The sequence below is a fragment of the Taurulus bubalis genome, assembly GCF_910589615.1.
Source record: "Taurulus bubalis genome assembly, chromosome: 15".
Taxonomy (NCBI): domain Eukaryota; kingdom Metazoa; phylum Chordata; class Actinopteri; order Perciformes; family Cottidae; genus Taurulus; species Taurulus bubalis.
In genome coordinates this window covers 10,654,027-10,769,845 of record NC_136603.1, presented here as the reverse complement: position 1 = coordinate 10,769,845, position 115,819 = coordinate 10,654,027, and the positions used below count along the sequence as shown (strand labels likewise).

General features: G+C 40.9%; 9 protein-coding genes across 11 annotated transcripts in view; 4 read left to right on the top strand and 5 right to left on the bottom strand.

The window, feature by feature from the left end:
* Positions 1-7,786: 7,786 nt before the first annotated feature.
* On the top strand, positions 7,787-12,651 carry LOC306747776 (indian hedgehog B protein-like; the record flags this gene model as incomplete). The annotated part of the gene is made up of 4 exons (XM_079230875.1): positions 7,787-8,092; positions 9,322-9,479; positions 9,672-9,775; positions 11,921-12,651. The coding sequence occupies 4 exons, from the start codon at positions 7,787-7,789 to the stop codon at positions 12,649-12,651; spliced, it is 1,299 nt and encodes a 432-aa protein (XP_079087001.1).
* A 4,926-nt stretch (positions 12,652-17,577) lies between these two features.
* bin1a (bridging integrator 1a) lies at positions 17,578-30,214 on the bottom strand (the record flags this gene model as incomplete). Its single annotated transcript, XM_079230877.1, has 20 exons — positions 17,578-17,679; positions 17,830-17,931; positions 18,052-18,126; positions 18,719-18,772; positions 19,342-19,791; positions 21,505-21,525; positions 23,464-23,547; positions 24,005-24,127; positions 24,450-24,525; positions 25,463-25,507; positions 26,046-26,110; positions 26,602-26,677; positions 26,829-26,914; positions 27,139-27,231; positions 27,341-27,451; positions 27,684-27,779; positions 28,434-28,528; positions 28,674-28,728; positions 29,020-29,100; positions 30,128-30,214. The coding sequence occupies 20 exons, from the start codon at positions 30,212-30,214 to the stop codon at positions 17,578-17,580; spliced, it is 1,977 nt and encodes a 658-aa protein (XP_079087003.1).
* Positions 30,215-47,632: 17,418 nt separating this feature from the next.
* tmem198aa (transmembrane protein 198aa) lies at positions 47,633-59,311 on the top strand (the record flags this gene model as incomplete). Its single annotated transcript, XM_079231311.1, has 6 exons — positions 47,633-47,771; positions 51,640-51,878; positions 52,476-52,688; positions 53,367-53,490; positions 58,360-58,673; positions 59,159-59,311. The coding sequence occupies 6 exons, from the start codon at positions 47,633-47,635 to the stop codon at positions 59,309-59,311; spliced, it is 1,182 nt and encodes a 393-aa protein (XP_079087437.1).
* Positions 59,312-63,550: 4,239 nt separating this feature from the next.
* Positions 63,551-70,590, bottom strand: desma (desmin a). Its single transcript, XM_079230323.1, has 10 exons — positions 69,968-70,590; positions 68,044-68,104; positions 67,742-67,837; positions 66,756-66,917; positions 66,541-66,666; positions 66,266-66,376; positions 65,850-65,959; positions 65,662-65,714; positions 64,942-65,033; positions 63,551-64,302 (listed from the first exon to the last, which is right to left on the bottom strand). The coding sequence occupies exons 1-10, from the start codon at positions 70,549-70,551 to the stop codon at positions 64,261-64,263; spliced, it is 1,437 nt and encodes a 478-aa protein (XP_079086449.1). The 5' UTR covers positions 70,552-70,590; the 3' UTR covers positions 63,551-64,260.
* A 5,283-nt stretch (positions 70,591-75,873) lies between these two features.
* ptprna (protein tyrosine phosphatase receptor type Na) lies at positions 75,874-94,889 on the top strand (the record flags this gene model as incomplete). Its single annotated transcript, XM_079231250.1, has 24 exons — positions 75,874-75,949; positions 79,358-79,408; positions 83,744-83,854; positions 84,327-84,453; positions 84,665-84,812; positions 85,495-85,690; positions 85,827-85,979; positions 86,115-86,240; positions 86,681-86,715; positions 86,805-87,070; positions 87,333-87,419; positions 87,528-87,607; positions 87,728-87,792; positions 89,195-89,404; positions 89,728-89,994; positions 90,109-90,256; positions 90,383-90,456; positions 90,984-91,061; positions 91,310-91,429; positions 91,999-92,165; positions 92,848-92,901; positions 93,030-93,094; positions 93,655-93,728; positions 93,896-94,889. 24 exons carry the CDS (start codon positions 75,874-75,876, stop codon positions 93,965-93,967), a joined length of 2,850 nt encoding a protein of 949 aa, XP_079087376.1. The 3' UTR covers positions 93,968-94,889.
* Positions 94,890-95,548: 659 nt separating this feature from the next.
* Positions 95,549-104,648, bottom strand: dnajb2 (DnaJ heat shock protein family (Hsp40) member B2). 3 transcript variants are annotated; one of them, XM_079231382.1, is made up of 11 exons: positions 104,570-104,648; positions 101,868-101,965; positions 101,200-101,309; positions 100,864-100,917; positions 100,563-100,679; positions 100,184-100,258; positions 99,770-99,902; positions 99,164-99,234; positions 98,581-98,877; positions 95,829-95,900; positions 95,549-95,669 (listed from the first exon to the last, which is right to left on the bottom strand). In XM_079231382.1, exons 2-10 carry the CDS (start codon positions 101,930-101,932, stop codon positions 95,872-95,874), a joined length of 951 nt encoding a protein of 316 aa, XP_079087508.1. In that variant the 5' UTR covers positions 101,933-101,965; positions 104,570-104,648; the 3' UTR covers positions 95,549-95,669; positions 95,829-95,871. The 3 variants fall into 3 exon arrangements, with proteins under 3 accessions (XP_079087508.1, XP_079087506.1, XP_079087507.1); XM_079231380.1 differs by lacking the exons at positions 95,549-95,669; positions 95,829-95,900 and having other exon boundaries at positions 96,555-98,877; XM_079231381.1 differs by lacking the exons at positions 95,549-95,669; positions 95,829-95,900; positions 104,570-104,648 and adding an exon at positions 103,559-103,863 and having other exon boundaries at positions 96,555-98,877.
* Positions 104,649-105,028: 380 nt separating this feature from the next.
* Positions 105,029-108,391, bottom strand: LOC306748242 (tubulin alpha chain). The gene is made up of 4 exons (XM_079231387.1): positions 108,352-108,391; positions 106,720-106,942; positions 106,349-106,497; positions 105,029-106,241 (listed from the first exon to the last, which is right to left on the bottom strand). Exons 1-4 carry the CDS (start codon positions 108,352-108,354, stop codon positions 105,264-105,266), a joined length of 1,353 nt encoding a protein of 450 aa, XP_079087513.1. The 5' UTR covers positions 108,355-108,391; the 3' UTR covers positions 105,029-105,263.
* Positions 108,392-109,653: 1,262 nt separating this feature from the next.
* On the bottom strand, positions 109,654-111,787 carry LOC306748243 (tubulin alpha chain-like). The gene is made up of 3 exons (XM_079231388.1): positions 111,592-111,787; positions 110,960-111,108; positions 109,654-110,852 (listed from the first exon to the last, which is right to left on the bottom strand). The coding sequence occupies exons 1-3, from the start codon at positions 111,770-111,772 to the stop codon at positions 109,878-109,880; spliced, it is 1,305 nt and encodes a 434-aa protein (XP_079087514.1). The 5' UTR covers positions 111,773-111,787; the 3' UTR covers positions 109,654-109,877.
* Positions 111,788-114,902: 3,115 nt separating this feature from the next.
* Positions 114,903-115,819, top strand: part of LOC306748113 (tubulin alpha chain-like) — a 6,397-nt gene continuing 5,480 nt past the window's right edge. The window contains exon 1 of the mRNA XM_079231239.1: positions 114,903-115,010. Coding sequence (XP_079087365.1) covers positions 115,008-115,010 — 3 coding nt within the window. The 5' untranslated portion in view covers positions 114,903-115,007. The remainder of the gene's footprint in view (positions 115,011-115,819) is intronic.

Sequence of the window (115,819 nt, the reverse complement as noted above, 5' to 3'; positions counted from 1 at the left end):
CTTTGCATTAGTGAGTCTTTGGGTGAGTTGTGGTGGTGCCAGTAAAATAATATTTATTTATTTTCCCTTTTTACACTGTTTTGTAGTAATACGGCAACAATATGGATTGCAATCAGCCATTTAAAAAAGAGTGAAATCTTTAATTGAAATCTGTCTTTAATTCTTACTTTCCCATTTACTTGTGCTTCCACGTGCCACCCCACTTGTTTCCCATCTTTCTCTCAGTGCCTCAACTGGATTTCTTCTTCCTTCATCTACTATACATCTCCGTTAAATGCCTGTCTCTCAATCTTTACACTTGTTCTCTGTTACTCTGCATACCCCCCCTCTACCATGTCCAAAGGCCAACGCCCCCTATGCCCCCCCCCCACCCCAGACAGCTGTCTCACCGCAGCACAGAGCTACGATGTGACACCGTGCTATAAATATGAGTACACACACACACACACACACACACACACACACACACACACACACACACACACACACACACACACACACACACACACACACACACACACACTATAAATACCATCTCTGTGCAAAACACACTGCAGCAGTATAAATATTTAAGTATAAATGTGTAATGAATTTATTGATATGTTGCCCATGCCAGCAGGCACTGTTTTGAGCCGCAGAGTGGTGAACCAGTGTGGTGGGATTGAAGTGGTGCTGAGGGATTGTGGGAACGCATGTTCCGAGTTAGGCAGCTGACCAATCGGTGGGCTGGAGGCTGGAAGCCGCATCACAGAAAGAGCTACTGATCAGTACCAGTCTTCATAGCATCAATCTCTCTCTTTTGCTCTCTTACTTTATTCACTTTTTTGCTTTCTTTATCTCCTTTCTTTCTTGCTCTCTTTTCTGCTGGTATCAACGCTGATTCTTCCAAGAGTCCTTTTTTTCATCCATCATTCTCTTTATTCTGCCGTCATCATTCTTTTTTGATCTTCTGCATGTCTTTGTCACTTCTTTTTTCTTCCATTGACAACCTCTCTGTCTTTACCCCTCTGTGTTTTTTCTTAACACTTCCTCATGTTGAACTTTTGTAATGGCTACACACAAGCTCAGCAAGCATGCGCCTGATTTATGAATGAGGTTTATAAATATTGTTCCACACACACATTTTAACACAACTCCACCCAGATTTGTATAAATTAACGGGCGACTCAATATGGCTATGGACATCGTGTGACATATTATTATGTTGCTTAATTAATACTGAATATTTGTTCTGCACTTGAGTCTCATGATTCAATGGTTGCTGAAAAGAGTTGCTGATGGGCAATAATGGAAACTGTTCAGTTATTATGGAACATTATTCTCTAAATTGCAACGGATGAGAATACAGATTTCCTTTCTTCTATTTTACCGCTGTGGAAGACTGAGGTACAAAAAAGTAACAAAGCCTGCTCTCCCACTAGACACTGTAGCTATTGTGGTCTTGGTTTTATTGGGAGTAGCCATGTATCACTTCCGTTCCATAACAATCTCAATTAACTCTGCTGTTTGTTCAATAAAATTGTTTCAATGTCCCAATTTCCTTCCTCGGTAGTAGCTGTTCCACTCTGGTAACTATTTGCCTCATGGGAACGTGAGTCTGATGCAGATTTTGTCTATAAATACCTTCTGTGCAACAAGTGCTGTGGAAAGATTTATTTTGAGTTCTCTTGCTAAATTAGCAAAAATAATCATAGTTCTTAATGGGCTGGATTTAGATTAGACTAGTCCTGTTCCACTATTTATGCATGCACATTTATATTGCTAATTAAATCCCTTTGAGCTTTGTGATATATTTTTCAGTTGCAGACATGGCATCAAGAGTTGCAAACAGAACAAAACTTGAATGTTACTTCAAAAGAAACCACGGCAGATGTGTTTTCTCCCCCAAAATAACATGTTGATTGCAACAGATGTTAAACTATTCTATCTGGAGGCATTTTGGGATTGTTATCCATTGGATGGTCTTTGACCATGACATTTGAATCAGCTCACATACATTTATATATAACGTTTTACTCGTGAATCTTAGAGTGTAGATTGAGGGTGGTTCTCCTGACCATTATCACTCTTATTCTGGGTTCTTGATCCAGGTGGTGTGGGTTAGCATCAGAAGCTTGGATGTCTCAGGCCTCTTATGGGTTGTTCTACCAGGTGACATAGACAGTCTGCCTGGAACTGCCTGGATGTCGGAAACATGCAGCCCTGGCCCCCTCATCTTCTCCCTCTACACAAAAACACCTCTGTTCTATCATGGCTTCTCCTGCCAGTGCTATGCTGATGACACACAGCTATTCTTATCATTCAATCATCACATTCAGTTGGATGTATGCATTACTGATTGCCTTGTAAACATCTTAAGACTGGGTATGTTTCTTTAAGAGAAGGGAATACCGAGATCTCCATCCCTATCACCATACTATCACCATACTAGGGCCATGTCTCCAGGATACGTGAAGATGTCTAGGATGACCCTCTAGTGCTCATCTTGATCAAGGTTCTTGTTTGTACAGGCACCATAGGGATAAACTTCCAACTGCAGTCAGGACAGCAGACTTACTGCCTCATTTCTTCTTCTGCTGTAGCACTGGGCACAGTCTTGGCTCTTGGTTCTACGGAGGCTGAATGCAATTGTTGCAAGCGTCTTTGGACAAGAGCGTCTACCAAATCAATATAATGTAATGTAAAGAAAACATATTAATGGAGCTTAGAGATTTTGCTTGGACTTCATAAAGAATAAAGATGTAGAGGAGAAACAGTGACGTCATTTTCTGATTACTTACGCATCTATTTATATGAGTATATATGCCTTTATGCTCCTCTCTCATTTCCCAGCCTCCTAACTTTGTATTCTCCCTCTTCTTTCACACCTTTCCGTTGTGTTTACTTTATCTCCCTCAATTCAAACAAATCTTCCTGTCACCCTACTTACCCTCTCCTGACCTCCTCCTTGCTCATCTGTGGACTTTCTCCGTTCCTCATCTCTCATCAACTCTTCCTCTCTACGTTCTTACAAAGCCACGTCCCTCTGTCCTTCCTCCAGTTCCACTCATCAGAGGTCACTGTTCTTTTTCTAATTTCGTGTAGCATGTCTGTATAGCATGTCTGCTTGTTGTTTGCCTCTCTCCATTTCTCTCCATCTTTCATTCCTACCTCTCTCTCGCTTTCTCTCTTTCTTTCTTTCTCACTTGCCCTCCTCCCTTTCTGCTTTCTCTCCCTCTTTTTGCCCAAAGTTCTGCAGCCCAGCTGGCATGGTTTTCTAGTGGTGTAGTAAAATATAAATATAATAAGGACGTTTTTGAGCTGGTGAATCCATTCTGAGCAGAGAAACATCACCACAGAGTCCACAGATGTGGCACACACTCAAGAGGGAGAGAGAGAGAGAGTGTGAGAGAGAGAGAGATGGAGAGAGGGAGGAGAAAAGATCCCATTTGACATGGAGAGAGTACAGCCGGAGCACTGACTGCATTATTGTTGGCACTACCCAGCTAGTAGACTTGTTATTAGGACACTTCATACAAATTTGACTCAAGTCTTTGTCAACAATCTTCAAGCAAGTCTTCAATCTTATGATCTCAATAAGCCCTCAAGTTTTATTTCAAGAATATTATTTTAAAGGAACTTTTGAAAAACTATCCACTTGTAATTAATAAATATGCTAAAAGTGCAAAGTTTGAGGACATTCAATGACTCTCTGCTCTCTGAGGCAGAAATTAGATTCCTCAGTTATATTGGTGGAAGTACTTAATCATGGTTAGCAAACATAATGTCTCCTCTTTTCTTTTCAAATCAAACAGTGTATTTATCATGAACAAATACCTGAATAGTTTCCAATGACCATACGAGGAAGACAACTGATGAAAACTATTTCATTTTTATGTTCAATTCCATTCTTTTCTATTTTATGAATGACATAAATAGTATAAGACGCAGTGTGCTTCTGCACAATTAAGTGTGTGGTTTAATAAGACTGTTTACTTGTAATAATGCAATTTTAAATGTTAAACTGCACTGGATTTGTGTGTTTGACAACCTACGGCTGTGGCTACCTACATGCTTGTGTATTCTTACGTGTAAGCGGATGTGTGTGTGCTTCCGTCTCTCCGTCCATATGTGTTTAGTGTCAGAGCATAGCGTACTTCAGTCCCTGGGCAGCTCTTTGTTTGCTTTAGCCATGTGGTGGCTAGCCTAGCCCGCTAACTCCAAGACACATTTAGCCTGTGCTCCACTTTTACATCCCCTTGCTTTTATTTTCTTTCCGTCTGCTTTCTGACCAAAAATGCTGCAGTGAACTGGCCTAAAGTAAGAGCAGTATCAGCGCCACTCTCAACCATTGATAGACAGTTTTGGTCATTGTGGTTTTCACTGGCTGCCGTGTTAGCTCCAGCTTAGCTCCTAAACGGCTTGCACTGTCCAAGTGGCCGTACCTGCCAAAAATGTATGTCAAAATGTGTGAAGGCTACAGTTAAGTGCAGCACATCCAGGACAATTATGTCTTTGTCTTGGAAAATAAAGACTTACAAGATTTCAGACAGAACCACTCTGATGCTGAGAAGCCTATCAAAACCTGGTGAGAGGTGTTTATTGTGGTCTGGGGTTGGGCGCTGGAGTGTGTGGACGGACAGAAGGAGGAGGAGAAGGAGGAAGAGGGATGGTGGTTTCAGCCACCAGCTGTTGTTACCTTGAGCATAACGTCCTTTAACCCCCATTACAGCGTATCACCACAAGCCACAAACACGCGAGCTTCCACTGACTGCAAAACAACCCAAACGAACTTGTTTACCAGCTAATGTGTCATGTATTCACTCGTACGCATTCAACCCTTCTCCCATATTTCTCTTTCTTTTATCAACTCCTCAATTTCCATCTTATACCCTCATTTCCCGATATGTTCTCATCAACCTCTTTATACAATTTTCTCACCCTCTCTCATTATCTCTCTGTCTATATCATCCTTTTTCACATGCTCTCCATTTCTTTCTCCTCGTCTCCTTCTTCGCACTTCTTTTCATCTGTGTCTTCCTACTTTTGCCCCACTCAGAGCCTTTGTAGGTTAGGGCCCCGGGTATGCGTGGGTAACCCCGATGCCCATGTAAAGGCCCTTAGCTGTGGACTCATAAAGCCCAAGTGCCAGTAGATGAAAGCAGAGAGAGATTCTGGGACTGGCACCCATCTCCCTCTGTCCTGCCACCGTGGCCTCTTATTTCACAGAGAAGATTAATAACTTTAACAAACATCAATGAACGAGGGCCTGATGCTCGGTTGGCTTGGTGTGTGCGTGTGTTTCTGTTAGCATGTGAGTTTGTACTGCGCACACACAAGCCTGGATTTGTGTGTTACCGTGTGTTTGTGAGCCTCTGTGTGTGTGTTTGAGCTCATAACTTACAGTATGTGAACTATTTCATTAATGCAGAAATAGGCGAGGAGAAATAGTGTAAGAACATGAAAGGTTGATGAACACGAACAGAGAAAGAATATCTTCGGGAGGTGTGAGGTGTCAGGCTCCACACTGGTTTGGTCTGATCAGATTTCTGTCTGCTTGAAAGGCCATGGTGTCCTTTATTGAGGGAAAGAGGAACTGAAAGATGGATGGAGGAAGGGAGGGATATATGGATGGATGGATGGGAGAATGTTACCACTTCTGAAGCATTGTCGACAGCCACGCTGAATGGGCAGCAGGCCTGCCTGGAGCCACGCCCGTATTTATGATCTTCAAAGGAAGGATGACACACACACACTCACGCACAGCCACAAAATGCTGATAGTTACAGGAAAACACGTGCTTGTGCAAAATGGATATACACACACATTTGCATCTAGATTTGTGCTCACGCATGCACACAGACAAACCTTTTTACACATGTGGAATCTGCAGCACTGACATACTCATGCACACAATACCTAACATATACAACATCCACGTTCCAAGGCACAAGTCTGCCCATCAGAAGTGCTTGTAGGCAGATTTTGTTTGCTTAGTTCAGACAGAGCAAGGCTAGCTAGCTAGACATACTGGACAGATAACATAGAGGTATTGCTCTAGATAGAGTATTTTCATCTTACAAAGCTGCAACATTCAGTTTAACACTGACACCTCTATATGACAAATGTTGATTTCTTTAAACTGGCTGGAGCTGTATGCTCCATACTAGGAAAGTCCTAATGAATTTACACAGGTCTCAGTTGATGTTCTATTTCAGCTAAAAGGTAAACACAGCTATAGATGGCTGTTTACTGTGTGTGAATCCCTCTCTTTGCTTTTCTCTGTTCCATCAAGAGACATGAAAAGCGGCGGTGCAGCAGAAATACTTTATGGTGTTTACACTCACAAATAATAAAACATAAATTGTGGAAACCCTCAGCCTTACAGTTCAGTTCATTCAAAGGAGCCTGCCCTGAGAAACAGGGGTGAGACCACTGATTTTCTACTGGCAAATATTTGAAGAGCTAATTTGGAGGGGTTGGGTTTGCTGGTGTTTGCACGTGCGTGTGTGTGTCTGTCTGTGTGTGTGTGACAGTTAGACACACACACACACACACACACACACACACACACACACACACACACACACACACACACACAGCCAGCGGCCAGGGAGCCAGACAGCCAAAACTTATAAAATTAAATATGTAATTTGTCAATTTAAGGAAACTGGCAGGAAGTTATTAATCATGTTGATTAATAATGACAATTATCTAGATTAATGGTCAGTCAGTCAATCCGAGATGATGTCAGTCAGTCATTCAATCAGCAAATCAAACAATCAGTGTGACTGTGAGTCAGTTAGTTTGCTGCCAAGTAATGCTTCAGCTATAGTCCACCTGCCCAACATCCAATCTAGTGTGTCACATACATTATCCCATTAATATTTAGACAACCAAACACTAGCCAGCCAGTTAACGAATGATGCTTGATCTTATGTTTGAATGCAGCTGGAGAAAAAAAAAAACATTAGTGGCTGCATAATGCAGGAAATTAATTGATTTAATTGATTGTGATTGCCCAGTAAAAAAAAAAAAAAAAGCTTTCAATGACAGAGACAGACAAAGACAACAACTGCAAATGAAGTGGCAGTAACAAAGGGGCAACGCTTCTGTTTGCTGCTCGCCTGTCTCCCGGCAGTGTGGACAGGACTCTCCAGCGCGCCCTGTGCCCAGGAGGGGCGGGGTGGGTGGCAGAGTAGGGACAGAGGGAGAGAGGGAGAGAGGAGAGAGGAGGGCAGGACTGGCAGGGTGCGGTCTGAAGTGGCAACAGATCGTTTTGGATCACTCAAATCCCTTCAATTCAACTGGAAAGCTGCAGCTTGTTGCACGCCGGCTGCATGGAGAGAAGGAGCTTGCAATCCAGAGAGGGCACCAACCAAACAGCGGGCGAAAGTGGCTGCTGATGTTGTGACAGTTTCCCTGAGCAAAAGAAAGAGAGGGAGAGAAACCACAACACTGCAACTTGGATATCAGTAACCGCTCTCCCTCTCTCTTTAACTCTCTCACCCACCAAATCGACTTTGAACCTGTTTGTTTAAATACACGGACTTTACAGCCTGCACACTTACTGTTGATTCTGTAAGGCGGAGGGAGCGAAGTTTCTCAATTTGGGTCCATTTTTTTGGAGCTGCTAAAAACTTTTTGGTGTCCTCATGGTGCCTGGAGCTGCCACGGTGAGCTTCTTTTATCCGAGTTTTTCGGACGTGATATTGCGACTCTCACGGACGATGGAGTCGGGAAGTGAGCCAGAGAGGTATTGAAGACACCTCTATCCCCCGGGAGAGTCCTCCCTCCCCCCGGGGCGATGCGGATCTCCTTCCTCCTTCTCACCGCCTCTCTGTGTGCCATGGTCCTCCTCCTCGCACCTGCCTCGGAGGGCTGCGGGCCGGGGAGGGGGTACGGCAAGAGGCGGCTCCCGAAGAAGCTCATCCCGCTTGCTTACAAACAATTTAGCCCCAACGTCGCCGAGAAGACCCTGGGAGCCAGCGGGAGACCCGAGGGCAAAATTACGCGCAACTCCGAACGCTTTAAAGAACTGACACCGAATTACAACACAGATATCATCTTCAAAGATGAGGAGGACACGGGCGCCGACCGGCTCATGACCCAGGTAAGGAGACGAGCGGAATGGGAGGGCATGGATGCAAAATATATTGCACAGATGCGCAAATATGGATCATTGTTCTTTTGACAATGTCCTGTTTGATTCATCCAGAGACTGCAGCAGAACCAACCCGTGTCGTTGAATGAACTGAATAACTTTAGACTAGATGTTCTACCCTGTTGAATCCAATTGTCTCCTGAGTGTTTGCTGTCAGTTAAATGTTTAAACCAAAATGATTGATTTCATTGACTCGACCCTGCATTTCGCCTCTGGATTTTGCTACTGGACATTCTTAGCTGCAGGTTTGACACAAATATGTGAAGAATTGCCTTCACTTCCAAGCTAAGCCTTATTTAGTTTAAGAGTCTGAACCATTGTTAATATGTACAGTGTTCAGGCCTATAACCACTCATTACAGTCCTTTGGTCTCATATCATAGTTTCCCACAAAGGCACCTTTCACCATATGTAATTGTAAAAACTAGAGTAGTGATTACTTTATGTGCAGCGTGCCACATCTCTGCTCTTTTTGGAAATTCTGTGAAATGCAAAACAAATAATAATCTAGATGTAGTTCTTGCAGGGATGGATATTAATATTGACCGCATAGGCAATTCACTGCTTTAAATCAGATTCATTTTGAGAAAATGGATCTCCAGATCTGCTGAGAGGCATCTTAAACTCAAACCTTTTATGCAAGTCACTGAAAAACTGCAAAATCAGCCTAAGCAAGCACACCTCGATAGTTGTGTGTACTTTGACCTGACCAAATTCCCCTGACACAATTGTAGTTATTGTTCACATTTCTTTGTCTGTGTTTTGAGTGTCTGTTTTTTAAGAGGTATACCCTCATCACTTCTGACGGGCATGTCGTTTATTCACTGTCTTGCTCTCCTTCTCTGGGCTGCGCTGTTCCTCTTTCTCCTTAATTCTTCCACCTTCCCTGTCTCCGCCTTAATAAGATGACACTGATGTCTCTGACTATCTGCTCCACCAGACACCCATCCACAAACAAAGGATTCTTGTTTCTCTAAACTTGGGTATCTTTTTGTTGACAACTTGTCTGTAAACAGGCCTCATACTCATCACACCAAACTCTTCCCACAATGTCTTTCTTTTCATCTCTTCACTTGGTCTTTATCCACCTCCAGCTGCTCACTCAGCATTATTACAACAACTTCATTTTGTGTTTATAGTGTTTTTCTCTAACTCCTGCCTTCCTTACCCCTCCCTTAGCGTTGTAAAGACAAGTTAAACTCTCTGGCCATCTCAGTGATGAACATGTGGCCGGGTGTCAAGCTGAGAGTGACGGAGGGCTGGGATGAGGATGGCCATCATTCAGAGGACTCGCTGCACTATGAAGGACGTTCTGTTGATATCACCACCTCAGACAAGTAGGCACGCAATACAGCACATCATGTGGCGTAATAGGACTTAAAGTCAGCTTATAGTTAGTAGAAACAAGTCTAAAAAACAATATTTTAAGTCTATTACATTATATAAATAAATCTATGGATGTCAGTGGAATAATGTGTGTCTTCTGTGCATGTTTAAAGTTAACTATATTTATATAATTTGTTTCATAGGGACAGAAATAAGTATGCCATGTTGGCCCGGCTGGCCGTGGAAGCTGGATTTGACTGGGTCTACTACGAGTCCAAAGCCCACATTCACTGTAGCGTCAAGTCAGGTAAGAGATGGCTATGAGCTACAGTGTGTGTGCAAGTGCATTATCTGCATTTGTGTTTCTATGTGTGTGTTTTTTGCGGCTAGCTGTCATTACCACTAATGAGGTGGATGCCTTTGTTGATGATTCACTAATGGTTTACCTTGATAGTGCCGCTATCATAAGTCTATGTGTGTGTTTGTGTGTATGGCCTATTGGGAGCCAATCAAAGCAGGGAGGTGCACCTGTGCTCTTTGCTGGATTCAGTCCCCCTTCTTGATCACATCGTAAATCATTCTTTGTGTAGAATATTTTGCCCTATGATGTGCAGATTGAGCCATTGTAAGTGGCGGGGCAGTGCAATAGATAATATTTAATTTGCAATGAATAACATATACTGTACTTTATATTGGAATTCACATCTGACTCTCCTTTCTGCATTCCAATGATAAAGCGTTTAATTTTTTTCCAGTTTTATTGCAAATCAGATACAGTCCTTACGCAAACAATACTTGACCACATTCCACCTTAAGCCATTCTAACTTTTGAGACATTTTAGAAACCCATTTACCCATGTCTGGTACCACCAGTTATTTGATGCCAAACTACATTCTAGCAGTCCATTGAGGTTAGTAAGCTATGAGATGATTAACTCTCCCTTTGTTTTGCTGTTGCTTTTCCTTCAGCAGGTTTCTCTCAGATCTCTTATCTAAGTCTTATCACCTCCCGGTCACAGCCCTCCTTTTCTGCAGCCCTCTGGCTTACAGACACACACACCTTGAACAAATATTTGGCTGCCTCCTTAAGACTGCTTTAAGACAACCCTCTTTCTCTCTCTCTCACACACACACACACACACACACACACACACACACACACACACACACACACACACACACACACACACATACATTTATAGTGATGCATTTCTTATTTGAAACTGTCCTAGGAAATATTCTATTCTATTCTTGCTTCTAATTGTTCCCAGTGCAGTTCCACATCTTTTCCAAAATAGCAAAGTTCATTATCAAGAATTAAGCTCATTACGGTGTGCCAATGCTCTTTCCTTGTGTGGAACCATTGAGACTGGGCATGTGACTCAGTTTAAAACACAAACTCTGCTGTAATCCAAATAATATCTAGACCCAGGTCTGAGTCTGTGTACTTTGCCGTTTCTCTGACCCCAGGCCGTGCTCTGACTGTGGTGATACAATCAGCTGGTTATCCATTAGCTTATGCTGACTACCTCTTCTTGCCACCTCGTCTCACTGCGTCTTAAAGGGCCACCTTATTCAGAAATACTCCAACAAGCTCACATGCAGGCCTACATCCTCTGGCATCTTGGACAGTCTAAAAGGCCAACAATATTCTGACAAAACTGAGGCAGATATGCTTTTTGAATAATGTTGTATTGCTTGTGTCACCATGCCAAATTGAGTTTGTCACATTAAGTAGAGAAGCAATCCAGGCATTCATGCCATATCAAAGAGAGGGTTAGGCAGAAACAATAATATTGTATGAAATTAGCAGGAAGAGAGCTTCCTCTTTCACATTTTAAAACACCTTCATTTGAGCCCATCAAGTATTTTACGAAACCTCAGAAAAAAAAGTACTCATTTTGGTAACTATATGGATTTCAAGTCCCATTCACAGGCCTTTGTATTGCAGAATGCTGAGAGGGTTTTTCAAATAAATGACCAATTAACTAATTAGTTTAGAAAATCAAATGGTCATCTGTGGATGGGGTTAGACATCCTAAACTGCTAGTGAAAACAGTTTTCTCTGTGTATGTGAATGAGTTCTAAGAATAAAGAGCGAGGCAGAGGCAGACAGAAAAGACAAAGTTTGAACATGAGTCACATTATATACATAAGTTAACAATCTCCCGCTGATCCACTGAGATAAAGATGTCCTTGAGTCAGTGTCAAAGTCTTGCCTGTTTTATAGATTACTCAGTGACCTAGAACAATCTGCAGACGCAGTTGAAGTCAAAGTGCTCTACTCCTGAGGAGCTCTACTCCTGGGAGAAATTCAAACTGCATTCCTCTCTCTTTACATCTAGACCCCTCATCTTTGCATCACCACCAAAACAAACGCAAATAAAAACTAATGAAAACTTAATTCAAATCACGTAAAATAATCATATTTATCTTCCTTTCATCTCTCCAGAACATTCTGTGGCAGCCAAAACCGGTGGCTGTTTCCCTGGCGATGCTCAGGTTATTCTCAAGGGCGGGGCTACGAAACAGATGCGTGACCTTCACCCTGGCGACCAGGTCTTGGCCTCCTCCACGACAGATGGTCTCGGCCCCCTTATCTACAGCTCGGTCTCATCCTTTCTGGACTACCAGCCCAACGTCACAAAGATCTTCTACAACATTGGCACCAATAGAGGACTTAATATTACTCTCACAGCCGCTCACCTGATCTTTGTCACAGACTGCACTGGTGGGCTGAGTGAGCCAAACTGGAAAGAGACAGCTGAAGATTCACTTTTGAGCTCCAAAAGGCGGGAAGCAGGTCCGAGGACAGTGTTTGCCAGTGAGGTCCGCCCAGGACAGTGTGTACTTACATCACAAGGGAAAGTGATGTCACAGGCATCACTTTCAGTTGTGACCTTTGTAGAAGAACAGGGGAGCACTGGGTTGTATGCCCCATTAACTCAGCATGGGTCCATAGTGGTGAACGGTGTGCTGGCATCCTGCTACGCTGCTGTGGACAATCACCATTTGGCCCACTGGGTCCTGGCCCCACTGAGGTTCTTCTACAGCCTGATGGGACCTTCAGAACCGCAGGCCGACGGCCTGCACTGGTACCCTTGGCTTCTACAGAGGCTGGGGAGAACGCTGTTGGGCGCTGAACACTTCCACTCCTGGGGGAATGAGCAAGGACATCGATAGGAGCCACAGAGACATGTTTCACACTGATAACTTCATATGCATATCTGTATTCAGGAGCACCAAAGTACAGACTGAGGGACCACCAAAGACAATTGATTTTATAGTAAACATTTCTTTTCACCCTACCTGTATTTTCCGTACTTCATCAAACTCTTTTTTTGTAGCACATTGGACAAAGAGAGAAGAGACTGGGAACATTAGTCTGGTGATTTCAATTTCCTTAATTCCAGAAGATTTAGAGGCCTGGAAAGTTAATCAAAGACAGTTATGATAGAATAGAATTTAAAAAACACAAACATAAGTATCTCCCATGTTCAATTTAAGAGGTGAATATCTTTGTAAATATTTGTATGTTCCACTCAGAGCACCTCAGAGATCAAAAACAGGGAATGTGATTCGAAACAATAGCTTTCATAAAAACATAGTCAATGTAGGTAATGAAGACAATCAAGTTTCATCATTCCTTTGTACTGTATTCACTGTAATGTGTGAACATGTGTGCAGTTTGACATCATTCTGGGGCTTTCGGATATAGTTGGAGAAAATATAAACATTTGAGGACACCTTTTGTGACACCTTTTGGGAGCATCAGGTTTTAGAGAAAAACTTAGGGTGAACAAATGAAGGAAACACTTTTTGGAGGAAACAAGAAAAGAGAATAGCATGGAGAAAACTAGTGACTGAATAAGGTGTGATTTAAAACTCTATGTACATAAGTATTTATACAGTTACGGAATGTTAAAAAAAGACAACACATTCACTTTACTGTCAGAGTTATCACTGCAGTAAATCCATTGATGCTTTACTCTTTTAATAGAGCCTGTTTTTTTAGAATGAATTTACTGAATAATATTTAAATGGACAATGAGGGATGAAGTTCTGTGTATTAAATGAATGCAATGTTGCAATTTGCTAGTGTTGCAATATAGATTCACATGTAGGGCTTTGTTGGATAGCTATGGGATGACAGAGAATGATGATGGACACTGTGTATACTAAAGTACTGCTATACGATAGGTGCAAGGGGTTATAATGGCCACACTGGCAATGTGGGTTTCCAAGTAAATCACATGCTTTCAGTAATCTTGATTGTCTCAAGCTGATATGTGGTTCATATATACATCTTCATGGTTTTTTATCAGTTATTTTATTTAAAAGGTGTTTGTTTTGTGACATGTTTTTCCTTGTTTCAGGTTTTCAATTTTCAGGTCAGTAGTATCTAGTTAGGTATACACAACACTCAGGCTGTATTCAACTACTGTATTAAGCAACAGCTATGCATCATATTAAATAACTCTCTTTAATCTCGAATAGTAAGTTACTTGATAGCTCTCCTTTGTATGGTCTTTTTTGTATTCCATCTTTCACTGGCAGGGGTACAACACATTTTCTTTTTAACACTATAGGAAGCAGATGTGATGGGTGATGCATTTGGATAAACATCCATATTGCCCAAAGTATGAAGACTCAAACTTTGCTATCTAGGAACTTCCATGGCATTATTCTGTATGCCTTCTAAAATATGTGTCACGTATGTATATTAAGCTATTGTTGGAGAGACTATTTAAAGATCTATTTTTAGAAAATAATGTAAACTATTATTATTTTTCGGCAACTCTGAGCATAAAATTTGTATTTGAAACATAAAGTTGTTGTTTTTAAACCACAACTGCTCTGTGTTTTATTTGGTTGCAACACATTTAGAAAATATCATTACTACTAATCACTGCAATATTTTTCCTCTGACGTAAAGTCCCTTTTTTAGTTTCACCATGCTTGTTCTGAAAGTGAGGCCTTGGCTTTCTTTATTCAGAAACACCATTGAGGGCTAGCAGCTGCGTTTCAAACAAGTGCTAATAATCATCCGTTACATGTTGATACATAAACAGCCATAAAAGTGAGGGATCACTGCACCTGCATCACAACAGCTGGAACAATGTGAATGGAGAATGAATGGCTGTGGTCAGAGGGTGGGCTGCTGGTTGGTTTCAGTACCACGGACAGCAGCACACAGCAACAGCTCCTCCTTCCTCCTTATGATGCCCGGATGCCTTTCTGTCCTGGAATGGTGTTAGTCCTTGGACACAGCACACCCTGATGGATGCTTCAGTATTTGCATCAAAAAACAAAAAAGCAAAATCCGCAGAACAGAATTCAGCACAAAGAAAAAGACACTTAATCAATAAGCAAAAGGAGATTCTACAGAATCTTTAATAGTATTGGTCAGTTAGGTACAGGAAAACCCTTTTTGTTGTATCCCATAGCTCATTACAGGAGACATCATGATTCATATAGACAAACACCCAAAAAACCAGACCCAGGTGAAACACTCACCAAATTACACATGTTTAAAAATAAGAATATGACTGATTGGTTTACCAGGTGATGTTCTCACATGTGAGGCTTTTTAGATGAAGAAATCATGCACTTCTCAAGTGGTTGAAATACTGAAAACCATTACAAAAATTGTCCACCTGAGTCTGGTGGTGTGAAGCTTTTCTCTATGTGTCCTGTCTCCATGTAATCATGTTCAGGCCTGTTTGGACCACGATACCCTGGCCGCTTTTTGAGGCAAGGCTGATGGAAAACCAGCAATCATAATCAAGACTAATTTGAGAGGGAATGATGACAAACAAATTGTATACACCACTGCCAACCACGCCTCTTTCTAAGATGAACAAATAAATAACAATAAATAAATAAATACAGCTGCCTCAAAAGTGACCCAAGTATCATTGTCTTAAATTAAGGGTGTTCACACAACAACACATGGGAAGTCAGCATGCTCACAGTAACTCACATACAGATATGAATGTCTTTATAGAATATGTATCTGTCATCACAGCTTGGCAAAATTACACTTATACACAACAAATGCACAATAACACCTGGAACCATAATACCAGCCAGTTGAAAAAGACCCAAATATGTTTGAGTTGTCTTTGTCCAGTCAGAAAAAACTTCCTGTAAAACGAACGACCTCATCCCCTGGTATGTGGTGGTGATATCGTCCAATAACAGTTGCCTATAGATAAAGAATTTATGTTTTCAAACAACCCGTAAACACGCACACATACAATCGCACACAACCATTTTCTCACACTCTTATTACATGTTAATAACATCATGATACATGTCAATCTTCTGAGTCACTGACTGAATGAATGTGAGATAGTTTGAATTACCTACAGTAAGCGGCTATGTTAAGAGCAGTGAACCTGACAGAAGTACAAAACACTCCATAACATCCTACAGTAAGTTGGCAATTATGTTGACATAGTTACATTAGGTTATATGTAATAATTGCTTGGCAGCATACAAAAATAAAAGACGTTGCTCTGGTGCATATTCTGAATCATCTGCATTTGAGTTAAGTCGTCTCTCTGCAAACAGAAGGAATTGTTTTCGGCACATTTTTCAAAAACAAATGAGGCTGGCTCAGTTATTATATATTTGATTAGCATTAAAGTGTAACCATATCTGCCTAACTATTATACTACCAGTAGCAGCGTCTCATTGTTGTAGGTGGCTAGCTTTTAGCGAGCCTGGCTAATGCATATTTTGAATCCCTTGTGAAAGAAAAAAAGAAAAAACAATTCCATGAAAATATTCTTTTACATGCCCACTCCACACAACTTCACACAAATTTAAACAACAAGGAATACAAAACCTGACTGTCAAGTAAGAAGACAGTCTAGTGTTTTTCTTTTCTATAGGAGTCTGTGATCAGTATTTCTGTTTTGATTTTTAAAGCATTTTTATATTGAATTCCTGCTGTCTTTAACTTGGTTGGTGTCAGATGACTAGTTAAATGTGTATGCATTCATTTGGATTTTATACCGGAGGTCAATGCTATTATACCACTATTGAACCTAAACCAATACAACAACTAGAGGCCCACGTTTCAATGTTTCACATGTAGGTATAACAGTAGAAATCAAAGATGGTCTGGATGAGTCCAACAGGCATAGTGTCAGCAGCAGAACCAGGACTAATTAGAGTGATTGTGGATCGGTCACGAGCAAATACTGGTACCAAAACTGCAATGCTTGAGCTTTACTGACTCACTCCAGCCAACCACCCAGCCACCAAATAAGCAAATGGGCACAGGTGAGGAAACCTGCATGCCCTAGGAAAACGACGACACTTGATGGCTACACATGTGGCTAAAACAAACTATTGACAAAAATAGAGATTTGTTTCAAAAACCTACTTGAACATGAGAAGATGGTGACCTGCCTCAGCAACACTAGTGAGTGGCTAAATTCAAGACCAGTTGTTGATGAGATTGACAATTTTGTTTTGTTGATTTAAATTCTTCACTGTTTATGTGCTGTTTGGCTAATTAGGTGCTGATTCTACACCTCTTGTGTTCAGTGGTCGTCTCTCAGATTTTTAGGCCTATACTGTATGTGTGGAAAGGATACTTTGTCTCAATGATTTACTTTTTCAATCTCTCAGTCTCAGATGAACAAAAGCACCTCTCAAAACAGATTTCTCTGTAATGGTGGTGAAATAGGCCTTGGCAAGTTTATGTGGAGACATGACTAAGAATAAAACATTATAATGCAATTGCAAATTTAGCCATTGCAGAGGCAACTGTTCCCGCATATATCCTGTATGATCAAGCTTCTCTTATCAATTCCTTCGGTATGGTGAAGCAGGGCAGCAAAGAGTGGGACCTGTGAAATGGCTACATCTGTAATGTGTACATCTGTAAATGTTGAGATCCACCAAGATCCACTTTTAGCACAGTGTAGCAGACCTTAGAAACGCATGATTTCAGCCCGGGCTGTGACAGCTCTGCTTCTATGGCCAAAGTCCTAGTAAAGATACAGTATCAGGGCAAGAGAGGGAAGGAAGGATTGAGGCAAGAGGAAGAGAGATATGAAGAAGGGAGCTGGAATGACGTCCTATCCACCTCTTTCACAGCCTCTGGGTGAAGTTTTCTGGGAATACTCCTTTGGCGGCATTTCCTTTATTCTGCTGCCAGTCAACTTGCGTCATTCCCATCAGCCAGCCATCATCCTAAAAACACAGACATGCAAGTATAGATAGTGTCACTGTGACACCACAGTACATAACTCAGTGTGTGTGTGTGTGTGTGTGTATGTGTGTGTGTGTGTGTGTGTGTGTGTGTGTGTGTGTGTGTGTGTGTGTGTGTGCGTGTGTGTGTACCTGTTCGTCAGGGTTATCAAACTTGATTACCAGCACCACATCACCGGTCTTCATCTCCAGTTCGTCTGTGTCGTTGGCAGCATAATCATGCATCACCTGGAGCTATATCACATACATACTAGCATGAATGATCTCCATATAGATACAGTGCAATATATATTTGGGTTAAGAAGTAGATGCTCAGCATCATTAAGATGTCTTAAATGCTGTATCCTGTTTTACCTTGAACAAGAAGCCAGGTGGCATTTCTTCGGGCTCTGATGCTACCTCTGTTGATTTTGTTGCTACTTCAGGCGTCTGGAAATACAGAAGCTCCATTTAATGACATGAGGTGTGATTTGTTTTATATTTTAACGAGACTTCAGCTCTCAAAGTATTATTTCCTAAATAATAAATAAACAGAGGACTTAAAATTACTCTCACAGACGCTCATAAAAGACTAACTATTTAATTACCAGAGAAAAGGAATACTTGGTTTTAGAAAATGTTGTGAAAAAGGGAAAAGGGAACAACCACAAGCTTTAGTGGAAGCAGTATACAATAATTTATATTTTCAATTAAATGTAATGCTATCTTACAATATTTCCAGCACGTTAAGAGCATGTTTTTTTCAATTATTATTATTTTTTACACATTACTGACAAAAGATTACGTGATAAGATTCTATTTTCCCCAAAATAGGAAGAAACATGATGCCATATAATCACATAAAACATCATTTATGAAACATTTTGGGGTGGTGTAAGCTCTTGATATAATACATACGTATATTATTACAATATATAATATTACAATGGTATATATATATACTGTAAATACAATATTACATCATTATATTGCTAAATTATGATCAGTTATTGCATGTCATAGTAGTTCATATTGCAGGTACCTCCTCTGTTGATGCTTCTTCCTCTGGTGCTGCAGCAGCTGCTGCAGACTCACCCTGGGAGCAGAGAGACATAGAAGAATAACAGAGAGAGGTCAAATAATGAGACACATGAACGATTGAGATAAGGAGAGGGAAAGCATGAAAGAAAGAAGAGCAGACGGACAAGACAAAGACAGACAAGAAGACAAGCTGCAATGCCTAGATAGTAAAGTCATGGCTAATTCAAACAAGTGTGTTGCATAGATAGTAAGCATGGCCACTAATGCACATTTCCCATATAGGTACAGCTTTTGCACAGCATACTATGTGCATGGATTTCTGTTTAGCAGTGACTGGGATTAGTAATTGTATTGCGAATCAGATGTCTATACACTTTCCCTCAGCAATTAATTTCCAACTTGCCCTATGTATCACAGTTGATGCATCCATGCTGCTGGTCCAAATGCATCCTAAATCTTTCCATCTCAAGATTTATCCGTTTCTCCAGCTTTCAATCACAATTTATCTCCCTATCAGTTGTTTCTTTCCAGTACCTCATGCTCAACCCTCCTCCTCAAAAATCGATGCATCCGCCATTTTCGTCCAGATGCATCTCTCCATTTTTTTACTCTCTCCTCGGTTACCTGACCCTCTTCATCATCCAACGTAGCAGCAGCTGGTGTGGTGTCTTCTTCAGCGACTTCAGCTGGAGCCTCAGCTGCAGGTGTTTCATCTTTAGGGGAAGGCACCTCAGGAGCAGGCACCTCAGGGGAAGGTACCTCAGGGGAAGATACCTCAGGGGCAGGCACCTCTGTGACTGGCTGGACGCCATCATCGCCCCAGTCCTCCTGGGCTTCAGCCTCGGGATCGTACTGAACCTGCTGGCCCTCCTCGTCCCCCCCTCCCTCCTGAGCCGGAGCCACGGGGTCATAGCGAACCGGAAGGGTTCCGTCATCCCCCCAGCCCTCTGTGGCAGCTGCTATGGGGTCATAGCGGATAGGCTGTGAACCATCATCACCCCAGGCGTCTGTGGCAGCACCCACAGGGTCATAGTTCTGCGTGGTGTCCTCTTCCTGGGCACCACTGTCCTCATGCTAAGGGGCAAGGATCACGTTTCAAGGAGTCAGAGGTAAAAAAAAATATTTTACCTTTTGGGTATTATAAGGGATTCATAAATCAAATGGTTGAGGACATTTTAAGGGACACAAAAGCAAGGTATATTAGGAGATATTTAAGGCCAGATTCAAGGGCTCAGCATTACAATGGACAAGAGGGCATTTAGGGATATGTCCAACATATGAACAAAACAGTGGGCTATGGACAAGAGATTAGGAAATTGATGGAGATATTGCACTAATATTGTGCATCAGGGTTATATATTGAGAATGGTGGGTAAGGTATTCAAAAGGTAAGTGAGTTCAAACATTCAAGGACCATACAGGGGATTTTGTATGCTTTAGTCCGTTAACTAAAACATGTGTTTACTATATCTTATGCTAATCATATTATATCATTAAACATTGTTGAAACGGGCCATGAAAGATGCCATGGACTTCGGTTGGGATGGAAGGAGTTCAGCAGCAAGTCATCATCATCACCATCATCATCATCATAAGACCGAAGAAGATTGATGAACCTTTACAGAGAAGGTTCAGATCAAACTAAAAGACATGAAGATAAGGAAGGGTGGCAGCAGGAGACGGAAACGCAAAACTCAGCCTTTTCCCATCAGAAAATAGATGTTGGATCTTCTGCGTGTAGTTTGCAAGCATAGCTTTTATTCCCACGGCTATGTTCAGATGGAGAAAGAGGAAGGCAGCTTTGTAAGAGTAGAAGTGTCGTTCCTTTGTGAGCTATCACTGTTTTGCCTCAAGCTCTAATACAGCAGAACTGTATGATTGTTGAGACACATCTCTCTTACAGTGATAGGGATCAACAAAAAGGTTATTTAATGGTCGGGATGCCAAGTTGCAAGCAAGGCTTTGTGAAGTTGCCCACTTGCTCTCATTAGTCTCATTTCCATGAAACAATCCACTGAAAACATGAGCAACTTCATTCAACTTTCAGAACAAAACTGTTCCCTGTGTGTCACATGGAGCTAACATGTGATGGTCACATGTTCTGTTAGTGCAACATGTGAACATACAGCGATAGGAGGGAAACGGAAAGAAAGGTGGTTGATTCAGTTACAAATCATTTCACAAAGATGTGATTTTTTAATTTCTATTTATGATTACATTTATGCTAAAAAAAATAAAAGTATGTATGTTTGTTATCTTTTATGGATGTCAGTGCATCTTACAATCAACCCTGTGGGGTTTGGGTCTACTAAAGCCTATCAACATTATGCTGTGCATACTGCACCTGTAGAACAGAGAGATCCCTCCTAAGAGAGGATTGCATTATTTAATATGCATATTATTTATTCAATATATATAACAGTGTAAAATGTAAATTTGAAACTGAATTGACCCACGCTCATTCCCAAGTTCTATTTGTGCTGTACAACAATCTCTTCAGTGTTTATGTTATCACATCAAGCACTGCAGACACAAAGACGACGCACAAACAGATTTGGGACGGACAAATGAAAGAGATCCATTTATGGAAAAGCTTGTTAATATGCAACAATGGCCATTATAGAAGTCCCTACCCAGCATGCCCTGGGTGGGGCTTGTATAATGGCGACAAATTAATTGATGGTTACTATGAACATGAATAATAATAGTCTGATGAGGATGATGATCATAATGATAATTCAATACGTTTACACATTACATAACCTATTTCACAGAGGCTATGCTTACCCATGAGTCCCAGTTTGCAGGCTGTAGAAATGAGAGGAAACTAAATGAGGAGACAGAACTAAATTCTTTACAAGACTCTTGTTTTTGCTCATTGCATTTAAAAATAACTTTCCAGTGCAGGTCCCATGCTCTAAACCTACAAGCCCATAGCAGTGAATCTCCAGCAGAAGAAGAGTACAGGCAACAAGTCTGAAGCACTAAATGATGTATGTCTAAAGAGGTGACCGCTCTCATATGTTTTGCAGTGAGTGGAATGTAGGAGAAAGGTGCACAGCAAAACACAAATATGTATTCTATTGATTAATTGAATATTGCAATCAGTCTTAAGTGATTTCAGTATTTTCATTCAGAATCCACACAATCCCCCTTAACAATGTAAAATGACACAAATGATGAAGCAACAATCCTATCAATGAGGCAAGTGACAACTGTTGGCAGTGCGTCTGTACTAAAGAAGACATCTCAGAGCCTTTGATATTAACATGATGTTGAATAGGTGAATTACATTGTAGTTGGTACTAATGGAGGTTACAATATTGTAACCTTATAAGCACAGGCGGAGCCCTCTACTGGGCTTCATGAGTAACTGTAAGTTATGCAGCACACACTGCTGTCTGCCATCTAACACCCTCTTTGGTGAGCAGGATAGGAGTGACAGGGTTACAAAATTGTAACCTTTGTTCTAATTCAAACTCACTCTGCCTTCTACCGGACTCCATGGGTACAGTGGGTGGAGCCCAATGGATGCGTGGCCTGCTGTGACATAACATCTCCCCTACCACTGTGTTTCACTTTGTTTTTCCTCTCTTCAAATCACTAACTTTGTTTGCTAACTTTATCTGCTTATCTTTGCTGGCCATGTAGCATACAGCAAACAGAGCTTTAAATATTTCTCTTTTTTGTGTGCTAAAAGCTAAATCATGCATTAAATGCTCATGTCAAGAAAACAAACAAATTAGGTCAAATAGGTTCAAATGAAATGTCACATATGGAACTGCAGAGTGGGTTTATTCTCTGTACGTTTGTCCCTGCATCTTACATTTCACATGTAGTCATTAGACTGATAGTTTAGAAAAGAAACAGACGTTTTGTACATTACAGAATTTGAAGAATTTCTGTTATGGATTCTGAGCCTGGAAACAATTACATTACTGTAAGGTTTTACACTATTACTGACAGCTTTTTTTGTAAGTTTTTATGTAACTTCTATGGCAATGAACACCTGAAAATGTCAATTTATGACCTGAACTTAATTAAGGAGTTTTGGAGAGTAGAGTTTTCACCTCTTAGAAAACTTGAAGCATGATACAAATATGTATAGGTTTAAAATATGTATGTTTTCTGTTTGTGTTGTAATGCTGTATATTGTGTGATAACTGGTAATGATTGCCTTCACTACAGACTAAAATTTCACAACCACATCATCTTTTCTGGTTAAGGTTACCCAACATACTCAGATAAAGTAAATACAACCCGATGTCATACGAGTATCTTAAATTACGTTCTGCTGCAGAGTTCTGAAGAGAAAGAAGTAGAAGCAGAGCAGGGCTTTAATCTTCACTCCATGCCATGAGTGATCAGTGATCAGCGCTGAAGCAGGAAGTAGTGGTCACTAAAAGCAGGTTTCTACAGATAATCATGCCATCGTCCACCTCTTGTTTAGGTAAATTGGAAAGAAGCAACGCAGGTAAAATCTCAAACTATGCCAAGCATATCAAGCAATTGACTTTTATATCCAGACTCATTAAGCTTTTTTTTATATACATATTTAGTCAAACCACTGCACTGGCAACTGGACATGTTTTTGTTGTTCCCCAGTATTTACAATTGATGGCATAGTTCTCATGAAAGTAATTTAGAGCTTATCTGGATAAAATATAAAATATCTTGAGAAGCTTGACATTTCTTGCAGTGGAGGGTCTCTCTATGATCTATATGTTCATGCCGTGAATCATCCACCTGTGTGACTGTGGAGGCTTTGTGTGCTGTACTGAAAGAGTCCAGGTCCATGTCCAACAGGCTGCTCACTGCAGGACTGTCATACTGATAACAACAGGAATAGGAGGGCTCATTGGCTAGCTGGGCACAATAGAGGGGCGAGGAATAGAATAGAATAATATAGAATAGAATAAAATAATATAGAATAGAACAGAACAGAATAAAATATAACAGAACATAAATTGAACAGAATAAAATAGAACAGAATAGAACAGAACAGAATATAATAAAATATAATAGAACAGAATAGAATAGAACAGAATAAAATCGAACAGAATATAACAGAATAGAATCAAATATAATAGAACAGAACAGAATAGAACAGAATAGAACAACATATAATAAAATATAATAAAATATAAGACAATAAAATATAACAGAATAGAATAGAATAAAAGTAGGAAGAGGGGCAGGCCAGACGAAGGAATAAAGGCTCTGCCAGTGCAGGAGAGTGTTAAGTTAGAGGGCTGTGGCTGTTTGTGGACAGCGGCGGCTCACTAACCTCTGTAGGGGAGGTGACGTTGATATCAGGAGCAGCTGCAGCATCAAACAGGCTGATAATGTTCTCAGTTTTCATCTCCTTACATGGGGTCACCTTGGGTGGAGGAGGCATTGCAGGCCTTAGCTAGAACAGAGAAAGGAGCATGGTGACAAAGTTGCACCTCAAGCCAAGTGAATATAAATGCAAGGCTAGAATTAATGTAAGAATTATGCCTTCAGTCTGCAAAAAAACTGAATATAAATATATTGATTTCAAAGTTAACAGATGACAAACTCAAACTCTGAGGACAACACAGCAGATATTATGACATGCAATTGCAGGATGAGCACATATGTAACTTATTACATGATGGCTTGCCAGAATATATTTTATTATTCACACCTATGTGGAGTCATAATGCAGACAAAACTCTAAACACAGAGACAGCCTGAGAGAGTTTGTTTACCTTTGATGGAGATTTGGGGATTGGTGGTGGTCCTGCTGGCCTGAGAGTGTGGTTAGATGCTTCTTTTACACTCACACTGAGTGAATGAGAGATAGACAGATGGAGGGCAAAACAGACATACAGACAGATTACAGAGACAGTAACAAGGATGGCAAACAATGTGAAAGAAAGGTCAAAGGTTAAAAAGTGCAGCTAAAAACTAACACGACTTGAGAAGTTACGAGGCATGCTCTACAAAAGTCCAAGAGCTATCATGCAAGACAAAGTAGGCCTTCCTTCCCTCCATTGCTATTATTTTTCGTTCCTCCGTTCCATGCAAGCAGGCTGTGTCTGTGCCTCCAGTAAATCCTCACAAGTGAGCAGTGATAGAGTCTAAAGCTGACAAAAGCAGCCCCAAATCTCTAGATACTTTGAGGGTTGGAAAACCTCAAATGTATTGCCGGACCAGGAAATGTTGTACATTAGTGGTGTTAGTGGAAGAAAGTGGTCATTCTTTGAAAACTCAAGCATTACATCACCAAGACTGAAAGTGGAGGGGGGGCAATAGCTTGAAGCTTAAAGCGCGTCAGCAGGTTTTTATTATTATACTGTAATTGTAAATTTGTTCAGGACTATGCACCACTAAAGCAATCAACTAAGGTAGAAAACTGTATAGATTAAACACAGAAGGGGAATAACAGTGAGGGGCTTGTTTATGTCCTGTGGCCCCCTAGTGAATCCATGTACATTATCTCACTGAGTACCCACGCTTCGGGTTGTATTGTTATGTAACAGTCTTGCCCGGTGGAGCGTTAAACATGCAGCTTTGCTCAACTCTTAAATATATCTGCAGCTCTGGGAGCAACGTTCTCTTATCAGTGTGTCTGATTCCACTTGCACGACCAAGCACTCGTTCCTCCTTAAATCTCCCAAGCCTGCAGACTGACTGACAGACAGACAGCTGGACAGACAGGTGAGTTGGACAGACAGACAATAGTTGTGTCACCATGGTTACCACAGTTGCTGCCGGTTACCTCCTATTTGCTCCTGACGATGAGGCGCCGCAGGTACCTGTTTTTCTGAAAGGGGGTTCAGGGTTGGCTCCAGGTTAATGCATGCCATTGTGTTTGACTGTTCCTGAAGCTTAACATGTTTTGATACGTAGTATGTTCATCAAGGAGTTTCATATGTTTGTGTTTTCATTTCCTCTTGGCTTGCAGCAAACTCATAAGGAAAATACACTTTAAAATTACCACCCCACTTAATTTAGTGCTATTTCAACTTCTGATGCATCACAACCAAGCACAATGCATTATGTGCTCTGAAATGGTTAAGACATTTGCAAAATGTGCCATGGTTATACATAAAACTTATTTTCTTTGGTGTTTAAAATGACTAACCACAGTGATTGATTTATGTTAAAATGATTCCCAGGATTTCACAGAGGTTTTTCAAGTAGACAAGGTTTTTTTTTGTTTGATCAAGGTTACTGGATTTTGGCCTGAGTGGAATATTAACAACATATCCCAGCTCTTTTATAGTGCATAGCATTGGCGTTCATCTATATATTTACCTTTTAACATCTTTGATGTTTAAATAATATGTATTGAAACTAACCTGCTTGTCTGCTGCATTTCTGTACTCTCCAATTTCTCCAAGACGTCATACAAATCCTGATCCAACTGCATAGGGGAAAGAAGGGGTGTTGGATATTATACCTAAAACTAATTGCATTGCATCATCATCCTATATTGCTCTAGCATAATATGCACATTCTATGACATAAATCAATATATCGTGTTTGGTGTTGCTTTGTAATATCATCAAAGTGCTGCTGAGTGTGTCTGCTATGGTTTATTTGCATCATGTCCAAAGTCAGATTGACAGCATTTAAAACTCTCAAGCTAAAGCAGTAATGCAGAGGATAATCTCTCGGCAGTCCATAAAACCCAATGTCCTACTGTTGAATTACACGGAAAAATGAAAAATAAATGAACTACAACTGACATTGCCTCATGTTTAAAAAATGGCAACATGTTTTTTTACATTCAGTTATTGATTAGGTTAAAACCGGCATTATCGGCCTTTACCATCAACTGTCACCTGACACCCTGTGTTCGATCTGCTCTTTATCTAAATTCAGCATCAATGGAGGTCTATACACCAGACTCACCCGACCAATTTCCTTGTGAAACTTCTCCTCAAAACCAGCCAAACTCTGGAAGGTGCTGACATAAAACCCAACACGACTAGAAAGGGAAGAGAAGAGGAAGAGAAAGTATTGACTGCATTACTGGCACGACTTAACATAACATCCTGTGATGATGTAAGTGACACGTAATTAAAGCGTCAATCCACCAAGAGGAAATAATTTCCACAGACACAAAAACACACACACACCTGTTCCAGAGTGAAGGTAATTCCTCTTGCAAATCAATATTAATCTCCTCAAACACCTTCTGGGCTCTCTCCAACTCGTCCTCAGCCTGAAACACGCACACACGCACACACACACACACACACACACACACACACACACACACACACACACACACACACACACACACACACACACACACACACAATGAAATGCAACCACTCTTGTTCCATCTCGTGTGTCTTTGACCACAGGGGCTACCAGGATACTCCTTATCATCGTTCCATCGTCAACAGACCTTTCAGTATTAATTGCAGAGAGATTATTGTGTACCTGGTTTCTGGACAGACTGCTCTGAGCAACATTGTGTGCGGACAGTATGCCCTGAGCCCAGCCTGGAGTGGCCCTCTCCAACAAAGAGGAGGGCTGGAGGAGAGAGTGAGAATACAACAAATAAAACACAATATGTATGGAAATGCCAGCATAATCAGAGTGCCACTGCTTTTGTGTCAAAAACATTTAGAATTTATTTTACCTTGGTAATTTTAATGCCCCCATCCTTTTTCTTGGTCTTGTGCGTGGTGGCATAGTTGTGTCTGGCACTGTCGTAATCGACCAGCTTCCTGTCCCTTTTAGCTATACGTGACTGGAGGAAAAGAGGACAATGAGTTGTGCAATATTCAGTGTCTCCACCTGCAGGAATGAATTCAGCTTTCATCTTTGAAAACATAAACTTCCTTTTTCGATAGTATGATTATTCAAACTTCAGTAAGATCACAATAAGATGAGGAGGAAAGCCTGGCTGCCACTGCATGGACACTAAATGATAATACTTTTTGGTCATGGTTACTACTGGTTTCTATAACCACACAGCTTACCTTGATATCAGGGAACTGGCCCAGGTAAGTATCCATGGAGATGAGAGAATTAGATACCAACTTTTGATGGTAGTCAGTCCACAGCACATCACAGTCCTACAGCATGGATGGACATAACAATACCACACATGATCACAATTACAGATTTCACATTACAAATTGCTTGTGATGCTTGTTTCACTGGAACCAATGCTGCTTCCCAGACACATTTCTCCACCACTTTCGAGTTCATTCCTGTAGCTGCGCAGCTATGTCTTGGCTCACACTCTTGAAATCTAAATTAAGAATAAACTGAAACCCTTTTAACTGATTAACTGATAGCTTGCAGTAGTTTTGTCACATAAGAACCATTACACCAAAATAATCTTCAAGAGCAATATACTTATTGCAGTCGGAGGAAATTCCAAAGAGCTAATCAACATCTCTCACAAGAGATGTTCATGCATACTTTGAAAAATTATGCCAAGAGGACTCAGCTTTGCAGACCTATATGAAACATAGCTGCTGTGATGCATAAGCTAATCACAGCACACGCACACACACACACACACACACACACACACACACACACACACACACACACACACACACACACACACACACACACACACACACACAGCTAATCAACTAATGTATGCACTATAAAATGAAGTGCTTCTGACCTCTATATGGAAACCAGTTTGTCTGAAAACTCCCACACATGCAGGCAACCTCTGCATTTAAAACTCATTTATGAAAAGTGTTTCTGACCTCCACAACGGAATCCACTTCGTCCTTGCCGTACCACTCCGGTTCATACATGTCAGCCAAACATGACTGCACGTTCTTGGACGACTCGTGCATGGCTGAGGACAAATACATATTCTACATTAGTGGAACATCAAAAGATACTTGCAGGTTATGGTGTGTACTTCCACATCCACAACTAGGTGTTTACATGGACAACTTTGTGTGTGCAAGGATAGATCTGTAAAGGCTTGTGTGTGTCACCTTTCACTGCCTCCAGGTATGCCCTCAGGTCCCTTTGCAGTTTGCTGCCTTCAGTCTGGGGGGTTGAAACACAAAACATGGGGCTTAGAACCCAAAACTAACCAGTGTGAGGAGAAACGTTCACAGCCTGTTTAGCCAGCACATATTTTAGTCTCTGCAAATGTAAACCTGTCAGAGGTCAGAGGGAAACCGTTTGTATATGCAGAGGGTACACATATGACCAAAAAAGTCTGGCAAGTTATGCTTTTTTTCAATTCAATAATCAGTCACTATTATTATTGATTCCCATGCAAATTAGAAATATGACTGCCATACAACATAGTGTCATTCATTGGACTGTACTCACATATTGTTTGTTGAAGTTGATCACTCCCTCCTCAAAAGCAACATCTTTGGTCTCATCGGCTTTGCCAAGCTTCTGAAGAACCTATTAGTTCACAACATCACAACATCACACCAAAGATTAGCAATTGATTTTGTTCAGTTATATGACAAAGGACGGGATTCCCTAAAAGACAAACACCTGTTTTATTGTCTTGATCTCTGGCTTTCTTCCAAGTTTTAGATCAAATATGATTTCTCTGCATTCAAAATTGGTTGCAAAAGCAATATATATATATATATATATGTATATATATATATATATATATATATATATATATATATATATATATATATATATATATATATATATATATTGCTTTTGTTAAAATGAGCAATCGGAACGCACATTAAACAAATCCTGTTTAATCGAAGTAAAAAGTAAGTAAAAAAATAAACTAACAGAGATAAGTCACATTAGCAGTATATATTGCATTGTATACATTATGTATATATACATTCATATAAACTGACGTGTTGTCAGTACACTGACATTCACACATTTAAAGCACACTGGATTTACAGGAGCACCATTATCTGTTTTCTCTGCCCGTCTCTCTTTAACTCTACTGCTGATGATGCATTATGATAGACAAATAGCGCCCCCTGTCATTCATTCCGATCACAACGTGCAGGTGCATAAACGCAGGCTAGGCCTAGACCTATATCTATTGCAGCATGTGTAATAATTATCATCACAGTGCTGGCAAAATGCAAGAGAGTTTTCAGCAGTTACCATGTATGTATCAAACACTCATTGAAATACCCATATTGTAATTTAGAATGCCAGAAACACATCAGTCATCGGCTAAATTACGAGTCGGCTCAGATATGTGCAATATGCACGTGCCCGCTGAATGACATTGAGTTCATTTACGATGTGTTTGAAGTGGACATCACCATCCCCAATTCTGGCCGACAACATTCCTGCACTTATTTTCTCTGATGTCGTGATGCGACACTTGGGCTTGCTGGAGGATGGATGTGTCACTGCTGCTTCGTGGCTCGTAGGTAGGCCTGGATGGTAATTCCCCACAGCGTTCCCCGTTAACCCGTTGATGAGCAGTTCTTACCTTTTCTTGGGCTCTCGTTAGTTTTTTCTGAACGTTGCTGGCCACTTTCCCTGCGGTCAGCCCCTTCCCCAAATTCAACTCAGCCATCTTGTAACGTAGATCTGTTTTTGGATGCGGGAAGGAAGGAAATAAGAGCAATAACGATCGGATGGACCGCTACGGCGACCGCTGAGGCAAATGCATCAATGTCCAGTGGATAAATAATGGCGATAAATGTGATAATGTGTCGTTATGATGTATCTTTAGGATGATGTGTATGAAGAAAGCTAACCTGTATTCTCAAATGTTGAGCAGCCGAGTGCGCGTCCGTGACAGAGGAGGATGCTGTCAGAGAGGCTCTTAAAGGCACAGATGCTGCTGCGCGTCCACACATGAACCTGCACAGTATATGCGACATCGAGTAGTAAAGCTGTACGTATACACTGTCAGCACAATGTGCTGTTTTACAACGCAGCACTCACTACCATAACAATATGGTCTTTGCTGATGTTTGTCATCACTTTTTTTTTAAACCTAAAATGATCTTCTTTAGACCTTATGATTATGAAGTCCTAAAATGATCAATGTCTCAAATCCATTAAATACACAATCAACCGAACATTCATACGTTGGCTTGCTTCCAAGCATACGTGTATTTATTAACGCTCCATAGGCCTATCTGTCTCAGGCTGATATTACATCGTTACGTAACACGTGAAGTGACATGAGAACCATTCAGAGTAGCTCAGCAGTCAAGTTGCTCAAGGAACAAACGATGCACGAGGCATTACGTTTTAAGTATGAAAATGCTGTCCTGTTTTTTTCTGCAGTGCACCTTGGTTTGGAAATAATACATCAGAAATATCCCAAATGAACGTGAAGTGAAAATAAACTATTAAAACGAGCTATTAATTGTACACTCTGTATATGATGGGGTAGGCTCAGGCACTAGCTATGATACCCTGATAGCGTGTCTGATCCGGGATGATGAACAGCTTTAAGGATACAGTGAACTACAGCTGCCACTGGACTACGACAGGTTTGTATGGTGTAGACACGGTTTGCTACGAGGAGCTTTCCAGGAGATGGCGCCATTGATATATTATATCCAACGATATGTACAGAGCTCTGAGTAAATTCTTGAACTTTTAAAAAAATCTGTCTGTTTTTGCTCAGCGGCCACAAACGTCTGTCCGAGTGCTGCTTGTAGAGGATAATCTGCCAACATCACACAGATCAGGCTGCTCCGAGTGATTATTAGTGAATTTGGTGTGAAGTTGGCTGCATTTAATACATTTCCTTATCCTGGTGAACAACGACCCACACACTATTTGTGTAATACATTTGCTTTCATATATGATGGAAATATTACAGCCCTTGATACAGGTGGCTGGTGCTGGCTGAGAGCTCTCCAAGGTTCTGAACTAACACTGGCCCTGAGGGAAGTAAGAGGCAGCAGAACAAAAAGCTCTCTAAAAACCCCCCCCCCCCCCACACACCTTCAACTGGATGTAATTATATGTCTCTAGCATGAGAGACGCAGGCGCAGTTACCAGAGACTTGTATGTGAGAGGTTTTAGTGTTCGATTGTAAACAAAACTGCCAAAACAACAACAAGGACACTCCTTTCGAGAATGAATGTTGTTTCGTAAAATATATATATTTTTATAAATCACTTGTGGTGACAGTAAAGCCGCCTGTTTTCCTTGTAAATGACATACCGCTCCCCTCCTCTTTTCATCTTCCACCCATTTCCCCACTTTCTCCCTCCTCCTCCCTTTCCCTCATCTCTTCCTCGCTGTTTCTTTATCCCCGACAATAACAACATTTGGCCACGAGTCACCAAGCCCATTCGTTCCCATATCCACATGAATAGCCCCCCACCCCCCTGCTGCGGGAATGGTTTAACCCGTTACCCAGAGAGCGAGACAGAGAGCACAAAGGAAGCACATACACTGGTCGAGTCAGGCGGGATTTAATAGGAAAGCATGATGTAAACACGGAATAAAATCCGCAAGGCAGCGTTTTCCATCTCCCCGGTCCATCGCACCGGTCCATTATCGCCGCTCAATATTACATGCGGTTCCCGTGTAACGACGGCGCGTCTGTCTGGACCGCGAACGGCAGCCAGTGATACACTGTAGACAAGAGGAGTTGAGCATTGTTTCATTTTCGCTTCAGGTTTTTTTTTTTCTGGAGTTGCTCGCTGTCTTTTATTGTTGTTGTTGTTTTGAACCGAGCCCGGTGGTCCACTGAGATCATGATGCTGGCTTTTTCAAGCAGACAACTGGACATTCTCTTCTTATTTTTTTAAAATCTTATTTTTTTTCTCCCCCCTTCTCCTTTTGGACTCGGGGATGACAAAGGAAACGCACGCGAATATGTTGCATTTTTGAGGTGAGTTCTCTTTGTTCACGTCAAATTCACAGTTATGTTACGCTTGCACGAGCACGCATTGAGTCCTATAAGTACAACGACTATATAAAGTGTCACGTTTTGTTCTGTCATCTCCACCCAGCACCTCAAACGAACCACATTGCATACTGTTGACGGCCCCGAGTGCTTATTACATTGCCCACATCCCTCATGCCCATCACTGTAATTGCCTTTGAAAATTAGACACACGGAGGACGATCTCCTCTCCCATTGTTGTCCCTCTATTGTTTTCAAACCGTTGCTTCACGGAACATTTGGTGCTCTCACACAAGGCGCGAGCACTTCCAGACCCCTCCACGGCCGCATATCACTGACAGCCAGATGAATCCTGCATGATGTGTGGCAATTAATAATTGAAAAAACTAAACTCTGAATTTGATACCCGTGTGCATAATTGGTTTGGACAGCGTGTAAACAGTGGGCGCTGAATTGATTTGCACTCGCAGAAAGTCATGTGCATATGCAAGTGCACGTGCACATCTATCTATCTATGTATCTATCTATCTATCTATCTATCTATCTATCTATCTATCTATCTATCTATCTATAGGAGTTTTTTTCCCAAAACAAACCCGAGATAGGGGGACAACATTGTGTCTCTGCACCTCTTCTCGTCTTCGGGGTACAGTATCAGCACATGAAACATCTTCATAATTAGTAGTTCGCTTGAGCAGATAAGTAATTATAGGCTGCAAGCCTGCTGAGCGTACTGTGCAGGCATTTTCTTTTATTTCCTTTGTTAAACATGCACATGTGTCTTTTACCCCGCACTGCTCTGAAACTGGCACAGCTTGAACTTGTGCGTTCTCTCACACACACTTCTGCTGTGCTAGATAACATTATTCATAAATTCATCAAAGCCAAACCATTTGGCAGAAAAAAGAGTGCAATGATCTGCTCCATATTTGTGAGTGCTAATAATGTGTGAGTATGTGTTTGGTACTGTATGTGTGGGCATTTGTGAAGAGCTGTCCATGTGGTGCAAGGAGGAGACACACAAACCAACACAAGACAAGACTTGTTACATACTGTACACCCATGTATATAACAGGAAAGGGGAGAAATACAAGAGATGCAAAGAACACAACATATAGAGACTGATATTTGGCTGGTACGAGTATGCGATCTCCTTTAGGATTGCAGAGGATAAGAGTCATTTTGGCCTTCGGCATAGTCTATTAGGAAAGACAAAATTACATAATTGAGCTGGATATCTCTTGAGATATAATTATTGATTTGAAGGTTGGGCAGCATTTGAATTGAGGATGCAGAGAAAAAGTCGCCAAGGAAAAAGGCATGAACAAGATGGAATAGGGTTAAGGAACAACTGTGCAGCCAGGTACTGGCGGTGCTTTTGTTTGACTGAGTGATGCACTGGAGAGTTCACTGGTGTCAACCCACATATTTTCTTACTTTGTAGAGCTATTCAATCTTTGAATGGGGCTCTCCTTCAGTTTGTGGTTCATTTCCTAGGCTGAACTTTGAATAGCCCAAATGAACAGGTTCATCATATTTCTTGACCACCATTTACTAGATAAAACATGGCTAAGCCTGCATTTTCAGGAACACGTATTTGTATTCAACTCTGTGTGCACCAAGCTTTTATACTCCTGGCAACTGTGCTGCTTCACTGGAGCAGTTGAGGGTCACGAAACAACAGGACACTGTTGCAGGAGCTATTGAGCTAAATGAAAGTGTTTAACATTTACTTTCATTTCCAATGATGTTCAAAAGGTCCAGTCATCACATTTCCAGCCAGAGGACACTACAGTTATTCTGGTTGACAGGTGTTATTCCTGGTTGCTCAATGTTTGATTAATGACAGCTCTTGATATTGGATTGAAATGTCAGTGGCGTGTAATGATTGGTTTGGTCTGTGTTTTAAATAAGATGAAGGGATTCAGTCCCACACCTTTTTAAAGGCCCATTGAAAATAGTTTTAATGAGGCCCCCATATGGTGCCTTGAGGATAGTAGACTTTGGCCACAGTGACAGGCTCGGAGTTGATTAGAAGTCTGACCAGAATTCACAAAGTCTTTCTCTCCAGTGATATTTACTCTCCGTGGCTGACAAAACTGTGTGACAAATCATTTGAGGGATTGGGTTCTCAAGGATTCTGACTTTTACTTTTTAACTTCATTTTCAACAAAAACATCCTTCCAGTGTGGAGAGGAAAGCCTTCAACTTCACAAATATTGTTTCTAAGTAATTGTGAAAAATGGCCTCGCCGGCCAGTATTTTGATCATAATTAATAAAGACCTAAGATAGAAACACTTTAATAGACCTCGGTGTTGAGCAGAGGATGGTTACCAGAGAGGCCCCCGTTCTTACATGGATTGCCTATGTTGCTACATACTGTGTCACACTTTGATGTATAAGTACAGTGAACATAAGCCAAAAAGACTCTGACTCAAGACGAGCACGAAACGTCTACCGGGGCTTCTCCACCTGACGGAGCTTGTCTGCAACAGGCCTCACTGTTTTTGTTGTATATTAAAGATAAAGATGGATGGGAGGTTAAGGAGGGCGGACAAAGAAAGAGTGAGGAAGGACTGTGAATATGAATGGGACTTACGAGAGCAATATATATTAAAAGTAAAGTAAAAAGAAAGAAGGAAAGAGGTAAAAAGGTCGGAGGGGCAGCGTCCCGACTAATAATGAAAAATGGGGACTGAGATGAATACAAACACAATCAAAAAAAAACAAAGAATTACCATACAATGAGGAAAATGGACTTCAAGAAGATTTGGCAGGGTGGAGAAAGAGAAGGGGGGTGGGAGGAGTTAGAAGGGAAATGATGAGGGGGAGAGAAAGGGTTGATCCTAATCCCATTAATACACTACAGTGCTGTCTTTCCCACTGGCACACTCATGTACACACACACACACACACACACACACACACACACACACACACACACACACACTGGTCAGATATATTGTTCTTTGTTTTGCAGCTCACCAAAATACTGTCTGGACATGCATTTAATGATTTGAGCTCACTGTGTGCAGATCATCAGCACAGGGTCAGTGTAATGAGGACAGCGTCAGGTTGGGAGCCTCTAGTTTCAACCAGATCTGACTCACAGCGCGTTCGAGCCCTTCGGCAATGTGGCGCGTGTGTTTGGTTGTCACGTTGGTTTGTCGCTAAAAGAGTCTCTCCATTCTGTCCAGACACATCGGCTGCATCTGCTAAGGTTTATCTTGTAGAGATGCACGGAAATATGTGTGTGTGTGTGTGTGGGCTTGTGTGTGGGCTTGTGTGTGCAAATCCATAAATGTGTATGTGTTGTGTGAACCTTATGTGATGACTGAAAAGACTAGAGGAATAAAACAGTTACTAGTATGAGTGTGTATACAGCTCAACAGAGAGATAGAGCTGTGAGCTGCATGGCTAATAGAAAGAGTGAAAGATAGAAGGCAATGATTTATACAGAGAAACGGTGTATTTGTTTGTGCGTTCCTATATGTGCCAACGCCTCTTATCCTGTTTTCACACCATCACAGACAAAATGTATGAGATGTGTTTGCTACTAGTGGAAAGGTATATTTGCTCAAGTCCTCTTGCACTTCAAGTACATTTCTAACATATGTAGTTTACTTTAATATTAATATTAATATTTTACTCAATACCTTTCCCAAATTTTTTTGAGGCAAATGTTTAAGAGCTATGGTTGCTATTAGTTAATTTGCAGATTGTGATTTTAAAAAGTAAAGTAAAAGAAGTACTTCTTTCACCTCAGGTGTTTGCGGTATTACTCTCACATTGTTGGTCCCTAAAATATGTGCACACAAGGCAGAAAAAAGTAAGAAGAAAATGTTATGAAATGGCATAATCAAGCAGCATGAAGATGGCGGGATAATAGTTTTAAAAGACAAGGCACATCTGTTTAGACGCTGTTAGGAACATGATGTATTCATCTGTGCATCAAATTGATTTAACCTCAGTTATCTGAATACCTGTAAAAAGATTTTGCTTTGAAAGTTGTTAATTTCAAGCATTTCCAGTGTTATTTCGTTGTGCAGTCATACAGTTCTGAACAGCCACCACCAGCAGACGGGGGACATTTGGAAAAAGGACAAATGGATCCAGGTGGGAGTGAAGACAATGTTACTCAAGGTATTGAGGTATTGTGGCTTGAAGTACGTCTAGTGCTCAGCAAGAGAAAAAAGAAATAGAGAGAGAGAAAGAAAGAGAGAGAAAGAGAGAGAGAGAGAGAGGCAGCGAAGTAGTTGAAAGCAACAGTGAGATAAATTATGCTGGAAAGAGAGACGGTGCAAGACAGAGAATGAGCTGTAATCTGATTAAAGCCTCTTTACTCCCCTGTCACCTCACCTTCAGGGCACAAGCGATGGCCAAGGCTTAGAGGGGGATCAATGCTGAGGCCACCAACATGTGGGCGGAAACACACACACACACACACACACACACACACACAAGACACTCGGAACACTTCGCTTTAAGTGCTCCGAGGCTTCCCACGGTACACATGCAACATCTGAAGGTACACCTGAGATCACTGCACAGCAAAGCAGTTTCTGTTCATACTTTGTTGTGGCTCTTTATGAGTAGTTTGTTTGTGGATGGGTAGATAGACGAATAGATGCATAAAAAGGGATTGGGTGAGAGAAAGATCAGCTAGAGATGAGGACGTTATGTCTTGAGTACTATCCGGTATACTTTTCTCTCTCTGGACCTCGTTATTGTGCTTTTGTATGTGCGTTTGTGGGTAAGCAGGTGCACGAGGGTTCTAAAGGTCACTCAGACATCTCAATAGGTGTGTGGATCAAAGGGAGAGAGGGAGAGCGTGAGTAGAAGATGAACAGCTCCCATACAAATCACTCTCCAGCCTTTAGACTTAATGACCCGGACAACCAAATGACCTCGGCCGAGAATGTTTCTCTGCGAGTGTCCTCTCGTCAAGTTTCATTTTACAGTTTCAAAAAAGGCATTTTAAATGCATATGCATGATGGATTGGGCGGAGGACTCAAAGAGCCTCTCTGGATGCAGATAAGAAAATGATGAACTCAAGACTGTTTGCAGTAAAAGGCATTTAAACTGTTGAAATTGTGACCAAATTTGTTTGTGTTAATAGCTTCCCCTTTTAGCATTGAAGCGTTGGCATTATTCCACTAAATGTGGCACTGAAATGGCCTTGAAAGGCACCTGATAACACAAGTGTGAAAAATAATGCTATTCATATTTCTTGCATGGATTTATCTCCCAATGTCAGTGCTTTATTTATTAAAGTACCTGTATCTTGTTAATGATGTGTCGTTATATAAGTGATGTCTTTACTGGTGCTCACTTTTTGTCTGTGTATTTCTTTTTTAACCAAACACCACAGACTGTTAGATGTGATAGAGACATGACTAAAATATCAAAAGATGGAACTGCACAGAGAGGAAATGGATTTGGAAACACAGTGTAGAAAGGCTACCAAGAGAGGCGCGGGCCATCTCTACCAAGACTTCCCAAGCCTGTAAAACTAAATTACAGTGAGATAAGGATGCTGCTTTTACACAGTAGGTTCAGCTAAGCAGTCCAAAGATGTGACAGTGGAGGCACTTCTAATAAAACAAGGCTATCTTCTCCTTTCTGGTTACTATGCCAACTGTCCAGGAAGCGAGTTCACTGTACCTGCACAGTTTGGCCCGCAAAGAAATATCCCTGTAACAAATTAGTTGATGAATTAATTCATCATTTACTCTGTGAGGTGTCTGAAAATAATGCGTTATCGCTATTTCCCAAAGCCCAAGCACTTGAAATAGCTAGTTTTGTCCCATACTAATTAAAAACTGCCAAATATGCAGTTTGCAATGATACATTTTTTTAAGCTCTTGTCAACACGAATAATGTATTTCAAAGCTTTGTGGAAGCATTTTAAACATTTAACTGCAGGAAGTAATGGTCGGAGTACAGATTTTGTTCACTACTGCATCCCTTTAATACCTATTATCACAGGAATGAACCGCCTCCAGTGTGTAACAAAGGTCACCAGTAGACATGCACTGTTCTTTTCTTGAGGCGCTGCACTCATCACATTAGTTATTATTAAAATAAAGGACATTTGTCCTCTTGGATATGATGATAGAACTGAGAACATTTTACGTTATATCTCAATAGTCTGTGGAATAACTGTAATTGCACTGTGAATTAATCCCACAGTGTCTTTATTCTACAGCAGATGCTTGTTAGGATTGTTTTGTTATATTTCATTCATGTCATATCTGTCGTGAATCTTAAGCAGATTCAAACCCTCTAAGTCTCTTCCTGCTTTACTGGCAACACACACACACACACACACACACACACACACACACACACACACACACACACACACACACACACACACACACACACACACACTGTAGTCGTCTCCCCAGTGACAGATGGGCTGGACGGAAACACAGTCATCCTGTTAGTAACCATGACATCAGCAACACTGTTACTCACTGTCACATGCACATGAATGCTCTACCTCTCTTTTTCTCTTTTCCTTCAATTCAAATTGGTTGGGCTTTCCAAAAAGATAGCTATTAGCCAGCAAGTGGGAAACAGTAGCCAGATAGGGGGGCATGCTCTCCTTTTGCTTTCTATAATGAGTTTGCCGACCCCATTGTCAACATGTAGTGAATTATTGTAAAGTAGAGTATGGCTTCTTAAGCATTTTAGCCCACACAGTCTGTAAATAGCTATTCATATTTAAAACCAACGTGTTTTAAATGTATACATTTACACTGTCACTCTCTGTTCTTCTCTCTTGATATACTCAACACCTATGGGCAGTAAGCAGGTGCTGTAAGAATGAACATGCACTTAATTACACACAAAGCAAAAGAAAATGACCATGAATAAAATGTAAGATGTGAAAAAAAACATGTATTCTTGATCCTATGTATTCATATTCATACGTATTCATATTTTATTTTTAAAACATCATTTGGGGCGTCTGACATTAGTTTGCATAATTGAATGCAAAAAAGAAGGAAAAAAACATACAGTTTGAGGCTGAGGCAAAGCATACATATTTACAAATATATTTACAAGATATTGTCCTGTCACTTTGACAACATTGCCTGTTTAGTGTGCATAGCAAATCGAAACTTGCTAATCAAAACTATTTTATGAGAATAAAAACATATATAATAATGTAGCCGTCTTTAATGAGTAGTTAGTTGGCTGTTTGCTTGTCTGGTGTAAAGGAAAAGTTTTGAGGATTCATCCTCTGGGGACCATAAATGTTGATACAAAATTGAATCAAACAAACACCTGACCAAGAGACATTGCAACCCTTACATACAGGCTTATTATAACAATAGTTATGTGACAATGTGTTCCCTGTAAAACATTAACATGTGGACGCAATTTATAGGAGAAAGGTTATTGTCTACAATCCTGGGATCATGTCTGTAGTTTCTCATGAACCTTGCCAGGGGAAAGGCATGATATCTTAGTAATAGCGTTAGTGGTATTAGCACGGTTTACCTCTAAAACATTTAACCTGAGACTAACCCAGGCTAAACCATTCTTTAGCCTACTGAAATATAACCCACTGGACTCTAGTCCCCATTCTCTTGGTATAATTGTAATTCATCTTCACACAAGTTATCTGATACAAACATAACTATGCCATTAGGTAAAGCCATTATCTAATATTTGGTCCAATCTATTGATCTAAGTTCACTAAGGTACATTTACAAATCAATATCACAACTTTATATATCAGCTAGGGAAGACGATTGTCCATTTAAACCCTCATGAAGTACAAAGGCGATAGACAGATGGAGAGCTGGATAGATAGAGTTCTGCTGCCACCCCAATACAACAGCGTTGAATGGGTTTTTGTTTGCGCTCCGTATAGCATTGAATAACTAGATTTAAAAAATCCAATAGCATCACTTTTCAGAAACACGCTGTTTCTATTACTCTCGACAATCCACAGAACACACTGAGTTTTCTGGGGTTCATTTCCTCAGTAGTTCCACTGAAAGCTGTTCAGTGGGAGGTCTGTTTATTATCCAGAGTAATGACACCAATGTTTCTTGAAAGTCGTGCTGCTGTTGAAAATGCAGTTCACAGCTGTTGTGTTGGGATTGAGGCAGATATCTGAAACCCAAGATGAATACTTATCCATCAACTGAAACGGGGCTTTCTCATAGTGGAGCTTTGCAAGAATCAGTCAGACTTTGAACTTTACCAAAACAACAAGTTAAAGAAACCCAAAAGATCCTACACTATTGATTTTTAATGCTGATAAATAATGTGATGAACAATTTCAAAAAGATTATTTTAGCCTAAAACATTATATAATCCTAACAATGGACTCAACCACCTCGTAGCCACCAGGGCTTTAACTTACTAACATCACTGTTTTCTTGGCACAGGAACTAGACTTCAACTGAGATCTTTTTTCTTTTCTTTTTGAGGATAGCACTCTGCTTCTGCAAACTTTGAAAAGGCAGGAAGCTGAACTCAAGTTTCCAGGAGGAAAACAGCTATACTTTATTTTGATTTTGATTATAAAATCAAACTCACTGTCATTTTAACTTTGATGTTCCCTGCCAACACTCTTTTGAAAAGAGAATGAGATTCCTAATCTTCAGAGGTGTGTGTGTGTGTGTGTGTGTGTGTGTGTGTGTGTGCGTGTGTGTGCGCCGAGTCTTCTGTTTTTTTCTGTTTTATGAAACACCTCGTTTCTGCTGGAGATTTTTCCATCTTTCTCTTCTTCGCACCTTCATTCACTTGTGTCTCCCTCTTTCTCCCTCTGTCCAACCCCTCGAATCCCCACCCTGGAGAGTAGTGTGTCCTCGTTCTGGTGATGCTCTGTTGCCACCACTCAGTGTGGGGCCTCTGAAATATTCATGCTGACACACATACACACACGTAGAGACACACACACTGGCACAAACGCTTTCAAACCCTTCATCTTATTTTTCGTCCTGTCAGTTTGCCCATATCAGTAAAAGATTAGAAAATATAATTTATCTCGCAGCAGGTTTAGGGAGGAAGAGCTTTGCACAAATTCAAACAAACACATGCACACACACGCACACACGCTAAACAGTAATGGCAGCTACGACTTCACTCCTCACAGTCCTCTGAATTTTCCGCAGAATACAGTTTGATATTTCCATCATATTTTTCTGCAGTTTGCGATTTAAATTGTGTAGTGTCCAAGTATGGAATCAGGTATGACAGTCATTCAGGGATTGCAGTCAACTGTTTCTATCAGTTCATAGATCTGTCAAAGGCAGCACACTCGTAGGGGTGAAGGAGAAGTCACACTGCACGGTGAATGGCAGAGATACAAGCTGGCATACAGCAGAATGAATCATAAAACCCTTATTACAGTGCCAGCAGCGTTGGGTTTTGATCTGTGACCTCCGACTGTCTACTCCTCTGACAAGAAGAGGAGCTGGAGTGAAACTCCAGCAGAGAGCACATCAACAAGAACACAGGTTATTACTCTGCCAGTGGTTTTGATATGTATAACCTAATAGTATTGGCCTGTCTCTCCGATGGAGGCATGCAAGCAAGGATCTGGCTGAGCAGATCATGTGAATATTGGTTTGCTTCAGAGGTGCTGTGAGTGGATTCAGTGGTCCCGGTTCGTCAGCAGGGAGGACAAGCGAGCCTGTGAAACAGCATTTAGATGTTGGTTTCACTGCAGAGTTTATAAACTAGCCCTCAAGTCGAGCTGATGGAAAATGAAACCCCTGTGCAGAGAAAACCTGTGTCGCTACACAATCATTATTTCGATCACACAGAGAATCCAACAGTAATACAGAGCTGTTCCCCTGTGTTTACACAAATACATGGTGTGGTGTCTTCCCTCACATGTTTTCTATAAGTCAATTTTGACTGATTTTGAGTGTGTATACTTCAATCAAACATGCAGAATTAAAAATGAAGACGTGCAAATGATTACAATTCAGTATTAAAGTGTAGACATTCTAATCTACATATGACTAATTGTGTGAGAAACTTAAACCCTCTATAGGTTTCTGTAGACTTTATATGTTTGATCCGTCAAAACTCCAAGGTTTTAGGTAACTGGTTATTGGTTCAAGGATGGAACTGTGTATTCCCATAATGTACTCAGTTCGGTGGATACCCTAATATGTTGTTGAATTATAAAGAGGCACTAGCTGAATAGGGTCAGAGGTCAGGACCATCTGCTGCCAAGAGCCTGAAAGAAACCATCACGGATTGGTTCTTAGCATGCACATTCCCATGGAGACGAGCCCCACTTCCCATTTGCAGGGTCCTTGTACCGCTGCTGGTTGTTATAGCAACAGACAGGACGTGATATTGTTGCATAATATGCTGTTTTTCTTTCTTCCTATTCTGACCTTATTGGTGGGCTGCTTTCTAACCGTGTCATCTTCTCTGTGAGGGTAGCAGTTAGCAGAGCCAGTGTCAGGTCAGAACGGGAATTGACAAAATCCCCAAGCATTAAAATCAACATTCAGCTTGAAGAGTCGTGCTAAAGCGGTCTTAGAAATAAACATTGGTGCAGTGCTTGGGACATACAAGATATACCGACTTTCTGTGATTATTTTTCTTTTTTTAGTGAACATACTGTACTCCTCATTCTGTATTATTCAGATCACCGTTCTGTTGTTTATTAAATTACTTTTCCCCTTTGTACTCCTTGTGACTGTGGGCATATCAACAATATCAAGGGAAGCACATCGCTTGCTTGTTGGCAACCATTGTGTAACAAAGCAAACCTCCACTTATTCCAACAATTTCTGTGACTATGTTACAAAGATATTTTTAAATTGTTTGAATGCCAGGGACATACAAAACAAACAAGAAACACTGCAGTAATAAACCTTTTCCATACTTAGCAAAGCTAACAGTTGCATGACGTCAAACGTATTAGAATGCATGAGAAGTGCTGAAAAATCCTTTGTGATGTCTCTAGTGAATATGTATTGTTAAGAAAAAATGAAAGAAGGAAGGTAGCTTTAAGGACCAAAACATTTGAGCATATTTTCACTTTATCATTCTTTTTTGGCAGTGCAGTAGCATCTCTTGTCATGCATTCTCAGTTCGATCTTTCTCCGGAGTCAGGGTGCCTGTGGTGAAACGAAGCTGGAGTCTTCACAATCCGTTTCCCCTTCGGAATCTGTCGTTCCAAAAACAGATAATAATTAACTGGATTTCCTCCAATCTCTTATCAGATTTTTGACCCGCTCTGCATGAAATAGTGCAGGATTTTTGTTTGAAACTGCAGATCTGGATGCAGGTGCATATCTCAGATTGTTTAGATTAGAAGATTTGTACAAAAAGGGCATTTCTTTTACATTTTCCTTTGAAGCTATACAATTCACAGAGTGAAAAAGGAAATCAATTATATGTATCACATGAGTGTCTATTACAGTATGTAGTGTAATCTTCATCCAGAGATAGATTTGTAAAAAAAAAAAAAAAAAAAAAACATTTGTAAAGATTTCTTATTTTACATAATTTGAAGTTTAGTGGAATGTGCAGCCCTGTCAGAGGTAGTGCTTTCTTATCACCCCCTCGTTTCTAATACGCTGTAAATCTTCCCTCAATTTGACTCACTTCAGCCGTTTAGCTAAAGTTCTACCACATCGCCCATACGGTTCAACTGAGGCTCAGTGATAGAGTGGGTTGTCTTTCAATTAGAGGGCCGGCGGTTTGATCCCAAGCTCCGCTAGTCCATGTCGATATGTCCTTGGGCAGGCTGATATATGCTCCTGTAGGCTGTGCCTGCGGTGTATGAATGGTTGTGAATTGTTTGCTAGTCCTGATGGACAAGTGGCAACTTACATGCAAGCCTCTGTCGTCAGTGTATGAATAACAGGTTGTGTTTTGCGTAGTGCTTTGAGTGGTCGGAAGACTAGAAAAGTGCTATATAAGTACATTTACCATTTACTACTTCTGCAACTACTTACAATTATAATAAGCAGTCGTCAGGTAATCAGTCACGACCGGGTCTGGTGGGGCAAAAACTAAGGAGCAGAGGAGACGACAGGAGTTACGTTTAGGCAAAATCAAAAAAGTATTTTACGACCAAAGTTACAAAACAATGGAAAAGACGGGACACAAAGACGGGACACAAATAACTAACAACTACCGCTCGAAGGTGATCCTGCAGCTGACAGGGGAAAGACAGACTAAATACACAGGGGAAGACAGGCAACAAGGAACAGGTGCAAACAATGAGGGCGGGGCTTTACAATCACACAGGGGAAAGGCACAGCAGGAGGGAGGAGTCAGGAGGGAGGAGTCTGGAACGAGAACAGGTGAAGGGAATAAATAATCAGGAAACACTGGGATGACTCACACAGAATACATAGGTTACAATCACAAGTTTGCAGAGTAGTAGGGTGATGCGACGTGTAGGATCGCTCAATGAATTAGCAAGCTGAGTTTCCTTCTCCTGTCAATAAGTGCTTACTCGGTGGAAGTTTTCTGTTCTAGGAGTGCTTCTCTGCACCTGAAAGTGTGGGAAATTAACTTCAGAAATCAATACCACACCACATAATATCCTCACAGTTGTTATTATTGTGCTTTACATGGCCATGCAATGCAGTTTATGGAGCTAACATGGCTGCCATTGTAAACCGTTGCATTAAAACACCCTATAGTAATGCTAATCAGCTTTTATTTAGGTCTGAATTATGTGCTCCTGACTTCTCCCACTGTGAGCATGATTTACACTTTGTCATTAACATGTTTAATACTAGTTTATAGTTCATCTTAATCTATGCTAATGCTTTTAATTCTGTATAAGTAATGACAGGGAGGCCCAGAGGCATAGATGCAGGTGGGTGTTGCTGACATAGAAAGGGATCTAATGAAAGGCACTGTGCCTAGGGCTTAAAAGTAATTATAGCTGCTGACATGGAGATGTCTTCATGACATCTAGAAATGTTGCGCTATTATTTATTGAGAAACTGTAGACTGTGTTCCAGTATACTGAAGACTTTCATTTCATTTGGCTCATCCCTCTCCATATTTACATAATTGTTATGCAATTGGGAATTTCAGAAAAATGCTGCTCGACCTTGGCGTACAATTGGTGACATTCTCACTTATGTGAGTGCGAAGACAGTAAAAGAACAGATTGCAGGAGGAGTCACACATGTCAAATGGAAATGGTGAAAAAGGATGTAACAATTTAAAGGTGTCCAGCACTGATCACTTTTAATTTGTGTCTCAGCTGGAAATGAAACAATTGAGATTTGGTGCCTTACAGTTCCTGTGTGGGGCGATATATTATACTGTACATGTTTTTATGTGCAAATTATAAATTCTATGTATTCTGCTGAGTGTGACACAGTGATTGACTGAGTTTGCACTTATATCTTTACACAACATTATTTGACTTTGATGTGACAGCTGACTTTGATCACTAAATAATTAATTAATTAGCTGATGGCACAGAAACTACCAACAAAAAAGTAGCTCAGGGCACATTTTCATCCAGCAAAAGTCCTTAACAAATGTCTCGAGCAAAAAAGAGAGGATTGGAATTGGCAAGCAACGCCTCTGCAACTCACACCAAACTCCTAATTGATCTGCTTGTGAATGTTGCCCTAAAGGACACAAGGAGATCAATTGATAATTAAGTTATTAATACCGAGCTGTATTGTGTAACAGAACATCTCTACATAATATTTCATTAGACGAGGTTGCACTGAAAGTTACACTCTGGGTGCAGAAAATAAATTATGAAACCAGTAATTGCTCATAAACGACAGCGAAAGCTGCCCTATGGCTTCCTCTAGAAATCAAACAAAAAAATTGTCAGTGGAGTCTTACAGTTAGTAATCACACTAAGTAGCTGGTGCAATTTAGCCATACTTATACACTTATACATATTGTATGTTTAATAAATACAATGTATGCTTTTACTAAATAATAGTTTTCTAATAATTCGTACACATTGCTGTTCTTCATTAGATGTGATGTATTTTTGGTGCGGTTGCTTTTGTCTTCTAAGCGTTGCCTTTTCCAACCCAAATGGAGAAAATTATTGCACTGATAGACCTTTGTTTCAAGAGTTTTAGTTCCTGACATACTATAGTCCGAAAAGCCAAAATAGGCTCTATGGTTGTTCTTGTTGTTCTTGTTTACGTACATTCCAGTAGTATCTCCTTTACATTGTTATTGTTGTATTGAAAAATCATTGCTGCCTCGCTCATGTTTTAAGACCGTAACCATCATTTTTGTAGTTGTTTGCTTGATAACATTGCACTTTACCTGGTGATTAAGTCTATTTATCAGAAATCTGGCATATGTTGCACTAAATGCTCAAGGACTACACTATATTCAACATTTGCAGCATGAACAATCAATACAAGTGCTACTCCAGTATTTCTATTCCCGATAAGTGTTCAGTGAAACATGATTCATGGTCAATACTGCAGCACTACTTTGTGCCATATGAAGTTATGACAGAGCGGTCTTTCAGTGTTACGGTACAACAGCAGTGAGTGAGTATTTGCTGATGTATTATTTCAAGTGGTTGGATAAAGTAGCGATTAGGGTTGTTTTTTTTTATCCTTTGAAAAAACGTATGCTTTGTGGCTCAACAAAAATCACAGTCTTATACTTCCCACGACATGCTAACGCTTTCTGTTGATCTCTTCATGGCAACCATTGTGTGCGGTGCAGATCTTCCGCTTACGGTCAAATACTTTCAAACTCTTGGCAACTATTTGTTGCAGCCTCTTCCCTGTATATCCAAGTGAATGATATTGGCTGAATTGCTTTTTTTTCATCTGCAGCAGTCGCTGTGAGAGTGGCTGTGATATACTGGGGTGTTTCTTTTTTTCAAAATTGTAATGCATGCTTACTGCTCTGTCAGCACTTACAGCTGAGTACTTGAAATGAGCAATCAATAATCACTCTCTCCTCTTTCTTTCTTTCTCTCTTCTCACTTCTGCCATCTCTCTCCATCACTTTCTTTCTCTGCCGCACTTTTGCAGGTAGACACGTCTCAATGGGTGAGACCCACTGATCCAGTCATCCCTCGACACCCCGCCACTCCTAACCCCTGTCCTCCTCTGTTGCCCTAAACCTACCCCCCTTCACTTCAGTCACCATGACTTCCACCAATCAACTGCTGGATTTGGCTGAGGTGGGCCTGAAGTGTGACCAGGAGATTGAGAGGAGATATGAGATCGTTCCCTCGGTGGTCTGCTCCATGTGCTGCCTCTTTGGAATCATATACTGCTTCTTCGGTAAGTGAGGATGTAGTTAAAGCTTTCACTCTTAAGGTTTGTGCTGGTACTAAAAGGCATGGTAAAAATACAGCTACAAGAGCTAATTGCCATCAGTGAAGAGTACTGTTGCTGCTCTATTATTGGCATAGGCTAAGAGGTATTTTCATCCTAGTCCCATTTTGTATACATACAGTAACTATTGAGTCCTGTTCAGTCATCAAAGGAATAGTTCAACATTTTTGGTAAATTTACGTATTTGTACCAAGATTTAGATATCTGTAGTTTATATGCAAAGCTACTATCAGCAGCCAGTTAGCTTAGCTTAGTTTAGCACAAAGACTGGAAACCGGGGGAAACAGCTAGCCTGCTTCTGCGCAAAGTGTACAACATTGTCCCAACTAGCACATCTAAAGCTAATTAGTTAGCCCACTGCATAAATCTTGTCTAATAATCCATTCTAGCATAAAGAGAATGTGTCCAAATTACTGCAGCCAAGAAATATCCTGGTGCACTTATCCTCCAGGCCCCCGTAAAATCACAATTAGTTGTTTTTACACTCTGGTTTCTGTAAGTATGAAAACAACAAGATAAAACATGTATATTTGTGAGCTTTGGCACTGGAAGGAATATTTTGATACCTTATGGTAGAGCCAGGCTAGCTGTTTTCCTCTGTTTCTAGGCTTTATACTTCAGCTAAATAAACCTTCATAGTCACCGAAACAATTTTGGCATTTTAATTCTAAACAAGAAAGCAATGAGCATATTGCCCAACATGTCAAACTATTCCTTTAACATTAGCTTAACAGAATAATGTCAAAAATGTATAGAAATGTATATCATCCATCAAAAGTCACCTGTGCATTGTGATCTTTGCAAACAAACAGACTACTCTTTTACAAAAGAGCAAAACTGGAGAATGAATGAATCTAAAATATATGGACGTCAGCATGTAGCATTAATGACAGACACGAAGAAACACTTAAGTGTGACATGCAGCTATTATAACTTCCTGTATATGGATGCAAATAATTGGAAAGAACAACATGTCGCCTAAGAGCCCTGAAATCTAATTTCCAGTTCATTCCGCTCTGCTGGTCTATGATATTATTGATTTAAGAGCAGTACACAGAGGTTTTCTGGTTTCTGGCAAGTGAATCAATATTGAAATCTAATTCCTACAGATGAAACTATTGTGGCGTTGCTATATGTTTGAATGTTTTCTTAGAATTCCATCAAATCCCTAAATATCTGTTCCTTTTCACCCTATGCCAAACTGCTGTCATCAGCAGACAAACCCCAAAATTGGACTGCCTGCTGTCTGTTACCAAAAAAAGCGTCTCCTCCACATTCTGAAGCATGTTCCCGTTTCTTTCAACTAAACGTTAGAGCTGAACTGCAGAAAAAAAAACAAGCACAGGGTTTCGCAGTTATTCCAAAATAACAGGGCTTGCTGTTTTGTTTCTTCTTCCTGTGCCATCAAACACCAGAACTCTAACTTCATGCATATGTATGTTTCGACGAAAAAGTCCTTACTTGAGGCTGAATTTTGTGTCCAGTGAGTTTCTATTGCACCACATTAATTAAGGGCTCATCCCAATGAGTTTGGATGTAAAGTAATTACAGGAATGTGTAATCAATAAATAATTAGAGAAACCTGCTGTAATAGAGTTGTTTTCATTGCAACAAAAAATGATGGCTTAAAAGTTGTATTTCCTCTTGAGCAAAATCACATAAACATGCTCAAATAATGACATTGCATTCAAAATGGTTTATGCATTTTTGTTCAATTCAGAGAATCACACTGATTATGAAATGGGTGTCATACATGCTTCCATAAATTGAACAGAAAGGTGTCGTTTTACAGGATGAAACAGCATCATTTAGCATCATTGTAGTTGAAATACTGCTTCTCAGTCCTACACCATCTGTTGTCTATTTGTTTCTCTGTTTGTTTGACAGCATACTCAAAAAAAGAGAAGATAAAGAGGTGCATTTCCTCCCTCAGTGCCAGCTCTAAACAAAAACACCATTCTGCAAACAAGACACAATGCATATTGTTGGTGTTGTTCAGAAACTCCACACTCGCATATGAAAGGACTTTTCTGCAGCCTGAAATTGAATCTCCCTGCTGATAGAACTGTCAAATTTGGTTTAGTTCCAACGTCCTGAGAAGAAAAGGTTAGCTCTCATTTATTTGATCCAAAAAACAACACAGTTGTAGCATTATTGATGAGTGATGCTTTAGGGACAAGATGGATGAGGCAGAAAAGAGAGGAAGGAAGGGAAACATCCAAGAGCTGGATGAGTCAGAGTGAACAGATGGGATGGAAGGTTTGATGGCTGGAAGAAAAGTAAGGGAAGCAACAAGGACCAAAAGAGGAAGTAGGAGGGTTGGACCGAGGAAAAGGAGAGGGAAGGATGGGTCAGAGCACAGTGACCAGAAGATTAAGAGCAGTCAAAAAGAGGCATGCTTACATCAAAATACATTAAGATGTATTAATTGATTGATGGAGACTGATATTGAAGAACAATTTGTGATGGCCGCTGACCAAATAAATGTTCAGGTGGTATGCTTTGGAAATGCTACGGTTACTTCATGTCAGACTATTCATTCAGACAAAATATACAGTGGCCGCACTTTTTATTTAAGGGCCTGGTGTCCAAAAGATACCAAGGAAAACACACAGGATTGAGCAGAAGGAAGTAAAGAAAGCTAGAAGAATAAATAAATGAGGTATAGTCACAAGGGAGGAGCATGGACAGTTGGCTGAGAGGAGGAGTATTGTTTGGCTCAGCTGTGCAATGCCTGATTACACATAGATAACAATCTGATGTTGGTTCCCATCGAGAGAGACAGAGAAGGAAGGAACGGTAGAGCAAATAGAAAGGGGGATGCAATTATTAATAAACACAGAGGCAAGGGACAAGGCGATTGCAACTCTTGATAATATGAGCTTTTAATGCTTTTCTGTCTTTTTTCGTTGGAATAAAGCACATTGCAATTGTGATAAACTGGTGAGAGATAGAATCGAGAGACAGCCAAGGACAGGAGGGACCATTCAATGGGAAAAGAGAAGAAGAAAAAAATAATAGGAGCGCAGCTGTTCTATTCAGCAGGCCTGTTGACTAATGAATGTGGATGACCTTTTGTAATACGATGATTATCATATTTTAAAGCAATTTCATAAAGGTTTCTAGAGACAGTTTATCTACTCATAATGAAGAAATGCTTCCCTCGCCCACCACAGGCAGGTTGCTATTTGTTTTGCTTTTCATTATCATCTTCCCTATGTTCTCTGTTTAGATAGGAAAACAGCCTTTATCTTCAATAACCTTCAAAAGCAATCTACACTTGGTCAGCTACATTGAGAAATCTTTTGACTATAAGCATGAACAAATGAATAAAATATTAAAACAGTAATCACATACATGTGGCTTTTAATAAAGGTGATGAAATGAATTACCTGTCAATGTTGAATTTATTAATCCTTTATATATCAGTCATAAACCATTTATAAAAACAATGTATTGGTTGCTACCATCGTAAACTGGACCAGGATGGAAGTCAACAGATCAGACTTTTGATTGGTGGGCTAGACTGAAAGACGAAAAAAAAGTTATCATGGAGAATGCATGGACATCAGCCAAAATGGCTTCTTATGATGGCTGTAAAACATTAATTTCCATGTTTACAACTAATAAAGGTTTTATAAAGTATCTCATTATAAAATGGTCCCCAAATACATATTCTTGCTTTCCCCATATGTTGGCTTTTTGTGTGTGTTTAAAGAGAAACCAATTCATATACACAGTCAGGCATAGCATGTACCAGCATTTGTATGCTTGAGATAACCTTACAGTGGTCTGTTTCCCAACTCTCCTCCAGGCTATCGATGCTTTAAGGCCGTATTGTTCCTCACGGGCCTAATGTTTGGCTCTGTGGTCATCTTCATGTTGTGCTACAAGGAGAGGGTGATGGACACTCAGCTGAGCGTAGAGGCATCGGTGGGCATCGGCCTGGGGATCGGGACCCTGTGTGGCCTGGTGACCATGTTGGTCCGCAGCGTGGGACTGTTTATGGTGGGCCTGCTGCTGGGCCTGCTGCTCGGAGTGGCTTCACTGGTGGTGAGGAGACACATTTGATTGTGCACTATTTAGTTTGATCTGTGTCCAGAATGTCAAGGGAAATAACATATACAATGGGCACCTTAAGATGAGTGATAAAAGCATTGTACTATTATCATACAAAGCTTTTTTGGGCCCAGTCACATCAGAGAGTGGCAATTGTATCCAGAAGAACATGTAGAACCTATGTTGAAATCACATTGAAACATTCCCACGGCAGTAATGGCAGCGTCTTGATACAAGCTAGCTGGCTTTCTATTTAGCTTGTCATTTCGGATGCTGGCCAAACAGTTCTCCAACTGCAAATCAGCCGAGCAGCTCTTGAAAGATAATCTTCTTCTAAGATGATATAATAACTAACTGCAAACCACACCAATAGGCAGGCCTTCAGGTCTTCTATTTCAGAAAAAGATGGTGACTATAAGCCATGATTCCAAAATAAATATCAAAGTTCTTCAGAACTTAGATCAGACAAAATCATGATGTGGATTTACTTTGCTGCAATTCACAAAACCAATAGAACTCTGCTGTCATAAATATGACCATGCCCTACATCTGGCGATTAAAACCATACCCCCCCCCCCCACTCTATCCAAGGCCATGGAGGAGTTCTACCACCCCAGAACAGTGTGGGTTCCTCTGGGTATTCTCCTGAGTTCTGGGACGCTATTTGCCGTCCTCACTCTTCAATGGCAGCGCTGTTTCGTCACCCTCTCCACCGCCACCTTCGGCTCTGCCATCATCACCGTCACTGTGGACTACTTTATAGAGCTGTTCGCCTTGGTGCACTACGTCTACGAGAGACTCAGGGTAGGCTCATCTGTGTGTCTCTGTCTCAACTATTAGTGGACGGGATGCTATTCATTTACTTAAGGCTTGTTTTTTTTCTTCTGTGTGAGTAATCTTTACATTTGTGGTCATGTGTGCCTGCGTTTGATATCTGAAAAAGTGAAAGAAAGACGGGCTAAGTTAAGCATGGATAATACATCTTTAATTAGAGTATGTGTAATTGTATGATGTATGTTGTGTATAGGAATACAGTCGGCGTTGTACAAATGCACTTATACAAACAATTGTAGATAACATGCCCAAATGGAAACCAGTGAATTAAATAGCTAACAGCACTAATGTGAAAATCCTGGAAATCCAATATTGGCATAATACAGTTTATACTGCAAAACTGCCTGCAAAGGCTTAATCCAAAATCAGTTCCCTCATTTGATCAAAAATCTGGCAACAAAAATGGCAATAGCATATTATTTTAATATTCAGCTGGAGCAACTGTGGTTTATGTTTCTCTTTTAAGACAAACTTTTGATGTTTAACATCCTTATTGATATTTTACTTACTTTGTATTGCAGGAACTTTAAAGAGGTTTGAGAAATGGACAAAAGTGCCACCATAGTGATAAACTAGTTATTTTGCACAAATGAAACGTTTTATTAAAATTAAACGATTAATCTAAAATTGTAAATGTAACATTTGCAGGTGGCGCCAAAGAAGCCAGTGTGCTGGTTTACTTGGATCATCTTGGGGGTGTGGCCTGTCCTGGCCCTCCTTGGAGTGCTGATCCAATGGAAAGTCACTGCCGAGGGATTTTCTCACACAGAAGGTGAGTGATGCTGCTTCACACACATCCAGATTCTATTAATCAGGCGCAGTAGCTAATTTAGGACACATGTCTTGGTGCACAGTGGAGCACAGTGTTTTAGAATCACCATTTGGCCATATTTGTTGATTTTGCGTCTTGGCAGCAAGAGCTACTCGTTTTGATTTTATGAAAATGTGATGGAACATGATGTCAGTATGTTGATCACTTGAAGAATAGCGGAAACAAATAATTGTTTGAAGAATTGTTGAAGATGTATTAATCACATGATTTAAAAAAACTTGTCTGGAGGTCATGACTAGGTGTACAAAACATGAATAATAAGGTGATTCTATAGCCAGAAAATGAGCTGTTTCTCTTGCAGTACACTATAACCTATGAAAACCAATTACAATAATTTTGCAAAACAACAGCAACACTGACTTTATGAAAAGACTGGACAGAATATCATTTAAAGGGCTTCTGAGTTAATGGGGTCAGGCGATGTAAAAGGGTGGGAATCAACTAGGGACAAATCCTGGACAAAGGGAATGGCAGCTGCGGAAAATTCCCACAAAATTCAGCGACCTGGGGGGGAATGAGTGTCTGAGGCTGAAGGGACGTGTCTTTATGACATGCCAGAAAACTGTAGCCAAGACTTTGATCTTTTCCGTAGAGGGTTTGAATAAAAATGTAATAAAAGCAAATGTATTCATGAAAATGCACAAACACGCAGCTTTTGAATTACTGCTGAAATAAAGCTACAGTCTGACAAAGCTTCTGCTCAAACCTAGAACACACGATGGATTAAACTGCTGATCCATAGAGGTGGTGCTCTCCTCACTGTGTCCGCTCTAGCTTTATGACAACGCAGGCCACAGACACAAGCTCCAGGCAAGGATGAAGAAAAAGCCAGCTTCCGTCTATTATTACGTTTTAGGGCAATGCGGTTGAGGCTGTATCTTGATATGAATATGTAGGATTCTTAATTGATGGATCTCTTTTAAGATTGAGATTCAGCAACTTATGAAGAGGTCGAAGCTGAGGCTGGGTTTTTATTTCAGAAAAAAAGCCTTGCTTTTCTTTTGATGCAAAAAGGAGACTAGTTGCTGCTACTTTTATGTCTGTGATTGATGTTTCATATATGTATGCATGCACCTTCTCAATGCCTTCACCCTTTAGATACTCTATACCAGGCCTGGCCAACCCGCAGCTCCCGAGCCGCATGCGGCTCTTTGCCTGGTTTCATGCGGCTCTTGCGTTCATATCGAAGTTTTTTTTTTTAAAACTTTTTATTGATTTTGCAAATACTTTAGACCACTGGTGTCAAACTCAAGGCGCGACGGCTTGAAAGCCATGAAATCGCGGACGCGTTTTCAGTCTTTCGCGGACCCGTTTTCAGTCCGTCAGTACGGTCATTTTACATGAAAAAAAAAATAATAATCCTGTGCTTTTATTTTGAAGGGATTTTTTAATGCGGCAGAGTGCAATTTATTCAATTTCAGTCATATTGATGTAATGTGTTGTAACTATGTTACGTTATTCATTCTGGTCACATGACATCTATCCTTCTGTCCATCCGGGGAGAGGGATCCTCCTCTGTTGCTCTATGAAGGCTTCTTCCTGTTTTCCCTGTGAAAGGGTTTTTGCTATCTTTATTTGGGGAGTTTTTCCTGATCTGATGTGAGGTCCCGGGACAGGATGTTATGTTACAGATTGCACATTTTAATTTGTGATTTTGGGCTATATAAAATAAACTGATTTGAATATTCACACACTCCTCAATGCTGCACACTTTACTTGCGTGACTTTACACATCGGACTATTTGTGATAGTTCGCTTCATTCCGTGAAAGGGAATATTTCTGTGTTTGGCATACTGTGACACTATCTCACTTTCAAACGGCGCCATATTTTCATTAAATCAAATTGAGAAGTTGAAAATGTTCCTCGCGGCTTGTCATTCAGGGGTGATGGTGAGTCCTGCAGCCAGACCAGTTGAACCACTGCCCCAGACCACATGCATGTTCTTATTAGACTTATGTCCTTCTCAACGGTGACAAAACAGCTTTGAACAAAGTTAATATAATAACGTGTGTTTAATCTTTGTCTGTGTTATTTTCATCTGTTAAGTTTGAGCTGTGATTTTAATTTTTGGCTCACGGGGGGAGGGGGAGCATGATGTGGCTCTTTGCGGTAACACAGTAAAAAATGTGGCTCTTAGTCTCTGACTGGTTGGCCACCCCTGCTCTATACCATGGATCATTGAGGTTCATTACAGATCTTAAGGCCCTCACACACTATGTCCTGCATCGTCTATCCGAATCACTCATGTATGCAATTCTTAATCTGTAAGGTACTGTCTCTGCTTTGGGACATATCCGTAAGGCTTACTCTTGCTATATGTACCCAACGTCCTTCCTGAAATGGGAAAAAGGGCTTTTAGCTATGCTGATCCTGCAGCTTGGAATTTGTGCAGATTGATTTTGGTCTAGGCTGGTGTCTCTAAGTGTTTTCTAAAATAGTTTGGAGGAGTTGGAGTTGAAGGAAGGTACTTCAGGTTGTAGATGCTTTAACTGAGCTTGCCTCTGTGATGCAGGATGTGATGAACTGAGTCTTTTAATCTTAGTTGCTCAATAAGCATGCCAAGTACCTAGAAAGATGAGGAGGCTTGTTTCAGTCTCAACCTCACAAAGGCCACTACAAACTGATGACATTTTATCAAGCCGGACAAATCTATCCTAATTTTATTAAATCAACAGTTTTATCGGCAGTTTAAGAAATTACAGCCGCTGTGAGGACAGGGAACACTGTGTGTGTTTGTCTGTGTGAGGCTGAGTCTGAATGCACCAACATTAGTGTTGTCAGCAGAACGTGCCATTGACAGAGACAGCCTTAATCTGTTCTGAAAGCAACCACAACACAGATGGCAAGATGACACACACACACACACACACACACACACACACACACACACACACACACACACACACACACACACAGTGTAAAGGCAGCCTCAGACAGTGGCAGAAATATACAGGGGCGAAGTCTCTTGCTCACTCTTGCACTACTACACACACATAAACTCGTACACTTGATCTTTGCTGGCGTGTGACATGCAGAGTTAAACTGTGTCTTCGAAAAAGTCACACATGGGATTAAACAGCAGGCTGTCGTGGCTTCCAGTCAGAGGGTTTGGGCAAAGAGATAGAGGAAGCTTTCTCGTAGTATTTAAAAAAAATGTGCAATATGTATGGGGGAAAAAGACCTAAAAATGAGAAGCCACATGAGGGAAGTACATGCAGTAAAGGGTACAAACTGCTATACATATATGGCCTGTGTTTGGGAAGAAGAGTTAGGGAGAGGCTCTAGCCAGAAAACTATGAATGTTACTGCAGTTAATTCTACTTTGTGATAAGAGCCAGGTCAGTAAGGGTCACCAGTGTGTCACTTAGAAACCCCTTTAAATGTACCTGCCTGCATGCAGCATGTATCCTTAAATGTAACGTTAAAAACAGAACAACGTATTTGCACTCGTCAGAGTTGTCTGACCTTAATGATAGAAAGCACTGTATTGAAAGACAAAGAAGGATGGGGGACAGGAGAGGGGGTATTTGGAGCAGGTGTACTGGGGGAAGGGCAGGAGAGGGTAATAAACTGGGGCACAATGTGTAACCAGGGCACCCAAGTGGATCAGTAAGGAAAATCATCCGTCTGTCAGCCGGTTGAGTCTAGGGCGCAGGCATGAACAATGAGCACGCACATGCTCGCATATTGTTCTGTTTTTCTTTGCATGTGTAGACGTTGATGGAACATGCACGCATGCACAAGTACTTAATACTTGATTGACATAATTAATTCCCAACCGCCAAAACCTGTACCATCATAACACAAACCCTTAGCCAAACCTGAACCTAAACTCTGAAACAGCCTTTTTAAAGAAGTGGGAACTGACCAAAATGTTTTCCCTCGCAAGCCCTATTGCTCCTATTAGTCCTCACAAAGATAGATGTACAAGAACACACACACACACACACACACACACACACACACACACACACACACACACACACACACACACACACACACACACACACACACAGCAGCATGTCGCCAGAGGGGCCTGGGGCGGGGTGAGCTGAGGAAAAGAAAAGGGGATATCATTAAGCAGTTTCTCTAGCAGATGGTGCCTAGTTAGCTGTCCGCCCGCCCAAAGAAACAACAATAGACCTTATAACACTTCCACACCAACCCACACACACTTTAACTGTGACGCATGCTGTTCATCTTTTCTTCATTAGGTTCAGCCGTGTTGTTGTACATGCAGCAACTTTTTGACCTGAACATGAAATATTTCCCCGGCACTACCGGATATTAAATCGCAGAATACAAAAAACCTTACAAAACGCGCATAACTAAAAATAATCACATGGGTAATCAATGAACAGTGAGACGGAATGGATTTTGGGCATCCTTTGCTGGGATGAGTGTGAAAATAACACGAGCACACTCACCCACTCACAATATGTCTGTACATGCTGCAAGGAAAATGATCTGTCTGCCAAATGACTGAAAAGAATGAAGGAAATGGACATTGGTGTTTTTTATTTTTGCAGCCTGTACTTAGAATAATCCTTCCTAGGGATGGCTAACCATCAGCATTCAAAAGATAATTTGCCTAACCAAACTATCTGATTGAAGGTTTCTCCTTTCTTTTTGGTCAGTCTGATGTATTTTAATGCGTCCTTTCCTCTTGGTTTAATCGGTTACTTTTATTTTGGTTCACTATGAAAGCTGTATTGTTCTGTCTTTATCATCCTCTCTCTCCCTCGTGATTATCTGCCGTTCCCTCTCTCTCCACGCATTATCACATCTCTGGTCTCTTTGTCTCCAGTGGTTTTGAGTCGACAGCAACGGAGGGTTCAGCTCATGCGGATCCGGCAGCGGGAAGAGAGGCTGAAAAAGGAGAAGGAGAACAAAAAGAAGAAGAAACGAGAGACCCTGAAGACCACTCACAAACAGAAAGCCCACACCCACCACCACCACCACCACCACCAGCAGCAGTACCATCACCCTGCGGCATCCTACCCTCATCACCAAGCCCAGAGCTCCCAGACACCGAAAGTCCCTCCTCCTCCTCAAACTGAACCCAGCTACCAGCGCAAGGCCAACCCTAAAAGGCGCTTTGATGGAGATGTGCTTTCACCGGTGAGATGAAGGGGCTCCTTATTCTTAAGATGAAATGAGAAAAGTTAGCTTATCGGTTAAAATGTCATGCTTTCAAGATATTTCAAGAAATAATAAAATAAGCTTTCTGTTTATATTTCCAATGTTTCTATTTTATGTGCAAATCATTTCAAACAAACAAATATCCAGAATGGTGTCTTTTCACTGTGTGTAGGACACTTATTCCATATTACATCTTGAAAGGCATAGTTTGGGAAATACCAGCTGCCAATTAGCTTAGCTTAGCATGACGATCGGAGACAGCTAGCCTGGCTCTGTACAATGGTAACAAAATATGCCTACCTTCAAATTGAATAGACAAATACGAGAATTGTATTGATCTTTTTCTCGGACTCTTGGAAAGAAAGTGAAGAAGTGCACTCTTTCACGACTGCTGTCTCTGCACTTTACACAGCATGTGCACTGTATATTTCTACTCCAACCCTGTATCGTCTGTCTGTCCACAGAGCTACATCAAGAGTTTCAGGGACCGACAAACAGACAGACGAGCCTACTCCCACAGTCGAATGATGAGCCGCTCCCGCATGGCTGAACTCGACTACGACTGCGGCTCTCGAGTGCCCCTCACAGCTCCCAGTGGACCCCCAGTTCACATCTGAGACAGGGAAATGAACATGTGTACACCTAACCACACACACATTTACACAAGGCTACTTCAAACCTATTTGTCACTGTTAGGGATAGAAAACCTAGCCCTGTGTGCCAACCTTATTGACTGCCTAATAACCCAACAGGAACGCAATATGTCCCAATATGGTGGTGATTCCCACACTGGTTTACTTCTCTCAGACTTGTTACAAGTTGTATTTTTTTTAACCAGTTTGATCCTGTTCTGTTCTTTACGACTATCAAGACACAAGAGCAGAACCTCTTCTTTTAGATGGAGCAAGAAATGATTGCTTGATCAAATCTCAAACATAATCATCACATACTGGATTGGACTTCAAACCTGAATCTTTGTATTGCTCTGGAGATAATGGACCTGTCTGGTGCGGAGTTGATTGAAATATCTCTGCTGAACATTTGATTTAAAGAATCTTCTGGTTGATTCAATCCATAAGAAGTCATTTCCAGTGGGATTGTAGTGAGGGAAACAACCAAAACACTACTTTCTCCGCAGGAGGGCTGCACCATTTCAGATTTTAAAAACGCATCACATGGCTTCCATGGAGTAGCACAACCTTCAATAAACCACCCACAGCATCTTTAGTCCAAGGGAAATTAAGGCGGAAACGATTCGCTTCAAGGATTCCCTTAAGGGCGCTCAGAGTTCTATGACAGGAAAACAACAGAAAACAGAAAAAGGCAGTTCTTCGTCATCATTTTCCCCAATGAAAGTTCACCGGGCGAAGGAAGGTGTACAGTAACTTCCCTGACAGCCTGTGAATCCAGACGTGGCAGAAAAAGTCTTCTGCTGCTTAAAACTGCAGAACAGGAACTGCTTTTAGTTGTGCAAAGGATCAAAGACTTAACAATGAAGACAATTTTTATTTAATTTCACCCACGAACACTCCATGTCATTGCCTACATTTATGCCATTTTCCCAGGGGAATATGCTCGCATCTTATCACTTTCCTTTACTCCTTGATGGACAGCTGTTTTCACTACAGACTTGACTAGGGGACGTATACATACCTCCCCTTTTCTTTTGGAAAGCTACAGTATGTAATTATCCTTGTTGAAGTGTTTCTGAACGCTGACATGTTCCTTTTCCTCTTTTTATCCAAGAAAAAGTTGACCTTTGTTGAATTTGTCAGCTGTCTCTATAACGTTAAAGCACAAAGACAAAAAAATGCGTTCTGATACTGATCATCCAGGAATTAGACAGTTGAAATTCAGAATTTGGAGGGGACAATATATGGCAGTGAAAATGTTAAAGTGTGTGTGTGTGTGTGTGTGTGGAGACAGAAGCCCTGTGGTAAGTGATGGATTGCACCACATATTGGCCAAGGAGAGGGGGATTCACTGTAGTGTATGCTGTATTGTGTTTCCTCTTTGTTGCCAGTATACCGGTCCTTTAAGATGTGAATCTTATAGTTTGGATGAAGTGTTAACTGTTGAAAAGGAGGAGGAGGAAGATGATCTCCTGTAAATGATGAAACATAATGAAAAGATGAAATCATTTGCAAATAGCGCCCTCTCATGTTTACTGCTGGACCTTTTTTTTCGAGACCTTTTTTTTCGTGTGCATATGTTTGTGTGTTACATGCATTGGCGTGTGAATGTCTTTTGAATTCAAATGTGCTCCGAGCATTAATGTTGTTGTGTCGAACATCCAGAAAGGTGAGGGAGTTAGATTTGTACAAGCAGTATTTTCAGTACAAAGGAATTTTGTTTGTTTTATTTTAACCTCATTGGAATTGAGGAACAGTAGTTCCTCACAATAAACACCAAAATGTTACATTTTTGGGAGATTTCACACGAGGTTTAGACGAACACAAATATTCCACAGTACTGTTCTTACATACTAGATATCTAAATATGGGCTTGGCACCGGGACCAATCATTCTCACCATAACCCGTTACTGCATGAGAATCCTTCTGTAACTGTTTCCAATGTGTCAGTGTTTCAGTGTGTCACTGTTGTCATGTGAAAACCTCAGATTTACATTTAGACTTGTTTGGTCCCAGGGTGCACAAAACACAATCCACAATGACTGAAAAAAGGACCAACCATAGCCTATTCTGCCGCAGGATCTTCTCTTCTCTTCTTTTTCCCTCCTCTTGACATGCATTATGCTAAGTCACCTTATATTCTGCTGTCTCGTTTTTATGGCAGTAATATGTTTTGCAGTAGTACAAGTGTTATTTGAGATTTTGCTTACACTTCAGTCCTATTTTGGCCTTCTTTTTCGGGTTTTACTCTCGTCATCAATGTCTTTAACATTTTAGAAAGACAAAAATTTACAAAATGGTAATTCAAAACATTAGCCCTATTTGTAAGTTGGGCCTAAAATTAATTATTAGAAATAAATTGTCAGATATTTATTAGTTTCTTTTTTTCTTCTATTTTATTTCTGTTTTCTGTGCCCATTGCTACTGAATATTTGTTGTAGATATTGAACTGTAAATAATTTTCAAATGTGCAACTGTTTAATTTTCATGTTTACACCATGGCCACATGTGTCATTTATCCAGCAGATTGGACCTGTTTATATTCTGTATGTCCTATTGGTTTGACTTGGCTGGGTGGTGGATGCACTTGTATTGTTCTCATCTTGTTTCGACGTGTGATGTTGAAGAGCAGCAAGCAAACTGAGCCTCAACTGATTATCAGCAACCATCAGTAATTCAATAATTGCTCCACATTGTGAGAAGAGATGACAATTCATTTTCATACCACCCTGTTTAAATGTGTACAAATCACCTTATTATTATTATTATTATTATTATTATTATTATTATTGATAGCATGAATTTATATGGACCTACAATATGATAAACATTGTGATTCTACAATCTAATGGATGTGTTTGTCTCTACTGTGCCTACATTGTGATTTATGTATACAGAGGTGCATTCATGGGTACAAATAACAAATATTCTCTGAAGCATATAAAAAAAATGCACACCACTAACACAAACACGTCCCTGTCTGCCTAACTTCCACTCTCCTAACCTAGTTAACTTATTTGGTAGTATTGAATGAAGCTACAATGGTCAGGTGCGCTGTACTATCGAGCATTGTCCGACACGACACCTAACACATATAGAAGAGAAGCTGCACAGTTACATGTAGAGGCAGGTGTGCGTTGTCACATCTAGTGTGGCGTGTCAGTGCAGGGCTGAGTGTAGCTACTCAGAGACACACACACACACATACACATATATGCATTTCACGTAACAGTCACAGCTCTGGCTAAACTGCTAAGCAGCACAACAAAGGAGCCACATGTAACATTTGCTACGCCTGAATTCCTCAACGTTCACCAGCTGATAGGAGAGGTCACAGAGGTTATCTGACTTCATTTTAAGGAAATGGAAGAGGAACGTGCTGTCCTTCTTTTGTTGTCCTACAATGATTGGGAAGCTGATGGCATTGGCAGCAGATGCAAAGAAACTGTGTCAAACAGAACGTTCTGATCAAAAAGGCTCCAAAGCATTGAAATGACTGCCTCTCACTTTCTTTCTCTCCGTGTCTTTGTTCAGCCTCGTCCCTTTTTCTTTGCGTCTGAATAACCTTTTCATTACACGTGTAACCCCTCTCTCTCTCTCTCTCTCTCTCTCTTGTTTTCTCTCTGTACCACTCTCCCGGTCTCGCTCTCATTCTTGCATGCTCGTTTACTGTCTGCCCTTGCTGTATTTTTCTTTTCTCTCTCCTCCTTTACCCCCACTTTTCTTTTTTTAATCTTTGCTGACATTTTCAGTCCAGTGCCTTCAGACACAAACTGCATGGACTATATAATTCTTAAAGCTGTGCTAATCTGCTTCCTGCAAGAAACAAAGCACAGCCGAGGCCCACTCATTAACAAGCCATCGTTCACTTTTCTTTGCAACGAGATCAGTCCTGTTACTGATCATTTCAACAGGGAAGCATCTGCTATTTTCTTTATAAAAGTGAATTAAATGTTAACAAAAGACTGTTATGCTTGGCTGAGAAAGCTAGTATCATTTAGGAGCGCTAAAACAGCTCACGTCAGATGATGAATGCAGTGGGTAGAAGTAGTCCATAAAGGAACCAATGCAAAGGCATGTGTGGGCTATCTGAAGAATACTAATGAGTAGATTTAAAATGGAGACTATCTTACACAATGCATGTGCTATGTATACTGCCACAAAAAACAACAACAGTCTTCTTTGATCACAAAATCTTTAGAAACCGGCTGACTCAAGTAACAAACGGTGGTAACAAATGTCTTTATTTGAGTTTCTGGCCACAGGGAAGCAGCGTAACATGGTCACCCATACTCATACAATCAAACACCCAGCACATGCTTTTGAGCTCAAACTTCAAACATGACTGAGTTCCTTTGTCATCAGATGTTTATGTTTCAGACACAACATCTCACTTTCCTTAAATCAGTTACACAAATAGAAGCCTTTCTTAATCAAATAATATACACGTGTACATTTGCACAGAAAGACTTGGAATATGTGCAGTGAAGGGTAAACTTTACAATATTACTTTCAGCCCTTTGATCCGTCATGCACGTTGAAAACCTCCCTGTGGATACTGGGCCTACGCAAACCTTGTTGTTAATTTAAAACTATTCTTCCCATTGAAATGTTTTTGCAGATGAGATATAACAAACTCAGGTGTTTTTGATTGAAGGAAAGTAACATGAATATAGCATACATCTTGGAATGACCATATTTTAAAACCAGGCAAAAGACAGTGATTGAGCATATACTGCATCTGTCCTGTTAAAGATGTCTACTGGCTGGATTCACTCATCATTTTGTGTTTACATTTAAATCAGCTTAAATGTGCAGCGTTTTGTCTCTAAAAATAGGCTCAGCTTATAAATCATGGTAGGAAAATATCCATTGTTGTACTATTTTTCATTAATTGGTGTTATATAATGTTTCTAACGTTGCCTCGTCCGATTTACATGATGTCCTGCTGATGCTGTGTGGACTCGCTGACAACCTGAAGAGGAGGAAGATAAGAAAACATATATTAATTATCTACGTTAAGGACTGTAGACTGTTGCACATAATACGTGACAGCATTTTCCATCAACAGTGAAGCAGGTCTTTTTTGTTTGGAGTGAAGTGTGCATGGGGACGGGCTCTGAAAGTGAAGCTTCTTCACGGAAGCCGGTGAGGAGTGTTGAGGTTTACTTATGTGTCTATAAAGGGTTGGCACAAACTACCAGATTGTATACAGGGAGTTAGTGACTATACATGTTTTTGCAGCTGTGATTTCAAGACATAGATTGCTTTATGCTCTTTGTAGGATCCATTCTGCCATGGCTGTCATAGCCACGTGCGAACTTCAGCCTATTTTAGGCACAGATCCAAAATCTGGTAGTTTGCTTCAGCCAACAGTGAACAGATGATAGTGGGATATTGGAACCAGACTTACAGACTGGGCACTAGCGCCCTGGCTCATAGAATACTTCATCTGGATAAAAATGCAACAAATTAAAATGATTCAGTTGGAAAATGATAAATGTTATCACCAAATAGCTAAAATATATGGGTGCAACAATGGTATCACAGTATATTGGGCTATGGGCGTGTTAAGTATCACAGTAATACAGTGTGTTGGTGTATGTGCTCAAACCTCTCCATCGCGGGTCTCGATGGTCTTGATGAGAACGGTCTTCTTGGAGTGAACCTCTGAGGATCGCTGATGCTGGGACTCAGGACTGGTCTCTGAAACGATGCATTCATGCAGCTCGTTTACTACTTCATGAACTCACACAATGAGCGTTGCTCTACTTACACAATGTGTATTCAGTCAGAAGACATAAGCTCAGCATTGTTCTAGTTAATTTGCTGTGAATAACACAAGGACATGCCTTGCACATGAAGGGGACAGCCATGAAACAGTCTGTGGAGCTAGTATGACTAGTATCACTTAAAACTCAAACTCGTATTCACCTGCACTCACTGCACCTAATACATCATCTTTAATTACTGCTCACTGTTTTCGTTGAAACAGCCACAAAGTGGCTCAAGGGGACACATTGGCAAAGATGAATTGCACATTTGGACTATTGAGAGATGAAGCGAATGGGCTTGTGTGATTATTGATGTGTGGCTTGTTGATGACTGCCCCCACATAAAAAGTCATATATAAAAAGTCATATATCGCCACACGGTGGTTAAACTGTGTCACTGCAGGCACACAACTTTTAATGCCCTCCAAATAGCAGCTGCCATATACAGTCACAAGCTATAATTAGTCTTTTCTTTTATCCCTCATTGACTCATCTGGAATGTAACATGGATTGTATGGGTATTTATATGTGAAGGGAATAATATGTACTGTTGCCCTTACCTCTGAATCCAATAGAGGAATACGCAGACTGGACTGGCCCGGTGGTAGTGATCCTGAAGAAGAAACACAGTATTCAATATCACAAGCCGGTAATAGGAGGGAAATAGAAAGTTAGATGGGAAGAGATACGTCTTAAGCTGTCTAGCTTCATCCACATCCGAATGTGAACAGCACACACACACACACACCTGCTCTCCTCTCCCTCCAGCAGCTTGCGGTAGGTGGCGATTTCAATATCAAGGGCCATCTTCACATTGAGAAGGTCCTGGTACTCTCTCAGGTGACGAGCCATATCATCCTTTAAATCAATACAGAATAATTTTGATCGCCTGCTTCAACAATCTTCACACTGAGGACATCCTCAACAGTAAATGGACCAAAACTGTTGCTGTAAAGCTGTAAAATCACAAACACAGGCAGTGTTCCTATTGAAGGTTTCAGTTAATGAATGTGTATAATCAGCGACCGCAGTAGATCTATGATCTCTATTCACTGATTATCACCAGAGTGAAAAATATCCTGAATTATGCACCAGTTTGATGTTACTTTATATAATCTGCTGGAATGGACTGCAAAGTCTGTGTAAAATCACAAAGCCAATTACCTTCATCTTAGCAATGTCTTCCTCCAGCCGTGTGATAGTATCCTGGTAACCAGAAGCCTCGAGGGTCATGCGGTCCTCCATGTCTCTCATCTGGCGCAGCAGAGACTCGTTCTACAAGGGAACAGATGCATGAAGTTAAAAGTGGAACAAAGTGGTCGAACGCAGAATGAAGGTGACCAAAAGACGGAGACAACGGCTATGTGCCTTGCCAGAAAGTACAGATGTGTTTATTAAGAATTTGAACAACACTGAGAGGGACTGCAGGCAATACTCACGGTGCCCTTGAGTGAGTCAATCTCACAGGTGAGGGACTGTATCTGGTGCCTGTACTCCATGCTCTCCTGCTTGGACTGACGCAGAGCATCGTTGTTCTTATTCACAGCCTGGTTCAGATCAGACACCTGAGGAGAGAGGGGATGAGGTTATAACAACACAAAAGCTGAACCAGACTATCTGTGTGTGTGTGGTGTGCACATGCTCATGCCCTTACCTTAGACTTGTACCAGTCTTCAGCCTCTGAGATGTTCTTGGCGGCGATGCCCTCATACTGCACACGGATGTCCCTCAGAGCAGAAGTCAGGTCGGGTTTGGACATGTCCATCTGGACCTGCACCTGTGTTTCCTGCATCTGGCTCTGCAGCTCACGGATCTCCTGCAAGGTGTCAAGAGGATGAAAAAATAAGAAAGGAATTATGACAGAGTGGTGATGAGGAACATTTTTTGGGTGTGTGGCGAATAGATTAAGACACATAAAGCAATTGTTTAATTTAATGCAGACAATGCGTCTGAATTAATCACCTGTCAAAAAAAGCTAATTTGAAATCCTACATCAATGACATATTTATATATTGGTAAACATGTTTTTGCAAATAAGCCCGGAAAGGCATTATTAAAACAATATTAGAAATCAAGAATAGTACTGGTTAACATTGTAAGCTTTGGTCCCACTCAGCTGTCTTTTGGTCAAACCAAAAGATATAAAAAGCTTTGCATCTGTTCACATGCACACATTCTTTCTCCCTCTCTATCGCCCTCACACACACACACATAGACAACAGCTGCCATGCTCTTCTACCAATCGGCAGTTCAGCATTTCTGAGAGGTCAAAGCTGAGGCAGAGATAACCAAATGTCAGGAAGGGAACTCAACTGTGTCGGCATATGTCTGGGTGTGGAGCTCGGTATGTTTTTGGATGTCTGCGGGTCACTGTGCACAAATGGGTCCATTGCACTTTTTGCATTTGCTTTACTTAAGACCTATGTATATGTCAAAATAGTTACATGTTGTATTGGGAGAGTGTGGGACTGTGTAAACGTGCATAAAAAAAAATATATATATATATATCAGTGGGTGTGTTTAAGTGTGAGCGCTTTGAAGAGCTATCGTATGATACAGCACATGCCATCCTAACATGCGTACAACATAGACACACTGCAGGTGTGGGGGCCTGCAGAGTTTAGAAACATATCAACAGACCTCCTCATGAATCTTCTTGAGGAAGGCGATCTCCTCTTGCAGGCTCTCAATGCGTCTCTCCAGGTCCAGCCTGGCCAAAGTGGCATTGTCAACATCCTGGATACAACACAGAAACAGAACAGTTTTTATCATAACTAACAGAATAGATGCAAATGTGGAGGGTAAAAAAGAAGCTGATAGGAATAAAGTGGTTGATGGAAGAGTGAAGAAAGTTGTGTAAGCATGGGGTGTTTACATTTGTACTAAAATGAGAAATGTTGAGATGTACTCAGATAAAGATTGTATGGAAACAGAGAACGTACAGCTCTGAAGGCAGAAAGGTTGTTCTCAGCCTCTTCCTTCTGGTGGATCTCCTCCTGCAGTCTAGAGAGAAGAAGGGCACAGAGGGTTCAAACACAAATGACTATAAACAAAACAAGTGGGTTGGCGAGCACGGCTTCTTCCCCAGGTACCAATTACTAGACAAATAAACTAGTTACACCTCTCATTCCTTCAGCCTTTTGCCCTCTGTTCTTTTCGGCTTATAATATTAGAACTGGCTAGACAATGACGCATTTATTTGTGTTCATATCCATACACACCAAACCAAGTCTTCACCCTCAAATGTAAATGATCTACATTATGGGGATGTGCATTTTGTCCCCAAAAGGAAGGCGAGACCGCATAATGTGACCGTCTAAACCGATGTACATCCTCACAACATAAGTAATACATGCACGAGCGCACACACACACACACACACACACACACACACACACACACACACACACACACACACACACACACACACACACACACACGTTTGCTTTTTTAGTCCTAAAGCTGTGGTGCAGCTGCTGCCACAATGTCAGCGTCAGAAGGGTAACAGTGAGAAAGGAACAGAGTGGTGTGCCCACGGTGGTGCTGTCTCTAAAATTAGCATTTCACTTTGCCCCCTGAACAACTGGAAAATGTAAAAAGAAATGCATGCATGTAATGTATGCATTTACAAACTACAAAGGTGTCTCTAAAGGTGTCTAAAGTCACTACTATTCTAAGGTGAGTTAAATGCAGTATCTTGTTTTGTCCCTGTTGTCCGTGTGTATATATATGGCTGTGTTTGTAGGTATATGTGTGTGTGTGTGTGTGTGTGTGTGTGTGTGTGTGTGTGTGTGTGTGTGTGCATGCGTGCCTGCATTGTAACTGTTGACAGGCAGAGTGTCTCTGTGTGTATTTTGATCTCAGTGAGAGCAGCAGGTGCTTTGGCAAGCTTCACTCAATGCTGCAGGCAACAATTTTAAAATGGCTGAAGGAAAGAAAGTGAAAAGTTAACGTTCTCAATTTAAGTGAAGTTGCTTGCTATTGCAGTGACAGGAATACAAAATCCAAAGAGCTGACCCAGTAGTTACAAATAGACCACTCAGAGATATATCCACATCCCAGCTCTCTCTCACTCTCCCCTTCCCCTTCTCGCCCCCCTCTATCTCTCTATCTCTCTCCCTCTCTCTGTCACAGGATTACATATTTGTTCTTTTTATCTTAGTTTAGTTCACCATTCACAAACATAACCGGCTGTGTGTGTTCATCTGTCATTTTTGTCTGTCTACTTCTCTTTCTGCTTCGCTAAAACTTTCTCTGTCCGTCTGTCCTCACCTCACCTTCATTCATCTCTCTCTCTCTCTCTCTCTCTCTCTCTCTCTCTCTCTCTCTCTCTCTCTCTCTCTCTCTCTTTACTGCCCCATGCTGGGATCTTCCCTCTTCTCCTGCTTTGTATTTCTCCTCATTTTCTCTTCTATATAAACATTCAGCCATGAGTCACCCTGTTTTTCTAATGTAGACAAATCAGTTGGTAAAAAAGAAATTTAAAGGGTCATTACATGATAAACGTGAAAAGATTCACAATATGTGTGTTACATCTATTTTATGAAAGGTGGACATCACTATTTGATTAAACTGCTCATCACAGTCCCAACAAGTTGGGAACCCCTGATGAAGACATTTTTACTCCCCAATAATAGAAGTGCAATGTGACCGGGACTGATTAAACTATTCAGTTGGCGTTTATTTTTCTGAAACCGTTAACATCGGCCTCTTCCTCACTCAGCTTTCTATCAGCCTACCGTTAAAATAATAAGCCGCATCAGCGACATGCATTATTCATTCAACCCTTTTTCCTCATTCATTGACAACGGTGCGTCCATTGGTACTCGTCATTCGATCCGCTCGTTCAGCCATCCTGTAACCTACCTATGCTTCACTTTCTGCAGGTCATCAGCCAGGTTGTCTCTGTCAACCTCCACACGGGCACGCTGGTTGGAGAGGGCTTCTATTTGCCTCCTCAGCTCCCTCATTTCCTCCTCAAACATCTCAGCCACGCGGCCGGGCCCCTCGCGGCCCTTCATCTGCTCAATCTCCACCGTCAGCGCTGCGTTCTGCTGCTCCAGGAAACGCACCTTCTCAATGTAGCTGGCGAAGCGGTCATTCAGGTGCTGAAGCTCGGCCTTCTCATTGGTCCTTGTGTTGAGGAAGTCCTGGTTCATGGCATCGGCCAGGTTGAAGTCAAGTTTCTCGCCAGCAAAGGTGCGCACGGCTGAAGAGGAGCCATACCCTGCTCCCCCGGCACCAGAGGACACCCGGTATGAAGAATAGGAGGGACTAGCGTTGTTCTTCACTTCATAGACTCTGGAAGACATGCGGCTTGCAGAGGAGCTGCGGCCACCACCGCCTCCAGATATGAAGACAGAGGACATTGGGGTTGACCCGATGCCAGAGCCGAAGGTGCGACGGTACGAGGAGGCCGTCTGGGCCGAAGAGGAATAAGACTTACTCATGGCTGGTTGACTGTTTGGTTATCTTGGGGTCTTGATGGAGGGGCTGAGACCTAACTGTCCCACTGGGCTACTGGGAGAGAAGCGAAGTGAAGAAATACCAGACACCGAGCGCAGCTATTTGTAGAGTTACCACACCCACTCTCACCCCAACCCCTCCCTCGGTTTCCATTCACCCTGTTTTAATCCCACAACTCCTCCCCTCCACTTTACCTTAAACCCAAACTTCCTTCAATTGATCACATTGTAAGTATTTCAAATCCAGACCCCAACCTGAGGAAAGATCACAGTCGACCCATTGGGGAAGATAGCTTCAGAAAGGGAAATCCTAATGGAGATGGAAAGTTATTCCATTCCTACTCCAGGATACTTTCATCTAATAATCTTTAATCTATAAATGAGCATTAATGGTTCCTTTTTGGTAAGACTATGAGGGTACTTTTGAAAAAAAAGGCAACAGAATAATATGGCCGCTTTAGTCAAAGTGTAACTTTAGTTTAATTAGGTGTTTATCATTGCGATCAGAAATGCAATCCTTTTTGTGAAGTGATCATTTATTTTTCCTTTGATGTCCGTGGCAGAAGAAGTTGACAATTTTGTAGACTTGAGAAATCCAATTTAGATTACGTAGGAGCATTAACGTTGCCCATACATTATTGCCTTTGAAAAAGAATGCAGGGAGTTGACTTCTTGCTTTTAGAAAAAAACATATTACTTAGATGCGATTGTTGTGAATCATTCTATCGCAGTATCTTGATATTTCATCCATTTTCTACAGGCCCTTCCTCCATATCTCATCCCTCTCTCAGGCCCTTCTTCTTTCCTAATTTCTCCCCCCATGCGCCCTCGATTCAGCTGTCCAAGGGTTCTGGTTTCAACTGTCAGAAAGGCCGGTGGCCTTCTGTGTGCATGTGTGTATGTGCATACTTGGAGAGATGCATTGAGGGAGTAACTAAGTGAATGATTCAGTCTCTGCAGTTGTTATGGGCTTGCTTCATGAACACTATCAGTATAGCACATTCAGAGGAAAGATAATCCACTGGGGAACTACAGTCTATATGTCAATGGACTAAAATAGATCACATCCCATTTTAAGTCAGTTTTAAATAGTTTTACATGTTTGAAATAGCAGGCATATTTTTTGTAATTCACTATGGAAGTTGTATGGTGTTAAAGAAACTGGATCATAAAAGCACACTGCTCTTTCTGTTGAGATATACAGCCTAATTCTTATCAACCCATAACATTGTATTACCGATATCTTTGAAAACCTTAAACTGTATTAATTTAATCCCTGGAGTCACAAAATATTATATAGCATTTGTTCCTCATGCCTCACAAAAATGTCTGAGTTATACTACCCTGCCAGTAGCTATAGAGCTGAATAGAGTTATGTGTTTCCCCTTGGTTACATAAGGAGCAGTATGGTTTGACTGATAGAGGTGCTGCCGGGAAGGTCACTCACACTCTCCATTTTGTCATAAGTGCTCTCCACTGGACTGACACACCCTCTATGTGGGTGGACAAATCTGTGCAGATCAGCAAAGCACTATTGGATCAATGCAGCATTTTTTTATTTGTATTACCGTATATATATATAGGCCAATCCGGGGAAGTAGCGGAAGTAAACAAGTCACTCTTACCGTGACGACGTCTCATCGTCTATCGTAATGTACAGATTTTGTGAAATGTTTGATTTAATTCACCAGTTAGATGCCCCGTGGGGTGAAATTGGCCGCCGAAAACATGGTTGAGCAGTTCACACTCAACCCCAACATGTGTGAGCTGTGATACCAAAAGACTACCAAAAAACATTGGTTAGATTAAGGATAGGCTAACGGTGGGTTTAGCAGGAAGTGGGGTTGTTAACCCTGTAAGTGAATAACATTAAATGTTATTATTACATTTGTTCACAAGGTCCTTCGCAGCATCACACCACATATTGTGTATGTGAGTATTTGCATGAATGCTGTTGGTCTATGAAAGACAGACATTGCTCATGCCAGAAACCAAAAGGCTGCACAGCTGACAGCCAGCCCATCTGTCCTGCCCTGTACCGGGACCTACTGCGTGTGAATATGTTGCTGGTAATGATGATGATAATGATAAGGCCGATGATGATGACTCTAGTTCTAACCGATGCAACTAAATTAACAAGAGAGTAGGGGAGATATCAATCAATTCATTATTCATTATTAATGAATCAATCAAATACTGGGCCCAACTGTATCAATAACCTCTTTAAGAAAGTTAATATAAATTAAAAACTGCATGTCATTGATTTCATATGGGATATAATTTCAGCTAAAAAGGACAGCAATACAGGTAAAACATGGTCTGGGGGGTATTGTGTTGCCTAATGTACTTAACTCTATCTGTAAAACAGTTTAAAAACTGCTCACACATCTTGATCTTGACTATCCTAAATATAATTCTTGGATTCGAGTGGTTTGCTAAAATTTAATTTGAGAAGAAGGACATTCTTGCTTCTTGTTGTTTGATAAGTCCTCATTGCATTTTTCCAAATGTCATAAAATAAATGTAAACCTGTTTTTTTCCTCCATGTTTGTTGCTTTCTCCTACAATCTCTTTTTAAATCTTGGGTGGATTCATTTAGTTAGGGCTGGGGTGTTCTATTTGACCTTTTGTCTTTTGAAGCTCAGAAAACTAGCCAGCAGACAGAGAGTTAAAAATCCAGTAACTGGTAGAGGGTGGAATAAAACAGCTATGTAGACCTCTAGGGTTGATGTAGATGTCTACTTTCTTTTTCTTTCTTTTTATGAATTGGAGCCAAAGCAATTGCATGCAAAGTTAATGAAATGTTTAAGCTAATGACATGGAGCGATGCTAGTTCTCTTTAAGCGGTGCACATTGCTTGAGCTGGACATGTTTTACAGCAACGTTGCAAATTATTTGTGTTAATTCTGATTGATCAGATTCAATTATGAGAGACAACAGGAGTGTGTGCGTGTCAAATATGTGTACACGTGTTCTGTGTGGGTGTAGAGGTGTGTGAGGCGTTGTGTGTGGTCGTGCGTGTATTTGTGTTTCACAGAGCAGTGTGTCTATCAGCTGCTGCTGGTGTCAGCTCTATTTTAAGCATTTGAACTTGGTTATCGAGCCGCTTCACATAGGATCATAGGACAAACTAAAATACAAAAATAACAATAATGATGCTGCTTCTTTTACTGACATGTCTTCAGATACTGCTGACAACCAAACTCTGATTTCAAGCATTGAATGAAAGAAATGGTGTCCAAACAGAACTGCTAGGTATTAAAGAAGGACTTTTAGAATCTAATATAGTATAATATGGAGTTATAATGCTCACATACATCAAGTAAACCTTAGTAGATTTATGCTACTGTCCCTAAATATTCATTGATGCTGCACAACTGAGCATGTTCCTCATTATCAGAAGGTATTTCTGTCCTTCGTGGTTCTGGGAATCCAGGACTCACCCGGTCCCATCCAGGACTATGACTTTGCTCGTTCAACGCCAAAGGCCCATGTGGTCCGGGGTAAGATCCCTGAATAGACAGGGGCTCAGGTTGGGAGCGTGATGCAGACATACCACAAATATAGACATAGACATACAGGGAACCCTGTTCCAGATCTCTTTGAGGTTTATCTTAGGAGAGATATGAAGCCAAGAGAACAGTGAATGTGCCAACAATAGGACGTCAAATCAAATAGCGTGATTTATGCTCATAGAAAAGCTACTTCCTCCTTTATCACAGTCAAGCTGCCCTAGTCTTCTGTCCGTAAAATGAGCACTGTTTCACAAGAGGACAATGTACAACTTAACATTCAGTAAAAGTAAACTCTGGGAAGCTTAAGCGATGTTGATCCTGTGACATTATCAGACATTTATCGATATGCCAAGGATAGCATAATGGTGTGAATATCAAGGCCAAAGCCAAGGATCTGGTCTTTCATTGTTAGTTTGCTTAAATTAGAATAAGTAAATGTTATCACTGCTGCTGGGAAAAGCTCCGGAGCTGACACGGATTTAGTTTTTCTTTCAAATTGTCTTTTTATTTTTTATAGCTTCCTAATTTCTATCATACTTAGTTGTATTTTGTTTGTTTTGTTTTGTTTTTTCTCCAGGATAGGGTGCTGCTGTAATGTGTAGACGTATTTACATGAGACAGCTCTGCCCATGACAGCAGTGTTGAAAGAAAACAATCAATGCAGAATTAAAACTAATGGGCAAGGCCAATGACTTTGATGGATAGTAACATTTCACAGACCTAATCATATCAGGGTTGGCAGGTATAGCAGATTGCTGAACATGGACAAGAGCTCATAGGTGAATGGAGGTATAGTCTTAACATCTCGGTATAGGCCTGTGAATGGTTTAGGGCATGGACAACTTTCACATTGTAGTCTATTCCAATTATCTCAGTTGCATCCAATGTAATGATGTTAAAACTCTATAATGTTTTACTGAACATAAAAGTAGACATGGTCATTCCTATAGAATATTTTCTGAATATATATACAGAGAGCTACAGCATGGTAGTTCAGTTGGATTACTTGAGAGACACAAGAGGGAGCAAGAGGACAACTGGACAACATGAACTGCTGTGACGTCACTGCCCAGTAGAAGTGGAGCTCTAGTCTCTGGACTCTGCCATATTCGATGCTGTTCCAATCAGAAGGGATCAATTAGGATCAATAATAAAACATTGCACCTCCAGATTTAGGATGTCCATAATGTGCGAGATTGAGATTGAGGGGAACTCTGCATGTATAAGCACTTTAAACATGGTCCTTTAAGATTGCTCTTGTTGCCATCCTTCCAATATTATGGAAGGATCAACATAGGCCTACCAACATTATCTTAAGATATGAGACTTTCGGCCAACACGTGCTCACCTGTAAACTGTTCATTCACGTCTATGACGAATGACGTCTATGGCGCATGACGTCTTTAATAGGTGGGGGATGCTGTCACTCGTTAGGTCGTGATGACATAGCTGCAGGTCGATCCCTTGCATCTCAGAGAGCTCCCTGCTTCTTCTTCTTCAGGTTGTAGCCTATACGTTATTTCCGCAGTCGTGCAGCGGTGTGTCGACACTACGTTGCTCGTCCACATCCTCCTCCCCATCCTCACACCCCGCCTTGCCGCTGTGGAATTAGTTTTGTCAGCCATTCATTTATGTTTTTCTGTCACATGGGCTCTCTGGGTGCAATGTGAGCTGTCGACACGGCTGCGACTCGTTTGAAAATGATGGAGATTTAAAAGAGGCGACCAAAGCAAGGGGGACTCCGCATCTTTCTCTCTGCATCTCCTCAGCTGCTGGGAGGCTTCAGAGGATCATGCAACACCGCAAGCCATGGCGAGCTCTGCTCCTTTTAACCGTGCTGTGCCAACCGGGAATCTCAGACAAATACGGTAAGATGATCGTGGTGACGAAAGTGATGATGGCAAGTTCCTTATCAGAAATGCACGGTCGTATTCCTGTAATATTCCCCAAAGAACATGATGTGTCTAAGTCGCTAATGACTTCAGGGTGATCTCACCCGACTGTGGGATACTTTATCCAGTGGCATCACTATCATGCCCCTGTCATATTCCAGCAGAGACTGAATAGGGATGTCTAAACGTGTCAGTCTTCAGAAACGACCTGTAAATGATTTGTCAAAGAGAGATGTGTGTGTGGGTAAAAGTAGATGCTGATGATGAGATTAGGCTGAGGCGGAGGAGAAATGGAGAATGATAGAGAGGAAGAGAAAATATGAGTCTAGCGAATGTTATATTAATTTTTCTCGGGACCCTTTTAGAGAATTATGATTCATGTCATGCCACCATCACTCCTCATGCCGTTACTAGCATTATGTTTTCATTTGTAGTGCTTTCTATTGAGAAGGGAGTAGGAAAGCCACCTAATGCAGTTGTTGGGGATAAATAGGTATGCAAAAAAACCATAAACATAAAAAAAGATAAAAAGTATTTACCATAAAAAGTAATATGGTACTTTATACACAAGACATAAAAAAAAACTTTTAATCAGAGATATACTGTCGATTGCATATTATATTGACGGAGAAAGACAGAAAGAAAGAAACAAACAAACAAAGAAAGAAAGAAACAAAGAAAGAAAGAAAGAAAGTTAATTGTTTTCTACATTTAAAAAAATATTTACTGTTGCCTGAACAGTGTCGACCTCACAGTTAACTCTCAGCATGAGAACGGGCAGTAGCAGGTTGATATTAACGACAATGGCAGCTGTAGTAAATACCGCTTATTGGTTATTGCAATTATTATTATTTTTCTTTTCATAGATTGATTCATTAAATTGAAATAATTTGTTGTTGATAAATTGATGCAACAAGTGAATTGTCACACCCATTATACAGGACTTTACCCAAAGGTTGTATTTATTTTTATTCCACAAGTATTTTTTGCTGACAAAAAGAGACATGGAGGTGGAGATTTGTGAAGTATAGAGTGAATTCAATCAAAGTCATAATTGAGAAAGGCCAATGTAATTATCTCCCTCAAGTCTTCTCAGACAAAAACTCTAGCCACTAACATTATTCCCTTCCACCTTGGACTGTATATAAAGCAATGTGAATTATTTTAGGCATATTTATATGCTTACTACGTCAATTTTATTATTTGAGCGCAATCACCCATATGTGATGCATTAAACACCTGAGGAACAATTGATTACAGTTGATTTTAGACATTTGAAGCAGCTCACTTCAATAGCAAGGGAACCATAATATACTTGCAATTTATCAAACCAATTATAAAAAAACAGCAAAACTAAACATTAAACTGATAGTATTTATGTGCCGTAATATTCAGAAAAATGGAGAACACTGCTTTACTAAAATACCATGAAAAGAAAAAATGAACAATGGACAGCTCAATGGGAAGCCATTCTGTAAGTGCCTGTGATTTCAGCACCACGGAGAGAAACCACTGTTGCTTCCCTTTGTCTGTTCATTCATTAACGCCTCTTTGCTTCCATCTCGGTTCTTCCACACATGCATCCACCCATCTGTTCACTTGATTAGCCGTCCACCCATATGTCCAACTGTCCAGTGTCACACAGACACGGACGTCTCTGCAGCCAGGCGTATCCTGAAGAGCATATGACCTGTTGCTAGGTCAGGTTTCCCCTAAAATTGCATTTGAGATTCATTGGAACCCTTGAGCTAATTTGCCATGCTAGCGTGCACTTTTTACCATGTTAAATGAATAGAATAGTTCTTCTAAAATAAAATAAAAAAGTATGTTACTGTTTTGGGAGAATTCTGGAAATGTTAACTTCTTCATCCAAGTTGCATTGTGCATGCATGCGTTGCATTGTTGAGTGCACAGGACAATAAAATGAGATCCAGAAATGGAAACATTTTTAAATCCTAGAAAATAAACTATAAACAAACAGTTGAAGTATTTTGTGCCATTAATGCGTTTGCTTTAGCTCCATGTTGCTTTATTGGCCCAACCCTGGAGCAGATGTCCCTTCCTGGACAACCAGTCATTATTTGATGGCTGAGATTGGCATTTATGCATAATGTATTGTCAACATTGTGGTGATGTGTGTTTCTGCAAGCCCCTGTGTGCAACAATTAGTCATACCTCATTATTTCAGCGACACACAAAGGTTCACATCAGCCTCCAGAGATTGTAGAGCCCAGGTCTCTGGGATAATGGGAATGTTGTTGTTTTTAAGTCATCAAATGTGTGTGCAATATTGAGAGTAAGCTTTCGTTCAAATATTTTCATATAAAGGGAAATTAGGAATTCCAGAAAACTGCTCAATTAGTCATTGAAGAATAGTCTTAGCTTTTAAAGTTAAAAAAGAAGGCATCACAGACATACTCACTTCCAGTGTGTGTGCACAGTGGGGGTTTTTCTTCAAAGAAAGTAGAGGTGAGTCACTGAAAACGCTGTAGGTTCTGCGTCACTTCATACAAAGGTTGAGGAAATAGTTCTCAATCTTTTCCATCCATTTCATTCACAACCGTTCTGCCATCTTTTGCATTTGATTTGGGATAATAATTATGTGTCATTTCATACCCTTTATTTCGGTCTTGTACATGCAAACAGCAACAAAAAACGATGTTTCCTCTGCTAAGAGACGATGTGTGCCGTGAAAGACAAAGATAGAAACAATCCATGCATTCTTCTGGTCCTATCTGTCGTCAGCCACCTGCTCCTTCCCACACTGCCACGAGGTCTTATCCTAAAATAAGTGGAACAGCTAAAAATTCTAATTCAAAGAAATGACCAAAAATATTAGTGCCAACACTGTTTAATTACAAATCAGTTACCGAAGCAGCATAACAATGTAGCTTAAACATAATCTTTTCCTACTATCATATCGGTCATATCAGTATTTCACATCCACAAAACATGTTATCTCCTGTCAGGCTTATCAAAGGTATATGTAGAAACACTGACAGGCTGTACAACCTTTAATAAAGCATTTTACTTTAAAGCATTCTGGTGATGTCTTAGCAGGAGCAAAATAGTTCAACTGAAAATAAGACGATTTTGTATTTCAAGGTTTTCAGAAGTTGCAGGTTTTATGCTAATAACGTCCTTATGTTATAATGTCCTTTTGCAATTATATAAAAATCTTATAAATGTCAAGTGTAGGTGGGATTTGAATACGAAAGATGTGTGTGTGTGTGTGTGTGTGTGTGTGTATTTTAGTCACCACAATTGAAGCTGATTATAATGAGTCAGCCAGGCTTAAGCTCACTTTGTTTTGTTTTCTAAATGTGAGGTTAAGCAGATTTAGACTCTGAGTACCTGTTAGCCCTCTCTGTCTTTCTCCCTCAGGTTGCCTGTTTGAGAGAAAACTGTGCACAAGGGATCAGTCCTGCTCAGATGGTGAGTAAAACACACACACATACACACACACACATCCACACACACACACACACACACACACACACACACACACACACACACACACACACACACACACACACACACACACACACACACACACACACACACAGACGGTACATGAATGGAAGCGTGCAAACAAGTCAAGGATTTTTCCTCTCAGCCCCTATGTGTCTGTCTCTCACCGTCACCTGCCCCTCTCCCTTTCCCCCTCTTCATCTATGCCCCTCCCTGACTCTACTGTCTCCATGGCAACACTGACATCATCGTGAGGTCGACACCCCCACAGTTGTGGCAATACAGCAATGAGTCACCGACGCACACTTACGCACTTCTCTGTGAAAATTGCACTTACGCACATGAACAGCCATTGGACGGAATACAAAACGATCAGCGGCTTTGCAGCTCAAGAGCAGATGCAGGACTGTATTTATACTCGTCTGTGGGTCTGAGAGGAAAATAACAACGGCTCAAAGGTTTTTAGTCTGAAAGGTTGAAATGAGCCTTTTGTCTCTCTGTGTGTCTCTCTCTCTTCATAGCCCACACAATTTTTTGCTGCAATCAATATGTCTGTGAGACACAAAACAAATACTAATTGGCCTATTTTTGTAGCTTGTGCGGGGAAAATATTTCAGTCCAGAGAAAGCGTAACCTAAAGCTGTCCGTATATTTATGATTTTATGATATTTGATGACATGTTTGACGTCTTTACAAATGCAAATACAGAAGAAATTATATTACAGGTGTTTATGAGACTGCTTTATTATTCCAACTTTTTTGATGCAGGCTTGTTTGCTGATGAGTTGAATCAGATTATCAATATAAATGTTGTCTCTGTGTTGAGTGAGAATGATCCGGTACACGAAGCAGCTAGCCTCTGCTAAAAAGGAAGAAGTATGCCTTCTAGCAGAGCTTAAATAATAATAACACTACATAATCAGTTAATGTGAATCGTTCAATTAAACTAAACTAAATAATTTCAATGTTCAATTTCTACTCAATACTATTGACAGAGGTGCCATCTTATTTAGTAGCTTCCTCTATGGGGTTGAAGAGGCAGTGGTGCATCCACACAATCGGCTTCTGAGGAATAGTTGGTCTAAAAAGGTTCATTAGAGTGAAAGTCCTTTTCTTTCTGCTTGCCTGCTGCCTGTCACACATAATGGGAAAAAATGGATTGTGTCTTGGTGAGCTAAATGGAATGCACAGCATATTGTTGTTGCTCTCAGCAGTGGTTTATTTGTGTCTGTGACAGGATGTGTGGCAGGCCCCTACAGATTTGCCAAGCAAATAAGATGTTTTTGGTTGTTGCTGTTTCTAAAACATGTAATTAGAAGGAGTGGAGTGTGCAGTGTTGGACATGGGGCTTTTCCGCTTTTTTAATTTCTTTCAAACATATTCAGAGATGGAGGTGTTTGTTATTAGTGGTGCGTATCACATAGGGTCATTTATACATGGACCGAGGTCACAATGATGTTGTTGTAAGCATCTCCGCTGTAAGCCTGTTGAGTCTGTTAGAGTTTGAGGCCAGTGTTAAACAGCATGAGGTCGTACATTGTCACTGGAGTGGCGGTGTGCACAGGTGTAGCACCCTGACCTTGTCAAGCAACAGCTCCTTGAGGTGTTGACAAGGTGGCTGCCAGGCTGAAGTACCAGATGCATCTGGGCAGGCCATATATAGGGAAGGTGTGGTGGGACTTTTTTAATTATTTGTAATTGTAAATGGGATCCTCAGATGGTTGGTGTTGTTAATGTCTCAATAATAATCACACAAAATAAATATCAATAAATCCATACATAATCCTAAAATATTGGTTGGCATGGCTTTACTGTGAGTACACACACGCACACACACACACACACACACACACACACACACACACACACACACACACACACACACACACACTTCTTTATAGGGCTTGCACAACTGTTTAACCTATTAAAGACTGCTTAGACTAAGACTAATTAATTTGAATAATTATTTGCAGCATCATGTCATTTGAGACAAACATTGCATCTCTTTGATGTAATATATATTCACTGTCCAACACTGAATACTACAGTATGTTCCCTGCACAAAAGTGATATCTACTGAAATACCCCAAGCTCCAGAAATAGTCCCAATCCAATCAAGCCGTGCAGTTTTCTGTCTTCTCTCCCTTCCTCCTCCATTCATCCTCCTCACATTCCTCTTCTCTCTGTCATCAGTCAGTTCAGCACCAGTGATAAGAGCTACTGCATATCCACCCTTCCAGTGCATTTGCTTGCCAGAAAATACAATATCCTGTGTGATGTCACATCATTAACATCACGTATTTGTGATTTGATTACAGGTTTCAATGATTGGGTTGGGAAATAGTAGAGGGAAGGATGCACACATTAGTTCAATATTTTGTATCTCTTGCACAGTAAAACAAGGCTGTTGAAAACATCATCTACTCACTCTTCAATATGGCGAGTGGCAAAATAACAAGCTGTTCTGTTTCCTATACAATTTTGTGGCTATAAAAACATTAATCCTCACTAATCTGTTCAGAATAACCATTTAGGCCTACTGTCTCATCGTGGCAGGTTGGCTCGAGGGAGATTTAGCCAGTGTAGTGTGGTGACTCATCAGTGCGCCACATAATATATAGTCTGCTCTGCTTTATCTTTATTCCCATCACATCGCAGTCTGACTCTTTTCCTTCTGAAATATTTTCATTTGCACTCACATAGATTCCAGAGTTAAACCTCCTATATGTTCTGATGTGATATTGATAACAGTAGCTCTAAAGTAAGACATTTACAACTCTCAGTATCTAACTCCGTTGATTAACCTGCATCTTTTGTATGTGACACTGAAGCAGGACAGCGAGTAGGACAGACATTTTCCAGCATGACCCGCTTGATGTCCTGTTTCCAGCTACTTTTCATTGTGGTTTATGTCCAAACATTATAGTAATTTATTTCGAAAGGATGCATCATCTAAGTCATAGATGTGATGGAAAAATATCTACATGCTGTATTTTAAACACATCTCTGTATGTACCTGAGGTTTTAATAATGATGTGTGCTCAGATCAATGATTAATGTGCAAGTAGTACCAGCTGATAAGAGCTTTAAGGTGCTGACTACCTGGTAAAAGAACGTTCAGATCACGCAGGAGGAAATGATTTATGCTGATGTAAGACACACAGTCATCTTTTGATCACAAGGATTGATCCATGTGGAGACATGCGATTGGTTGAAAATATAATATGGATCAGGTTAATGTACAAACCACATGGAAGATCTTCAATGTACAGTATATGCTGACGTGGAACACACAGTCCAATGTACATCACATGTTCGATATAGTGAGAACACATTAGAGATGAGATGGGTCGGAAGGGATGGTCATTTGAAATTGTATATAACTGGTTGTCGAAATAATGATTTTTGTAGAAACCTAGATAGGCATTGATGATTCACGACTGTTGAGATTTCTCCCTGCTTGCGCAAGCATTAATAAACGAACGGAGGCATTGTGTCTTGTCCAGAGAAACTCTGCTTATTTGTCATATTTGATTGACACCTTTGAACTCTTCTCCCGAACAGAATTATTTCCACAACATAGACCTCATATTGATAAATCAGCATGGCTGAAGAGTGGATGCATGAAATTGTTGCATTTTGAACATGAACCGCAAAGGATCAAAAAATGGATTAATTTATGATCAGGATATGAGAACAGTGTGCAGAAAATAATACTGAGCAAAAAAAATGCTATCCTTTTGTTTCTGTTGTCATGAGGCTGCCTACAGGTTAACAACTAAACTAAAGCACACTCACTGACAGTGGTAGAACCTTGTCAAAAGCAGTGACAAGCATTGTAAGTGTGTGGGCTGTACTTCAAAACTATGACTCACTGCTGTGGGCTAGTGTGGTGTGGGCTATATAAGAATTATGAGTATTACTGCAAAATACTGGACTATACCTCAAGGCCAGATTCACTGACATATTTGTGGGGGAAATGTATACAATTAAAGCTAAAAGACTAAGAAAATACAAACATCAATAACTGTAGAGCCTTGTTACATTTGCTTTCAGCGACTGTATTTTCGATTTTCCTTTTTCAGAGCACCCATTTTGATTTGTTAGGATAGAAAAAGCACAAGTGTTACGCAAAACTTATTATACATGTTCTACTCAAGTGCCCTAGATGATGGCCTTTAAAATCACTTTAAAAATAAATCTCAAAAGATTATATTGGCAAAATACGAGTTAAAATGTTGACAGTGTGTGTGTGTGTGTGTGTGTGTGTGTGTGTGTGTGTGTGTCTGTTCCTTCCAGATGGGCTGTTTGGTCAGTGTCGTACTGCTAAGCAGGACCTGGTCCAGTACCAGGTGTCAGTTCCTGTTCTGAAAAGGATGCAGGAAGTCCTCAAACAGCTCATGCTACAAGGTGAGAGGATACATGGAAATCATCACCAGCATTTCTTTACTAATCTAAAACTGTTCGAGTGTAAATACTCCATTGCTTCTAAGCGACAGTGAGGAGAGTCAAAGTTTTTGACAACATCTGTGTGATTTGATGTGTCTTTTGAGGGTAATTTTAGCCATTTTCATATGAAAACTACATTCTATTTGCATTATTAAGCCTAGACCATTATCCCTACTACAGCTGTGTTTTGAGCTAAATGCTCACGTCAGCATGCTAACATGTTCAAAAGGACAATGCTTAGTTTAGCGCTTTAGCTTAGCATGCTAGTACTAAACACAAAATAGTATAGTACAATATACAGGCATAAATCCTCTTCAAGATATATCCCATAAGGAATTATTGATTTCAGCAAACCTCTCTCTCCTTCACGGACACCTTTGTCTTGCTCTCTAAACTTCTTTGTGTGTGTGTGTGTGTGTGTGTGTGTGTACAGGTCTTTCCTGGCAAGATGACATCACTCAGTATATTTTATCAAAGGAGCTGAGGAGAGTTCCCCATACCACCCAACCCTCTAAACCAAACTCCTCTTCCTCCTCTTCCTCCTCGTCTCATTCGTCTCAGTAAGTACCCTCCAGTTACAGTGATATGCAGTGAGTAGTGCACATTTTACATGAAGCAAATAAGTCAAAGGACAGAGTTAGAGACAATCCTTTACTACACCCTGGTGGAGTCCCCCTCTATTTACTTCTGGACCTGTTCTTTCATCCCTACCTCCACCCAAGCCCTGTGTATTTATCTTATTCATCTCTTTGTTTTTCTCTGTGCCGCCAGGTCCAAACAGAACGTCCTCCACCAACATAGTTCTAAGACAGGGTCCGCGCCTCCTGGTAGCAACTACCTGGACTACATGATTGTCGAACCTCCTCAGACCAAACTCCGCATGCAGACAGCCTCAATGGACCCATACACATACCACCAGGTACACACAGTGGCGGGTCGTGGATTTTCTACCTGCTGCTGAGGTCCTTGTCCCTGTGAAGAATCACTCGTACAGAGCCCTATCTAGCTGGCCGTCACCATGTAGTTTAACCGGCTTTTCCACCACAGAGAGAAACAAGAGCGTTAAGCAGAGCGCTTAACAGCTGTGAAGCTGTCCGCGAGTAGCCAGAAGCTGAGGAGCAGACAAGACAGGAGCTGAGCAATGAGAAAATACGCTAATAGGGAAAATTATTTATAGTACATGTTTTATTTGTGAAAAACAATTAATTTAACTTTTTTTTTTTAAAGAATTTCAAACTTAAATTATAAAATAGCTATAACTTTGTGATTCTGTTTAGGCCAGCAGAGAAGGCTTAGCAGGCCCTGACGGCCTGCCACTGGGTGCACAAACACACATCATTAGTGTCTGTAGAGTATGTGCGTGTGGATCAATCTACAAAACTAGTCCCAGGCACAATTTTTCTTACAAAAGATAACAATTCACGCATTAAATCCCAACTCTAGAGTTAAACACAATCTTAGGAAAATAGTGCAATTGTGGTAAATACTTTGGAAACCTGTATTAAGGATTATTACAGTAGTGTCAATGAAAAGGAAAATGCATAGATCTTAGGCATCACACATATGCACACACTAAATCAGTGTACCTCTCCTGATTCCAGCATAGATATCAAGATGACATTGAGAGATCACTGATTGGAGCAGGAGCTGGTTATGCCCGTCCTTCTTCAAGGTCCCAGGCCAATCAAAGAGAACAAGAACGTGACAGGCAGCTGCTACAGGAAGCCTTGTCTGTATACCTAGCGTCTGCTCAGCCTTCTAATCGCCACCGAGGGGCCGCTTCCATGACTCGTGCAGGTAAACAGCATGTTTGGTTTTCAAAAAGAAGACACACAAGAAACAAAACTTTTTGGAAGCTATTTCATTAATTAAACAGTCAAAAACATAACTAAACAATTATCTTTGCCATCATCAACTATGATTTTATGAGCAGGTCTGCCTTATTATGAGGACCTGGAACTAGCGATACCAGTGGACTATGTGGAAGACTACACCCTAGAGGAGAGAATTGGTACTGCTGACAGACAACAAACTCAGCAGAATAAAAAAGTTCCTCAGCAGATCAGCGCTCAGTCTGGAAACAATGGTGAGGAAAAGGAACTTAATGTTATTTCAGCAGATTTAAGCAGAGGGAGTACTTACACAGTGTGCACATACACGTTCATCCAATTTTTTAATTGGTAAGTAAAAAGATGATGCTAACTTTGGTGTCCTGTGTTAGATGACCTTCTCCAGAGGATGTCAGGAGTCTTGAAGAGGTACGGAGTTGACCCCAGAGAGCTCAGTCAAGAGCAGCTCTACAAGCTGGCCCTCATTCTGCAGCTGATGCAAGCCCAAGACAAAACAGGTAGTCTTTCAGTCATTTCAAAGCAACAACTAAATAGAAACACCGGCTCCTTTTACACATACAACTGGAATATGAAGTTTCAATATCAAGCTACAAAATCTACATCTATATATTTATATATATATATATATATATATATATATATATATATATATATATATATATATATATATATATATATATATATATATATGAAGGATTTAAGGTTACAACCCAGTTAAAATGACTATTACAGTATTACCTTCGGTTTTCATGCTACAACCAATCTGTGACTGTAAAACAAGTGCGGCTTTTTCTAAGATGGTGGAGATAATTGTAATACATTCTGAAAGTGATGAATAGAACCCTTGAGTAAATGGCTAAAACAGATTACGCAGATATTAAATTGTGATTTATTGTAGTATTTCATTAAAAACATCAGTCTATCTGTCTTAACACAGATCCAATTGAGAAAGACCTCATTACCCTCAAGCAGGTATGTCAGCATTCGTTGTCAGCAGTGTTCACAAGAAGAAATCCAACACCTTTTTTTTCACCGATGCGTCTTCTATTATTCCCCCTCAGATGCAGCTACTAAAAACAGACAGTGTGTCCCATAAGCCGGAGAAGGCCGCCCCTGTTCCTGGTCCCCCTGAGGCCCCTCCTGCTCCCACATCCGCCTCAGTCCCATCTACACCTCAAGCCAAGAGTGCCAGCGTCCTCACTTCTGCCTCCCAGCCTCCGCAGGCCGCCCCTGCTGAAGGTGGAGCAGGCTTGAAGGAGCAGGGGCCGCCACTGGTTGAGGGTACAGGAGCCAAGGAGGAGTATGGGTACATAGTCACCAACCAGAGGTCAGCACTCGATCAAATTAAACTTTCTGTTTATTACAAATAAACTGTGAAAACAAGAAGCACATATCTTCCTGTGGAGCCAATCATTATTGTCAGGAAATACCGACTCTGAGTTTGTAGAATAGATGTCCTCACAAAGGCTGTCAGGAAGTGGCAATATGTGAAATCACTAATTGTCATGTTAATTGCCACTAAAGAGCAGCTAATAGCACATAATAAACATGACGTTTAAAAAGAGGATAATTATGTTTTTCATTTGTAGTCCCTTGAGTTTGTATGATGGAGTGAAGCTGTTGGCGCTACTGGCTGATAAGATACACCTGACAACCAGCAGCTTCATCAACATCAGGTAACACCACCGTTTTGTGTGTGCCAGTGTGCTAAAAAGTAGTCAAAGAGTAGTTTTCCAAGTTCTGAAGCATCCAACATGTGTGTCCCTGTGGTTTTGTGTTGCCAGTGTGGTGGGCCCTGCGCTGACGTTCCGTATCCGCCAGAATGATCACAACATGACGGCTGCAGAGGTCGCTGCTAAAGCTGGTGAGGCGCAAAAACACACAGACACCCGAACACCTCCCTCAACATGAAGGGAGAAGTCGCTCTCACATCACACTTTTCTCAAATAACAATTGTTTCTTGTGTTTTTTTTCACCCAAACAGTCAATGAAAAGAACTTCCTGGAGTCTGAGACAGGCTTTAAGATTGTGCAGACTGGTGTGGGAGAGGTAAACACACACACACACACACACACACACACACACACACACACACACACACACACACGCACACACACAGATGATCAGACTTGTTGGTGTGAAATTAGACAGACTACCAGCTCCTCACTGAATTGGTTTTACTTTACTTTATTTGCGGCTGTCTTTTGTAGTTACAGAGTGACTTGATCTTGTATCTTAACCCAGGGATGTTCAGGGATTTGAAAGGGTACCATGAAATGATTGCTTGCGAAATGGTTCAGACAGGACGACGGACTGACTCGGGGTCTGTTTTCAAACGTGGAGCTTGTGTTTGGTATCACATCAAATGAAGAAAATGAGCTCAATTTTTTGCAAGAAATATTACTTTTATGAGCACGAGCGCTGCTCTGTACTTTGACGCAGCACAGATGGAGGCAGTGCACCCATCTTGGTTATAGAGCTTATTTTCCATCCACCACTACACTTGCTGTGCTGCAAAATTGTGTGTGGGTGTTTGTCTGTGTGCTTAAACCCCCGAGCATGTGCCACCTGGAGTGCAAGTGGCCAGAACAAATCAGCGAGTCTGCACCTCATAACCATCATCTCACTTGTTGCCATGGTTCTTCATCTCCCCCCCCCCACTGTGGCTCCCAGATCCCAGGTGCTATGGCAACAGTCACAGGTGTCATTGGCCTCATTATGTGCACACTAACCCACACTAGGTGTCTTATTCCTGGCCTTTGAATCATCGCCTGCATCTCAAACTGCATGTGTAATGGGTTAACAATTTAGACAGAATATCAGGAGTACACACACACACACTCACTCACACAAACAGACACAAACGCACACGCTGATTGAACCCAGGGCTGCAGATAATATTGTAATAGTCATTAACGGAACATGTGTATCAATTCATCAAAAAATGACATTATTCTTTCAATGAATTCAGTTTTAATGAAAGCATGATTTTGAATACTGATTTACACTTACAATTTACAGTTTTACATTAACGTGGTAATTAATGAATTCAGCTGTATTGGGCAGCAGAGTGAAAACGGTACTAAAAGATAGAAAAGAAGATGAAGAAGGGGTGGAACGACACACTACTGTCTTTCTAACAGGTTCCTGGTTCATACGATCATGACTTTTCAGACCTCTGTCCTTATAACTCAACATCACCGAACCCACCGCGCTGTCATGTATAGTTACATCCAAACAAATGTGTTGCTAGAATGAGATGAGTGACCTTTGGATTCCAGTGGCGAGTCCCAGAGGTGTCTTAGCTTGGGTTGACTATACTCTCAAAAGGCAAGATGGACACGTCAACAAAAGGAAATAGCACTATGCTGAGATAATAATATGTTTTCATGTGTGCCATTTCCCCACTGCCCATGTCTTGCTTATTCTTTATGATGTATGTTTTTCCCAGAGGACAGATGCACGGGGTCTCCCCCAGGTAACCAGGGTTTCCCAGGGCTCCAGTGGCACAGTCGTCACCCTTGTTTCCATGGCAGTCGTAGGAAGTGTGCTGGTATTGGCCATGGCCGTAGCATGTCTCAGGCACTATGCTCAGCAAGTGGCCAATGGAAAGCTTGGACTGGGGCCAGAGGGAGGAGCAGAAACACACTTTGACTACCAGGTAAGGCCACATGGGGAGATTCGGGACTCAGTAAAGGCCATTTTATATAATGTCCTTGTCTGTTTGTTTGTTTTCACCTTGGTGTCAATGTCTCCATGGTATAATAGTTTGGTGTAAAAGTGTAAGAAACCACATTATGGACGCTCAAAAGGGCAATAAATGTGTGAATTTGCATTTGTTATTCAGAGCATATAGGTAATAATGAAGAAATGTCTCTTAGATCAGGCAGATGAATGACTATAAGTTAAATAAAAGACAATACATGTTATTACATTTATCATAGTTATTTGTATATAGTTTTATTTAACGTACTTTCCACTCAGGAGCTATGTCGGCAACACATGGCATCCAAAACCTCCCTGTCCCGCCAGGACTGTGTGGTCGGCGGCAGCAGCAGCATGGTGGGCTCCGCCATAGCCACAGGTGCTGGTGGTCGGAGGGGTACGGACACGTCCCGCGTCAGCAGCGTTTCCTCCCAGTTCAGCGACGGTCCCCAGCACAGCCCGTCCTCCACCCACAGCTCCACCCCGTCCTGGAGCGAAGAGCCAGCCCAGTCCAACATGGACATCTCTACTGGTCACATGATACTGGTGAGTTATTGACGAGACTAGACTTCCTGCTGTAGCGAAGGAATCTCTCGCTGTGAAAATCATACCTTTTCTCTTCCATTAACTGCTCACACTTTATGTGCATGTCTCTGTCAGGCGTATATGGAGGATCATCTGCGTAATAAGGACCGCCTTCAGAGGGAGTGGGAGGCGTTGTGCTCCTACCAGGCTGATCCCAGTTCAGTAGCTGTGGCGCAACTCCCGAGCAACATGGACAAGAACAGACATGCTGAATCTCTCCCCTGTTAGTTCATCAGTGTGTCACTGTAATCATTGCTTTCTCTCTCTGTGATGCTGTCATGTTTACATCAATCATATTTCCTCGTCATTCATGCAGTGACTCGTTCTTGACAGCTGTTTCCTTTTCCAGATGATCACTCTCGGGTGAAGCTGAAGACTGAAGTGAATTCCAATAAACAAGACTACATCAATGCCAGCACCATTGTGAGAATTCTTCAAACAATCTAAAACTTGTATTCAGGGTGTATGGTTTTTATCATTTTTGGTTTGTTGGTTGGCGATTAATCCCCTTATACAATATGAGGATTTAAATAAAAAAGTTCTGATGATCATTATGTCTGATGATCAATACATCAATACATTTGAAATATTGGAACATATTTGTACAGAGTATATATTGCTGATAGATCTTCATTGTTGATGAGTTCAGCAAGAAATGCATTCTTTGTTACAAGAGAAAGAAAATCTGTGAATACTATATCTATTTGGATTTGCCAAAGCCTGTCTCTCTATCAGAATATGAACACTTAGACCTGATTCAAGTCTAATCTGTCAAATGTAATTAATGCCCATGAGGTCAAAGAAAAGCCTCTGTCTGATGCATGTATAACCACTTCTCTGTATAACATTATAATGCTCCCTTGCTGTGACTCATATCTGTTTTAGAATCATCATGAAAAAAATTAACTAGAAAATTCAGCTCTCTTTCTTTTCGTTTTTTAACTCCACAGTGTGATCATGACCCTCGCCAGCCAGCTTATATCGCCGCACAGGGACCACTGGCTCATACTGTCGCTGATTTCTGGCAGGTCAGTGCAATCTCTGTTCTATTATTTTTCTGTCTCACTCACAATTTAGAGGATTTACTTTAATGACGTAGGCCGTTGGACCATTCAGTCCATCTGCAGGAAATATGCCTTGTTACTCACATTTATATTTAAGTGTGTGTGTGTGTGTGTGTGTGTGTGTGTGTGTGCGTGTGTGTGTGTGTGTGTGTGTGTGTGTGTGTGTGTGTGTGTGTGTTTGTGTGTGTGTGTGTGTTCTCTCCAATCCACAGATGGTGTGGGAGAACGGCTGCACAGTGATAGTGATGATGACGGCTCTGGTGGAAGATGGAGTGAAACAGTGCGAGCGATACTGGCCTGATGAGGGCTCATCCCTCTACCACATCTATGAGGTTCATTTCCTGTCGGCGCTCACAACCCTTCATTTCACATTTAGCACAGTCTCTTTTCATAATGTTCTTACAGAGTAAGAGGTATTTCTTCTCTGCATTCGACCGGCGGTTATAGTAGTTTTGTTCAAAACAAATATGTACACAAGAAGTGCAGGGTTATGTTAAGAAATATTTAGATTAATCCGAGATTGATCTCAGAGTTTAGATAAAGTCAGATCTCTGCAATTAAATACACAATTGTAATTGCATAATTCGGATTTAAATCAACATTTTGAGGGGGAAAAAAACTAAATACAAAAACGTATATTGTACATTCAATGTAAAATGTTCTTATTAAAAGCATTAAACAAAAATGGCCATTCCCCTCTTTAATGGTATGTGTTCCCCAAACCGTTAATTCACATCTGTAATCACAATAATAAGGCCTTTTTCTTTTTTAAGAGAGAAAACAAATATTGTGTATTCAAATGTTGCATCCATCATTTAGTTTGCCCTCTTGTTCATGTCTCTTTTGTGTCTGCCATCCCTCCCGCTCTTTCTTTCCCTCTCCGTCTCTTTGTGTTCATCAGGTGAACCTGGTGTCGGAGCACATCTGGTGCAAAGACTACCTGGTGCGCAGCTTCTACCTGAAGAACGTCCAGACGCAAGAGACCAGAACTTTGACGCAGTTTCACCTGCTGAGCTGGCCGTCTGACGGCATCCCCACCTCCACGCGACCACTGCTGGACTTCCGCAGGTAAGCGCCTCTACAATTACACATTTACACCCAGACTACCCCAACATGTGCCCTTGATTTCAACAGGATGGAGAAAACAGGGGGTCAGGATGAGATGGGTGTAATGTTGTGGTAACTGGTACCCGAACACATCAGTGGGTTCAAATCCTCCTGATCGCCCTCATCACGTCCATCTTTTTGTCATTCTGCCTGGCGTGTGCGACATTCCATACCCTAGTCATCACCGTTGCTCTCTCTCTCTCCCTCTCCCCCAGTGTGCAGGTTGATGGGTTTGTATTTTAACATCTCCCAGTGTCATTTTTGTGGTTTGCAGCTAGTACTCTGGCTCCAGTTGCATAGTCACAAAAATGAGCATTGGCAGGTGTGACTGACTACTGCAAGAGGGACAGTGAATCTGTGGCTTCCTCTTCACCTATTCTTTCCTGTTTTATCATCTCACAGTCGTCCAAAACCTCATGCACTTTCTACTTGTTCCTGTCCTGACTTCCTTTACCTCATTCCTGATCTTACTGTTTCAGCATTTATTAATATCTTGAATCCTGATTGAAGTAATGTATGTATATTTATTAAATGTGTGAACAAGGTTAGTTGTGATTACAAAGTTTATAGTAACTAATTTATAATAATAAAAAAAATTCTGTTATCCTTTCTTTCTCTGCTGTTCCTTGTTCCTGCTTTTCAGGAAAGTGAATAAATGCTACAGAGGTCGTTCCTGCCCAATCATCGTTCACTGCGGGTAAAACAATATACCAAATGATTTCTGTAAAACATGAGATTTGGTAGAATCACACAATATGACCAATATGAGTTTGTAAGCAGATTGAGGTAAACACACTATTTCCTTCATACCTGTCACTCTCACAGTGATGGCACTAGCCGGACCGGCGCGTACATCCTCATTGACATGGTGCTGAACCGCATGGCCAAGGGTGAGATGCGCTCACACGCACACACACACACACACACACACACATTTATATAGGGTATAATTAATTTCGTAAACAAGGTCCACATATGGTGAGAGAGTGAATTTACGCTGAAGTTTGCTCATAACAGCTCAGTGTGTAGGCCTACACTGATGTGTTACCTTTTGTGGACAGCAGAAGGGGCTATAGTCACAATAAAGTAAAATAATTCTGCTCATGTGACATTTTTATTATTATTCCTCATTAAGGTATGGATCAATCATTCATGGATGTTGGTCAGTAACGTAGGGCTTAATAGAGAAAGTTAGCTGGATTTTATTTTGTGTTCTGTTTCAACATGCACAACCACATCCTATAGTCTTTACACTGAAGGTTTATTTTAGTGTCACGCTAACATCAATTGGATTGCATCACAATTTGTTCTTAGTTGTTGGGATTATTTTAAATTCATGTTCATTTTTATTGTTTTAAAGAAGGTTTAGAGAGAAGGTTACTATCTTTTGTTGCAAGAGGATTACATTTTTTTTTACCAAAGCCTCAAACCCGGTTTCTGTTGTTGTTAGGAGTGAAGGAGATTGACATCGCAGCCTCCCTGGAGCACATCAGAGACCAGAGACCTGGCTTAGTCCGCACCAAGGTACCATACGTCTGTGTGTTTGCACTATTTCAGCACTTTTAAGGTGGACGTCCATCAATCATAATCCAGTTGTCTTCCTCTGTGCGATTTGTAACCATCCCTCTCCCACCTTCCACTCTTACGTTCCCTTCTTGTTATTTCTGTTCCCCACCTCTCGTCCTGATCAGGACCAGTTTGAGTTTGCGCTGACGGCAGTAGCCGAGGAGGTGAATGCCATCTTGAAAGCCTTGCCACAGTGAGCTGAGGACGCAGTGGGGACATCCACAGGCACACAGAGAGAATTACTCATGAGGACACACTCGTACAATCCAGTCATGGATGTCCGGCCATCCCTGTAAAAAAGAATTTGCTCGACCACACTTGGAGCAGTCACTGCTCTTGTTTTCAGCATGCAGTGTTTTACCATCTACTCATTCTCTGGGTTTATAATGCTTTTTGGAACTTAATTAAATTATTTTTGGCAGGGTGTAAATACATGGACAGAAGATTCACCAATATGGGACACATTTGATCTTTTCTCTCTGAGGTTTCTACCTAATGAGACAACAATAAGGCCGTCAGATGTGAGCTACAAAGGGTTGCTATTCTCTGCCCTTCCAGGATAGAATGCACTTCTATCCTGTGCAACACTGTTTACCAATCAACCTCCATTTGATTCCATCTTTGCTTCATTTCCCCCTTTTACTGGACATGAGTACCTAAAATCAATCAACATCAACAGATGATATACCACTAACACTGAGGGTTCATTTGGTTGTTTTGTTGAACATGCCAATCCTCTTGGTATATTGTTAAAATCATGTTAAATCCATTCACAAATGCATCAAATGTGTAAGACCTCCATCTGGCTAATACACAAGAAGGTTTCAAATCATCTTAACTGAGTGTGTTGTAACTGTATGCTATCGTCTAGTGTGTGTTGATTTCCAGCAGGGTTTAATTCATGAGGCTTGTCTTGTCTGCCATGACAACATGATGGTTTGTGTTAAGCACTGGTCCTTGTGTAACGGATGCTGTACTTTGACCACCAAGTACACCTCGCCCTCACTCTCTCTCTCTCTTTCTGCGCACACCTTTGTACCTTTGTTTGGGTTCTTTTACCGTCTTACTAAGTGTACGGCCTTGTGATTAACGTAAATAATTCCTCCTGATGATTGTGTTTATTTCATGTAGCAGACAGATAATATGAAAAAATATCTATAAAAATGTATTTTTGACTTGACCTGATTAAATTTGTGACGTGATGCAGCAAAAAAAAGCTAAAAACAAGCCTCAAGCTCTTTTTCTTGACCTGTTTTTTAGTGGGTGTGTTTTTTGTCTTATAAATTAAAATGTAGTTGCATGTGTATTTTAAGCTATTTACATGCATTGTAAAAAAATGTATCAATAGTGCATCAAAAGTGAAATCAATAGTTGGAATTCCAGAGTTTTACAGACAGCGACCCCTGCAGCGCAAGGGTGGAATAGCCAAAAAAGTGTATTAAAATACAGTATGTCAAGAAGATATTTTTTTTTTACCTCAAATGACATTTTTGCCATTTTTATCTTCAATTCTGTGACACTAACCCTGACAATTCTTGTTACAAAGATAAACTACCATGGACTGATACAGAGTAGTCAGCAGGAAATGCTTTATTTTCTCTGCTTTATATGTCTAGAAACATGTTTATATGTGTTTCCACCATTTTCCAAGTGCAGGCATAATTCAGATTAGAATTAAGATGAAACAGTGTTAGTTAAATTCCCTTGGGTTTCAAAATACAATCTTTCCAGTCGTTTCGCTCCACAATGAGCTATGTACACACACTCACACATATACATAGAATTAATACACACATAGTATCTTTTATCTTTTGTGCCATGTCATTAAGTGTCAATCAGCAGGTAGTAGCTGTTGTGGGCAGAGAGCGATAAGTGCATCATGAAGAATTGACCTTTGACCTGTAGGAATAGATGCACAATGACATGTTACACTTTATCAGTAATGCAAATACTGTAGGCATCACCTGGTATACACATGACTCCTGAGAAAGATCATCATCTACATGGGGTTTATGGGGCAACTTTTAGGGCTGCTTCAGGTTCACACTGGATCTTTACCTCACAGCAGGGCTAGGGCACAGCACAGCAAGAGCCAATCAGGTTAGCTTGTGAAGGCCTCGAAGTCTGAGTCTGAAACAGGAAGCAGGGAGTGTAAGACAAACTAAAATAAGCTCATGACACGACAATGCAAGATAGGCATTAGAAGGTGATATTAGCATATCGGTAAGTTATGAACCAAATTTAAATGTAAGCGGATGTGACTAGCAGAAAGTACAATGTACCGTATGAGAGAAAAGTGTGAAATAATATTAGGTGGCTATTTCTTTGGCTCGACATGGACATTTACATTCTTAGATTTAAATTTACATTCTTTACTTACACATTTACCAACAAATTAGACTTTGAGTTATTAATTAACAATGTCTTCTTTCTTATCAAGCTAACATTTGCAATGACAATCTTAAAACAATTTAGTTTGCACTGAAAACAGGTCAAAGAGTCTTGCACTAAATAGGCCATGAGAGCAGAGACATGAGAAACAGACTTCAACATCAACATGCAGCTTGTGAGGGAGCGTAAAGGAAGTAAATAAGGACACATTGGTTTGAACAAACCAAGTGAAGGTAAATGTAAACATACTTATCAAGTTCTGTTGGCTCTTGTTTTAAAATGTAATTATATGCTTATATGCTATATGCTTGTATGCTTTTAAAATTTTAGAGATCCGAGAAAGACCAGGTCCAGGAAGTATCGTTCAGATTGAATGAAGGAAAACACCACTGCGGTTCATTTCATGTATCGTTGTTAGTTGAATAGTAATGCTAGTATACTGCTATAGCATGAAATCAGTGACAATTAGTGATAAATGCAGAACAACTACTGCCATGTTCTGAAATCAAAAATCAAAAAACCCAATTATCCTCTTCTGCTCAATCTTTATTTGTTACTTCCCTTTTAACAGTCTGAAAATGAAAATAAAAATAAAACATATGGCACTTTATGAAGTACAAAAAAACAGCCGTATATATATTTGCAAGAGGAATCATCTGCCTCTTTCTCTCTCCATACGCAATAAATGTTTGAAGAGAAGAAATGATAAACCAAAGACAACAGCAATTATTAGAATGTTGTAAAAATGGTAACGTGTTATCACAGCAGTGCTTGACTTTTGCCAGTGATGATAGTTATCTTTTAAAGTGAAAGCATTAATAATATTTACTTTAACTAGTAATGCAATTTAAGCAGTCGGCAGTCTGTGTAGCTTTGCACACTATAAAATAAACCGGAGCAGGTGGGGTTAAGTGTTTTGCTTCAGGTTGCAGTTAATCAACAGATGTTGACAGAAGGGTAACACAGCTGCAGTACTTCCCCTACCCCGACACTTCAAACCAGTCAAAGGTAAAGCAGAACTAGCATTGATTTGGAGATGAAGTTCCATATTTATACAACTTTGCACGGCCATCACAAACACAATGCAGTTGAATTCAACCATTCATACTCTCAGGACACCTGACAACACTCCCAATCGCCAATGTATAGCTTTGACATTAGTGTTTTTATCTAATTTGGCACATTTTCAGTGATTATCCAAGCAAATTAAACACACAGTAAAGTAGTTAAAACACGCAAAGGCACCAAAAGGATCAAAATATGAATACACGATATATGCATTTCCTATGCTGTACACGTTGTAAACTGTGCTCCAACTTCATAAAGTGCTGCCCCCCCAACCTACAATCTGACCAAACATGGTCATGATATTTTAGTAACGGTATAAAGGCCAAGACATGTACATGAATGATGCATTTGATCCTCACTATTGCAACTTTGCAACAGTGTTAGAAGCTGTGCTACCGGTTTGAACAATTCTTGTGCTTCAACTACTTTTGCTCATATTCTAAAAAGCTTTTCTTTTTTTTAACGTAAGTTATTTCACCAGCTTTCAATTTTGATCTTTTGTTTCAGACTGGGCTTGTGCCACAGTTCTGATACATTCCTTTTGCCAGAAGCGCGCACACACACACACACACACACACACACACACACACACACACACACACACACACACACACACACACACACACACACACACACACACACAGCCCTTACTGGGATTTAAATCACTAACAACTTGGCCACATCTAAATTCTTCTGAATCCCACTCTTTAAATATTTGGCAAATTCCCATACATTCAGAAACAATCCTCGCTGTTGCTTCACAATATATTTGATCTGATAGCTGCATTTTGGCAAATATGGAAATGTTACCCTTGGCACTCTCTCTCTTTGAGAGGTGTTAAGACTACATTAACACCTTGGGATCAATTGAGTCTCAACCTCAAATCTCAAATCTAAAAAAAATAAGGCATTGCAAATGCACACACACACACACACACACACACACACACACACACACACACACACACACACACACACACACACACACACACACACACACACACACACACACTGCATTAGCACATAATACACCCACACTTATTTTTCTTTTTCACACTGCCATCATTATTCTTCACGGCAGGTTCAAACTCCTCTTCACTGCTCTGGCTTAGTGGCGTAGTAGTGGCAGTTGTGGATGACTCAGGAGAGAAGTCTGGTTCCCTGGTTGCCTCTCCCTCCGGTACCCACCCAGCTTCAGGCCCTGAGCCCATGTTAAACTGCCCCTCTTCATCTCTCTCCCCTGCAAGCACCTTTTCAGTATTAGCTGCATTCAAATGTGTAGTCTTAACAACCCCGCCTCCTTTGTGGCCACCAGTTGTGTCACACATGACTCTGCCCACACCCCCAGCACCTGATATGAAGTTGGTAGCAGCTGCTCTCTGCTGGGCTTCCATTTCTGACAGACTGCATGCCAAAGCCATCTGCAGCTCTTCATCTTCTTCGTCATCCTCGCTGCTGCCCGTAAGCCCGTAGTTGTAGAAGGGAGCGGAGCTAAGTGACCGGTGTGTCGGTGCAGAGTGAGGGCTGGGGTGGGATCTGTCAGAATCGGCAGGTGATCTGTTTTGTATTTGTGGCTTCTGAGGTGTGTGACGGGGCTGTCCCTCTCGTTGGCTCAGCTCCAGAACGAGGGCCATTTCATCCTCCACACCTGGGAACAACGGACAAAACAACACAGGTGTGTGCGGCAAATGACCTGTACTTGTACAGCGCTTTTCTTGTCTACACTAAAAGCACTTTAACACTTTATGCCATTCACCCATTCATACAGTGACAGCAGGGGGCTGCCATGCAAAGTGCCACTTTCCCATCAGCACTAACTAACATTCGTACCTATTCATACACCACAGGCACAGCCTACGGCAAAATAGTTTGAAGAAAGTGAAGGTAAAGAAAACGATTCATATACATAATACATACAATGTGTAGAGTCTTACCATTAATTAGGACACTCTTTAACACCCCATCCTCCTCAATCTCTGTTCTCTCTTGCCCATTCTCCTTTACCCTGTAAGCAAGGCAAATACAGAGAAACATGGTATAACATGTTTTCATCAATGTGTGTGTGTGTGTGTGTGTGTGTGTGTGTGTGTGTGTGTGTGTGTGTGTGTGTGTGTGTGTGTGTCACTGTGGTACTTTCTCTAATCAACAGAAATGCAGAGCTAATCTTGTAAGGCATACTAACTTAACTTAAAGCTACAATGATAACTTGAAAAACACAATGTGATCGACAAATAATAGTTTGCCACACTTGGTTTGCAGTTATATAATATTTGCATGCAAAATGTCGTCACACACTAGGCAAGATACAAACCAGTGTTAATTCAAGTTTCAACCTAGTTTAGGTGAACGTGTTACATTGGCAGGTTTTTGAAAAGTGTACGGGGGAAATTAAACTGTACATTTATGACAATTTTCAGATAATTTTAAAAATATTTCACTTTGAACCCAGACTGCATCTATGTTGGAATAAAACAAATTAAATATTTGACAGAAATGTATTTCCCAGGTTTGGTAAGTTTTCTAAGAACAGCCTTACGTACTTCTTGGTGGTGGTCCGTTTTCCATTTATGATACGAGTGGAGGTAGAAACGGATTTGAAGTTGCCCATCCCTCCGCCCATGCTGTCCATCCCATTCAGACCACCCAAGGAAGAGGAGAAGGAGGTAAAATCAGCTGAAGAAGGACAGGAAAGCCAAAGAGAAAAGAAGAGAGAATGATTATTTTTAATTATTTTACAAAATCTCAGTTTGTGCAAAGACAATACCTATCCTGTGAGCCTGTCACTGGACTATTCTCTAACAGCTCTTATCGCTGCCCTCGCTGCAGTGCGTGTATAGTGATTAAAATATGATGCAGTTGTTCAGCGCCACTGCTCATGAAGTTGTGGTCACAATATGCAATGCCTGTACAGGATGCTGTATTCACCATGCACATGTCTGCATGTAACTGTTCACCTCGTGCTGAAGGAAAAGAAAAGAACCGACTGGGGCCGAGGCGAGAAGACGAGCCTCCAAAGGATGAGAAGTCGTCTGGATGAGAGAAAGAGAAAGACACTTAGAATTACTTTTACTTTTTTTATACAAACTAACTAAGAAGTTAGATTTTATGTAAAGCAATGGGATCTTATGTTTTTGGGGTGAATGGTGTTATTATTGCTCAACAAGTGAAGGAATACAAAAAGGGAGATCTCCCAAAGTTAAAAATTCCAGAGGGAAATTACAATTACTTCAATAATAATATTAATTCCCCCCTAATGTAAATAGTAGAATGTTTAATTTTCAAACAAAATATTCATAAAAAATCAAGTCCAAATGATTATTGTGTATGACTTACCAAAAAAGTTAGCAAAAGGATCCTGGCTGCCAAAAAACTCTCTGAAAACCTCGTCTGGGTTGCGGAATGTGAAGGTGAATCCTGGGATATCTGATGAAAAGTCTGAGCTGGAGGAACCTGGAAAATGAAGGTGTCAGGGTCAGGTGGATGAAGAGCAACCAATAGAGAGAAAGAGCAGACAGAGAAGAAAACATATTAGGGTTCAAGTGAATGAAATGGAGGGAGCAGGAAAACATGAGGAAGGAAATATGTGGAGAGGCATAGGCAAAGAGAGCAGAAAAGAATGAAAGGTTTTATTTACCTGTGTGTTGCATTCTGTTATTTCCATATCTGTCATATGCATCACGCTTACTCGCTGTAGCAGAACAGAATGGAATTTAATTTAATTAAACAACAATAGAGAACCACATGTCTCTCTCTTTTCTCATGCAACACAAATTAAACAATAAATGTACGACATTGGAAAACTGATTAATGGGCTCTGTGAATAAGTTCGTCCCTGAAGAGTCGGACATTTTCTCAACAGCCACTTCACAACACACACACACACACACACATACACACACACACACACACACACACACACACACACACACACACACACACACACACACACACACACACAGCCCTGACTTACTGTCAGATAGGACTTCATAGGCCTCCGACAGTTCCTTGAACTTTCTCTCTGCTTCCTCTTTGTTGTCGGGATTTTTGTCTGGATGCCATTTCAGTGCCAGTTTCCTGTACCTGAAAATTACAGCACAAACATACATACAATATAATAATATAATATAATATTAATTAATTCATTATTATTAATATAATATTAATATAAATATAATATATATATAGATGGATAAAGACATGTACTAGTACAATGGTCTTTTCTACAACAAGCAATGCACTATGGAGAGGCTTGAAGAAATAAGACACCAGGGAGACCATTCTATGCTTTTGAGAAGTCTGTATTTATCATACCAGTGGTTCTCAAACGTCTATTTGTGGGTATAGTTACCATGTATAATGAGATATTGTATTTTGGGAATTTTTTCATTTTATCCCTCGTGTTCTGGATGGGAATGTTTTTGTGGTCGAAAGTTCATAAAATCCAGACACAGAAAACTAAGAAACTGCTAATCTTGAGGTGAAGAAGACTTATATAACCTGGCGATGTTAAGTAAGAATGTAAACTAAAAATATATATTTTAGAAGTTGTAATTTAGATTGAAGTGAAATATACCTTTATTGTTCATAAAGTAATAAAAGTGAGGCCTAACGAGAGAGAGAGACTCCCTGGATACTCACGCCTTCTTGATGTCATCCTGAGAGGCTGTTTTGGACACTCCCAGGACGTTATAGTAATCCACCATGTTGCCTCCTGTCACTCCTCACCACACCGCACCCTGAAAAATTGTTTTCTTTTGAATACAGAATATACTCCACTCTGATTGGACACTCACATCCTGCATTTACCAAATTCCTGTCTGAATAAAACGTTTGAAAATCCTTGGTATCTAAGGTATTTCCTAAAATCCCAAAAAGGAAAAGTGACGGCACTATGTTCATTATGTATTTACTTTAAAGGCAAGTGGTCATGTACAACAGGGGGAGTATAAGCAATGGCTAAATAAGGCAATGTAAACCCAGTTGTTTATCATTCTGCACATCAAAGTGTTGACAAATACACATTATGGAAACATGTAATTCCCTTTTTATGTAATTTTTTTTCCACTTATTTCACTTGTTTAGACCTGTTTTTGGGACTGTGTGGCCGTCTGCAGGCAAAAGTTGGTCGACATCAACTTCACTACCTTGTTAGTTTTGCTACATCTGTTATGTTAGGACACCTTTTACTGTTCACAAATGTTGTTTGATGGCATCATGCAATTCCCAGCTTGCTCTTCCCAGTTTTGACTAATATGCAAGAGTAATTATATACACCTGTGTGCTGGTTGTTAGTTAGTGTCTATAATATCTTTTATTTTGGTTTCATGGTCAATGAAATTCACCTCAACCGATCGTTTTCCTGATGAAAAACTAAATTTCCAACAAAATTAATCTCAAAAACATTTTGCCGAAGAAGTCAACATATCAAGTTCAGCCAGCATTTATTTATTTTTAAAGCTGCTGATCTTTCACTAGGTATAGGGATGAGTCATCATGCATCCCAACAGCAATGAGTAATGATGAGTTGACTGACACATCTTTTCAGATGAGAATCAATACTGTGATAGTCTCACATTCATGGCCATGATTAATGTGTGGGTAAGGGATAATAATAATAGTCAATGCGGTTAGAGCTGTTTTAAGGTTTATTCATGAAAAGACCAGTGTCTTATCTCAGATACATGCATGACGAGACTCATACAGACTTCAATAGGCTGAAGGACCTATAGATGGATGTTCACGCATTTTTAATTCAAAGGTTAAAATGTGAACCTTTTCAAAATAAAATGTATTCATTCATTTTCGACTCACTTGGAGGTGTGCCCTAAGAAATGACAAGACCTCAGTGCAGTCAGTAGTTCTATTATAGCCACAGTCAGAGTCACCATGCCAATCTCATTAGTGGACTTCAGCGGGTTTAGGGCTGAAGGGGACTTCCAGAGTGAGATACAACAACTCAACTTAACTTTCTATGGCCCCTCGGGAAACAGCCATGCGCTCACTCAAGTATAATTACTATGTTATTTCTAGCGTCATGGCATCTGACAACTGGTGCTGACATGACAGTAGGCCTACGCAAACTTACATACACGGGCAGATGCCCTCGAAGGCGCAGGTGCAGTCTATATTCAAGTGGATATGTAGAATTAACATCAAAGGGTACCGTGAACATGATTTGTTTTGTTTTCGCGGTTGACACAAAAGTTCCTATTATGGTAGCGTACGTTGGACGACGAATTCAACTGTACAAGGGAATAACTACACCGTGTATTGACAGTGGGTACAGCCGCATTCACAACCAGCCATTAGCCAAAGCTACACGGACCTACCGTCTCGGTTTTTCGGGGATATTAGTGAGCAGTTTAGCAGTCTGTCCGCCGCTTTTGGAGCGACAATGAATGCGTTATGAGAGCGGCTCTCTGGTATGCGCTCCCCCGCTCTTCTCTTCGTGACAGCCGCACATACAGCCTCCTCACCTCGGACTCCTTAATTCTCTCCACCGCCCCGACACAAATACTGTCCACTAAGACCTCTAGTGTGTCTGCGGTGCAGCGCTGTGCCTCTGCGGTCTACTCTACGGTCCCCACCGGGGGAAAGAAAAAAACAAAACAGGCGGACGCTCAGCCCTGCTGGCCTCTTGTGCCGTTCTAAGCCGCACGCGCACGCGCTACGTCACTATCAGCTGAGAGAGAGAAATAGAGCGTCTGGAACATGCGAGAGTTTGGAAACGTCGTCCCGGACCCGCCCTGCCTGTTGCTCCGTGCTATAAATGTGGCTCAACCAAATGAAACTTCTGGTGGTATAGTCACGGACATATACACTATCGCTACCCTTTCAGCCAGACATGCAGACCAAATTATCGCGTATTGGTTTTCTAAATAATTTCATGTCACTGTGTTACCAAAGCAGTGGTGAAATGTTGGCCAACTGCTAAGGTAAATATGTTTAGGGACTTGTACTTTACTTAATTTATCTGACAGCAATAGTTTGGACTTTTAGATTTAGTATAGGCCTACAAACACGTGGTCAATATATAGAATATTAATAATTATAATACATTGAAGCGCGAACATTGGGGATGACCAACCTTAACCGTAAAATACTTCTAACGCATTTATTATGAGTATGATATTGTCCAATATTATAATATTCAGGCCTGTAATAATTTCATTTTCACAGGGGCGATTCTGCTGCATAATAATACCATAATACTTTAAGCACGATTTACTGATAATAGTTCTGTTCTTATAAGAACAGAACTATTAACTACTAACTATTAAGATCTTGAATACATATTAGCCCTTCATAAACTCACTGTTGAGTGAGAGCACAGTACTTACATTCAGTAGAACAGAGAAATGTACAGGAGTAGGCTTTAAGCGTGACTCATCGGGATCACACAAGCTCACAGACTGGTCAGCCAGGTTTCAATGACCAAACAAACATCAATAGGACTACAAAATGAACCCACAGAACTTTACGAGCTGGTCACCTTGTCCCCATCTACTGGCTGAGAGAAGCAACTGCAGGTACAAGACCGGCCCAGCCCATTTTGTACTTGGATTATCATCATGGTACAAAAAGGCAGGAAAGATCGTGCAGCTAGAAGTGTCTTTGTAAATGAATAGGAGCTGCACTTAAATACACATTCTGAAATCCAGCATTACATCGCAGAAAAAAACATTTATATTTATTGTCAATCTAACAAAAGGTATAATCTGCAAGAACAGTTCAATGCATTATTCATCAGTATGGGATCACTTGATGCAGTGCTTATTTGTCTCTAGGTTAGCAAGGTATTGGGCGATTGTTGTTGTAGTAACCTACAACGAAATATTTGCTTAATAGACTGCCAATGCTGGATGAGTTCATGAATGATCACAATTCATCATTTGAAAGGTTCATGAGAACATTTTATTGATAATACTGATATTGATAACTGACCACAGGTTATAAGAGTATTGCTGGGAATGTGTCGCATTCATGATAACTTTTGGAATATGTGATAGTAAAGCCCGGATGATGTTTGGCCCTTCAGTACTCCTCTCCCTCTTCATCCTCATCTCCCATGCTGTCAGTGCCAACCTCTTCATAATCCTTCTCCAGGGCAGCCATGTCTTCTCTGGCTTCTGAGAACTCTCCCTCCTCCATGCCCTCCCCAACATACCAGTGGACGAAGGCTCTCTTGGCGTACATGAGGTCAAACTTGTGGTCGAGACGGGCCCAGGCCTCAGCGATGGCTGTGGTGTTGCTCAGCATGCACACAGCCCTCTGCACCTTGGCCAGGTCTCCTCCAGGAACCGCCGTTGGAGGCTGATAGTTGATGCCCACCTTGAAGCCTGTGGGGCACCAGTCCACGAACTGGATGGTGCGTTTGGTCTTGATGGCAGCAATGGCAGTGTTGACATCTTTGGGCACCACATCACCACGATACAGCAGACAGCAGGCCATGTATTTACCATGACGAGGATCACACTTCACCATCTGGTTGGCTGGCTCAAAGCAAGCGTTGGTAATGTCAGCAACAGACAGCTGCTCATGGTAGGCTTTCTCTGCAGAGATGACTGGAGCATAGGTGGCCAGAGGGAAGTGGATACGAGGGTAAGGCACCAAATTGGTCTGGAACTCTGTCAGGTCAACATTCAGGGCTCCATCGAAGCGAAGTGAGGCTGTGATTGAAGACACAATCTGGCCAATGAGTCGGTTCAGGTTGGTGTAACTCGGCCTGTCAATATCGAGGTTCCTGCGGCAGATGTCGTAGATGGCCTCGTTGTCCACCATGAAGGCACAGTCGGAGTGCTCCAGTGTGGTGTGGGTGGTGAGGATGGAGTTGTAAGGTTCCACCACTGCGGTGGAGACCTGGGGGGCCGGGTAGACAGCAAACTCAAGCTTTGATTTCTTTCCGTAATCAACAGAGAGTCTCTCCATCAGCAGTGAGGTGAAACCAGAGCCAGTACCTCCACCAAAGGAATGGAAGATGAGGAATCCCTGCAGGCCAGTGCACTGATCAGCCTGTAATTGTAAGAATGTAAAAAGCAATTGGCAAAATATTTCGTAGTGCAAAAAACAAGTTGAATGTACTAGAAACTTGCACCCTCAGCACTCTCAGCTTTTCTCACCAGTTTACGAGTCCTGTCTAGAACCATATCAATAATCTCTTTTCCGATAGTGTAGTGTCCACGAGCGTAGTTGTTGGCAGCATCTTCCTTTCCTGTAATCAGCTGCTCAGGGTGGAAAAGCTGGCGGTAGATTCCTGTACGCACCTCATCTATGAAAGGAACAATTGCAAACAAGAATAAGAGCTAATGATGAGGTTTGAATGTTATAAACATTATATTTCCTCAAGAATGTAAACGGCAATTCTTTGCTTTAAGTACAGATTGTCAAGAGTGTTCGTAGAGTATATTTTATCTGTTATAAATTAGGAGCTGTGGAGGCAAAGGTATTTGTAAGTTCATGTTTATTTAGACACTAGTTACTCATTACTGACCGATGACAGTAGGTTCCAGGTCGACAAAAATGGCTCTGGGAACATGCTTTCCTGCCCCTGTCTCACTGAAGAAGGTATTGAAGGAGTCGTCTCCTCCTCCAATGGTCTTGTCACTGGGCATCTGTCCGTCAGGCTGGATCCCATGTTCCAGACAGTACAGCTCCCAGCAGGCATTGCCCATCTGGGTTCCGGCTTGGCCGACATGCATGGAAATACACTCACGCTGAATAAAAGAAGGGAGAGAGGTTGGTTAAAGGAAACTAATACATTATGAGATGTTCATTTACTATCCAAATGCAAGTTTTACTGCATTGCTATAAGGGTTTTCTGATTCAACACTAACTGCTTACAAATGTATTGGGGCCTTTTCAGTGGATGTCAGGTCAGCTCACAAGAACATTCAGTTAAGTGGTTCACATTTGTATTAAAAAAAAGGCAAAAGAAACAAAGACAATCTCTTGGATTGCATTATTGCTCTATGGTGCAGATGCTATTTCTTTGAACTTCATGTCTAAGGACAATATTTGGTATGGTGTCTGCACTCAGTTCGACGCGCAGTTGACAAAGAGACGTTGACTCTTGAAAACTGGTTTTGGAATGCTTAAGCTTTCGGCTGCTTTAAGCACCGATGAGCGAGCCAACGTTTAAAAGAAAGCAGCTGTTAGATTGTCCAGAGTCTGTAATTGTTGTTGCTAAAGGAGAAACAGCAAACGTAGGCAGGAAATGTAGCTACAGATGAAATGCACTTTTAAAAACCCTGAAAATACATTCCTTGTAGTTTCCTAGAGAAAATAGAACATAAAAACTAAAGCACTATATGTGGCAGACAGGAAGGCCATGTCCCAAGAAGATGGAAAAAGCTTCCCCCACTTCTCCATCCTGTATCTCCTCCCTCTCCTCACCCCCTCCCCTTTTGAGTCTCTCTCCTCCCCCATCCTGTCTAGCTGCATAGTGCTGTGTAACAGTCAGGGCTGTCTCCCTCTCCCTCTCTCTTGCTCTCTCCCTCCCTCTCTCCACATCTTTCTCCAACTAAAAACTCCTAACAGCTGCAAAATGGCTGCCAACTTCCTCATACTGAAGGCCAGACCACTCCTCTTTTCTCTGTTCTTTCTATCCATCCCCCCACTGCCACGATTACTCCGATCACTCCTTCTTAGTCAACGTTACTTTAATTCTTCAACAAATACATAAGGCTCCGCTATTTTGATTTCCTAGTAGTTGCATATGTTTTTTCTTTTTTATGACCTCTGAAGTTCATCACAGAAAAAATGACAAAGCAGTCCAACCCATGTAGTGTCTGTCATCTGACCTAGATATGTTAAGCGTAGAGATGACTTATGGAGTCTTGTTGTCCTAAATTACTATCCCACGGCATGCCTCTTCCTGAATTCTCACCAGACATGCCCTAAAAAGTGTCATTACATAAATCCCACTCAAAACTACTGTCTACTTAATAAGATAAAGCTGCTGTTGGATCAGTAAGCTTAAACTCCCTAGCAAGAGGCCTTATGAGAATTAAAGAGGCCTGGCTGTTTAATCCATCTAATGCTGAGAAGCACAGACAAAGGGAGGCTGAAGGGAAGAGAGAGTGGAAATTTTAAGGTATACGTCATCAGCCAAGCTGTTACTCACCATTTTGTCTGCTCGTCCTTCGACTGACGTTGAGGATTCAGATACAAGGCAGAAGTGTGGAGGAGAGGGAGAGTCAGGGTTTATATAGCCAAGGATGTGGAGGGGGCAGGCAGGAAACCACAGCAAGCAGCTGCATAGCTCATTGGCAGGAGGGAGCAGCAGTTTAAAAAAAAAAAGAAAAAAAGAGGGAAGTCCCTAATGCGGTCTGTCATGTTCTCCGCCCTTTTATTTATTTTCTTTGTCTGTCAGTTTTAGATTAGACGCTTATGTGTGGAAACATGAACCTTTTACATTTTCTTTTTGATCAATTTACCCCTAATTTATCATGTTGTTTGCATGAGAGTTTAACGCTTAAATTAGTTATGTAGGGAATTTACCAGTAGCAAGCAAAATGTTCACCCCCGAAAATGTCTCAGCTTATAATATACAGTATATCCATTTAACAAGGACTGTGGGCTTGTGATTTGTTTAATTAAGGCATTTGTCTGCACCCTCATCAACACATACCCTTTGTCTGTATATACTCATTTTATTAATAATCGCACAAATTTGATCTGGAATAAGGGAAGAGCCAATGAAGGTCTTTATTCTAATAAATGAAATGTAAAAGATGAATGCTTCATTGGTTGGAACAATAAATGATGATGGTGAGCGGTAAAAGCCTTTACAATAAATGTGAGATGACACAAATGGCATGGCAATATGCAGTGTTTCAGTTTAATCCGTTAATTTAGAATACACAGAGAAACATCACTTTGGATTCTTAGCACACCACTGAAATGTAAAAGGGTAAGAACAAGGAAAGTGTTCTGCTAATCCTTGGCAGCACTTTTCACCAGCCCTCTTAGGATCACAGAGCTGTGATTCAAACATTACTGGATCCTATTGTTGCTGCAGGCCACTGTCTGAGTATGAGCTACACAAACAACACCAGTCAGTGACTTGGTCTGTTATTTCTCTCCCTCCTACTCTCTCACAGTCACAGCTGAATGGTATATAGAAACGGACATAGGAGCCTTTCATAACTTACATTCCACATTGGAGAGGATAGTGGGGGGAGGGGAACAAAAGAGAGGGTTTGGTCTAAGTTTCTCAGACTGATATGGTAGAAAGAATCAAACTTGAAATGTCAATGTCTTTTTTTCTTCTTCTTTTAATGCAAATGTGATGATTGAATGCACATTTGATGACACAGTACCATGACTTATGATACCATAAATGTAATACTCATGTTTTCAGGATTTACGATTTGTTTTGTGAATATGTGTCAGAGTATGCAAAATATACTACGGAGTTCCTCAAGGTGCAATTTAAGAGATATTTGCTATGTTTAAATCATTATTCTAACTCACAATTTTGCTCTGTTTTATATTAATGATAATAATAATAATAATACTTTTCTTAACCAAATTGTTTATTCATACAATTTACCTGCATTTTTTCTAACTATAAAAAACGAAATGCTCAATTTTATAACCAGGATAAAATATACATTTTCTTTGCCTTAAATGGAGGCCTAAGAAAAGTCAGTATTCCTCTCCTTCATCATCCTCTCCCAAGTTGTCAGTGCTAACCTCTTCATAATCCTTCTCCAGGGCAGCCATGTCTTCTCTGGCTTCTGAGAACTCTCCCTCCTCCATGCCCTCCCCAACATACCAGTGGACGAAGGCTCTCTTGGCGTACATGAGGTCAAACTTGTGGTCGAGACGGGCCCAGGCCTCAGCGATGGCTGTGGTGTTGCTCAGCATGCACACAGCCCTCTGCACCTTGGCCAGGTCTCCTCCAGGAACCGCCGTTGGAGGCTGATAGTTGATGCCCACCTTGAAGCCTGTGGGGCACCAGTCCACGAACTGGATGGTGCGTTTGGTCTTGATGGCAGCAATGGCGGTGTTGACATCTTTGGGCACCACATCACCACGATACAGCAGACAGCAGGCCATGTATTTACCATGACGAGGATCACACTTCACCATCTGGTTGGCTGGTTCAAAGCAAGCGTTGGTAATGTCAGCAACAGACAGCTGCTCATGGTAGGCTTTCTCTGCAGAGATGACTGGAGCATAGGTGGCCAGAGGGAAGTGGATACGAGGGTAAGGCACCAAATTGGTCTGGAACTCTGTCAGGTCAACATTCAGGGCTCCATCGAAGCGAAGTGAGGCTGTGATTGAAGACACAATCTGGCTTATGAGACGGTTCAGGTTGGTGTATGATGGACGGTCAATATTGAGGTTCCTGCGGCAGATGTCGTAGATGGCCTCGTTGTCCACCATGAAGGCACAGTCGGAGTGCTCCAGTGTGGTGTGGGTGGTGAGGATGGCGTTGTAAGGTTCCACCACTGCGGTGGAGATCTGGGGGGCCGGGTAGACAGCAAACTCAAGCTTTGATTTCTTTCCGTAATCAACAGAGAGCCTCTCCATTAGCAGGGAGGTGAAACCAGAGCCAGTACCTCCACCAAAGGAATGGAAGATGAGGAATCCCTGCAGGCCAGTGCACTGATCAGCCTGTAATTGTAAGAATGTAAAAAGCAGTTGGCAAAATATTTCAAAGTGCAAAAAACAAGTTGAATGTGCTAGAAACTTGCACCCTCAGCAATCTCAGCTTTTCTCACCAGTTTACGAGTCCGATCCAGAACCATATCAATAATCTCTTTTCCGATGGTGTAGTGTCCACGGGCGTAGTTGTTGGCAGCATCTTCCTTTCCTGTAATCAGCTGCTCAGGGTGAAAAAGCTGGCGGTAGATTCCTGTACGCACCTCATCTGGAGATTCCGTAGACATATTTATTAAATGAGTGATCCGAAAGTTGAATGTGAATTCAATGGATTCAAAGAGCTTGACTTTACAATGTTTCTACAATGTAAAAATAAAACTTTGTTCTCGTAACAGATGACATCATCTGCATGATTGTTCATCTTCTGTCAAATGAAAATCATAATCACTGTATTCTAGCTGTGTGTTTTATTTATTGTCAAAATGTTAACGTCTATGCATTTATTGTAAATAACGGAATGTGAGGTTCCAGTGGTCATCCTTGTGTTTTACATTTTGCCAATTTTGTTTCATTAAGTTATTGTCAATTATAAACAATTCCAAAGTTACACAAATGAAAAAAAAAATGCAACAAGCCTAAACTCAATGCCAATTCTCTAATACAGATATCGTTTTTAAATAATACAATTACATTAATAAATGAAAACATTCAAACAATGAAATATATCATCAGCTGTAATACAGACACTAACCGATGACAGTAGGTTCCAGGTCGACGAAGATGGCTCTGGGAACATGCTTTCCTGCCCCTGTTTCGCTGAAGAAGGTGTTGAAAGAATCATCTCCTCGTCCAATGGTCTTGTCATTGGGCATCTGTCCATCTGGCTGGAGCCCATGTTCCAGACAGTACAGCTCCCAACATGCATTGCCCATCTGAGCTCCAGCTTGGCCCACATGAATAGAGATACATTCACGCTGCACAGAACAAATTGCACATTTACTTTCCACATATCTGCTTCACATGATTTTATTTAACTGCTTAAATCCCATTATCAATAAATACAGCAGTATGTACGTTTAAGGTTGGAAAACCACAACTTACCATAGTGTATGTCTCTTCTCCAACGTCCAGGTATGGGTAAGAAAATGTAGTGCTAGACACAGCTGTGCTACTCGGCTTTTTTATACCTACAGTTTAAGGTGAACAGGGATTTGATCTGTGCTGTAATCAGAGAACCTTCTGATGAGACCAGGATAAGCTCATCCGCTTGACATACACACAATGCAAAAGGAGGTCACCACCCTATTCATTGTGTGAGTCTGTGAGTACTAGTGTCTATGTGCACCTCATATTTCAGAAAGCAGAAGCACAACCCCAGATTAGGGGAAAGCAACCTGATGTAGTTTCACCTGGCAGTTTCTAATGTATCACTTTATGATATAGCTTATGATAGAAAAGTAACATTCCTGTTCCTTTGAGGTTGCTTTTTAGGATGCCATTTATGATAAGTACAAGAACCTGAGAAATAATAACATTGTTCAAGTGTGTCACTGTCAAATAACAGTGAAAATGTTGTTTTTCTTTCAAGATTTGGTTGGATTTGAGCAGGCCGGCACACAAGGCCTGCTCAAAATATAAGTTCCAACATTTTTTAAATGTATTTTTATGGAAACTGGGGAGACCAAATCTCCAAACCCGTAACGCCTGCTCTGAAATACAGTCCAACTTGTATAATTATTCAAATGAAATCCCTTGTTTGTCAACCCTACCAGTTTACCACACTCTTTTCCTAAGTTGAAATGAACTCTGAGTCTTTATTAAACAATACATATGAGACCTGCTCCTCCTTCCCTATTCTGCAGTACAGAGTAGACTCCCAAGAGGTAGACAGAATACACTGCATTAGGCGTGTAAACAGCAACTGGCTGCCGGATTGGTTTCACTACATGCAACATAAAAGTCAACCACAGTGGTTATTTAAGTCCACACTGGTACCTGGGTATCACCGACATCCGCACCCGAAAGGTTGTTTAGTTCACATGTCCACATTTCTACTCAACATGAGTTTCAGTTAGCAGTAACTGCCTGTTTCAGTTGGCAGGAACTACCCAGTTTGTTATATCTAAAACAAGTCAAACCACTTTCAAGACTAAAGGGCATCCACTGTAATAGGAGAATGTTGATTGATTATAATCTACCATTTCCAGATACAACACTGTTCACACGCATCATATTGACTTCCTCTTCACTGTCACAAGATGCATGAGTTATGGTCTTCAAAAAAAAAGCAATGAATGTCAGTCAAAGGTCTGTTGGTGGTGAACATATGTGTGGCAGCCAAGAGTAAGCTAAGAGACAAAAGAGTGATGCCACAGCGTCAAATGCATGACCATTTGTTCAAGACAGTCAGTTTCTGTCCCGAGGCTGTGAGACCGATGTGTAACAAATGGGACTACTGAAGTTGGTTTCACATTCTTTTAACAGAGCTCAAAAAACACTATGGTGGAAATGTCAAATTAAAACACATTGGTTCCACATTGGTGCTTAACACACAAACCTGCAGTGTCTTTTATTACCTTGTAGGGAAGACGGGGTTGTTGGTAATTATTATATAATGATTTTTCTAATTAAAAAAAAACACTTTTCTACCTAACCTTTTGGTCTGGTTCATGCTCTGTGAGCTGAAGTAGTGTTAAATATCACAAGGGAAGCCTGGACCTTGTTGTTGTCTTATTTTTTTGCCCTCATTGGTATTCCTTGAGTCATAAAGCCATGTCCGACTTCCATTGTTTGAGAGTATAACACATTCAAATAATGACCCAAGTCTTTTCACTAAAGATCATAATAATAATGCCAGTGCTGGCAAGAAAGAAAGAGAACCGGATTGGACCCCACCAAATGGGACGTAGAGATATTTGGCACATAGTGAATGTATATGTTAAAAAAAGGTTTAAATGTTTGCAATTGTATTGTGGAAGCCACATATATTACATTATCAACTAAGATTATATGCAATCCTAATGTGCACAGAAAAGGTGAGAGACATGCAAAAACACTTTGCAGGACCCACTGTAGTGGAGAAAAACAGCAGGCTTCTACTATGAGCTAGCACGTACTTGTGTTACATTGTTTACTCATTGAGAGACTCATGGTGAAGCAACTACGACCTCTAGCTTTCAAGTGGGTACGATGACAGCATGTGCAGTAAAATGGCAGTCAGAAGGGGGGGTTGATGTTATGGATCGGTTTGCAGGGTCTTCTTCCCACCCACCAGACAACTGACCTTAGGCGTGGCCCTTAAAGAGCCTACACATATACATGTGCCAAGAAGTTTGAATTGATAGAATGAGAGTTATGAAATTACAAAATGCAACATAAATGTTTCAGCAAACAAATGGATGCATGAAAAATATGTTGATTCTGATTTTTCCCACATGCCTTTTGTCTTTATTATTGACAGTGTGTATACATCTTTAAATATCAGTTAGACAACCATCTGAGACACTCTGCTGCAAGGGAACTAAACTAAACAAGTGAGGTGGTAATTAACGTATAATGTAATGAATTCCTTGAATTAGTAATTAAGCAATTTTTGGGTTTGATCATAGCTTCATCATTTATTAAATAATTCACATTAAAAAAAATTCAAATAAGAATTATCATCTTAAATATTGAAATCAACTTGTCACTGTCCCATTATCATTTCACACACACATACATTACACTTGTTTATAGTGCTGCTATGTGTTTGTCTGTGCACTTTATTATGTATGTTATATTTGATTGTAAATGTACTATGTTTCTATTTCTTGCACTGTGTTGATTGTTTTGATCGTCTGTCTAATTTACGCACCGCCCACCAAGACACATTACTCGTACGTGAAACATACGAGGAATAAATGGCCATATATTAATGATTCCTATAAGAACACACTCTTGCAATACATGACGTGGCCATCGCGCTCCTACTGCGCGTGCTCGTCAAAGAGACAGGTGGGAGGGGTCTGCAGTGGAATACAGCCTTGCAGCGCCTCGTCCACCTGGCATTACTCACTCGAACCACATTGACGGCCGCTGTGAGAAGCTATACATACATAAAACATTTTATTAAAAAAAGCCAGCTGCAAGTTGCTTTTCTGTTAAAGGACATTCTACTAAGAAGCTACAATGGTAAGTGTATGATCAGTGTTTTGGCTTGAGAGAAACTTCTTCTCCAAAGTTCACTTTGTTTGTCTTCTCACACTGAGTGGAACATGTCTTCAGCAGTTTCATTTAGCCGCAGTGCGACACATTGAAATCTGCAGCATTTAAATATGCTTGGAAAAATGTGCCAGATTGAAGGTGAGATGTAGGAACTCGGAACTGCTCCCCGTGTGCCCTCTTGTAGCAGGACTCGTGTCAAAAATAGACCCTCAGTAAAGCTGAGCTGGCTGTTGGCCTGGATGAGCAGGTGCTGATAGCATATTAAACAAATATGCTATTTATAGAATGTGCTTTTTTTAAATTTTCCATTTATTTGATCCATTGCTCAGTATGTTACAGGTTACACATGTATTATATGTGTAATCTGCATAATGCATTGTTCCAGGCGAGGTGATTATATACACAACCGCGTCACTGAGGAATGTAGGTGTGTCTCGTCATGCCTCCATCAACAAGTCAGCTCAGATTGTGTTTCTGCAGGAAAGAATCCTTCCCCTGCAACTTGAAAATCAGCCTCTGGTTAAGTTGTAGCTGTGGTTTGGGTTTCTTCAACGTCAACAACAGTTTGAAAGACGCTTCCACAGACACTGTTATTCATAGTTTATTGGCCGTGTGTGTGTACACACACATGGGATTTGTCTCCGGTTTCACATTGCTCTCGTCCTACATATGTACATATGATATACAATAAACAAGCTAAATGTAAAAAAAAAAAAGACATTACACGTTGTAGTCTCTGATTGAGATGCAACTGTAAGATTGTCCGTAACTTTTTG

Bases quoted from the DNA above. Each gene is read 5' to 3' on its own strand.
- dnajb2 (XM_079231380.1), bottom strand. From the start codon at position 101,932: ATGGTGGATTACTATAACGTCCTGGGAGTGTCCAAAACAGCCTCTCAG. The intron at 100,680-100,863 runs GTAAATAAAACC...TTCATTTTCCAG, and splicing joins TAACAGAATGCAACACACAG to GTTCCTCCAGCTCAGACTTT. The intron at 99,235-99,769 runs GTACGTAAGGCT...CCTTGCTTACAG, and splicing joins AAACGGACCACCACCAAGAA to GGTAAAGGAGAATGGGCAAG.
- LOC306748243 (XM_079231388.1), bottom strand. From the start codon at position 111,772: ATGGGCAATGCATGTTGGGAGCTGTACTGTCTGGAACATGGGCTCCAG. The intron at 111,109-111,591 runs GTTAGTGTCTGT...CGGAATCTCCAG, and splicing joins CCTGGAACCTACTGTCATCG to ATGAGGTGCGTACAGGAATC. The intron at 110,853-110,959 runs GTGAGAAAAGCT...TTACAATTACAG, and splicing joins TGGATCGGACTCGTAAACTG to GCTGATCAGTGCACTGGCCT.
- desma (XM_079230323.1), bottom strand. From the start codon at position 70,551: ATGAGTAAGTCTTATTCCTCTTCGGCCCAGACGGCCTCCTCGTACCGT. The intron at 67,838-68,043 runs GTACGTTCTCTG...TGTTGTATCCAG, and splicing joins ACCTTTCTGCCTTCAGAGCT to GATGTTGACAATGCCACTTT. The intron at 66,918-67,741 runs GTCTGTTGATAT...GACACCTTGCAG, and splicing joins TCAAGAAGATTCATGAGGAG to GAGATCCGTGAGCTGCAGAG.
- LOC306748242 (XM_079231387.1), bottom strand. The intron at 106,498-106,719 runs GTCAGTAATGAG...TTCCTTTCATAG, and splicing joins CCTGGAACCTACTGTCATCG to ATGAGGTGCGTACAGGAATC. The intron at 106,242-106,348 runs GTGAGAAAAGCT...TTACAATTACAG, and splicing joins TAGACAGGACTCGTAAACTG to GCTGATCAGTGCACTGGCCT.